The 143,906-nt window shown below is 34.3% G+C and overlaps 14 protein-coding genes and 1 long non-coding RNA gene across 17 annotated transcripts; 8 read left to right on the plus strand and 7 right to left on the minus strand.

The window, feature by feature from the left end:
- Positions 1-12,508: 12,508 nt before the first annotated feature.
- LOC120625799 (pancreatic triacylglycerol lipase-like) lies at positions 12,509-23,131 on the plus strand. Its single transcript, XM_039893011.1, has 14 exons — positions 12,509-12,656; positions 12,735-12,855; positions 14,039-14,186; positions 15,561-15,713; positions 16,361-16,450; positions 16,553-16,688; positions 16,995-17,207; positions 17,664-17,739; positions 19,057-19,193; positions 19,338-19,399; positions 19,481-19,557; positions 19,642-19,711; positions 21,546-21,670; positions 22,548-23,131. Exons 1-14 carry the CDS (start codon positions 12,509-12,511, stop codon positions 22,651-22,653), a joined length of 1,662 nt encoding a protein of 553 aa, XP_039748945.1. The 3' UTR covers positions 22,654-23,131.
- A 2,776-nt stretch (positions 23,132-25,907) lies between these two features.
- Positions 25,908-26,686, minus strand: LOC120626074 (39S ribosomal protein L20, mitochondrial). The gene is made up of 2 exons (XM_039893360.1): positions 26,528-26,686; positions 25,908-26,439 (listed from the first exon to the last, which is right to left on the minus strand). The coding sequence occupies exon 2, from the start codon at positions 26,431-26,433 to the stop codon at positions 25,957-25,959; it is 477 nt and encodes a 158-aa protein (XP_039749294.1). The 5' UTR covers positions 26,434-26,439; positions 26,528-26,686; the 3' UTR covers positions 25,908-25,956.
- A 1,997-nt stretch (positions 26,687-28,683) lies between these two features.
- On the minus strand, positions 28,684-33,178 carry LOC120625820 (RDS/peripherin-like protein xRDS35). Its single transcript, XM_039893047.1, has 6 exons — positions 32,820-33,178; positions 32,357-32,483; positions 31,052-31,268; positions 29,960-30,090; positions 29,472-29,625; positions 28,684-29,106 (listed from the first exon to the last, which is right to left on the minus strand). The coding sequence occupies exons 1-6, from the start codon at positions 32,923-32,925 to the stop codon at positions 28,792-28,794; spliced, it is 1,050 nt and encodes a 349-aa protein (XP_039748981.1). The 5' UTR covers positions 32,926-33,178; the 3' UTR covers positions 28,684-28,791.
- A 1,559-nt stretch (positions 33,179-34,737) lies between these two features.
- LOC120625888 (succinyl-CoA:3-ketoacid coenzyme A transferase 1, mitochondrial) lies at positions 34,738-46,085 on the minus strand. Its single transcript, XM_039893147.1, has 10 exons — positions 46,052-46,085; positions 45,732-45,973; positions 44,522-44,759; positions 44,304-44,422; positions 43,549-43,689; positions 42,939-43,359; positions 42,161-42,316; positions 37,903-38,024; positions 37,469-37,639; positions 34,738-35,345 (listed from the first exon to the last, which is right to left on the minus strand). The coding sequence occupies exons 2-10, from the start codon at positions 45,777-45,779 to the stop codon at positions 35,190-35,192; spliced, it is 1,572 nt and encodes a 523-aa protein (XP_039749081.1). The 5' UTR covers positions 45,780-45,973; positions 46,052-46,085; the 3' UTR covers positions 34,738-35,189.
- A 946-nt stretch (positions 46,086-47,031) lies between these two features.
- On the minus strand, positions 47,032-67,870 carry LOC120625733 (PDZ domain-containing protein GIPC3). The gene is made up of 4 exons (XM_039892904.1): positions 67,300-67,870; positions 53,181-53,411; positions 50,409-50,660; positions 47,032-49,796 (listed from the first exon to the last, which is right to left on the minus strand). The coding sequence occupies exons 1-4, from the start codon at positions 67,540-67,542 to the stop codon at positions 49,557-49,559; spliced, it is 966 nt and encodes a 321-aa protein (XP_039748838.1). The 5' UTR covers positions 67,543-67,870; the 3' UTR covers positions 47,032-49,556.
- A 1,732-nt stretch (positions 67,871-69,602) lies between these two features.
- LOC120625730 (60S ribosomal protein L37) lies at positions 69,603-70,947 on the minus strand. The gene is made up of 3 exons (XM_039892900.1): positions 70,801-70,947; positions 70,492-70,627; positions 69,603-69,782 (listed from the first exon to the last, which is right to left on the minus strand). Exons 1-3 carry the CDS (start codon positions 70,801-70,803, stop codon positions 69,643-69,645), a joined length of 279 nt encoding a protein of 92 aa, XP_039748834.1. The 5' UTR covers positions 70,804-70,947; the 3' UTR covers positions 69,603-69,642.
- A 1,228-nt stretch (positions 70,948-72,175) lies between these two features.
- LOC120625869 (GPN-loop GTPase 2) lies at positions 72,176-77,097 on the plus strand. 2 transcript variants are annotated; one of them, XM_039893120.1, is made up of 3 exons: positions 72,181-72,383; positions 73,378-74,272; positions 76,853-77,097. In XM_039893120.1, exons 2-3 carry the CDS (start codon positions 73,532-73,534, stop codon positions 77,075-77,077), a joined length of 966 nt encoding a protein of 321 aa, XP_039749054.1. In that variant the 5' UTR covers positions 72,181-72,383; positions 73,378-73,531; the 3' UTR covers positions 77,078-77,097. The 2 variants fall into 2 exon arrangements, 1 of the variants encoding a protein (XP_039749054.1); XR_005658828.1 differs by lacking the exon at positions 73,378-74,272 and having other exon boundaries at positions 72,176-72,383; positions 76,853-76,965.
- Positions 77,098-79,780: 2,683 nt separating this feature from the next.
- LOC120625868 (constitutive coactivator of PPAR-gamma-like protein 1) lies at positions 79,781-94,225 on the minus strand. 2 transcript variants are annotated; one of them, XM_039893119.1, is made up of 19 exons: positions 94,180-94,225; positions 93,437-93,659; positions 92,867-93,045; positions 92,466-92,579; positions 92,242-92,388; positions 91,447-91,608; positions 91,170-91,365; positions 90,499-90,608; positions 89,993-90,196; positions 88,581-88,860; positions 87,925-88,081; positions 87,562-87,687; positions 87,368-87,479; positions 86,437-86,661; positions 83,351-83,554; positions 81,683-81,858; positions 81,147-81,232; positions 80,931-81,064; positions 79,781-80,794 (listed from the first exon to the last, which is right to left on the minus strand). In XM_039893119.1, the coding sequence occupies exons 2-19, from the start codon at positions 93,582-93,584 to the stop codon at positions 80,726-80,728; spliced, it is 2,829 nt and encodes a 942-aa protein (XP_039749053.1). In that variant the 5' UTR covers positions 93,585-93,659; positions 94,180-94,225; the 3' UTR covers positions 79,781-80,725. The 2 variants fall into 2 exon arrangements, with proteins under 2 accessions (XP_039749053.1, XP_039749052.1); XM_039893118.1 differs by lacking the exon at positions 94,180-94,225 and adding an exon at positions 93,905-94,021.
- An 813-nt stretch (positions 94,226-95,038) lies between these two features.
- LOC120626111 (GTP-binding protein Di-Ras2) lies at positions 95,039-98,223 on the plus strand. The gene is made up of 4 exons (XM_039893403.1): positions 95,039-95,439; positions 96,387-96,482; positions 96,864-97,124; positions 97,694-98,223. The coding sequence occupies exons 1-4, from the start codon at positions 95,302-95,304 to the stop codon at positions 97,826-97,828; spliced, it is 630 nt and encodes a 209-aa protein (XP_039749337.1). The 5' UTR covers positions 95,039-95,301; the 3' UTR covers positions 97,829-98,223.
- Positions 98,224-98,237: 14 nt separating this feature from the next.
- Positions 98,238-105,878, plus strand: LOC120626113. The gene is made up of 2 exons (XR_005658832.1): positions 98,238-104,380; positions 105,360-105,878. It is a non-coding gene; the product is annotated as an uncharacterized LOC120626113 (long non-coding RNA).
- Positions 105,879-106,902: 1,024 nt separating this feature from the next.
- On the minus strand, positions 106,903-111,855 carry LOC120626110. The gene is made up of 5 exons (XM_039893402.1): positions 111,451-111,855; positions 110,764-110,985; positions 108,877-109,014; positions 108,573-108,792; positions 106,903-108,495 (listed from the first exon to the last, which is right to left on the minus strand). Exons 1-5 carry the CDS (start codon positions 111,685-111,687, stop codon positions 108,077-108,079), a joined length of 1,236 nt encoding a protein of 411 aa, XP_039749336.1. The 5' UTR covers positions 111,688-111,855; the 3' UTR covers positions 106,903-108,076.
- A 502-nt stretch (positions 111,856-112,357) lies between these two features.
- LOC120626068 (integrator complex subunit 12) lies at positions 112,358-114,245 on the plus strand. Its single transcript, XM_039893354.1, has 2 exons — positions 112,358-112,908; positions 113,486-114,245. Exons 1-2 carry the CDS (start codon positions 112,477-112,479, stop codon positions 113,777-113,779), a joined length of 726 nt encoding a protein of 241 aa, XP_039749288.1. The 5' UTR covers positions 112,358-112,476; the 3' UTR covers positions 113,780-114,245.
- A 2,610-nt stretch (positions 114,246-116,855) lies between these two features.
- LOC120625991 (doublesex- and mab-3-related transcription factor A2) lies at positions 116,856-129,298 on the plus strand. The gene is made up of 6 exons (XM_039893271.1): positions 116,856-117,014; positions 119,833-120,006; positions 120,704-120,801; positions 122,484-122,640; positions 123,746-123,853; positions 129,059-129,298. Exons 1-6 carry the CDS (start codon positions 116,856-116,858, stop codon positions 129,296-129,298), a joined length of 936 nt encoding a protein of 311 aa, XP_039749205.1.
- A 2,113-nt stretch (positions 129,299-131,411) lies between these two features.
- Positions 131,412-133,576, plus strand: LOC120625861 (protein THEM6-like). The gene is made up of 3 exons (XM_039893108.1): positions 131,412-131,600; positions 132,398-132,612; positions 133,275-133,576. Exons 1-3 carry the CDS (start codon positions 131,450-131,452, stop codon positions 133,500-133,502), a joined length of 594 nt encoding a protein of 197 aa, XP_039749042.1. The 5' UTR covers positions 131,412-131,449; the 3' UTR covers positions 133,503-133,576.
- Positions 133,577-134,773: 1,197 nt separating this feature from the next.
- LOC120625877 (protein THEM6-like) lies at positions 134,774-137,797 on the plus strand. Its single transcript, XM_039893129.1, has 3 exons — positions 134,774-135,080; positions 136,642-136,856; positions 137,443-137,797. Exons 1-3 carry the CDS (start codon positions 134,939-134,941, stop codon positions 137,668-137,670), a joined length of 585 nt encoding a protein of 194 aa, XP_039749063.1. The 5' UTR covers positions 134,774-134,938; the 3' UTR covers positions 137,671-137,797.
- Positions 137,798-143,906: the final 6,109 nt, after the last annotated feature.

A 143,906-nucleotide genomic window follows, 5' to 3' on the forward strand; every position in this document is an offset into this window, starting at 1 on the left:
TTTTTTTATGTGCTTTGGTGAAGATACAGATGTTGTATAATTCACTGTGTATTTAAGTATGGCAATACTTCCGATAGAGAATGGAAAAAAAAATTACAGATTTCTAAAAACTTTTCTTGAAGTCGAAGCGCTAAATGGATTTCATAGATACTTTTACGGTTACGTTTTCCCATAACGAAAAACAATTGCAACATAGCGAAAAATATTTTTTCCCATATATCCTTTTTCATATAGAATATGTAACGTAGGTACATGTATTTATAATCGAAGAAAATATACCCACATACTTTTAAATTGCTTTTAACCAGTTCCAGCGAGTGCAAATTTACCAGCACCTACGCGAGCTTTCAGTGTTGACAATATAAAAGTGACAGTGGCAACTACATAGAGAAAGCGTCAAGTGCATTTACCCCATGTACAACAAAAAGGCATATCTACAGTTAAAATTTACCGTTAAAATGCGAAACTTGGGCAAAAAAACAGTTGCACTTTTGCTTGAGATTACTTTTTGCTTGCGGCATTAATAAAATACGCATAATGAAATTGGACCTTCCTTTTCTCTTATGCCTACATAAATAATATGTGTAGGTACACATTATCGTATACAATTTTGATGTCTATATAACGCAATCACTTCAATGCAAACACCTGGCAAAATGGATTTAAGGTCTCCAATTCAACTTTTTATTAATTAAAGCAATATTTAAGCTACTAAAATTGACTTCATAGAAAACTCTTTTCTCAAATATATCGCACTAAAGTTTAACATTAAACACGTACACTTTTAATTATAACAATATTTTAGAAGTTACATAACTTGAAATGATCGGTTTCAATACATCATATATTATATAGTAGATAACTACAATTATAAATTGTCTAGACTCTAGATATCTCATCCGGTTTAACATGTTACATAACTAGTAATATTAACTAATAGCTCTGTAGCTTTTTAAAATTATTAAATAAATTTAGTATTTATTTAAGTTTTACCTGCACATTAGATCGCAATCGCTTCTCTTTAGCATCCGCTATCATTTGAATAACGCTTTCTGTCTTTGTATTATGTTAAATTCAAAATTCAAAATTCATTTATTTCAAGTAGGCCTAATACAAGCACTTTTGAAACGTCAGGTCTTTCTGTGTGTAGTGACTCTACCACCGGTTCGGAAGGCAAGGTTAAAGATAAAAATCGTTAAAAGACAATACATTATACATGTTTATGTATTATCTATAGTTATAATAGAACTGTCTGATTACTATGGAATTTTCCTTCTTTAAATATATTTAGAAAATTAAAAAGGACTCTTATTTTGATACACAAAAGTCATGCCAATTCTCGTTGAAGCTAGCAAAGTTACCCATCCAATTACTGACTAATGTATCTATATTATTTGCAGGCATTTTGTTACTTAAAAAAATAAAGGTAGGTTAGGTAAACTGAAAACCCCGGGACGATCATTTACGGTTGGCAATGTTTTTGTGATAGCAGGTTTGAAATACTGGGTGATGGAAACTCCACTTTTTCGCTTACACCTCAGTCAATTGTTGAGAAGATTTAAAAAAAGTTGCATCGATACTGCTTAATATTTTAGATTTGTATGTTTTTCAGTCTGAAACTGCGTCAACTGTTAGAAGAAATATCGTGATATTGAGCCTGTTGGCTTATATTCAGAAGATGAATTTTATGATGACGTTGAAGATGGATAAATATAATAGGTATTTATTCAGGTCGCAACACTTAATAAATTATAAAATTATAGAAATACTATATAAAGAAAATTGCTTCGATATTTAAATATATGTATATTGGGTCATTATTTTTCATTAGAGTAACATCATTGCAAACCATCCAACTACCTTTAGAACAAAATTGTATTATGTCTTCCAAAATTCTTGTTTACATTCTTCAACAAAAAATTTATGACTAAGAATTTTTGGCCATCAGCTTCTCGTGATCCGTAGTTAATCAAGCAAATCCCTAGACTAACGAGGCAGTTAGTAGTATAGTAGAAACATACTATTACCTTCTTCATAACGCGTCGCACCTAAAATACTCGCAAACGAACCTAGTAGGTACTGACATAGTATTATGTCGCACAGCATTTGGCGACTAAATTGAAATCACCCTAACGAAAGGCTAAAAATAACTCAAACTAAGCAGATATAACTAGGTTCTACACCTTAAGAACGAGTCAAGTGCCTTTCTCAGACTTGTTTTTCCACTTTCGCTTTATAAACTTTTAATGAGTTCATTCTCCTAAACTTGTACCTACGGGGACTCTACTGACATATATTATTACGTACTAGTTTCCGCACGCAACTTCTTTCGTGTAAAATTGTATTCGTTAAGTGATAAGTCCCGGGTTCGAACCCAAGCGTGGAAAAATTGAAAATTTGGAATTTCAGAATTTTCTCTAGTTTGGTTCGGTCAGGCTTTGACCGTGGTGCCCAGCGATTTAGCGTTGCGGTATGAGAAAGGTAAAGGCGCTACCATTTTAGACTGATTCGGAATTATGTTGAAATCGATTAGTCGTTTTTTTGAGTAAATGTGTATTGACTTGTCCAAATATCTTTACAAACTTTTATAGTTATAATGAGATAATTCTATAAATTCCGGCACAACCTGGAAGATAATTCACATTTTAAACCTCTAAAAATAAGTACTAGAACAATAAAATACCGAGGTGGAAATTCATAAAAGAATATTCAGGTCTACAATATCACGAAAACCAATCTTAGAGGATGAAGTTAGTATGTACGTGTGTAATAATTAAGATCAACTGGTTTCATCTACTTCAACACATTTCAGTTGAGTCTAATTATTCATTAAAAAAAAAACAATACTGGTGCTAATATGATATTAATACTGAGTAAAAATTATATTAAATAACTCGGTGTCTAAGAAACACTCTATAGCGAGGGCGCACCATGCGATGTAGCAGCGAGGCGATTCAAACTTGCAACTGAAATTGAATTTTTTCCTTTAATTTTTTTTAACTATTGTCGTTAGCTGTACGTATTTTGATTCCCTAGTTATTTAGATTCGGAGAGAATAAAGTGATATAAAGTAGGTATTTATGGGAATCTATGTAAATCATAATACTAACAGACATACTATTTCCTTCAATATAGGATGTTCTAGATAACGTACACACGCGTAGATCGTGAATGATGACCACATTTGAAATAACATGAAATCTTTTTATGTATTCATTTTATTCATAGTGCGGCACAAATTCGTGATGTACAAACGAGCTTATATTTTGCCGAAATGTACAAATTATGTGAAATATAAGAAAACACATTATTTATGCAGCCTTAGAAAGGGGCCCCGAAACACAAATACAAAATCAACATTTTGGTCATTACCACATTTTAATAAGGTATACTAATAAGAATTCATTTATTTCAAGTAGGCCTACTTAATAAACACTTTTGAAAAGTCAGGTATGTCTGTTCGTAGTGACATTTGTTGATTATTACCTGTTTTTGGTTACTTAGCTTCCTATTGCAATCCTTATTTCTTTACTTACATTATATAGGATGTAATATGTGTAGATATGTGTGCTGGTTAGGCCCTTAATCGTGCAGCAACAAAGCAATAGATAGACGTAATTTTTTTGGAGAGGGATTTTTTAAGGGCTTGTTATCTCAATGAAATCCTCGGTTTCAATGGCTTCGATAAATAATAAAACAGAAAATGGCGTGCATTGCATAGAGGTTATGCTCAGGGTATGCGGATGATATAAAATGAAGAAAATCTTCTGTACGAGTTATAAATACTTAAGGGTAGGCTTTTAATAACTCTTACAATGCCTATCCTTCAGTTTTTTATAACTCGTACTGGAAATTTTCGTAATTTTATATTATCTGCATACCCTGTTCATATCCTATATGCACGCCACTGCGTGACGCTGTCAATCGATTTTGAAACTTATTTTCTGTTATTGCTAAACAAAACGATGAGTTTGCTTAACGTCGATAGGTCAAAAAACGATAGTGGATCATGAACCTGAGTATATAATAAATAAGTTATATTCTATATTTTTTACGTATTTTTCTCTTAGATGTATTGGACTGCAAACAAATACATTATTGAATGATGGGCATATATCTAAATACCGATCTTCTTGTATTTTGTTATTACCTACCTAGAGGTACCTACCTGTAGATACTAAAGTGTTTATACGAAGATAATATTCTCTATACCAAAAAACTATCAATTTATATAAATACAACTTTTGTATTTATTTTTCGAAGGAAATTATGAAAACGAGTGCAATCGAATAGAGCGGGCGAGCGAAGCCTAGTGTATAGCTTGTTTGAATAATTATTGTGAACAGACAATAGATATGAAGTCACACACAGGAGTCTTATCAAATGATAAAACATCAATAAGTATGTCGTAAAACTCTTATATAATACAACATGCTGTTACATTCATGCCAAGGTTACTTTACGAATGTTTGCAAACGAGAAAATGATGATTTGCAGACTTTGACCATCGATTTCTCACAAAGGTCGAAAGCCTAATTTATTATGCAACTTAGTAGTGTCAAATGATAAGACTGACTGATTAATATTTACTTAATTATATGAATAAAATTGCAACTTGCGCTAAAAAGGATGTTCAACCTGTGCTAAGAAAGTATTCGATTCCCAGTTTTAGCCAAAATAGTGTGGTTAGGTTACTGGGTGTTTCTGTGTAATCGTTACTTAGTACGAGTTTGGAGTTAGCACTATCTAGCCCAAAGCCACAGAGAGCACGTGAATAGACACGTGCTATAAACAACAAAGAGTGATAATTGTTTATGGAGCCCGCTAACTCACAATGGAGCAGCATGTAGGTTTTTAACTCTTCATTTCGGTTTCGGGAAACGGTTTTTTTATATAAAGATAAATTTATTTTGCAAAGTTTTATAACAGTAAAATCCGAAAGATAGGTACCGTTGGCCGTTGGCTGTTTATCTAATAACAGTTATTTTGGAATAATCTTAAACCGTAAAATAAGTTACAATGTTATTCGGTAGATATACCTAAGATTAATGTGTATTCTACAACATAAGTAATCATAAACTCATATAAATAGTGCACTGCACAAAACGAATAGGTACATATTTTTAATTAACTCCTAAAAGTGTATTGGGATCTGAAGTTCAAATTCCTGATTTTTATTATCCTTACTAATATTATAAATGCGAAAGTGTGTTTGGATATTTGTTTATGTGTCAGTCCTTCTTCCACGCCCTCACTTAGAAACTAATCTACTTGATTTTTGGCATAAACTTAGTTGAAAGGAAGGAGAGTAACATAGGCGACTTTTTGGCCCAGGAAAACGAATAGTTCCCGGGGGATTTGTAAAAATACGTAATAAACACGGACAAAGAAAGCGTTAATCTATTTCGTATAATTTTATCCTGATTTAATTATTACGGTTAAGGAATCAACTCACTGTCTCAACAAATCATCGGTGCAATATAGTTTATTTATTATCATCGTCATTATATAAAACCACAACCGGCCCACTACATGGCACGGGTCTCCTCCAACAAAGAGATTGGGTTAAGGCCTTAACCACGATGGCCCAGTGTAGATTGGTGGACTCCACATACCTTTGAGAACTTTATAGAGAACTCTCAGACATGCAGGTTTCCTTATGATGTTTTCCTCCACCATTGAAGCAAGTGGTATTTTAATTGCTATAAAGCGCACATAACTTAGAAAAGTTAGAGGTGCGTGCTGGGATTCGAACTTGGCCCCCCGAAAGTGAAGCCGAAGTGAACCCACTGGTCTATCACCATTTAATGAATTTCAACATCACTATAAAATAACAAAGTAAAAACCTTGCATGACATGCATTGCGCGCGTTTAAGTCTTTCACTAGCAATAAAGTAGCACCTTGAAATCGTGTTATTACCTATTCCTTATTTTATTTAAACGTGGTCATTTTCATTGAGGCTTTACACCATTGAAATATTTATTATATTTACTTACTCATAATAAAGCTGAATAATTGTATGCTTGTTTGTTTGTTTGAATGTGCTTAAATCCCCTGATTTTGAAACCAGAATTTTAAGCGAAGTTATTAATATATAATTTTTTCAATTATATTCCATTGTGTTATTACAATGATTATTTGTAGAAATAAAATATTCATAGAAACAAATCCTGTTCCTGATCAATAGATCACAAGTCTACACGGCGAGAAACCTGCTATTATATTTATTATACGTTTCCAATATACAATTCACTGCACGTCATTTCCTCGATGCATTGACATCACGCAGCAATGGTATCAGAAGCGTTTATAATACAGACTATACGGTTTATGTGCCTACAAAGCAACCTAGACTATAGAGAAACAATTAAGTCCAACGTAAAATCTGGCAAGATCCAGTTAAATTTGTCATTAAAGAAGACACAAATTATCGTACGTTGTAATCAATCAATCTACTACAAGAATATTCTTGTATCTAAGCTAAAAGTGCTTTAACAGCGTATTAAAACTTGTATTAAAGGGTAAGGTACATAGGTGATTGCGTTCACTTGCGTCCTCGACATCATACATAAATTATTATAAGATTTAAATAAATTCACGGACCGATGCAATGACAATTAGGATTATGAACTTGTAAATGAATTCTATACCAAAAAACCAATTTTCACGAGGAGCGGAAATTGTCTTCGATATTTGAGTAATTTGACTATATATTGTCGCAAAAGTATCAAGGCTGCTACAAGATCTTATCAATGTCAACAATTATTGGAGTAGCTCAGCCATACAAAAGTTGAATCTGCACTCAAAGATTATACTGCACCTTGTTCCATACAAAGGAGCAGTATAAACTTAACGTTTCTTGTACGAATCCCTGTTTAATTTTCAACTTTCTATTTTTTAATGTAATAGCGGCAATAAAAATACAAATTTAATAATATATATATATATATATATATATATATATATATATATATATATATATAATAAACTTGTCTTTTTATTTATGTCTTTTGCTCGATCTTATAATGTTTAAATCATATAGTATCATCTCTGGTTCAATTCAAACCTATAGAGTTTTTTCTATGTTGATTTATAATTTTCCTGGGCTAAAATAAGGTCGACATTCTTCTGGTCGATAAATATGTATTGAGACCTAACAACAACTGTTCGTTTATGCATGAATAATTTCCACAAACGAGTGTTGTACTAAAACATACTGGTTTTTATGTCAAACTACTAAGTTACTTATTTTCTAACTAGGGCGATGTACTCTATAATCCAGTATTGTCAGTCCTTGAGGGCTAGGGATATTCCTTATTTTTTTAACAGAGTTCAAGAAAAGCTATTTACTCGGGTCTAAATTGTTTAATGAACAGTTTAACCATTAAAGAAACCTAAATCAAATACACATACCAGTATTTTCATAAAAAACTCTACTAAGCAGTGTTTTAAAACTAAACTTAAATTGGTAATATATCGATAAAATCCGAAAGCTTTTTGTCATTACTACATCCAATAACCACAAGCAATCGTACAAAATTGTTGTGAGTGACCTCGAGACAGCCAGAGATAAAAATCTAAGTACTACAGCTATTTCAAAACCGGATTTAATACTAAACAAATTGACCAGGTACATTGCTATGCATCGCATAATTTTTATCAACATTAGGATTTAAAATATCCTGCATACCATATTGTTTTAAAAAAAGTTGTATTCAATTATTAACATATAAGTAGACGATAAATTTTTACAAAGCAGTCGGAAAAGAAAGAGAGTCGTCGTTGTTGCTTTGCTACATTTTCTAATTTATTAAGTTGAGTTTGTCTTGCTTGTTAATGTTTATCGTTCTTCTTTCCATACCATGCGACCAATATTGACAATATTGTAATGACTTGAAATCACATATATACACGTGTATCTGCGTTATGTTATTGTTAACACAGCGTAATTTTTTTAAGTGATAGCTCAGTGCTTAGGACTTAAGTCTCTCCTTCGGGAGGTTCGCCGTTCTTTCTATTTAAGGAGTTATAAACGTTTGAAGCAATGACATACCACTTACTTTAACGGTATAGGAAAATAAAGTGAGAAAACTTGCATGCTTGAAATTTCACACGTGACCTCCGGTCATGGTTAGCATGTTGGACACGATGGACTGTCTACATAAAGATAGTGACATGTGGTGGGTAGATGCGGGACAGTGAAGACCAGATGTGGTGGCACTTTTTGGAAAAAGTCGAAGTTCAGCATTAAATATTGAATTGATGATCTTCATTTTATGGTGCCGCTTCGACTAGCGAAAGTTGTCAGTCAGCTTCGTAAATTCCTGTCTATTTTTCGAAAGGTGAAATAATTCTGCAGCATCGAGATTCTAGTGTATTATCTGATAATTTCTGTGACTGATGCTAGGCCTTTGTTCTGCAACTGACGCCACTTCTTCCGGCAACTTTTCCCATTACAAGTTGCAAGAGCTCATCTCATTGCAAGAGACCATATCTCTTGTGCCTCAGCACGTGTCCCAGATATGCACTGACCTTGATGGTGTGCAAAAGTTCGCCGTTTTGGTTCACGCATCGCAGAACTTTCACATTAGATAGTTGGTTAGTCCAACATGCGCCTGAATGCCCACATCTTAAATATAAATCAAATAAATATAAACAAACCAATCTTTGTTTAGCTTATAAGCAGACCCTGCAATCATATGGTTCAAGACCCGAAATCGCAATACATAGCCTGTTATATCATACTTTCAAAGTGACTCGTATAGCCATTATTGATTACGTAAAGGCCGTTCGAACAATTACTTGCAACACACACACCACAATAATTAAGCTGACTACAACTTTAAAACTTGTTCGTATTACCAATAGTGGCAAGTGGTTTGCAGACACGGGTCGATAACAGTTGTAATGAGTTTCATCAATGGCATATAGTTATGTACATTAATAATTAAAATAATTGCCCCTACAATGTAATGATAATTAATATTAGATAGAAACGGGCCTTTTTTTACAGTACATAAACAATATACCGGCCTTAAAGTATTTAAATTGTGTGAACTCTCTTAGGAAAAGTATGGTGGCCAAGATATAAACTATCTTGGCCACCATACTTTTTCAGTTTTGACTTCAGTATCGATTATAATATAATAAAAAAAAAAACACTTAGGCCGTATTAAAACTGAGGAATAATAGGATTAGTTTTTCGATTAACGGATCATATCCCAAAATATTAATTAATCCCACTAACTATGCTGTCATAGACGATACCAAGCGAGCAAGCAGGTCACCTGATGTTTATTTTATTTTTTCCACTACATGTTAGCCCTTGTCTGCAATCTCATCTCATATATATAGATAGATAAGTGATATGTCTGTCTAACGTGTATAGCAGTTATAATATACCCGTACACCCAATCGGTTCATCATGATTCACGGCCAAAGTCTCCCACCAGACAAGACCAGAGATATTTCAATTTTTATTAGTTTACCAAATTGCCCCTGCGCCAGGTAGGTTTAATTTTGAATATTGCCAAAAAGGTTGGCAATATTCAAAACTTTCAAAGTATTGTTTTAACCTTGTACAAATAAAATTAAATAATTCTTGCAAATAAAATTTCAATTAATTTCATTATTATATATCTAAAGCTTTAAAAAGCCAAAGAGTTATAGACATTAGTAAATATATAAGTACTAGTACCATAATTTTCGTATTAAATAATTATATCGTCCACATTGCATCACATAGTTACAGCTTCCGCACTTTGTAATGGAGCGATGTTAAGTTTTTTTCTTCTGTCTTAAGATGATTTCGTCTAACAAGATGGTTACAATCTCCTGTCCAGGTTATATTGACATAACTAGCTTGAATTTGATTGAAAGTGAAAGTTTGATATCTGGCTTAACCATCACTCGATCGTTGCTTTCGATATTGATATAATTAATTTGCCTTGCCGCATTCCTAATTCTATAATTTAATTTCATAATTACGAGATTAATTTGTTTATAAGATAATGATGAAAGTTATAAAGAATTATAATATCGTTAATAGCTATTTGTACTAAAAACCTGTTTACTTTGTATGTGGATTACAAAGTAAACAGGTTTTTAAAGAGAGAGTCTCCAAATCTCTGGCCAATTATTTTATAATATATACAAATGGCAACCTTTGATTAATATGTAGCATGCCTTAAAATTATAATTACAAATGGCTAATTCGCCAAAGAGGAATGAAGGAAAAATTAGCTGACCATTCTATCCTAATTTTATTTGTAAATGATATAATTCGAGAAGGTAGCAAACAGAATTAAAATTAATACATATTTCTATAGTTAATTCGGGTGTTATGGCACATATTAACAGTGCTGCTTTATCAGCAGGTATCTACTTTATTTAAACTTTAAAATTGTATCGTTGCTAATTTACTTATTAGCGGGTATTAAATCGCTAAGGCGTATAGGTTTAAATTAACTACCGTACTCCTAACAGATTAAACCGCTACCATCTTAGACGGCATCATCTCGTAACACCAGTTGAGATTGCAGAGTAAACTTTTAGTGTAATAAAATAAAACCTATTTGCTAAATATTGATATTCCAAGAGATCTCGCACTTATATACCTATAAGTGATTTCTTTTGACCAATAGTGAAAGTGTGACATGATTGTTTAATACCACAATGACATATGATTTATATGTCGACAACTCGCGTGGGAATATTATTAAAACGTAAAAACGCATGCATAAAAGTCGGAAACAAATAATGATAGCTAGAATTGTATAAATATTTATAGTTCCATTGTATTGCATTGCTAAGTATTATTTATTTATCATTACACCGCTTATACATAACTATAATATTAATTTTGAATTTATTTGACTTGTGCAATACACTTTTAATAATCTATGTGAGATTAATATTCTTCAGAATTTTATATGACATACCTACTCAATTTTTTGGTAATTTTATCATAATATATATATTATTTTTTAATTATTTTATATAAATATATTTACGTAATATATTAATAAAATTTAAAAGAATTCACTCAATAAAAATAATAAATTAAGTGATACCTTTTAATAATAGCTTTATTCCCTCGAGAATAGATAAATCGTTTATCTACTAAACTTATGCAAAAATAAACAACTTCAACACCTAATATCGGACGTCATAATAACTGCATGCAAATATCATACTTAAGGCAGGGATGCAGAGTGTACTATTGGTTTTGCATATAGGTACATTTTTTTTGTTTCTCTACACAATGTGTGTGTGAAATGTGCGTAGAGAGTATTGCCGAAGATCCGTTTGGTCTGGAGTATGAAGATTGAAGAAATTATAAATTAAACCGTACAGACCGTTACACGAACCTGCTTTTTGCAAAGTATAGAAAATTAACCTTAATGTTCAATGTATATCATGGAATTCAGCAAAGTAACGCCTGATTCTATCCTATATACCATACAATGTATCTACTCAGATATTGTTTACAATAATAAATTTTCTCTGCTGCCCCTTAAGCGTTGCATAAGGAATACGCAATATTTTCCGCGTATTCTACCTATTACGTTGCATTATCGCGAAAATTTGAGGAAATTCATTGCTATTCATACGTTGTAAGCGTTAGGATAAGTAAATAAGAAACGTACCTACTTAGGTTTTTAGTGTTCCGTGCTTTACAAATGAAAACGCAACATTTATGCTACTGACTGACTGTTTTAGTGCTGGCCGTTATTCTCAAAAACAAATTAAGTTGTTAATATATCATCTTGTGTATAAAACGAAAGGAAAAGTTGACTGAATGATCAACATACAGTTCAAACCGCTGAACTAACGTGCTGACCGCAGGATATACGAACTGCGCGAATTTCCGAGCGATGAGAATAATAAGAGTAAAATGTCGCTTAAGCCAATTAGCCTTTCACTCCTCGATATCTCAGCTAGCTGGTGCCCGCATTCTTCGTCCACGTTCATTATGGTGCTTTACAAATTTTGTAGGTATTTTTTCCTGGGATAGTAACTCTCCGTCCTTTCAACTATATATGTACCAAAAATTAAGTAAGTTTTTGCTTAGTTAGACGTAAAGGAACGAGAAACAACTTTCGCATTGATGAATCAGTTTGTCAGTCAGTCTAAATAATAATGTTTTAATCATTAATTTAATATCACTAAGAATTATCACGTAACAAGACACGTATTTTCGCGGTTAATTATGTACACACTGTATGAAACTAACCGCAAATATTGTAATGCCCCATAAACTCATGAATGAGGGATCCCGAGTTTACGAAACTGTTATATGTTATAAATAGTACGGAACCCCGCAACTTTAAGGGGCCTTTAAACTTCAAGCCTTTTTTGATGGTATAAGGAGCAAATTGATGAGACCATTATTAATTTATTTTATTGAAATCTGTTTACTTTTCATTACGGTAGCAACCATTTTTTATTAATTCCACCCTAAATAAAATCTATCCCTTAACCTTTTACAGATACGGTGAAAATATTATGCTACGGCTGCACCTGACGAAAAGACATCTCCGTGTAATGCTCTGGTGTATCCTACTCGGCCTGCAGCCAGCTTTCGCCGGAATCCTTGACCCATTTAACTGGGCACGGTCTGACCGTATCGAGGTCAACATTCCTTGGTTGCCATGTAAGTTAATATATATTATAAAATTATTCAAATTTAAAACAACGTATTAACATTGTTTTAACAACAAGTTATTTTTAGTTGAAAATGAAACAAGATGCTACGACGAACTGGGCTGTCTAAACATCACGAGAAGCTGGTACCACCTCATTCACCGGCCATTCAATGTCTTCCCTTTGCCTAGAGTAGTAATCAACACCAGGTAAATAAAAAATTTAAATGTATTTATTTTGTTGTTACTAATCTTACCTACGAAGTGTTGATATCCGAGTGGGAAAGGGCTCGACTTCACTTTCGGGGGGCCGCGTTTCTAACTTTACGTGTATTTTAAGTAATTAAAATATCACTTGCGTAATCCACGCCGCCCGGGCCGAAAACAGCATTACTGCTTTGCGGCAGTAAATAGCGTGGAGGTAGTACTTTTCCAGACGTGCTCTGTCATACAAAGCTCCACAATTACAAAAATAAATATACCTCTTAGAAATCAATAATGGCTTTAGGTTTAATATAACTGCAAAACCCATAAAAGGTTAGCCCGCTACCATCTTAAACTGCATCATCACTTGCAACCAGTGGAATAAAAAATATAAAAAACAAAGTCCCTTATAGAGATATCCACGCGCCATGTTGTTGAGTCGAGTGTCCTGGATAGTGTTATTCCCTTTTTATTGTAAAAGAATGTCTAGATTTAGAGTTAGTCGGTTTGAACATTTGAGTGGGTGGTATACAATGTATAAGTTATAATTTTATCATCATTACCTACCGGGTCCAGTTATGTTTCGAAACTATATTATTTTTCTTTACCCATCGTAACAATTAAACTTTATGGTATGGTATTAAATTTTAATTGATTTTTGAGTATTATTACGAATCGTTTGTATGGGAGTAAAGAAAAGTGTTGTTTTTAGACATTTTCAGGCATATTTTTTAATTTTTTCACTCCGTAAGAACCATCTTCGTACTTCAACGAACATTCTAAAAAAGAATTAGCGAAATCGGTTTAGTTACTCTCAAGATTTGCACTGAGTAACACGCATTCAACGATTCATTTTTATATTATAGATGATTATAAGTATAGATAAGGCATTCTATACAACGTTGGCTTCCTATTAAAGAAACAAATAGATGTTAGAAAGCGAACTTAATGGGGATATCCAACATTGCGTCCTCCAATCTCATTCTAGCACTTTGGGTCTCCAACGTCCAAAGGTCCTGCGAATTTTGTTTATATTCCCTGAGGAACAATCCCTGGCTGCTTACTCGGGATAAAACTTTATCCCTGTTTCTAATTTGTCAAGATCAGTGTAGTGATTGAGCTAAAATAGGTAACAAAGAAACAAACAGACACACTATCGTATTTGTAATATGTCTATGGTTTTTTACAGATTCATCTTATACACGAAGAAGAATCCAACTGATGGACAAATACTGAATGTTAACGTCAACAAAACCATCGCAAAATCAAACTTCAGTCCAACCAGACTGACGAAGTTGATAATTCACGGGTTCATAGACACACCACTCTCTAATTGGGTAAATATATATAGCATAATCGCTTCTAATAACATTCTAACAACCAATCTTTCTCTAAATCAAAAGGTTATTGCATATTGCATAATACGAGTAACTACACAGCTATGCAGGATAAGATTGCGTGTCATTAATTGAGCTGTTAGTTTTATTTTCGTGGCATTTATTTAATTCGATTTTCGAGGTGAATTTTATTAACCTATTACGTTGTATTTATGGCATGAAAAACTGTTTGCAATTACTATATAACATAATAATTGCTATAATAAAATATATTGTATTATTATTTAAGATTTAAGAAGATCATTATTATTATTTATGTAATTTTGTAATAAATATTTATTATTAAAATATTATTTTATGTACCCTTCTTCCTAACTTCATGTCCTTTTCTAGGTTGCCCGGTAGAAATTGCTTCTAAATGATAAAGCCGCCTTTTGTATTTTCATTAAAAATGTTTTTGTTACTGCTTTACGTGTAGTATACAATAGAGTTTATTTTGATTTGATTTTACCATGCATACCAATGGTTATCAAACGACACTTAAATTTAGTATCCACCATTGATAATGAAAAGGTAATGGGCCAACACGCATTTACGTTATATAAAGGGCAGAAAACTGTAGCCACGGCGAAAAAAATTTTAATCAATTGTACGGCGGGGCGATAAACGTTTTCGTATGCCGTAGTTTGATCATTAAAATTCCAAAACGTCTGCAGATTTGCTAAATTCACTCTTCTTAAGGGGATGTCACGTTACACCATTTAATCAGGTTTCGCGTAGAGGGTACAGGGTAATTCCCTCGCTTACAGTATCTCGAAAACTTCAATCACATGTCCAAATAGGTAACCAAAGTAAAATAACTGTCTACAACTCATGAGAAACTCAATAAGAGAAGAAGAATTAATAAGAGACTAAAAAAATTCAGAATACATTTTAATGCAGAATCTTTGATTTCGAGTTTTTATTTGAGCACGTGGGCAACGAAATGGTAAGATTTCGCTTCCGGTAATAAGATAGCTGCAGGAATTTCATATGTCCATGAAATGGCATAAATAGCATTTATAAGTTTCTAGAGACCTACACAAGAACCGCAAATTACAGAAGTATTCCAAGCAGCTGAATAACCAGCTCTCACAACGCATGGAGAATTTGAAAATGGGAAGCAGAAATAACGCTTTTCCTGCACCGTCTGCAGCTATTAAGAATCTTGCGCTACTCTGCAATTAACTAAAAGTATCCATAATGATATTATTTTTTAGCGATTTCATGAAAGCAATAAATGAGAATGCGTTTCTTAAAAGAAATAGGCGTAGCCAAGTATTTCCGATGACATTATGTAACTAGATTAATAACCTCTCCATTTTATTTCCACAGGTTAGCGAAATGAAAGATGAACTGGTGAAAGCAGGTGATTTTAATGTGGTCGTTGTAGACTGGGCCGGCGGAAGTTTACCTCTTTACACACAGGCCACCGCGAATACAAGGCTAGTGGGTCTAGAAGTCGCACACTTTATAAATACACTACAGGTAATTACATGAGTAACTAATCCATCATGTATCGCTATAACTCTTGAGTCAACAATTATATTACAGGTTTTAAAACTTTTTTTTACTTATTATCAAATTTATGTTATTTACTTAAGAAAAGATTTTTTTGGACCCTTATCAAAAAATTAAACGGTAAAATTCATTATTCTCTTGTACTCGTTTTCAGACATGATGATTTTGCCTACGTTTTAATATGTTATTAATTATATTATAAAAGGTAATCCAACATTGGGTAAATAATAAAAAATAAAGAATAATTAAATAGCATCGCCATAACAAATTTTTAAACCAAACTATGCAGAGCGCTATCCTTTTTTCTTACCCCTTGCATATTGTTCATGAAACATAAATCTATCTTAACAATATTTTGCATCAATCTGTATGTTGCAGCATCTTATACTTTCAAATATAACGTTTCAACAGATTTTAAAAGTTTGTATTGTGCAAACGGAAGCATTTTTGCAATAACGGTTGCATGTCAGATTCAACTTATGTTCTAGTTGAATATTTATGGTCCCAGAAAATAAGCTTTTTAGATATATGCGAGATTTACAAGTATGCGCGGCAATATGTTCACGACCTTTAAGCTACTTACAGACTTTTAATACTTTCGTATGTAATTTCAGAAAGATCATGGGTTGAACCCACTTGATGTGCATATCATAGGTCATTCGTTGGGTGCCCATACAGCAGGATACGCTGGAGAACGAATAAAGGTCAGTGCTAAGATAACTGAACCTTTCGCCATTTTGATTAAATACTTAAATATTTAATTTTTAATCTTCATATTGTCTTTGATTTAGCTTCTCTTTTTTTAGGATTTGGGCAGAATAACCGGGCTTGATCCCGCAGAACCATACTTTCAAGGAATGCCGATGCATGTACGGCTGGACCCGTCGGATGCCCAACTCGTAGACGTCATACACACTGACGGAAAAAGCATTTTCCTTTTAGGTAAACGAAAGGACGTAATAAAATCGTAAACTCTTCAATGTTCTATGCTTTTTAATCCACACTTTTTTATCATTACATTAACAATAATTTCAACTTATGATTTGAAAATTGTAAAGCTTATTGCTGTACTTTGATTAATATCCTACTAATATTTTCTATGTATGTATATTATGTAAATATAAACTCGCTAACTGAGCTGTGTCATTATTCATTACTGTATATATATTTATTATATCATTTATTGCTGTTTACTAATTTACCGACGTGTTTATTCCACGCGTGCGACAGATTTTGTATTTATGGCAGGATACGGGATGTCACAACCCGTGGGTCACTTGGACTTTTACCCAAACAATGGTAAAGAGCAACCAGGCTGCGACCTAACTGAAGGTCCATTGATACCTCTTACATTGGTCAAACAAGGTTTAGAAGAAGCTTCCAGAGTTCTTGTTGCGTGCAACCACGTAAGAGCCATCAAATTGTTTACAGAATCTATCAATGGAAAGTGTCCTTATATAGGTAAGGAGTAGCAAGTATTTTTTTTAGACCCGAATAACCCTAACAGTTTTACAAATTTATATCAACTAAAGAAATTCAAAGACAGGCTCCTATTAGTAAGAGATCTCGGCTTCATACCCGGGCAGGGATTTATTGGGACAATGGGGAGAATTTGGGGATTTATAATTTCTGAATTTCGTCTGGTCTGGTATGATGGAGAGGCTTCGTCTGCGGCTATTTACCACCGTACCGAACAAAGATGTGCCGCCAAGCGATTAATCGTTCCCTTATGATGACGCCTAGCAACCGACTAGGGGTTTTTTTAACATAACTGTAGTAAAATAAAAATTACACTTCCACTTTTCCAACAGAAAACAAAAACAGTATAAATTCTCTACCTGCTATGTTAGCTTTCGTGTAAAGTCTTTTAGAATATATTTGATATGGCTTTAACCGCGTAACTTTTATTAATTTCAGGTCACCAATGTCCGTCATATCAACATTTCGTATCAGGAAAATGTTTCCACTGTGGAGCGGGCTGTGCAATAATGGGGTAAGCCCAATTTTTTAAATTATGGTAGATACTTACAGTAAAGTAACTTTTAGCTTCAAGTTTACAAAGCCCACGTTAATTAATTGCCAAATGTGCATGAATATTCTGTCAGAATGTTTTATCTACAAGATTAAAAATTTTCGTGACCCCTGCTACGGATCGTGCATATTTTTTTTCAATTGGACTGTTACTTTCAGTCATACAAAAAACTTGACTTACAGCTTCTCCTGATCAAAATTTTTAAAATGTAATTTCTGAAATATTTCATTCATACAGGCATCCTCCAGTTCGTTACAGTTTTATCAATATCTTTTCTATTTTATATGTTATTTAATAGATAATATAAGATATTATCGATAAACGAACGATAATGTTATTTATTAAATAAGATTTTTTGCGAGTTTTATGACTTGACACAATTGAAAATTAGACAGCATTGTATTTCTCACAGGGAGCACGAGGAGTAAACAAAAACTTTCACTGTTTTGGTTTCCATGTTGAAAATGGCACTGCTTTTTTTAAATATAATATGTTTGGACACAATCCAAACAGCTTGGCTTTTAAATCACCGCTTAGTAGAAAACACATTTCTAAGTACCTACATCACTAGATGTTTACTTTATATTTATTAAGTATTCTCAGTTTCTTGCTGTTAAGTTCTCCAAATTTCCCGCATATCCAAGGTATTTTGGAAGTTGTGTGTGTTGCACATTGAAGTTTCAAACCCCACCGAGAATTAATTTATATTTATTTTAAAATATAAAATTTTAATATAAAAAGAAATATACAGTTTAGTTTTGCTTTTTTCTATGCACACTTGAATTGCCTACCTAATGCAATTAGTTTAGTACGTACATTTAGAGATTCTTCTCGTGTAAACGTTACACGCTTTAACTAAGACTAACATAAGGTACGTATAAAAATGTGATAAGTTATTGTATATGTTAGCTATATAATTATTGTATAGCTACACAATTCAATTCTTATCGTCTCTTTTAATTTTGTAATAAAGAAGTAACTACCTCATTTATTCCACGACCAAGGCGTGCCTTTAATTAAATGTTTTTATCTCGTCGCGTCTAGATATAACTTTTTGACAAATTCTGCCAAGTCGCTTATTCGGTAACAATCTCAGGAAAATAAATGTAAAAAATTTAGCAAAAATGCTAGCAGAATTTATGTATAATGGGCTCATTATTTAGACGGTTTTTACACATTGCTTTAACGTAATGATAAGTCTAAAATTACTTTCTAGTGTTTTCTGGCTAATATTATCAAAAACGATAATATTTACGTCATATTTATCCTAATTTGTAGATTCCACGCAGATAGTTCACCTGGATTAATAACTAACAAGAACAATCAGTCGGAGAATGAAGTTTACCCTTCTGAAGAACAAGACACGATCGGTGCTAAGTACTACCTTAATACGGGCAAAGAACTACCTTTCTGTCGTAAGTAAAGGCAAAACTGCATTTTCCTACTTTTTAAGGGTGCAACTATGTAAACCACATTGGTGTGCGTATTAACTTATCTTTTGAGTCAGTTCGTCGTAAAATTAATGTCAAACTGTTACCTAACAAATTTTATATTTTCAGAACGCCATTACAAAATAGTCGTTCATTTGGCTAATCCAAAGGGTGCAGAGTCTTGGGTGCAGGTAATGAATTTTATTAATTAGAATTTTTTTATCTTTATCATATAAATATAATTGATAAATATAATTGAAAATTGTTGTCAGGGTTTCCTAAAAGTCACTCTATTATCGGATCGAGGAGTTATCAGAGGAATGGATCTGACTCCCAATAATTATGTTAAGTATGTATTCTAATAACAATTTATTGAACTGTAACTTAATTTCATAAACTTAGTTAATCTATCTTAATTCTTACTTTGTTCTAGATTAGAGCATGGAACATCTTACACGATCGTTGTAACACATCCCATGGATTTAGGCGGTAAAGTTAGAAAAGTAAGTTCTACTATTAAGTGCTACAATATTATTCGTCAAAAATTAAACCATCCAGAAAGTTAAATAAAATCAATATGAAAAATAAAATTACCTGTTATAATGTACTACCCCACTACTGTGGTAGGCTAAAGGAGAGGGGCAGTATGGATGTTAGACCTTAGAACATTCATTCTGATTCTACTCCAACACGGGCTTGCTGGTTTTTCAATTATTAAGTCGGTTGTGATTACTGATACATTCGTTTTTAGTGATTGGGCGACAGTTGAACTTCATAAAAATAGGCAAAAGCTGTACAAATTGTATGCTGAACGTCAATATAACACTGGTGATGAGTTAAGGGATTATGTTAAATTGTTTTCCAAGAATTTTAAATGCGCTTGCCACTAGGAAAAGACGCGATACATCCAAAATAAAATTAAAAATATCAGCAATGCAATCAAAACTACTTGCAACATAATTAATGAGCAACGGGACGAGTAACACCACGAAATAATAACTTGAAACTTAATGTAGATAATAAAGCCTTAACAACAGATTTCGAGGTGGCTACTGCTTTTGAAACCTTCTGTACCAACATTCCGGTCTCCACAACAGAATCATTGAACTCTTCACCAGATATTCCAGTTTTTTCTAGAAATAACGTTAGATTCTAAACTTCAATGGGGCCCTCATGTAAATAATTTATCGAACAGGCTTAGTTCTGCTGCCTATGCGGTAAAGAAGATACGCCATATGACCGACGTAGAAACTGCTAGACTGGTATATTTTAGTTACTTTCACAGCATTATGTCATATGGAATTTTACTTTGGGGTAATGCAGCTGATATTAGCACTATTTTCGTGCTGCAGAAGAGGGCTGTTCGTTCGATCTACAAAATGGGTCCGAGAGAGTCTTTGAGAGATAAATTTAAAGATTTTAAAATAATGACAGTGTATAGTCAGTACATATTAATTGACAGTGTATAGAAAATTTAATGTACGTTCATAAAAACATTTCTAAATTTAAGAAAAAATGTGACTGCAATAATTTAAACATTAGAAGTAAGAATAAACTTACAGTGCAATATACTAGGTTACATAAAATTCATAATTCGTTGAAAGGAAATTGCATACAATTCTACATTAAACTACCAATTGACATCTTGAAAAAGTTCAAAGTTTGTATTAAACGTAAGCTTATAGAAAAGTGCTATTATAGTATAAAGGACTGTAATCGATAAAAAAGCTTTGGTGTAAATTATTGCTCTAACTGGGTTGCTCTTCTAATAATTTAAAATGACATTGTGAGATAGTGATAACAAAAAAAAACACTCGGCTAAGTTTGTTGTGGGCTTGTTCTAAGCTAAGCTACGAGGGTTCCAAACGCGTCCTGGTCTACCAGGACGCGTTTGGAACCCTCGTAGCTTTAGTTTTAAGTTTACGAATGTGGTTATCGCCATCATCTCACTACCGTGTAATTCTTATCTAGGTACGCATCAAAAGTGCCACCTATGGGCCTACTTGAATAAAGATATTTTTGACTTTGACTTAGACTTTGATTACGTACATACAAATTATAATATTATCAAAGTACTTATATAATAACTGGGGCCGACGGCCACTTAAGGGCTCTTCAAAGCACAAGGTTGGACGCCAATTTCCTAACAAAGGCTGGTTCTTGGGATTTCTAAACAGCAAATCAAATGCCCTCGTAGAACCTAGAGATTCGTGACCATCCGAGAAATTAGATTATAAGTTTTGATAAAGATATTTTTGGGGAGCGCTTTCGAATTGTTGTTGTACTGTTTTATATTTATGTAGAAGTAGTTTTTACTTTTATAGTGTTTTCTTTTAGGTAGAGCTATCGTGGGAGTACGACATGAATGTACTGGAGCCGCGATCACTCTGCATTTTATGGTGTAACGACCGCCTATACGTCAAGTCGGTGCTGGTTGACCAAATGGAGCTGCCAACTCGAGGGTAACTTTTTTTTAATTTTGTATTATATGTATTTCTCCTTGGCTAACTAATGTTTACTAATATTATGAATTTAAATATGGTTATGCTCAGCTTAATTTATAAATAGGCCTACTTCAATCCGTATACTCCACACCAAACAGATCCTCGGCAATGTACCCTCTACGCACGTTTCGCTCCAAAACCGAGCATCCTCAGGAGATGTTGACTTTACAACGAATAATTGTTAAAACAATAATTAAGCTTAATTTTCATAATATATTATGGATTTCCGCAAAGTAACGCCTGCTTCTTTCTATCCAATATAAAGAATAAGAATAGTTGATTTAAATGTCTTATATTGATAAAACATAATAAGCGATAATTAGGTGTATAAGAAACATCTTTTATGGTGTGCCAGCGGTGCAGTACGACGTAGGTATCAACTCAACCAATTGCAGTCGTTTATGCTGCAGAAAAAAAATCAAAAGGGTATTTTATTTGACAAGGTCCTTCCAAATTTTTTAGTGCAAAAATTAATGTTTTAATCTATATCGCTGGGTATGGTGAACTTTAGAGTTACTATACATCGGATAGATGAAAGGGTCTATCGATCCTAGTTGTGTATAATAACTGAGACCAACGGCAGCCTGTCATGGGCGTACCCAGCCTCATGAGGGGGCAAGTGAGATTTTTTTAGGTCAAATCGTCCGCATTTTTTTTTTGTATGAATTTTTTTCAAAGGGCGCTCTATAATCGATACTGAAGCAAAAACTGTATTTTTTTAATTTTTGTCTGTCTGTATCTTGGCCGCCATACATTTTTCAAGAGAGTTCATATATTATCTGCGATATTTCCTGCTATGATATGATTTTATTCATATCATGCCTTTTCTATGCAGAAAGCGGAATGTTGACTTCAGCAGCAAGTTATGTACACCGAAGCGAGAATATGCAGAGATTCCTAACCGGGGCTCGGCGAGTTTCTATGAAAACTGCGGCAGGTAGCGGTGCCATAAATATAGAACTAGGTAATTAATGAAACCCTGTTTGTGAGATTGACAGAATGAACGGCCGAGACGAATAACAACGATAAATTTAAAACTCAAAAGAAGCATAGTCTAACAGCACAATACCTCGGCCGGGTTTGATTAGTAGACTTTGACAAATACTGCTTACTTTCTGTTCTGGATCTTCGTGTATTGTAAGTTTAAACCACGACCAAGAAAAACTACCTTCCTACGTCAGCAGAAAAAGAATATACCAGGCGGCTACAGGTGACTTTACGACAGTGTGATGAACTACGTGAAAGGATACAGTGATTTATACTTATTATGTGCTTTAAGGGTGGACACTTTTAAACATAGAAATAGGTACTGTTTTAAAAATACGACCGTGTAAATATAAATCTTTCGACCATAATTCGATGTTGACACTTCCAAAAATGTTTACCATGATTTTTTTTTATAAATTTAAAACGCATATAATTTTTTTTTTTACCATGATGATGATGATAACAAAATAAATTATTTGTACATACATTTAGAACAAGGTGAAAAATCCACATGTACCTTTAAAACTGCTGAAGTTTGTGCATAAAAATTTTCACTAAGACTACAGGATCTGTACCTATTGTCTTAATGAATATATACTCTGAACCTTAGTGCCAAGTGTGAGATTTTTTACCTTTCGAATTGAATCTATAAACGTAGGTCAAAGAGGGCCAAATTCTTATACTTGGCCCTCTTTTGCTGAGTATACCTACTCACTCGCTAATTTGACTTATTCGAGGTAAGTACACAAGTCCAAACGATCCTGAAATAATAATTAGGAAACTTCGCTTCAAAAAGTTATTCGGATTTTAAAAAAATCGGTTTCCTAAAGTCCATACCATAAGCCAATGCTCTAAAGGTAAACAAATATGGCGTCAGGTCACGTGATCAAAGTCGTCAAGAGTAGGGAACATTGGCAGATTACGAGTAGTTGGATGATTGAATGAATACGTTCTTAAATCGATTACCAAATAATACAATTTAAACATTACCTAGAGATATTATTAAGACCTTTCGTTTCGTTTCGTGAAGGGTATGTTTTGTTTACGTTTGATGCATTGGCTTATGTTAAGGACTTTACGTTGTAATATCGATGTGTAACTTTTAAGTACCTCTAAGATGTGTACACACTATATATTTATTGTTTACTTAATATAAGAACGTGTGTGACAAATAATTAGGTACTATCTACTGCATCTAAAGACGTACAATTTATTTAATACTGACTGTAAATAGTTTTATTGTAAATACTTAGGTACCTACTTTTTATATGTTCAGTGACTTTTACAAATTAAACCATATTTTGTAATAATTTAATTTGTATAAAATCAAAAATAAATTTATTTAAATCAGCCATGCATTTTTTACTTATAACCTAACAATGTGTTTTTTTAATAAAGATACCAATAATATAATAGGTAACATACGTAGGGTTACAAAGAACCTTATTACTAGAAATGACGAGTTAATGAAAGCGAAAATTTACAAAACAATGAAAAAGGAAAAAAATCAATAAAGTGATATTGAAGGAGTTGTGAAATCGACCATCTTGTACCGATTTTCATCATAAAGCTGAGAGCTCTCCCAACTTATGCACGTTTCAAACAAAAAACAGAATCAAAATCGAATCTTCCGTTCGTAAAAACGATTCAGACACGCAGATACGTCAAACCTAAAAACTGTAGTTTTTGAGTTGGAGGTTAATAAGTGATACTATAGTGAAACAATAATTGATAAGTGTAAAATTTAGTGACATGGGCACACCAAAAAAACAGTCAAGAATAAGTTTTCATTAGAAGCTTGACTTTAGAGTCATGGATTTACTTAAAATGAAAACCCGAAACTTAGGTTTCAACCATTCTACAGTTGTCTTTTTTTTGGTAGAAACATTCTATTCTATTCGGTTTGGTATTTATTTTGGTATGTATTTATTATGGTAGAGTCCTTGGGTATTTTAGTATCTTCCTTGTATATCCGTTCAACTTAACTTGACTAATGAAGGATTATTTCAGGGAGGCATTGTTCTTCCAACGGTCCCTAGTCGCATTCCTGTTTTTAATTTTATTGGCTGTGTTTTTAGTTTAATAATAATTAAATCAGTGTGTTAAATTCCCAAAATTGGTAGAAAGGTATAAATTTGGCCGCAAGCGTCTACACTTTACAAGTTAATGTAGTGATATGTAGGTACTTGGTTATAATCTACTTTGCTATCTTACCTTATTTCTTTCATTGATAGTCAAAATGGTCTGTTTTATCTTTTTCAATGCAGCTGGTAAATATAGTATTGATGCCTAGTACAACAAAACATGACAAAATATTTCGCTAATTTTAAATTAAAAAATAACCAAACTCTTATACACAAATTTTTAAGATGCACTATACTGTCAATCAGTTCACAAGTCTAGTTAAGATGAACAGATACTAAAAATTCTCTATGGTGTCTACTGTCATTTTGACAATGTTCGAAGTCAATGACTGTAAATGGCAGATAAAAAGCCAGTGACTGTGTGACAGCCGAACGATTTCATGAAATATATATAGGGCCGGATAGTGAGAAGTTTAAATAATTGTACCTACCTTATTAATACTTTAGTAATATGTATTAAATTTCGAAGCAAGGCCAGTCAGGAAATTAAACAAAATGTCATCGGCAACCTCAAAACTCGTTTTAGGATTATCTTGCGCAGTAACGATAGGTATAGTCAGTTATGTTCACATTAAACAACAGACCGATAGGTATTTATCCATTAATCAATTTATTAAATTAAAATAATCAACAATAAATCATCAGTGAGCTATGCTAAAAATTTCATATTTATTTGTTAATCAAAGTCAACTTTATCAAGTACCTAACATTATCTAACAAATTATAATTCAATTTTTTTAAAGTTTGCTCTGTCCTCCATATCCAAAGAACAGTTCTTGGCCAAATTTAAATAAGACTACCTCAATAGTTTTTAATTTGGTTCACCAAATGGTAATGATATTAATATAGTAGAAATACATAATCTCCTATTTTCAAATTTTTTAATCATATCCAGTTAATGAACTATTTTACTTTTTAGAGAAAAAATGCATGAAGGAGTCATTCGGGATAAGGAAAGGCAACAGAAGAGAAAAATTGAGAATCTATACATACTGGAAAAGCAGAATGAGTTGACAAAGAAACTAAAAAAAGATTTAGGAAACTGAAAATAATTAAAGATTGTATAGACTAAAACTATTTATTGTATAATACATTAATATAGACATAAAAGAGCTATTTCTTTTCTTTAAGCCAATCATCTAAAATAACATTGTTAAGGTCCAAAGGCTTTCCTGTAGGTGCTTTCTTGTCTGTGCCATCAATGAAGCCATCAAGGTAAAGTTTTTGACTGGCAACTGCAGCTAAACATTCAAATGTTTTTGGTTCCCAAGCTGCTAAGTCAGACAATGACTTCCGATCTAACATAATATTTGCCCGTTCCAAACCCTCTCTCATAGAAAATGCTGTAATGTTGTGTTGTTCACATGCTGCTGTTATTCTGGTGTCCCAGAGATCTTTCATATCTTGCTTCTTTAATCGTCGAGCCTTTGTAGCATATGTTAATGCATGATGTACGTTGCGGACTGCAACTGAGTAGCAATTTCTGCGACGTCCAATAAAATGTGCAGCTAACCTAAAAATTTTCCTCTTCCTCCAAAATTCATCTGGCCCGCGGGCTCTTATCAAATTGGCAATTGTTAAAAACACCATTACGACCTGCGAAACGGCCTAGTTTATAAGAATTGTTGCAATGAATTCATTCGCAAACTACAATACAGTCGCGTATATGTTACTTTTTACTTACGTGCTAATTCTCTCGTAACTTAGAGAAAAGGTGTTACTTATTGTAATAAGATGATCATTCAGTTAAATCAAGTCTTGTGCAGATGTGATTTTAGAAAAATTGCAGTCTAAATACGGACTTACTACAAATGTCTCCCAAGTGTCAGTTGTCACAGCATACAGTACAGACGTCAATGTCATAAAAGGTAGAACAGACTGCTAGTTCTTTTTTTTTTCTTTATTCGCCCATAGAGAAAAAGTATACTACTATTTTTTTTTTAATATTATTGTTTATATGTAAATTTCACAGACCTAGTTGTTTTAGTACTAAAGTGAATTTAATTAAGATTTTGGAAAGTGTATGTATCCTCATTGATTTTGGGTTCCAATCAATGCTAATTTATACCCAACTTTAACGTGCCGATAGCGATTTATGTCACATCTCTTCCTCATCCAATTCAGTCATCTCCAATGATATCCCTTTTTTCTACACCATTCAAAAGTTTGACTTATAAACCATCCATTGTTAATTTAAATATACATAACGATACAATTGAGGCAAACCAAAAGTTCAATGAAATTATTCATAGTAATTATTCATAGTATTCTGGCCCTCACCTTACCTCAAAGGTACTCACCTTACCATCTATACGGATGCCTCAAAATTATCTCTGTCTGGTTGCGTTGGCGTAGCATGTTGGATACCAAAATACAAAATTGGTATTCAATTCAAGTGTCCCCCACAATCTTTACTGGAGAGTCTATAGGTATATTGGAAGCAATCCTCTTTGTGGAAGCCCATAACATAAAACGAACATTAGTACTGACTGACTCCTTAAGCTGCTTACAAGTACTAAAGGATAATCCGTTTCGCTCTAAGATGAGAATCTCCATCATATTAAGGATAAGAGAGGTATTGCAAACATGTCAGCAGAAAGGCCTTACCGTTGTGTTAGGATGGGTTCCAGGTCACTTAGGCATCATTGGTAATGTGAGACAGCTGACGCCTGGGCTAAACTTGCAACCGAATCGGGTTCTATGACCTATTTTAAAATCCACCCGCAAGACCTTCGTTGCTTAGCAAAATCAGACTTGGAGAAATCTTGGAACTCAGTGTGGGTCGAATCCAAATCGGTTAAAGGAAAAAAATATGCTTCAATCCAGCCTAATATCCCCCGAAAACCTTGGTTCTTTATTCATAAAAAATCTGTTCGCTGGGTCACGTCAACTATCAGTCGTCTACGGATTGGACATGCTTGTACCCCAGTACATTTGACAAAAATAAGAGTTCGAGATCATTCTCTGTGTGAGTGTGGCCTGGACGAAGGATCAGTCTCACATATCCTTTTTTCCTGCCCGAAATTGCCCTTTAATCTGTATGATATACTTCCTTCTAAAATTCCTCGTCCCTTAAATGTCGAGTGTGTGTTAATGTAGTGTATAGTCGGTATGTTAAATATCTATGCAAATTTATTAAAATTAACAAATTAAAACTATGATTTTTATATTTTGGATATAAAATTTGAATTCTATTTTATCTTAAAATGATTGTTAAATTCATGCGTAGGTACTTAGTTCATTTCACTAACAACTACTATTGCAGGTCGAAGTTATGAAATAGACATTTCTTTTTCTTTACTGACCACTCTAGTTCGTGCCTTTTCCAAGCTACTTCACACTGGCAAAGTACATTGTGCTGTTTTGGCACTACGAAAAGCCATAAATCAAAAGAAGAAGAAGAAGAAGCGAATTATGTACAATATTTGTACTAAAATTCTCTATTGTTCTAAATGTTCAATTATTATTAATATACTTTTGGTTATTATCTAATTGCGATTATCACAGTTTATAAGCCGAAAAACAATGATACTCTAGCCCAAATTACAAAAATAATGGTAAATTGAGGTACCTAAACGCGTCTGTGGTATCTGTAACTTAGTATACTTTAATCTTTCTCCCAGGGAACAGACAGGGTAGGGTCGTAGGGACATTATTTTTATTATTACTTAAACAAAATACAGCCTGCTAATACGGCCTATGTTAGTTGTTGAGAATGCACCTAGCTTTCTATAGAAGAAATAATTTTAATAACTATCTAGTAGGTTTAAGGTTGGATTTATACATACCTATCTATACATAAGAGTAAACTAGGAAATTAAAACGCGTGGTAATTTTAAATAATTATTAGAAATTAACATGAAGAAATCTATTGATGACATACGACGTCAATATTTAAAATAAGTACAAAATTATACAACAAAATTTATGAATGACTTAAGTATGTACTCAGTTTTCATCATTATCGTCTTGCGAGTGGCTAATTGTATGTATTTCTTCACTATCTTCAGGTTCTTCAGCATTGAATCGGTATGAACCACTGGACAGTTCGAAGTTGTCATTTATCGACATTATATTCCTAATATTTACCCTTCTACAGCTTGCGCAACATTTATTTTTACATTTAGGTTTTTTTATAGGTTTCTTTATGGGTTTTGTTATTGATTTATAATATTTGCATTTGGGTCTACATATTTGTGGTTTACTTTTGGGAGTCGCAGGATTTTTTTTTTCATTTTTCTTTGTGTATTTTAATAGCAACACCTGCAAAACAGTGACCAATTGATTTGCATAGACGATGTCTTAAATACGGTTTCTTACTTAAATCAGAATATCTTTATCAGCTATAAAGCGACGATGGAGCCTGGTGTTCAAATCTTCGGCCTCCTTATCGTAGGCACCGAGCTCGATCCCCGAACGTACATTGTAATTTAGGTGCGTTTTAGTTTAAGCATCATGAGGAAAACTTTATCAATATCCACTTCGTTCGCAATTCGCACTTTGCGTACAATGTGGACTGCGACCTAAAGCCTTCTTATTCTGAGAGATTTGTGGCTTGTAGGTACTGGGCTGTGGGTTACTGATGATCCTTAATAGAATAAGTAGGTATTAATTAATCAAAAATGCACCTCTAACACTATAACAATTAGGAATAGAGTGATATGAACACTCATGGAAATCATTATAATGCGATACATCATATCACCACAGCCTTCTGTATTGATCGAATTTGTACCCAGCTCGTCCAGATAACACGATACACCAGCTCCGCTCTTACAGCAACTAAAAACAAGATTAATTTCTTTGACGAAAACGGCTGGCTTACTCTAAGACACGCTAGACATAGACACACATCCTCTGCCTATAAATTAGTGTTCCCTTTTCTCAGCTTAAGAGTTAGCTGTGCTTAACTAACTTGGGCTTGTAATTTATTTTATAGTAGTAACCGGATATTCTTGATTACCTATAGTAATCCGTTACGAAAAGACTAAGTATTTATTTATCTTTATACGAAAGATAACCTTAGCTTGGATGAAAAGGGGTTTTATCCATTTTAGTAGGCATACCGCATAGACTTTAATCTACTTCTCCTTTAGTATATCCTTTATTAGGTTACCTCGATGGTACGCTATCCGTTTCTTCTAAATCACTGACTGCTTTTGCATTTCGTGCATTCGGGAGACTCCACTCATAATCTCGAACTTTGTCATGCCAATCTTGTGTAAACCAATCTTTATAAGAATGCAGCTAAAATTCATACAAAATTATACATTGTAGTTATTTAAGCTTCAAATAGGTACCTACTAACTATTCAGTTTTATGTTACTGGAAGTGAAAGACAGTAAGCGTAACCTAAGGCGTTTGTTACTGTGCTTCTTAGGTTCTGATCTAAAGTATAATAATTTGTGGCAGCAAAACATACAAAACTCACATTAAAGACACTCGCAAAACAAAACTTGCAAATTGCACATTAAACATACCTACTAAACTTGCATAAAATACACCTGCATCTCCCATACGAGATAAACATAACTTGCACTTGCAACTCACATGCGTGACATATAGAACTTGCATAAGAGACACTAGCAACACGAATACAAAACATACAGAACTTGCATAAAAGAAACTTGCAAGTCACATGAAACATACAGAACTTGTGTAGAAGACACTTTTAAATCGCACATAAAAAATATTAAACTTGCATAATAGACACCTGCATCTTACATATGAGATATACAAAACTTGTAAGACAGACACTTGCAAATCACACGCAAAACATACGGAACTTGGATAAAAGACACTGTCAACTCACATGCAAATCGTACTTAACTTACATAATATGACACCTGCATCTTACATATGAGACATACAATACATTTGTAATTCAGATGCGAGACATACAGAACTCGTAACTCACATGCAAAACGTGTAGAACTTGTATTAAAGACACTTGCAACACACATGCAAAACACACAGAAGTCCACAAAAGATAACTTTTTTCTTTTGTTTTCTGTGTACACATTTGACCTTCATGTTAACGCAGCGGATGTTACCTGTGGTTGTCACTGTGTAATTTTTATAAATGCCTTGTACCCACCTACGGGTATACCTCTACAAGCATCGATCTCAAGAAATAGTTTTGGAAAAAATGCATTTATTATACCTAAGTATCCCTTGCCAAGTAATATTTATACTTATAAATTCTTACGCCGCAACATCCGAGAGACCACTGCAGGTTATCAATAAACCGTTTATGTTTTGGCGTTGTTCGGTACAACTTCATACTCTTGGATATGTATTTCAAAGTAATCGCGTAACAATAATACATTCTTTGGAGGCAGAAAATTACGCCCATAACATTTATAATTATAATCCAAATCACGCAACACCTCAATCGGCATCTCCACAAGACTTTAGTGCTGGGGCTGTAAGAAAATATAAATCAATAAACTTTATATAATCAAGTAGGTGCTAGTAGAGCTCTGCGTGACAAATCTCGTCCGGGGAATTACCTACCTGCTACCGCTATAAAATTGGTTGTGAAGTTAAAGGAATACTTTGAACGAACGAACACTTTACAATACATAATAATATCAATCAAGTACTGATAAAAACTTGAATTGATTTATCGTGAGTATCGAGTCCCGAGTCTTATGGTTCCATAACTAGTTACGCCGCGATGACAAATGTCAAAACGGGCCTATTACATTTTTACGACTATAGTCTTATTCCTGCCGCATATAATAGTCTGAAGGCCTTGTTTGTTGTCGGGATGTTTACAGAAAGGTAAATGAGGCTTAACACCTACGCCTTGGGTTGATAGATACAGGATGTGTTCCGATCCTTTGTAGAATGTGCTCAGTACATTTCCCGCTACGGAACACTAGCTATGATATAGCAAATGGTTTTACACTAACAGGAGGATACGTTCTTGGGCTGTCAATTATAAATATTAAAAAAATATAATTACCTCGTTGGCACAGTGGTTCGTATATGAATCACAAGGCCCAAGGTTCGATTGCGTCGGATAGTGAGTGCCAAAGATCATTATGTATTGAGCTTTTCCGTTAAATAGGTATCAGTACAGAGCTACAGTTTTTAGACGATGCCTCTAGCACAGTGGTAAGTGATGTGGACTTATAAATGAGAGGTTCTAGGTTCGGTCCCGGCAAAGGCAATTCGGGAATTTATAATTTCTGCTGTCAGCTGGAATATCTAAGATGGTAACGGGCTAACCTGTTAGGGTTATGACAGTTATATTAAACCGTACCATTCTACGCGACATCGTACAAAAACGCTAAATCGCTTAACGTCACGTCTCTGTCGGTAACGTGGTAACTAGATACGGCCGAAGCCTCCCACAAGACCAGACCAGAGAAATTTTGAAATTATAAAAGCCGATATAGCAAAAAGTCGCATCAACAGGTCGAGTTTAAAAAAATTATAAAGGCTGTCTTTTTGAAAGTCATACTAATTAATATACCTAGTTATTTAAATAAATTGTTTACGCAACTCGACAATTTCGCCTTTCGCAATAGCGTAAACGATGCTCAGGTGAGTCGGAAGCATTATTATTCCAGAGAGAAGCACAAACGCATTCACCAGATCTGTGCCAGTTAAAAACAACTCTTGTCCAACACCTGTGTAAAAAAGACATACATATATATACAAGTAAATGACATTTTAATTTGCTGGTTTGAACAGCAAATTAAAATCTAAAATGTCAAATTGAAATTGAAAAACTTTGCAAACGTGGTTTAAGACACATCAATACAGAACAGTGCACTATTTGGCTGCCCATGTTTACCCGTTTAGTAGGTATGTTAAACTCAACTATTACCATACACCATATATTTTATTTATATAAAACAATATCAACCCCTACATTACACTTGTACTGTCGGGCTTAAATAATCAATCAAATATCTAAACATAATTATGTATTAAAAATATCCTACATTGTTCAAAAAGCTTACCAAAGAATAGAAGTAAAGACCACAAAATAGCAAGTATCGAAATAATCCATAATATACAAGCATCCCATACAATAAATGGGTGATTCTTTGCCTTTTTAAAACCCATCGTGCAAAATATTATCTTAAATCTGCTTTGTTATATTATGCGCAATGTTTTACAAAATTAGATTTATATTTTGTTGCAATAAAGTTGCCATTTTGTTGATTAAATTGACAACTTAACTTCAAAGTTGACAAACTCAAAAAAGTGCAAAACGAAATTTATCTTGAAATTGTAGTTTATCTACGACAGCCAGAGATGAAACAACTAAATTTAAAAAACAAACATTATCTATGCCAAAATTATACTCATCAATCGAAACTTCTAAAAACTATTAAAAATAATTATTATAAAATATATAATAACTAGCTGTTGCCCGCGACTTCGTCTGCGTTTGATTTTGTTTTTAGTATCGCTAAGCCTTAAATGAGTATAGTAGTATATACATATATATATATATATATATATATATATGTGTATAACATGTGACTGTCAATTAATTATAGACAAATAATTTGCAATAAAATAAAATTGCGACTATAATTAAAGATCTAAGCTATCCTATCTCTAAAGTTGGACCAGACTGCTCACGGTGTGCCAATTTAATTTAAAATCGGTTAAGTAGTTTAGGAGTCCAACGCGGACAAACATCGTGACAGGAGATTTATATATATTAAGATTAGCACGGTAGCGCGTCACGCCAAGTTCAGGTTTAACGCAGGCTATGCAGAATTACGCAAAACATAACGCGCTGTTCTTACCACATTTAAATAAAAAGTATCTACTGTTCCCGAGGAATAGAACTTTTAGTAAAGAACAATTCGGGTTGACAAACATCTCTATGCAACAGACGCTGCCGGCAAATCTAGTCGTATACTATATTTATGTTATGCATTCAATCTACTCAAATATAATATGATTCTGCCAAAGGTTTTCTTATTTTCTCAGTCAGTGAGCAGTGCTTAAATAATGTCATTATACGTCTAAATGAAAACCGAAATTATATAATAAAGGTTTTAGAGGTACATTATATACAGTCTGTGAGACTTATCTATGAAACAGTTTTTGAGTAACTGTCATAATTTACTGCCATCATTTTTACTGAATGAAATCAGATAGTGCCCAAACACAGCAAATAGCGAGCAAATCTTGTACTAAGGTGATGGTGAGGTATGACGACCGAGGAACAAGATTGTGCAGTTCCTAAGCGCACTCAACAAAGTGTAGTAATTCTGCCGACATGGAACGATAAACTAATAAAGAATAGTTATGCTTATCTCAACACTTAAAATGAATAAAACTTTCGTGTCTCAGTTTCACATTTATGTTTTTGGTAGGGAATAACTGCTTTTATAAAAACACTAAAACAATTCATTTCTCAATAAATGGTTTTATTTAACATTTATATAAACATTAATAGATATACTTGTATAAAAAATATAAATGTAAACATTATATCATTCACATCACAAAATATATTCTCTTAATGTTTAATGAATCTTGTAAAACCGATGAATATAATATTTTAAACCTATCAAGTTAATTATTCATAAAAATACAGTTAACGGGCTAACCATGCCCGAGTGGAAGGGACGCGTGCCTCTCACTCGCTCTCATTGTGAGCGCATAACGTGAGCGGAGCGTAACGCAGTTTCTTGAAGTGTCACCCGGCAAACCAATTTATAAGACGTTGTCACGTCAAAAAAGGCATAATAAGACACTTTTTATCATAACGTTAAATACCTATATACAAAACATGATTTGTAAACAAAATAATATCATAATTATTATAAGTGTCTTTGAGTATTAATATATAATTTAATATATAGTATTTATAATTTTAAAATATAAATATAACCTAAAATAAATAAAGTGTCTTTTACATAAAAAAAAATGTACATAAAACTTTTACATAAAATTTTAAATTCATGAATTATCACTCGGTCGCTGGGTAGTTATTGTAAGCTTGGTTATCCTCACATGTTTATCTGTACGACCGTAACAGGGAAATAAAGGTATATAAGGTTTTGTTATAGTATACAATACAATTTTTTATTGTTCGTCGCCAGTATAGGTTATTGTTGTATCTTCAATGAGAATTATTTCTGAACGGAATATTATGTTACAATAAGCCGAATATTTCGTTCTGAAATGACGTGACTTATATTATTTTAGTTATTGAATATAAAAGTAGGCTAAAAAATAAGACCAAAAAGAAATTTAAATTAAATCTCTTTTCCTGATTTGAACTTTTTGAAAAGTATTAACGTTTCTATTGAATTGAGGATCCTGAAACACGGCGGTATCTCATTAAAAATCAAACAAAAACTTTATGCATTTTCGGTTTGCGTAACATCACCCATTTTCTTTATTTGAGGAGCAACGTTGAACTCACAGCCCGTGCTAACTAGAACATCTTCCATGGTTACTCCATCAGCCAATTCCGTTAAAGTGAGACCCTTCTCCTTGTCGACTTCGAAGACACACTAAAAACAAAAATTAATTTATAGGTGCAGTCTAATATGGTAGAGGCTAAACTTTTAGGGGTATGGCAGTGATATTTTACCCTTACTCCTTATCAGTTTCTACGCTACATAGCAATGTACAAAAACGTTATACCGCTCTTTACCGGTACCGGCGTTGGTAACCACCCGTAACCAGACACAGCCAAAAGCGCTCACAAGACCAGACCAGAGAAAATTCAGATCGTATCGATCGTATATCATTGATCGTACTTGGGACCTCCCACGTCATAAAACTAGTCAGGCATATTAATTAATACGATCCTGTTTGAAGTAGGTACAAGAATTCAAATACACAAACAACATTGAGACCTACAACCACAATAAATTGCAATAAAATGATATAACCAACATTAAACAGTTTCATCATTAATAGGCCTTATCTTTCCACAGATATGTTATTGGAACAGGTCAACTTGAAAATTTAAATATTCATAAACGCACGCGTTATAAATAACCATTTATACACATACGACAATGGTTTGGAAAGAGCACCAAATCATTAGTTAGAGCAGCGGTGTCCAAGGTAGAGATAGCCCTAATGATTGCCAACCTTCGTAAGGAGACGGCACCCTAAGAAGAAGAAGACACATAAGTTACAGAAATAGTTATGTAAATCTGGTTGTAGTTTTGGTGAAGGTATTCGTGAGATATTGTGACATCAAAAAAAAAATTGTACGGCAAAGCTCAAGGTGCACAATCACATTATAAGTAGGTAAACACTTAACAATTGTTTTAGAGACAGCATAGTTATTTAAAGTATTAAATTTTAAATCTTGTTTTTACACTCCATCAGAAACGATAACGTTTTCAATGGTGTGTAAAAACAAGATTTACGGAGAATTTAAATGAATTCATTTCAATCGTAAAACTTGTTTCCAATCTTGTTTTTAACGAAACAAGATAAAAGACCAAAAAAACATGTTGAATATCAATATGTGACCTTACTGTAGGTAACTAAGTTGAAACTGAGACTGTATTTTACAAATTTTGAAGCCCGACTGGTTCAGTGGGCAGCGATCCTGCTTTCTGACTGCAAGGCCGTGGGTTCGATTCCTACAACTCGAAAGTATTTATGTGATGAACATGAATGTTTTTGAGTCTGGGTGTTTATCTGTATATAATAAGTATTTATTTATATTATTCATAAAAACTACTTATCTGTTATCTTAGTACCCATAACACAAGCTACGCTTAGGTACTCTGGGGCTAGATAGCTGTGTGTACGGTCGTAATATATTTATTTATTTATTTAAATCATTTTTAATAAACAAGCAAGAAAGTTTATATATAATCCATAGCTAGGCCATTAAATTAAAAAGTTTGTGACAGGTGGTGATTGAATGGACGATGTAACTTTGAAGTCGCATTGCTTTGCGATAGAAATATTTTTATTTGGTATAAGCGGTGATAGCCCAATGGGTACGACCTCGACTTCACTTTCGAGGGGCCGAGTTCGAATCCCAGCACCTATAACTTTTCTAAGATAGTGCGTTTTGAGCAATTAAAATATCACTAATATAATAGTTTTAGATTGACGTGTTTTGTTTAGATAGGCTTAGTTTAAATATTATCTAGCTTTTGAGTTTGTTTGGTTGAACGCGCTAATCTCAGAAAATGCTGTTTCGATTTCGATTTTTGGATAATAATATTGATATATTGGATTACTAACGCAATATTGGATTGGTAGTATCAATTAAGGCTATACAATATCACGCTACGACCAATGGATTTTCTAAGATTTAAATATCACTAGCTTCAACGGTGAAGGAAAACATCGTGAGGAAACTGCATGCCCAAGAGTTTTTGGTAACGTTTGCAAAGGTCTTTGAGTCCACCAATCCGCACTGGGCCAGCGTGGTGGACTATGGCCTTAACCCCTTCTCATTTTTGGGGGGAGACCCGTGCCCTGTAATGGGCCGGTAATGGGTTGATATGATTAAAATGATGATGATGTTATATGCCCTATAAATTATTATTTTAATCAATATTCTTTTATAATATTGCACTAAATTTACTTTTAAATAATTTCGAAAACAATATGTTTTTAAAAATAATCTTTTGGTAGAATGAATCATAATAAATACCTTTTCAGTGATGATCATGTCAACACAGTTTTTCCCCGTCAACGGCAATGAACATTCCGGCAGTATTTTATGGGCACCATTTTTTGCAGCGTGTTCCATCGTCACTATTACTTTGGTCCTCGGCGCCGATACTAGGTCCATCGCACCTCCCATGCCTTTTACCATTTTACCCTTAAAATATTTTTAACAATCTTAAGTAAAAGATAATAATGTTCTCTATTTAACTAGCATGTATTTCGTTATGACGATGCTTACACATATATAGTTTTACTAACTGGGCTCGCTTAGGTATAAATTTGTATAAGAAATAATTTTATTAAGGTATGAATTGGTATAAGAAATGGTTTTATTAGGTATGAGTGGGTATGACTTACGACTTAAAATGGAGGGGGAACAGTTAATTATTTTATGATAAATGAAAAGATTTGGCTTACGGGAATCATCCAATTGGCCAAATCTCCAAACCGCGACACTTGCATGGCCCCGAGTATCGTTAGATCGATGTGTCCGCCCCTTATCATCGCGAAACTGTCATCCGATGAGAAAAACGAAGCTCCTGCAAAATCGGTAATTTTTTTTATAGTTCTATGGTAAGACGAACGGTTTTGACGACCTTATTAGCGGTGAGCGCTGTGATTTTAAGTTATAAGTCCCGGGTTCGATGGCCGACAGAGACAATTTGGGAATTTATAATGAATTTGAATGAGCGCTGAATTTTCTTTGGTCTGGTCTCCTGAGAGGCTTCGGCCGCGGCTGGGTACCACCTTACCGACAAAGACGTGCCGCTAAGCGATAAGCGTTGCGGTACGATGTCACGTAGAAACCGATTAGGGGGGTATGCATTTAATACAACTGCTATACTCCATAACTCAAGGGATAACTTGTAGTGGAATAAAAATAACTAAAAAAACCATTATATTATGAATATTAAGCTTAATTTGCTATGCTCCGCGGTAAGCATGGGAAACTGAATGGTGTAATTTGTAATTTCTTCAATCTTTATACTACACACACACATTGTTAAACAATTACTTATTCATTGTAAAGTCAACATCTCCTGAGGATAATCTGTTTTCGGAGCGAAACGTGCGTAGAGGGTACATTGCCGAGGATTTGTTTGGTAGGGAGTATAAAGATTGAAGAAATTATAAATTACACCATCCAGATTCTTCTGCTTTTCATAATATGTAATGGAATTAAGCAAAGTAACGCCTGCTTCTATCCAAAATACAAAAAAAACATTGTCTACAGCTACACTTCGCAGAGCATGTAGGGAACACGTCCTACAAGCGACCTTTAACCTGAGGCGAAGGTGTTTTCCATTCGAAGTTCCATCGACAACGCCCTTTAGAATGGAACACAATAATGCTACTTGGAGACAGAAATAACCATGGCGTTAGCACTTTGGACACTAAAAGACTATAATAACGTTGATGTTCTCGATCTACAAGTAGTGTTGCCCAAATTCAGTCTTGGTCTTGCAGTCTTGGTCTTGTTCTTGCGTATTTGCAAGACCAAGACCAAGAACAAGACCGCGTATTTTTAGCAAGACCAAGACCAAGACTGACCGTGCAAGACTTGAGCAAGAACAAGACATAGCCTGCAAGACTCTTGCGTCTTGCAGCTAGGACTTAGCGCTATTTCACGGAGTAGTTAGGTGTAACAGTTCGGTGTATAGGTAGGTAGGTACGCTTAGGAATTCTATGAGACGCAAAAAACTATATCAAAGAATATGAAAAACTGGACCTATGCGCATTACGACTAATACCATAAACATAGCGAATAAAAAAATATCTATTAAAATCAAACTGAGTGCATGCATAGTTATGTTTTAACCATCGGCACTTTGATAATGCGGCATCAAAGGTTTTGTACTTACTTCTCAAAGAAATTTGCCGCTTTTCGGAAGTACATGCTTATGATACACGCGCCGGCGGCTTCTTTTGAAATCTAAAACAATCGTTGCCGCCGCGCCGAAATCATAACATTTGACACTATTCATGCAAAATAATTTCGAATTTTAAGAGTACCTACAGGTGTTCCAAAGAATAAATAAGTTTCAGAGTGCTTAGAATGAAAATGAATACATTATACTGATCACGCAAGTAGTATTATGATTAGGATAAAATGGTGAGGATAGGTAGTAGATGTCATAATAATTCATTCTAGTAAGTAATTATAATATTGATTACTTATATGGTTTTAAACTAATTACTTAGGTACTATTATTGTACATTTAGTCATTATATTTCTTAAGTTTTTACAAGTTGTTTTAGCAAATGTAAGCTTATAAATCATAAATGTTTATTAAGAAACAGTTACTTCCATGGAAAACGACATATAGGTCAGTTGATTTTTCGAATTTCTTATCAAATCTTCAGTTATTTATTAATCTGCTTGATCTTTACTATGGCTATGTTAATTCAAGCTCACAATGTTCCAATTTTAATACGTTTTTCTAAGATTTAAAGTAAACTTTAATAAATAGTAATAGACTAATAGGTAATTGCAAGACTTGCAAGACTCTTGCTGCAAGACCAAGACCAAGACCAAGACTGGGAGCGCAAGACCAAGACCAAGAACAAGAGGTGTATTGGCGCAAGACCAAGACCAAGACTGGCTAAGTCTCGTCTTGTTCTTGCATTTGGGCAACACTATCTACAAGTAACATCTACGTTAATATTTTATACTATACTTTCATTATCATCGATATAAAAGGGCTGCATCTTTAAAATTAAAAGCCTTAACTGTATTATACAGCTCGTTAGCAGTTTAAATAAATGGCATGCGTTGTAAATAAATGGGCGCGACAATGATAAGCTATTAGCTAAAACCGGTATGTGATACCTGATTGCGTGGGATTGTTTACTTGGCTGTAGACTATTATACCAGTTATACAAAACGATCATTGCGTGAGAGCTTGATTAGCTTAACTACTTAGAGATTCGAACCCCTAACACTAGTACCCAATCATCAATGCCTCTCCCAGCAGAAGAGGTTTCTATTTTTTCTTTTCCCCACGCTGGGCATACGGGTTACTGCCCGTTATTCGTTATATACACTAGTAAAAATTTAAAAATGATCAAATCTTTCATATTCTGGTCAAACGTATAAACCAGATGTATGGATATGTGGTGGTTATAACAAAAAGAACACCCGCCTATTTTTTCTGTGGGCTGTTCCTTTAACCGGAGCATGTTTGGAACCCTCGTAGATTTAGTTACAAGTTTACGAATGTAGGTTTCGCCATCATCTATATAATGTATACGCATCATTTTTTTATTTATATCTTATTTATATTATAAACGAGATTTTCATGAAATTTAGTGTACAGGGGGTTTCGGGGGCGATGAATCGATCTAGCTAGTATTCATTTTTAGAAATTGTCATTTTATTCGTGTTTTCCGGTAATAACCGATTTGGTGCAGACGAAGTTAGGTCAGCTAGTTTGAATAAAGAAATATTGTACTTTTGATTTTCTTCTCTTTTAATGTAATGCCACTTGTGATTTATTTGAAATATCTATTAGGTAAACTAATGGTACACAAGGTGCCTCAAAGGTTGTTTAGCAAGGAGTCGACACACTTAAGTCGTAACAGCCTTTATGTCGGCAGTTTCATCGCGTTAACAAGTATTAACACTTTCGCGGCCGCAAAAAATCATCAACTTCCCAAATCGCCCAGCAACCGAGCGATAACATATCAGCGGAAAGTTGCGGACAAACGCCTGATACGTTGACGACATTGAACGACGCGCGGGTGCATTTAGCTGACACGGTTCTCTCAAAATGAAGACATCCAAACCAAGTTGCCAGACTGTAGCGGAACTGTAGTGAATCGGTGTTTTTTATGTGTAGACTCCGTAAAGTAAAAACCCACCTCTCTGACAATTAATCCCAAAAATCTTAATAACAAAGTATTTGGAACATAAAACCATTCTTCTAGATTGGAATATTTATAGAATTTAAACGAAATATACAAACTAAAAATATTTTAGTCAATATATGTATGAAATATGTATAAACGATAAGTATAAACGATAAAAAAGATAAGACAAAGCCAAGGTTCACTACAGACAAACACAAGTAATTATTATAGTAATGTTTGCTAGAGGTATAAGTGGCTATGTAAATATACCTAACAAAGATAAGACAGAAGCAACGCTATATAAAATCAACTTGTTTTGTTTTATACATTTTGAAAATATATAAGGTTTTAAAAGTAACTTTTTATCTGGACAAAATAATAATTAATTACAGGCTGATTATTTTTTTTATCTTATCTATGATATTATTAATTCCTTTTAAACTTGTATTGTAATTTTGCCATGTGAAAGTTTTTTGGGCGGTTAGAATAGAGCATAAAATAAATAGATTTTGAAAATATAAATCGCCTTCATGCAATACACAAACTAGTTTACTAAGATGACACATATTTCCCCGGTATTATGATTTAAAAAGCTAAATACACCAGAATTATTATTATTCCTTTAGATTTTTTTAAAGAATAAGTTCGAGTGTACGATTTACGCTCAACCAGCGTAAAATAGCGTTCAGAGCCAAGACATTGACTAAAAGAAGAATAGCCCCGTAAAACGTATCTATTTAGGGTAAAATAATGGAATTAAACAAACTGATTACGCTTACGCTTTTATATCTAAATGTAACTAAGTAAGAATATTAAAATCACATACCTGGCAAAACGGTGACAGTTTCCTTGCCAGCGTTAATAAGGTCGGCGTCGACTTCCTTATCGTCAGGGAATGGGCCAAGACCGAGAATGCCGTTTTCAGACTGCAACAGAATTTTTACATTTTTCGGGACATAGTTGCTAGCAAGCATCGGCATCCCTAAAATTGAATAAACCTTTTATTTTTTTTAATAAAAACACCTTATTAGTTTTGCCATAAAATTAACAAGTATGTTTTGAATCAAAGCCCGTTAGTTTAGAAGACAGGAGAGGGCTGAAATTAGCGATACCGATTTACTACTAACCGATACTAAGGTTCTATATATACCGCTACTTAGGGAACTCTATATGAAACCGCTCTCTCCCCGTCACGAGATGGAAAAATGAACCCGATCAACGTTCACAAAAAAAAACCGCGTTACAGATGACATCAGGCGAGTCGCTGGGAGCCGCTGGGGGCAAGCGGCCCAGGACCGTGGATTGTGGAACTCCCTACAAAATACCTATGTCCAGCAGTGGACGTCCATTGGTTGAAATGATGATGATGAGGAACGCAAACTTTTTTACGAAAAAACCGATATTATGTACCCTAACACGAGCAAAAAGTTAACTGTTACAAAACTCTTGGCCTTTTAGGTAGAAGTTAGTAGCATAATGTTTCAGGAGATTAATGTTCTTGCATAACAATGTTATCCATGAAGATTAAATGTTATCTGATAATCCGACAAGTGAAACCGTGAAATCAGACAAGTAAAAATAATTTCACTTATTTAAAATCTTACCAATGCCTAAGTTTGCATGCATGCCATCTTTAAATTCCAAAGCTGCCCTTCTTATTATTCTCTCCCTCATAGCATCTGAAGGCTTATTTCCTTTGCTTTCTTTGGGCTGACTAGTTGTCCTTCTTTCAATGCGTTTTTCAAATTTCGAACCCAAAATAATCCTGTGTACATATATTGAGGGTACATGCACTGCATCTGGTTCAATTTCATCCACTATTTCCTCAACTTCAGCAATAGTAATTCTTGCAGCTTTGCAAATGGCTGGATTGAAGTTACGAGCGCTTTTTCTGAATATCAAATTGCCGTACTTATCAGCTTTCCACGCCTTAACCAGTGCAAAATCGCCTGTAATGGCTTCCTCCATTATGTAATTATTTCCATTAAACTGTTGGACATTTCTAGCAGAGCTCGCTATGTCGATCTACGAATTAGGTAAAAATGTGATCACAAAATTAGGATGCGTGATACATTTCCTTAAGGAAATTAAATTTACTCAGGCAACAATGCTCAATGTTGTAGATCAAAGTAGATACTATTCTTAGTTGATCAATAAATCTTGGTTAAGACATTTGCGATAAAATAAATTAGCACAAAAATGTACAATTATTACCTTTCCATCTTTGGCGTACTTAATAGGAGCACCACCTTCATGGATCAGAGTACCATAACCGGTTGGAGTAAAAAAGGCAGGTATACCTGCCCCACCAGCTCTTATCCTTTCAGCTAACGTTCCTTGCGGCGTCAATTCAACCTAATCAGTTGCTAAGGTGGTTAAAAATCCATCAACACCTTTGCTGTTCGCACAGCATATCAACTCTACACCAACTTGTGACACAACAGCAATTGAAATGTGATTTTTATAGATATAATGTGAAATAAAATCTTGTTTTAAGCACAAGGCTTATGGGCAATGATTGGTTAATTTTTAGACCTTTAGTTGCATGCAACTGGCTTAAAGTTTAATTTCCATAAAGATCAAATTCCAATGTTTTAATTTTAGCTGAGTTTGTGTTGAGTCAATTTAGTGGACAGAGACCATGAACAAAATTGCTTTACACATTAATTAAGTAATATTGACAAATAGCATATATCAACTGAAGTTATCTATAGATATAAAAGAAAGTTGTGTTAGTTACACCATTTATAACACAAAATCAGCTGGACCAATTTTCATGATATTTGATTTTTCATTCAATAGGATAATAAATATTAAAATGTAACAAGCATAAAAAAAAAAATATCCGCGGTACGAAGTTCGCTGAGACAGTTGACATGGAAAGTTCACATTGTTGTTACAAGAATGAAGATATTTAAACACTACAAAAATGTAGTTATATAAAAAAAGAATTAAAATAACAGGCATACTTCCAATTCTCCACTTAAATATTGCCTCTCAAACTCAGCATTTTCTCCTACATACGATGCAATCATCCTCTTAATTTGCTTTTTCTTAAGTAATACACCTAATCCAAAATCATCAACACCTAAAACAAATAAAGATAATTACACTGAACAGATTGAAACTATTTGAATGTAAAGAGGGACTTTTGACAAGTTAGTAATTAAACCTTATTATAACCTACCTGCATTATTTGATACAACAGTAAGTTGTGTAACTGGCTTGTTGTTCAATGCTTTTATAAGATTCTCGGGTATTCCACATAATCCAAATCCACCGACCAAAAGTTTGGAGCCATCCTTAATGTCCTTTACAGCATCATTTATATCACTATATATTTTGCTTCTATTTATTGTGCTGTATGTATTACATGTTATCTGAGATAACAAGTATTTTTTTACTGGGGCACAGAATATTGCAGCCTGGTAACAAAAATCGGAATATAATTAAACCATTATAAATAAATAAATATAAATATACTACAACAATACACACATCACCATCAATCACAGAAATACTTATGATATACAGATATACACCCAGAGACTGAAAAGTACCTAGGTAAAAGTAAAAGCACTAATAACTTAATGATTTCAGATCTTAATTATTTTATACTTTTGTTTGTAGGAACTTCATAAATTTTCAACCCACGGCTGAGAACTCAGTCTTTTCTTAGGAGAGAGAAAGAGATCTAGCTTACACCCACTGGGCCAACATGCTGCTCCAATACAATATTACCAGCAAATACTCTTCTTCAACCTTCCAGGCATAAATTAAAATACAAATTAACGCAAGACTAGCTTACCGACAACTTAAATTTAGGAAAACTTATTTGAATCCCAACTTTAACCAAACAAAATTTTAGAAGAAGCCAAAGTAATGCTTAATTTTTTCATTTGAATATCAATGACATCAAAATTTAATTTATACTTTTTTCTATTAATTAGATAATCCATTCTAAAGAACTTATTTCGAAAATACTTTGAATGATGGTGATGTACTAGTAGAGTGAAATACCATCAACACGTACGAAGCGTTTTGCTTCTTCCTTTCTAATCCGCACCGCAAAGGCCTGGAATGCCCTCCCATCTTCCATCTTCCCTGATACCTATAATCTGGGTACCTTCAAATCAAGAGTGAATCGGCATCTTCTAGGCAAGCGCGCTTCATCTTAGGCTGCATCATCATTTACCATCAGGTGTGATTGCAGTCAAGCACTTGTCTATATATTTAAAAAAAAAAAAAAAAGAGTGGAATTGGCTGGAATTACAATTCCATCTTAAATTAGTATATCATCCTCATGAGAATGGAGTATCTAACTAATAGAAAATAGCATAAATTATTTAAAATGTAGGTATCATTATCATATAATAATATAATAAAATAGCACATACCTTTTGAACTGAAAATAGTTTCATGTTTAAATTTAAAAAACTCGTCATGTTTAGATTGAATAACTATGAAATACACTTTATATACAGTCGTAAGTACACGAGCATAATACAGGAATTTTGTACTTTTTTATTTATATTTTTGTACTCAGTTAAAGACTGTTGTATATAATTTAATAATAGTCATTACTAATTAACACGTTGTTGAACATAGACAGTAGTAATAAGCAAATCGCAATCAAAATCTGAAATAGTAAATAAAGTAGATTGGAGTGAACGCAATGCACGAGAACCCAAACCAAACCACAAATCAAAATACCTACAATCGTACGCTAACGCTACGACCTACTTCCACGCTACTTTGCGTAGACTACTTTGTCTGTCAAGTGTCAAATGTCAATTAGTGAGACGTCAGTGATCCGTCAATCATTTTTTTAAACTTTCTTTACAGCTTTGGGTTTTGGCTGTTGTCTTTTGTAGACAACTCTTGAACTTAGGACATTTCTGAATAATTATCATGACTTTTCCAGACGTCATTTAACTTTCAGTTTTCACCAATTCTGCGCTCAAATTGAAATTTCTTCAACATTAAATCTTAACCATTATTCATTGATCCCAATGAGTATAGGTAATAATACAGTCTATAGACTGTATAGCGCACACCTACGCACGGCCCCATGGAAATCGAGCGCAGCAAATCAGTTACGTTCACGTCCACAACCAGCGAACGATAATATAACCCGGCCCGCAACGCACGCGCCATATGTATTCCTGCCAAACAAAAGCGCGCGCCGTCGAAGTTCAATGTCGATGAAAAAGAAAAGTATATTAATTTATTAGCGATGAACCACTGAGAATGCAGAATGTAGATAGTTTGCAAGAACGGTCTCAATTATGCAATTGTTCCTTGACGATGTTGCGCCATCTTGACCTGTCCGCGGCATGGTGCAGAGCAATGTGAACTGATGTGCCGAGTGTGGTACTGATTTGATCAGTCCAACTCTACTCTTAACAACAGTTTAGTCACGCCCTAGGGATTCTAAGCACTTTCCTCCAGCACTACATCTCGAAGGCATCTATGCGTTTGCGGTCTGCAGATCGGAGAGTCCATGTCTCAGAACCGCATAAACTCGAGGTTAGCCACTTAAATTTTACCGCATAAAATTCCCAAAGACAACATTCCAAAATCATCAACTTCGGATGTTTTTAAAGGATCTGACTGGACCATGAACTTATAATAAGGCATAGTAAAAATACTGATTTATGCAATAATATCTTTAATAGTTATAAAAAATTTACAGCTAAAAGCTTCAACATATTTTATTTATTTTACACATAATCTTTGTATCCCTATGTTATCCTTTTGATAAGTAAATTGAGTCAAGTAGGTATATGCAGGTAATATGTACATTTTATTATTTATCAAGAACTAAGTTATAAAAAAATATTCTTCTTTATATACTCCTACGATGTAGGTGTTCAACACGCTTTCTGTCAGAAGTGAAACAATAGTGCCAATTCTGTTCTAAGCGCCAAGTATAATATTAATTAAATAATATTTATTTCTGTGGGAAAGAACCATTAGGTCAACCCATGAATTAAATCAAAGTCAGAAGCTACATTACTGTAGCGTCTGACTTTTCACGAGGATCTGACCCTTATTCTTCTTCTTTTACAATTTTGTCACTGGTCACATGTGTTTAAAGCACGGCCCAGCTCATAGATACACAGTAGACATTTCAAACTTTTTACAAAAAGGTGGTCATCGTAGATAATACTCTAATACTAGAGTGGTCTTGCTTCATATCACCGAGCCGGTTGTATCGTACCTAAATCAATGAAAATAAAAAGAGTAAAATCAATTATTTTTCGCTCGATGAATTCGCACGCATGAAAATCAAACAATTATCCGTCAAAAATGCAAAACTTATGATAGGTATTGCCGATGGGGATTCGTGGAATAACCCGACTAATAGCTACCATCACCACCCATAAAAATTAATGTGACAGGTTGGGTTGTTTCTTTTCCCATCGAGTCACACCACAGAACAATATTACTCCAAGGGTTTATTACTCACACCTGTGACTTGTTACAACTTTTTTCATCACGGATCCCAACGAGTCACAACAAAGGGTCAGTGTGACTCGATGGGAAAAAATTCCTAAACAGTCACCGTGTGACACGATTTGGTGTGGCCCGTTGGAAACTCACCAAAAATATTAAATCCGCCATTTTGTGCTGGCTTGACCATTCATCTTGGTCATCTTACTGTATTTATAATACATTTGATTTAGAATATATATTATTTATAGAAAATACTAGTAATGTACCTTCCCATTATAGAACATTTTTATTATCTTATCAATTATTGAAAATTGAAAAATTGTTAAGAAGTGTTAATGGCGGTTAGCTGTGTCCAAAATTATCCAATCCATCGACCCTATTTTTATAATAGGGTCTAAATCAACACTCTTTATCTACTCATATGAAATCGTGAAGTTTACTAGGTACGTACTCAATAAATATAACTACCTACTTACCTATTTACTTAGTTATGCATAGTGCATACGCTCTACGTAGGTACTAAGTATCCCCTAATGACTTTTTATATTGTTTAACAATAAATAAGTATAGCATTACTTAGGATTTATCTTTATCTTCCATATTTATGATATCTTAAAATCATTTGATAATAATTCCTTTTTTACTTAATCTCTTTTCTTTTTTTTTTACAAGAGAACAGGAGTCCAGACCCTTAAATAGTCTATGGCACGTTCTCAGTTGTACTACCTGTTTTAATATTTATAAAAAGCAAACGCAATTAATAATTTTAAGATAAAATATATCTATAAACTAGGTTCTTATATTCTACAAGTCAGATATTTTACGCAAATTCTTAAACTAAATTGACAAGTCTAAAAATACGTGAAACATTTTGCAAAAGAGCATTACTTACTAATTTAAGACCCGTCAATTTCCTTTCAAGATTCGTATAGAAAAGAATAATAGGCACCAATAAAATAGTCAGAACATTTTTTGAATAAGTGTATAAATGTTTATGTTTTTGTCAGGGAAGCCACCAACTTGCTCCCTTGAACTATGTACAAAACTCTCGCTGCAAATGGAAGTTTTTTACCCATGAATTTTATTTAAAAAAATATGCCAACGTGAAAAATAATTTGTCTTTTAGCCTTTTTTTCACTCTGGGCAATTAGCACTCAGGTAGAATTAAATTGTAAAAAAAAATGTCGCAGAAATAGCAACCAATCAAATTAAAAAAAAGGTGGCCAGTAGGGGAAGATAAAAGAACCATCCTACCCATCATTCACGCGTCGAGTTAGGTTGAAATGACAATGCTGGAATCTAGATAATGATCAGTGTAAAATCGCTGTCTAGCTTAGTTTAGAATCAAGATTAAAAAAACACCGTTTCATGGAGTAACTTGTGGAAAGTGAAAAATTATTTTTTCTGTACCTTGTTAGTCCATTTTTTTTAACTTGTCTTATTACGTTATTTTGAGTGGTGAAGTAAGTACGTTTTACAATATTATAACACACATTTATAAATAAAAAAAACTTTGAATTCGTTTTCTATTACTTTACACTAATAATTAAAGGAAAGATTATTTATAACAATAAGACAAGCTAGAAAAAAGACAAGGGTAAGTATAGGTATATCGTTGATCGATAACAATAGCCACTAGGTACTGGATTCCAATAAAATGCAACTGGACTATCGAGTCATGATTATGACTGGTAAGAAAAGGCTAAATTAATAATCAATATTGCCTAATTACAATAATTATCATTACAGTAGGTACAATATATCTAAGTGAGTCTTCCAGATCTGGCATCAGTAATGACGCCCCATAATTCGATGATGAATTCATCAGTGAACCCAAATTCTTGTAAATCGCTATTGTCAATTGCTTCAGCGAGCTGCATCGAATTCGTTTTGCCATCTGAGAGATCCCACATTTGGGTTGCCAGCTCTGTGTCATTTATTCCCATAAATGATTCCAGTAAACCGTTTATTTTATCTATGCCAGCCTTGGAACTGTCATCGTGCTGAAATGTGAAAAAAGTACCGTGAAAAATCTTGGCCAAATTAAAAAAATATATATTTTCAAGAACTTTTGTGGTATATGTAAAATGTTACCGATTCAGTTGTACACAAATGTAAAAATAGTGTTGTCCCTTGCCACAAAAAGATATTATGAAAGTTCGTGCCTTTTCCAAGCTACTTGACACTGGCAAAGTACATTGTGCTGTTTTGGCACTACGAAAAGCCATAAATCAAAAGAAGAAGAAGAAGGATAACACAAATAACAGACCTGTCAATTCAGTGTAATTTAGAGGTTCGTGTTCAACGGAAACGGCACCGTTGACTTATTTAATGGCAATAAGAATAGTAAAAAGTATGTCGTAAGAAAAATTCATTCTGATGCTGAAAATGAATTATCGTAAAAAAAAATTATAACTCGTACTGGAGATTTTCTTCATTTTATATAATTTGCATACCCTCTATGCACGCCACTGCGTATAATACTAACAACTCTATGACATTGAGATAAGGTTAATATACGCATGGAAGGGACATAACGATTATTCGTTGGGTGACGATTTGAACCAGTTAACTCTCCCGCATTTAGGAACTTTTTAATAAAAACAAATACGTACCTCATTTTCTATAGTGGCTACACCGTTAGCCTTAAATCGGAGAGTTTCTTTTCCAGATCCATAATTTTGCTTCTTTCCCGATCTAGCGCTGCCAGTTTTGGGACCGATGCTCGCAAAACCACTTTTTAATGGTTCTATAAGCCTAATCGTGAACGTTGTTCCTTTGGGTATGTCTTTAAGAAGTTTTGCTACTTCGTAATGCCTTTTGCCGACTGCATTCTCGTCGTTTAATCGTTCGATGTGATCTCCAATCTGTAGTTACAATAAGCGTGAGCAGTTTAATACGATAATAGTTTATTTCCTACAGTATTCAGAATTGTTAACAAGGGGAATGACCGACCATTAAATATAGGCCAACAAAGGCCAGACATTTTCTTTCATGTCCAATAAAAGTTGACGGTCGCTAAACAGGAAAACCAATCGCGTAATTTTTTATTTATTATAGCATTTTCAATTGTATTGGTTACTTGTTACATATCTACTCTCTTGTACCTACACCTGTGAAACTTCAGTTTTCGTCAGGGTAATAAAACAGAATTAAGATGTTATTATTCTTTTCAAATACGAATTATAAAAAATATTTTAAGATAGGCACTTATATGAAGTACATTTCTACGCTTTTTCAATTAGTATAACTAATTCTACTTCATAACTTCTCCATTATTATTCATCAAGTTCTTATAAACGAACTACATTTCAACTGCAAGCCAAATTACACTTCGGATGCAATTCTATTGCAGTTGACAATAATTACATTGCAACCTCCAAATACAAGCGAACTGACCGGCCGGCATGCAGTTATACATATGCACACGTACTATCTAAGTAACTACAACCTGACTTGCAAGCTTTGACTTATCTGTAATGACTTAGGTTGGCTACCGTTACGGGATCTTTCTTAGTAATAAAACCTATAAGATATCACAATGATGGCACCCAGTACTTCATTAGTGTTCTTGCTTTGTTTTTTTAATGCGACACTTCCAAAGAAGGACAAAGAGCAACAGGTTTGTCTACACACTTTAAAAATAAGTCAAGCTGTGCCGGGTTTTATTTACACGTAGGAATTGTCTATTTTTTTGTCATAAGTATTCTAGTAAGCCTCATTAGTTGAAACTCTTTAATTTTTAATTAACGATTGAACGATGAATATTTAAACATATTCACTTCAGTAAATAGTTACGAAGATATTATATATTTTAGCACAATCCGAAAATAAAGGATTAGGGCCCGAACATGCAAGCAACTTGTAACTCACGTCTTAATGTTTGGCTTCACTAATAATTTAGAACGCCCTCGTTATGAGCCTGTTACTAATTGGTACACAACTCTCTTAACTTATCTTCGGGAATATTTTAGTGCATGCCAATAGTAACATAAAAAAGCATCGATGACACTTCTGCGGCGAAGCTTTTGGCTTCAACTTCAGACACATGCTTACGATGTATTTATCAGGTCAACCGCCATGGGCGGCATTTGCCATGAGACCAGGCTGTCTAACAAAAGGGAGAAATGGCAAAAGTTGCTAAAGTAAATAACAGCTTCAAAACAGTAGCAGTACCACCGTAAGAATTATCAACTATAGATTTTTTTTAACTAAAAAAAATAGTGTACATTTTCACAAAGAACATACTGAAAAGGAAGTCCGCTCTTGTACCCTTTTAATTTACTTTAGTTCAGACATTTATGTGCAATGGAATCGGCATCAATATCTATGCAGATAAATATTGGAATAATAATTTCTCGTATACAGTTGGATTGCGGTGACATTCTTCTTGTAGTGGGTGGGATTAGGTAACAGCCTCTAACTTTTCGATAAAGATTTTTAATTGGTGCTAGTGATAATTACCTGAATCTGTGTCACAGTGGTCTCCGACGGAATGCAAAATTCGATTACCTATGCCGTTATCAATTTCTTAGTTCCAGTCAATCAGAAGCGATTGCAGATATCAAATTCTCGCTGCAGATTCTACGACCATACGAAGACCTACCGCATCAAAGTTAATTTAGTATTGGTACCGTTTTTATATTACAACTGTTTTGGATTAAACTTTATTCTATCTCATTTAACACAAATTCAGCTGAAATAATTTGTATATAATTTTATTTATATTAAAAATAACGAAATGTTGTTACTTTATATTAATATTTTGATAACTTCTTTTCCTGTTTTTGTGACAGAAGCCATATTCGATTATCTACTATTTTTATAACCCAAATGTTAAAGAGGCAAAAGCAGTTCGTGTGATCGAACCCTATCGAAAAATGCATATTATTTTTTGATCAAATTGTACCTTCTACTAACGTAACGAGAAATATTATGACCAGTGTAAGGGAGATCTTCACTAAAACATAAACCAAAAATACCAATTTGCCTAAACGAACCAACTTTGTTATACCTACAACCGAAAAGCAAGAAATAGATATTTTATACAACATTTTTAAGGCGGTACCAAGTAAAGCGTTTTATAAATCTATGCACTATCCAAAATATAGAAGAAAAAAGAAATACAACCGAATCGAGAACCTCCTCCTTTTGAGAAGTCTGCCAAAAATTAGTACCTACCTAATCCCTAACTTATAACAATAACACCTCGACACATGACTGTCAAGACAAATTCAGATATTAAATTCTAAAGTTCTTAGGTATCTTAGAAAAACACTGCATTCTAATTTATTACACCTATGCAGAAACAATATGATCTTATTTTGTGAAGAGTAGGTCCCACCAGCCAGATGATTTAAAGATGAAGTAATATCGTCAGTTTTTACCTCTATATGTGGTATCCTGGATACAATAGATCCTTCCTTAATTTTCTTGATGAAAGAACATCCTGCGCCATTGTCCGTAATAGTTAAGCCAAGGGCATCTTCGGTTTTAACTATTTCTATTTCCTTTGGCCGACCTTTCCTATGTGCGAATATGAAGTCGTCTAATCCGATCTGGCCACCGAGTAACTTCTTCATATCTACTTTGTGAGTGTTCAATGTGCAGAACAAAATCTGAAACCATAAAAATGAACGATAAATAACTTAGGTGTTGGTCGTCATCGATTCCTATTTAGCTAATTACGTAAGATTATGCTTCTTAACACGCCTTCTTATAGCATGTCTAATCGACATTTTCTGCTTTACATCTATCTACCTATCTCGTATTTACCTATTAATACATGAGACGAGAAATGCTAGTTAATATACATATTAGACAAATTGGTAGGTACCCAGATTGACTATGTTTCTTCTATTATTGTAATGAATTTTAGCATTATATGCATTTATAATCTGAGGTCTTCAGATTTTTACTATTGGTATGATTATATTTTTATTTATTCACCAGACGGGGGATCTGTCCTATATACCTATAAGGACCAGCCTATGTCCCATGTTTGAGGCACATGATAAACCACTCACCCCCTCAAATCTCTTTTTTAATCTGATAATATCCCCTATAAAGGCGGATCATATAGATCATTTACGAAATGATCGTTTTTATGAAATTGTAAGTGTGCGAAACGAGTTGCAATGACCTCGACTTCTCAAAAATGATTCACATGTGGGTTTGTGCAACACTATTAGCCGCTCCACTGGCAAAATGGATGAAAGAGGCGAGATCGCTTAGTAGCTATTTAGTTTATCCAAGTTTATTTTGAATATAAGACAATTTGATGAAAGTACGGGCTACTTTGCGGAATACTATGATTAACATTGATCATTAAGCTTAAATAGCTTACTCCGCGAAAAACGGGATCTGCGCGGTGTCATTTATAATTACTTCAATCCTTATAAAACTCCTCACCAAACCGATTTTTATTGGTGATGTTGACTTTAGAATTAATTGATTTATTGTTGTTAAAAAATAGTACCTACATAATTCCATTGTTTTTAGTTTTCATTTGTGTGCAGTCGTTATGACTCCCTCTGTGTTTTTTTTGTTTCTTTAATTTAACAAAATCAATATTTATACGTTAACTCTTAACGAAAATGAACCTCGACGTGCGAGTCTTGACTGTTACTTGGCCGGCTTTTAGCATGGATTTTGTACTGGTTTAGGCGAATTATAGCAGCGATCCGCTGTTATAGCAATGTTCATAGCGAATGAGACTGCGCCCGTGGGCCGATTTACTTCCTGGCCGCGCAGCCGTGCGTGCTTCCGCAGTGACAGTTTGGGGCCAATTACATAAATATGGCGCGATAACTACATACGATATTTTATAACTTTTAGATAGCTGCGTAGACTACTTCATTGATATCAACCGATTACATTCTCACACAGGAAACGGACAGTAGACATCTGAGTAGTTAAAGGATAGCTTTTAGTTACATATGGCACGAGTCTCAAAATAAAGAGGGTTTAGGCTGTAGCCTACAATGCTGGGCAAATGTGGATTCGTAGACTTTGCGCGCCTTTGCGAACATTATGGACAACTTAAGGCATGCAGGTATCCTCATGAAGTTTTTCTTTGCCGTTAAAGCAAGAAATCGATCCTCCGTCCCCGCAAAAGTGGCCGAATGGGAGGCCGTAGCTTTTACCACCAGGCTATCACCACTTTCCCGTATCTTATAAAGGTATCGGAATCACACTGACACACCTCGGGTTATCCCCATTTACATTTAGCTTTTACGCCCTATTTGGTCTGCTAGAAGTTAGCGTGACGTGAGCTAGTCAAGGTCTAGTATTTATTTCCCGCGTCGGCCAAATCATTGTTAGTTATGAAAGTTTTCGGTGCTGAATCTGAAATCATTAATCGAATAGCACGTCGCATCGGTTATTATCACTAAGTTACGTAAGGGGGATAGACTCCAACTTCTTATTCCAATTTGTCACCCTGCAGGGCTAGCACAGGCAGCAGAAAAAATTATATCCCCAGATTATATCCCCTGATAATGGATATAAATAACGTTTACACCTGCTAAAGCACGGGAACACGCTATAGAAGAAGTTTACGCCCGTTTATTATTACATATATATTATTTGGATATTATTTCCATTTGTGCACCAGTGCTCTGATAGTCGATGAAGCTGTGGGAGAAGATAAATGTTTATCCTTTCCCCGGAGAGATAATTGTCTCTTACCTATGCTAGCAGTGCTGAAGGGCCAGAGCAGGGACACAGAATAGAATAGGTAATCCATAAAATTAAAAATTAATTTATTCCAACTAAGCCAGTCTTGTGATAGTGACTCTACCACCAGTTCGGAAGTCAGATTCTACAGTGAAGAAGCTGGCAATAAATTCAGCATATTTATTACGTTTACCGACATCATTTTACAACTAAACATTTTTTCTACCCTATGCGAGATGAAAGCAACCGCGGCCTTCTTACAAGCAACCTTGTTATTAAGAAATCATCAATTGTATAATAACAATGATTTAAAATGTGTTAAACATATGCAAAATTTAATGATGCTGTTATGATATGATATGCATAGTATATGTACCTGTACCTACATATAATGTTATAAAAGCATTCCACTCTCGATTTAAGAAGTTAATATGTCGATTTCACCAATTCATGTCAATTTCTAGTAATATAAAAAGCGTTAAAGACTCTGAGTGCCAGAGCTTAAAATTCCTCTAATCTCGGCAGTACACCTACCACAGATATCGATACACTTTACTGTGCAATAAATGATTAGGTAGGTATTAGAAAAGGTTACACGAATGTTAATGAATAAATGCAACATAATAAAGGATGCAACGTTAACCTAAACCAAATACTCGTCTGAAGATAATGTTACAAAGCCCGGGTACCTACTAGTTACAGCACTTCATCGGTTTCAATTTGCGTTAGGGTGAAATGGTACCTATCTAATACAAATTTTATTTATTGGTGTCTACCTAAAGGTGACGATTTTAAAACTCATACAGACTGTAATCTAAAATATTTTACGTTAAATTCTTGCTAAATATTGATTAATCAAATTACTACTGTATTGAAGCATAAATTGAAATGTTTTATTGTTTGACAAATTTTGATGTGAAAGATCTATAAGAAACATGATTTTTGACGTGGCGACGCATCGCCACGCTATTAAGTGATTGAATTTTTGTATTTCGTATGTAACAATAAAAATGAATACTAATTTTGTAATGAAACAGTCATTATTAACCGACTTGCAAAAAGGAGTGGTTATCCATGTTGTTGTATTTTTTTTAATGTGTGGAACAAATTTGTAATGCTTTATCTTTTTATTATGCAATATCTGCAATAACTTACAGAATACAATTTCGATGTTTCACATCTGCCAGGCGTTTTTTTAAATTCTTGGACAAAGATTTCTCTATTTTAAAAAGAAATATGAGTGGGGCATGGTGCAGATAAAGAACATCCATTTTCCATACATATGAAATGTAAATAATCTAGGAACCCAGTCACCCTAAATAAGATTAATGAGTTATTATCACGGTTCGAAATAACTTTAAATAAATAATTAGGAGGCAAGAGGAGTTATGAAGAATTATTAATAACCACTATTGTTATCTGACTATTTAAGAAATTTAGCATTTAAGGTTTACTGAATAATAAGGAGTTGTGAGCAATGTGGATAGACCAATTTGTTGACCAATTTGTTTGTTGTTTTGTAACCTCCTAAAAAACAAACTTATTGAAGTGAAGTTAAGAAAGCCATAATGTACCTATTTAGGCCGTGAAATATTAAGAAAATGCATGTGCTATTTAACCATTGACCTTTAAAGCGCGAGCTATTAACTGTCACGGTCAACCTATTGCCATACATTTGTGTTTTACCGACTAAATAAAAATCCTTACTAATATTGTAAATACTAAATTGTTTGTAAGGTCTCGGCTTGTCCTTGATTCAGGCAACAAACATTAGTCATTATAAACGAAAGTGGATATAAACAGTCCACTTAATAGAAACGGACATAAATAAGTGAAATCTGCATATCCTCTAAGAACAGTACAGAAATCCTTAGGTGGTATGGAAATAAGCTTTTAAATGCTTTTATAAAAATGATACCGCAGGTAAAATTAGATCTATGTTTACGTAAGTTTAAACAATTATTTATTTAGTATTATATAAATTCTGAACATTGTTGAACTGTTAAATGCTGTTGAATAACAGCCTCTTCATAGTAGGTAGAGTCACTAAAGAAAGTCACTGTCTAGACGTTTAAAAAGTGGTCTGGGTGGTGAAATACGTCCTAGACCCTTCTCATTCTAGTAGGAAACCCGAGACTTGTAGTGGGCTGGAAATTGGTTGATAATAATTATCTTGATCTCAGAATAAAATCTTATACTAAAAAACTGAGTAATACTATAATACTAATACTTTTAGTATAATAATTAGTAATTATAAAAGATTCTTCGTTGGTTTTCTCTTCTTTGAACGAAACAAACCAAAGACCTCGTGATCCGTAGTTGTACTCACTAGATCAAACAGGCAACTGTGCCAACAGTACAACCTTATATAATATTTATTCTGCACTGTTTCGAAAAACATCAACATTTAATATTACGAAAAAAACGTAAACGAATCACGTCACTACGAAATAGTGTAAGTGGCTAAAGCAACAATAAAAATTCACAGTGACGCGACCATTTAAATTAAAATCCAATTAGATAGTGCAAATGGTTTTAAAAATTAAAAACAATTAATAATAGCTTAATACATTTATCGTGTAACTGTTCGGTATTCATTTAATAGCGATACCCATCTAATAAGAGAGTGAATCATTGTCGATAGAATCAACTTAAGTTTTATCAAGTTCAAACCAATGCGATTTTATTGTAACTAAAAAGTAGCGTTAAAAGCGTAAAAGTGCAACCTACCTTCTGACTACCGCCTATATTATTTGGAAAACATAAGCGGTTAATGGTAGCTGATTTTCAATTGTTATACATACAATTATGCCGCATTGTTTAACAAATTCGTTACCTACTCACTCACTGTGGATGACACTTGCAAACATAATCAATGTCACTAAAGGCAAACATGACGTATTCTTGCTACTTTCAGATAATTTTAGAGATATTTTTAACTAACTTATGTAATTATACTAGCTGTTGCCCGCGACTTCGTCCGCTTGTGTAGATATCCTTATGTGGTTATTAGGATATCTAAGCCTGGTTTAAAATCGTCAAACAATTTCGTTCCCTCTCCCAAGAGAACTGAATTAATTTCGGGATAAAAAGCATCCTATATTACTTCTAATACCTCCAGGAATATGTGTACAAACTTTCGTGATATTCGGTTTAGTAGTTTTTGCGTGAAAGCGTAACAAACAAACTTACATTCACATTTATAATATTAGTAGGGATGTATATCGCAGGGATTCCATTAACAAGCCTAGTTACAACACCATCACAACTCAAGTTACCTTACCCCTTCACGGCTAGCATTGACAGGACTCATTTTTCACCCCGGTTACCTTAACCCACAGTTATATCAACTCTCCGAGCATTGGCACACGTAAGGAAATTATATAAGTGTAGTAATAAACGGGGGTAAACTTCTCCTGTACCTGTTAGGCTGTTACCGTACTTTTTCAAGTGGGCACGTAAATATATCCCTTTTCGGGGGATATAATTTTCAGCTCCTGTCTATGCTAGCCGTAGTCGTAGCCGTAATTTCTTTCTACGTTATTGGATCCAAATCTGATTTGATCCTATTTAGCAGCAGTACATTTTAATAATATTATAATTTTTAAGTATTATAAAATTGTATCAGGCCAATATATAACATTCAATTATTTGATGATAAAGTCAATGGCTAGCAATATTGATTTAAGATTTAAAATGTACCTATTTATAGGTATATATATACAGGTAGGAATGTAGGTATTTCGAGCATTGGCTTCGCCCACCTGATAGTAAGTGGACCAAGCAGACATGCTTGGTTTGTTTACTCGAACGCGATGATTTTAGGAGTTCGGAGGTGGTTTAGGAGGAGAAAATTATTTCAGTGTAGAATAGACGAAGGGCTGTAGGCTATATTATATCATCAAGATAAGACCTATAGGAGCATAGCAACAATGAATAATGGTCCATAATTGGGGTTTATTTTTCTCCTTTTGAGAGCTTCCGCTGCGTGCGCTGCGCGAACGGTTAAAGTTTCGATAAAATCACGTATGACAAAGTTGTTCCCCTTTAAAAGTTCTAAAAAAATGTCCGGGATAGCATATGTCTATCTTTTAAGTTTGACTTATACGCGGACGAAGTCGCGAGGAACCGTACCTACTATAAAAAAACCCCTAGCTCTTATGAAACAGGTCATCCGAAGCTCGTGCCCAGAAGACGATAAACACACTTAAATAGAGATTTCTTGCAGAAAAATCTTAACCTACTCTGACCATTGCCTTGAACATAACCAGCACTAAATAACGTTAACAAAAACTTCCTAGCGTTATCATAATAACTATCGAAGGTTATTGTTAACTGGATCGAATTTATTAAATAGGTAGTTAAGTAGGTTGATTATACATGTCGACGATCCGATCTTGTTAATAAGTGTAAGTACAGTGATACTCATTACTTACGTCTAAGGACACTAACAATAAACATATTTACCATATACAGTACTTATATGTACATCGATAACAAGTGACCATGTGATTCACAAAAATTATAAAGTAGTAACGTGATTTGTGCATAAATCATCATCATAGGCCCAATACAGCACGGATCCCTCCCACAATGAGAAAGGGTTAAGACCGTACCAGTGCGGATTGGTGGACTCCACACACCTTTGAGAACATTATCTAGACCTCTCAGGCACGCAGGCTTCCACACGGTGTTTTACTTCACCGTTGAAACAACTGATATTTTAATTACTTAAAACTCACATAACTTAGAAAAGTAAGAAGTGCGTGCTAGGATTCGAACTCTGCCCCGGAAAGTTAAGTCGAGCTCCCACCCAATGCGCTATCACCGCTTCAATAGTGTAGATATATATATGCCTGTATTTTGCAGTGTTAAATCTTCCAACGCTGTGAGGAACTGTATAAAATGACTCTTAAGGGAATATAAAGAATGGGCAGCAGCGTATTTGCTGTTATTACGATTACCAAGCCGTATACCCAGCGCAGCGTGGTGCTTTTGGGCATCGATACCAGGTAATGGCCTAATAGAAGTGTAAAATTAAATGATGCCCATGCCGGTGACTGACACGGATCCAGTTATCTTGTTGTTGTTTTAATACGGCTTTCGTTTGAATTTAGATCACGTTTGAATTCAATGGAATAGGTGGCCACCCACCATGCCTATTTTTTCAAATACTTAGGTATATTTAATAACAAAGTAATGTTATTAACTTATGGTTTAAACTTATTATGAAATTGTAAGTACCAGTTAGTCGCTTTTATGCAGTTTTATTTTGACCGCTTTTACCCATCTCTCCATCCCATCTATAAGATGTGAGCGACGGAAAGAGGATGAAATGATTAAGACTGGCTGTGGTGAAGCCCAAGATAGGTCTATGTCTTATAGTAGAGTTCAGCAGGCGGAAATGTTAATGACGTAAATGATGATTGATGACTTTACGAGTTTAACGAGCCTAGTGTTTTTATTGTCTTTGTCTAAGAGAGTATCAAGATACATATATGGATACACATAGATGCGATACATATACATATCTACTTAGTCCATTTTTCGCACCAGCCTACCGGTTATTTTTGACAAACTTTTCGTTACTTACTTTGACGCACAAACCTACTTACTACCAAAAGTATGAGTTTGAAAACATATTTAAAAAATATGTTTAAATGGAATTGCGCAAAGTAACGCTCGTTAACGTTATACAATATGCTGGATACGGATGTGAATATACTTCCTTTGACTGACCCGTAGAAGGTAAATGTGAATCAATACAAGTTGGTCGGCATTGCTGATTCAAAATTCAAATCATAACAATATCGCTAGTCACACATTTAGGTACCTTCACAGATTAGCCAAAGGAAGAATATTTACATCCGTAACCAGCTTTGGATAACGTTTACGAGCGTTACTTTGCGCGATTCCATGATATACTTACCTACAATGATCTTAATTTTGCTATAGATAATCCGCGAAATCCAAGCAAATCTACACGATTTTATATAATAGTGCGTAGAGACTGCAGTTAATTTCGGTAATTTTTTAAAAGGACGTTTTATTCTCTTTAGTGCTGTGCTTTTGCATAAGCTACAAATGGAAAAAAGATGAAGTTTACGTATTTTGTTAAACTTCGCTATAGCCGGACAAAGCTGTACAGCGACGTAAATTTTTTTTAATGAAAAGTTACAGATTTCCCAAAGATGCCCTTCCTACTAATGGCTATACCACTTTTGAAAATCTAACTTGTGTACCAAAATAAGGAGTTGTGTATCATAGTTTGACGGCCGATTGGCGCAGTGGGCAGCGACCCTACTCTCTTAGCCAAGGCCGTGGGTTCGATTCCCACACCTAGACAATGTTTGTGTGATGAACATGAATGTTTTTAAGTGTCTGGGTGTTTATCTATATATTATAAGTATAAATTATGTATATTATTCATATAATTATTCATCATCTTAGTACCCATAACACAAGCTACGCTTACTTTTGGGCTAAATAGCGATGTGTGTATTGTCGTAGTATATTTATTTATTTATTATTTATTTATAGATAATCTATGTAATTATACCACAAAACAATATCCGCTAAACTTAAGTACGTACCATTAAATTAAAGTGCAACAACTGTTCCACTTTAATTTAACGGCAAGAAATTGTCATTTTGCTTTCACTGGACAACACAATCACGTACTCTTTTATTCTGGTTTAATAGTGGAATCCCAGCTTTACTGATACGCTCATCGGTTTAGCGGTGGAAAAAGTTTATTCAAAATATAGGTGCCAACCTATATATTATGAATAAATGGCGAACGTGGTTTATGCCGCATCGGTCATTAAATAATTCTTCCTCAATATTGCGGTTGCTTACAAAACAATTTTATGTGTGTTTATTTTGCTGCTTTGATTTTTAATGCAGGCTACACGTAACACAAGTAACGGGTAGACATATTCAAGCACGCATGGTAGCCCTACAGGGAGATATTACAATTTTTATTTCAGAAAGCTCCGTACGGTCAGTGGGTTTCGTACCATGGTATGCATACATCGGGAGAATTGCATAAAACGGCAAAAATCGACCTCTTATACGAGTTATATATAAGTTTTAGGGTAGGCAGTGCTTTTGTACATGTATGTACAAAATCACTGCCGTACAGTGCACGCTACTGCGTACGGTACTGAGCTTGGCTCCGACCCAGGACCCAGGACCTTTTATTCATAGGCAGTTATTTGAGCCTTAGTAGAACTAAAACTTTAACCCTGTCCTTACCAATGTGCGTTTGAGTTTAGCCTTTTTTCTTATCGCGGTTTACTTCTAGCGAGGACGGACTGAACAATGTGGGTAATGAACTATTTATAGACATTGTGCAACGGTTAAATAGGTAGGTAACTAGTTTATTGAAGATCTTTTGCAAAATAATTGAGTGTAATTAATAAAACTATACTGCGTTTCAAATAAGGGCACACAGAAAAACTATATCAACAACCCGTTGTGTCTGATAAAGTTTCAATAAATATCTACTTATTTAATTTTAATTAGAACGCTTTATAAATAAAAACCTCCGCTTGATAATGATCGCAAGACAAATATAATTAACCAATTTTATTATAAGGCCATCTTTCCATTAAAGTTCTGTATGGTAAACTTACTGAGACATACTAAGTTACATACAATTTGTAAATCGTTTAAGGAAACAATAAACTACCGGTTGACATTTTGGACGTCTTTTTTTAAAGTTCAAAGTTTGTAAGAAAAGTCCTATTACTTATAGTATTACATTATTTTAACCGATAAAAATGCTTGGGTGTTAATTATTGCTCTAACCACGTTGCTCTTCTAATAGTGAGATGGTGATAACAAAAAGAACAACCGGCTAAATTTGTGGTGGAACGCTCGCCTCGTAGCTTTAGTTTTAAGTTTACAAATATTTTACCATGTAATTTACTAATGTACCTACGCATCATAAGTGCCATCTATGGGCCTTCTTGAAAGATATTCTGACTTTGACTTTGAAATTATATGAAAATCAATAACTCCTAAGACTGATAATCTTAATATATATAAATCTCCTGTCAAGATGTTTGTCCGCGATGGACTCCTAAACTACTTAACCGATTTTAAATAAAATTGACTCAACGTGAGCAGTCTGGTCCAACTTAAGAGATAGGATATCTTAGATCTTTAATTATAGTCGCAATTTTTTTTTATTGCAAATTATTTGTCACATGTTATATATATATGTATATATATACTACAATACTCACTTAAGGCTAAGCGATACTGAATACTTTAAAAACAAAATCAAACGCAGACGAAGTCGCGGGCAACAGCTAGTTAACTATAGGATAACTAACTATAGGTTAACTATTATAGGATTTATTTAATATAACACCGTTTAGTAATTAAAGCGATGCTCGCCCAGTGGTTAGGACTTCGACTTCACTTTTCGGGGGCCGAGTTTGAATCCCAGCACGCACCTCTAACTTTTCTAAGTTATGTGCGTTTTAAGCAATTAAAATATCACTTGCTTCAAGGGTGGAGGAAAACATCTTAATAAAACCTAACCTGCATGCCTGAGAGTTCGCCATGAGTCCACCAATCCGCACTGGGCCAGCGTGGTGGACGACGGCCTTAGCCCCTTCTTATTTTTTAATTTATTCACAATATTATTAATAATGGTAAGGTAACTAACTACAATTTAATTATAAGTGACTCTATGGATTGTTAGTAACTTATTATCAAATTATCTATAAACACTAACTGCTTATCAAATGAAGGATCTATATAAGTTAAACATATAAATGCTTTCTTATGATAAATGTGCATGTACCTACACTGATTAAATATGATTTATAAACAATAACTTTACCACCACACTAAACAGGAAATCGGAGTCGGATTTACTGGCACTAACGAAACGGATCGGACTTGTATTATACTACTCCTGTATCTAGTAGATCATATTATCAAACTCTAGTAGGTACATCAGTAACCACTTCGAATTTTAAAAGTATTTGAATTTGTAACTAGCATCTGTATTCTGTAATATAAATAAAAGCTACGTTATACTCATGCTTTGCCAATAATCATAAAATCGATGCTGAAAAGCTAAAATTAAGATAAACATATCTCTCAGCCCTCAGATGCAGAATAGCGCCATCTAGAAGTGTAGAAGCAGAACACATTGCAGTTTCGATCTATATTTCAAGGCCGTATCTATCTAAACGCCTTAAAACAGGACCGATGACACAATATTTGAAATATATTTAATCTCAGTTTTTTAAAGTTTAAAATTATATTTTCCTAGTAATTAGTCCCACCTACTAAAGGAGTGTCTCCGAGCAAATAATCCTAAGTTTTTATTCACTCTGTCCAGTATATGTATGGAGGAGATTTTTTATAGATTTTTATTTAAAAAATAATCAATTACACAATTTATTTCCTGGTAAATATTTATCAGGAAATAAATTATTTGTTTACAAATGTTATTATTAAATTCAAATAATGTATAAAAATACTTGCGTAAACAATAAGGAGGCTATGCATGTGATCAAGATTTTCATCTAGAAAATAGAACTAGTAGATATAGTTTCTAAAAATTGCACACAAAACGGCTACCGCAGGGTTTTGCTTGGGAACAAGCCTTAACATCATTTTTGTCATACTTGAGCTCAGAAAAAGATATTTTTTCATGCATCGATATAAAATTTATCGCAGAATACCGCAAACAAACCAAGTTAAGATTACGCTGGCCCGTAGCTAGTTGACTTGGAAATATTAACCCTACTCTTTTGCTGCACTCGTTAACTCTTTTTACAATCTATATTTTTTGGACATTTTATTGAATGGAATTACAGAATTGTCAGCATATATTAGATTATAAATCACTTGCCCATTACCGATAACTCCTAAGGCAATCCCTGCTTGAGCATCTTGTATTAGTTTCGTCTATAGAATATAATTTGAAAAGTAAGGGTGACAGAAAGCATACTTATCGTACAACTTTTTTTAAATAGTTAAATAACAAATCTATATATATTGGAGGCTTGATAAGTTTGTTTGAAGTAATGAACGGCTAACATAACCTTAATTTGTTTATTTAATTTTATGTGGCGAATATGAAAGGCTAGGTCTGAGGCCGTTATTATTCTAAAATTTTACACGGTCAAGATTTGGAACAAATATTTACTGATTTTTTTTAAATTTTAATACTAGCTGTATTAATTTATGTTAGGCTAGATAGGTGAGATTATATATAAAGTCAAAGTGTTTACTCACTACATAATGTTCGTGTTGTTAAAAAACCTGATGTTTTTTACAGTTAAGCAGTGATATTTTAGGTTACGAGTCTGAATTCTTGTATTATTTTTACACTGCAATTCCGTAAAACGAGAAATGCTTGTAGATAACTAATTCAGTACGGTTTTTGTTTATTTATATATACCTACCAACCCTGCTTAGGTATATGTATAGGGAGTACATACCTATCTAGATATTTCAAGCCATTGCCGCAGACTTGGCGTAACTGACCAAAAGCTATTTCTTCATTGTCTTGTTTTTGTTCTATTGCAGATAAATGTGCTGTTAAATTGATATTTAACGTTTTAACAGCATATATCTGAACTAATGTCAAAATGCGTAATTTAAATAAAACTCCTCTAAAATTTTGATTTTGTCGGTTACGCTAAATCGCCGGTAATGAATCGATATAACTACCGAGGTAGCATTTAATTTAAAGCAGGCAATGGAAAGCGATAAAATAAGAAATTCGGAGCTCGTACACGTTTCTCTATTATAATGTGCGGTCAACACACCTATGGAGAAACGTGAAAAACGTTTTTCCAATAAGGTAAGTAACTAACTACATATAATAAATAACAGTTTTGTGATGTGTCTAGAATTAACATTAAAAAGTTTAGCGATATAATGTAACTCTAGGTCTACTTGAATCTGCTAGTGCTACTAAGTATTAGATTTAAGATGACCAAGACTTATCTAATATAATCATCTGGTCTAGGTTATCATCATCATCATTATCATCCACTTTATCATCAGCCAATAGGTATCCACTGCTGGAGCAACTTGAAGTTAAAAGCTCAACCTCGCTCAGTGTCTATGTCTCGGCACCTTGAGTCATAACTCAGATTGAAGACTTTTACCTAACCTTCTTACCTACCTGCATTAGGTAAGTTAAACCTAATTCTTTATATTATTGTTAGGGGTTTGGGCATTTTGACCTTTTTTACTCGCAAGCCAATGGCTAGTTAATAAGTTACCATATTATTTGAAGAATAAAAACGTATAATTAGTTATTTAGATATTTGACCGATTCGCAAAAACCGAACCGCATAACCAAGTTTGCTTGTGAAAAGCAAAATTCTAAAAGCGTGTCGAGGCGATATAATAGTGTTGATTTGCACAATACAAATTGTGTACAAATACTTTTAAATTTTGGTAACAAACCTATCAAACGAATTAGCTAAAAAGAAACTTATTTTTCGGAGTTAGTACACCCACTGTACAATAAGCGGGTTATGTACTAGGTATTGTTTATTAGATAACAATAACTAGTGTGAGACTGAGTAAGCCAGAATTTCTCTCGCAGTTTGCGTGTGATCATTGTTATCACATTTTGTGTTATCTGCTCAGAATTCGAACTCGACTCCGTGTCGGTCGTAGCGCTCCACTAACCGCCACTCAGTCATCACTACTCTACACCTAAACGTAGTACTTATTGATTTAAGTCATAAAAAATAATGCGCGTGTAATGATAGAGGCTCTTAGTTATCTAATTACCGCAAGAACAAGTTCATACGTAAATGATGTAATGATGAAACTTACATCGTCCGGAGGAAAGTCGTAGCATTCTGCTATTTTCTGATATAGTTCGTGAACGTTTGAGAATCCGGAAATAAGGCCAAGCGGGCTTCCTTGGGCTTGCTGACAGTGAAACACTAGCTGCGACTTTTGAGCACCATTATTATTGTCCAGACCGTTAGACGGGTGGTTTTGTATCTCCTCCGCCGGAGCGGGTGGTACAGGAGGCGCGGAATATTTAGGCGCCTTCTTCTTAAATAACGACATCACGAAAATATGATAACACTTCACCGAACGCCAATACAAAGGTTTGTTTGATATTAAAGTTAACGTACACTCATTACACTTTACAGAAATTATTCACCACACAGTCGCACAACTTGCGAGAACATAAAATGACTATATCTGCGCGTCATAGCATACGATAAGTTATCACTCAATGACGATTATAGGATAAGATTGTGGAAATCTAGTGTTGAAGGTTCTTCATATTATGAGCGATGTTTATATAAATAAAGAGTACAAACGTTCAAACAACTCTACACCTGCTGACTTACTGAGGATTTGAGAAGGGAGGTCAGTGAGGGCTGAGGTGAGAGGTCTGAGGTACGAACTATGAGAGGGAAAGAGCGCGATGATGCCGCCTATTTCAAATCGCATGTCCGCGTCATCAACTTTGTATGACATTCCGCTGTTGGTAACTTTTATAGGTAGGTACTTTTACTCTCATACTCTGCATTCATTAATTTTCTATGATTAAGAACAACCAACAAAGGCTGCGCACTACCGCTTTAGTTAAAGATAAATAGTTAATAACCTCAGCCAGTAGGTGTTTTAATTTTAAATGATTTAAGTAGGCAGATACTTAAATAGGTAGGAAGCCAACTTTTTCCTAAACTGATTGTGATAAGAATTTTATGTAATTTAACAAATAAATTGTAACTTAGCTATATACCTACTAACTAGAATTGCAATCTAACTACTGGGTTTTATAATTCTTGTTGATTCATCATCCTCAGCCATAGAGAAAAAATGAATCTGCATCCCCAACGCTGCTTCAATGCGGGTTGGCGGGTTTTAACAAATAATATCACGTCATCATCAATCTATAGCTTTAAACAGTCCACTTTGATCTTAAAGACCTGACTCAAAGGGAGAGTGCCCACAATCACTACGCTAGGCAGACGAGTTGTTTATCGAGGTGGTTTTTTTTTAACTTTTTATAATACTACAAGTTAGCAATCTCTGCAATCTCACCTGATGGTAAGTGATGGTGCAGTCTAATCTGTTGGGGAGTATGGGAGTTATATTAAATCCATATCTACCTCACTACTCGGTTTGGTAGCTAACCTCGGTCAAATCTAGACCAAAGAAAATTCTCAAATTACCCCGGCCGGGAAGCGAACCCGCGACCATTAACTTGAAACCACCTCTCTCACCACTGCACCAGACAGGTCGATAAAAAAGGTAGTAGCAAAGAGACCGCTGCTACCCATTTTCAGACGTATTCCTTTAGTGTAGTAAAGTGCCCTCATGCGACACTCGAAGGAAGAGCATATTACTTATCACGTCATATTAGTGATAATAACTCAAAGACAAAGGCTCTCTATATAGAAAGACGAACGACAATGCATGTTTACGCTTTTCTATTTTAAGGCTGGTCTGGCTGGCCTACCGAAAATTACCTATTACTATTACTTTGTTTTATTTTAACACAAAGATTTTAAAAATTTGAAAACTAAAAGAATTCTATACAAATAGCATTATTATAAAATACTGCTCTGTTGTATAGAGGTATCACTATAACTAGCGCTTCCAAAAAAGATTTAATTGGCTGCAAGCATGGAAGAGCAGACAGAAATTTCCAACTTATCGTATATTGTTTGTAAGCTATTTATGCTGGTCACAATGCTGAGCTGATGTTGGTGAAGTGCCACGTGAACTCCTTTGGAAAAGGAAATATTTTACAAAAAATCCAACTTTATTGTGCAACTAAAATGGAAGAAAATGAAAAACATTTTTAAGTTTCTTCCCAGTAAAATGAAGAAAATTTTATCCAAGCGAGAATACCATCTAGTGTACTAGTACATACTAGTGTATAGTATACTAGTACATACTAGTGTGTATATTCGTGTCCTCGAATATATTATCTATACCTATTTTCAAAATCTTTTGTTTTGACATTTAGCTTTATAGACACTTGCACTGGCTATTTATTTAATAAGATAAAAATAACTAAGTTTTATGTGTCAATTAGCACCATTATGGTAGTGTAATGCTGGAACCCACATTAAACAAATAATAAGTAGTTGAAAGAAAGGACTACATTGGTTTTAAAGATTATTTTATTCCCATAAAACAATAAGTCTACGATGAGGCAACAGCTTTTTTAGGTGTAGGTTTGCCTTCCTTGAAGCCATTACGGAAACGCCTTCGTACAATCTTGAGGTGGCGCATGCGGCCAGTACCTGTGGTCTTCCTCCTCTTGGCCTTCACTGACCAGTGATCTGTAAACAACAGTTTTTAAATACAATACATGGAAAACAAAACTTAATCCAAATATACTAATATTGGAACTTCTCAACATGAACCTCTTGATTCCCTCATTTTATATGATTTATTATTTTTTTGAATATTTTATATCCATTAACTTTTAAAATGATCATCTGCTAATGCAAATGATGTATTCTCATCCATTTTCAATGACTGGCATGCAAAAGGCTTCTCTTCTTTTTATAATTACTATACAATATGGTATGTATTTCATCCCTATTTCCTACTCATTGTAGTTGCTGCACACACAAGTACAAGTTTCTCTGATGCTGCTTAAAGTTCCTTTCTTCCAGCAGCAGAAAATACAGAAACCGACAAAGACAGTCACATTTTTATTATAAGGTATTTCCATGGAGTTTATTAGATAGGTAACAAACATTTCCAAAACTGCATCAGGTTTTTATATAAAAAATTACTTTAACAGTAAGATGTAATAGGTACGGTCGGTTTTTTTTAGTCTTGTATGAAATATCCCTTAGGCCAAAATATAAAGAATTTTGACTTATTTACATAATTCACAATTATATCACTGTACCTACATTGTACAAAGATAAATATTAATGGAATATCTTCTAAATAATATGAGTAGGTAAAAAGTATGTCTTTCGTGAGGTTTGTGAACATAAAAATACGTGCACTTCAAAATAAGGTAAGACTACTTACAAGACCGCAATTTAGCCGCTGGGTATCCACACTGAGCACATTGTGATTTTTGGATATGATAGGATGATCTTCCACATCTTCTGCATAATGTGTGTGTCTTATTTCGGCGTTTACCGAAGCTAGAGGTACCCTTCGTCTGAAATATTCACCGCACATAGGTTAAAAAAACACTCACTTGTTATCTTAGAAATATAGTAAATTCTAAATTAAACTAAGCGTTGTCAGACAGTACACAAGAAATAAAATTAAACAATTAAATAATACCACTGATTTTAATAGATATAAAATAGAAATTTAAAAATACTCTACCATTTTTACAAAATATGACAAATGAAAGAAGTTGTGCAAATGTTGCTATTCTAAAGAAACAAACTTTTAAAACCACAGATTAATAATGGTATCAAAGCACGTCACTGAGTATAAAACATCTCTACAAGAAATAGGTACTGGATTTTTATTGTTGTCTATTTTAAACTTCGAAATGAAGAAACTACGATTTTTTTCTTTTAGGTTATTTTAAATGGCCTGGTAAGCTTTTAAATTCTGGCCTTCTTCAAAGGACTGTCGCTATTACTAAACAAAAATTCCAAATAGAAGTACACTCCGTAGCACAATAATTTGATAAAATACATTATGAAAATTAAGCTTAATGTGCTATATCAAGTTTTAAAGCAAAAAACCGAGCGTTTAGGTCTAGCGGGATAAAAATCCCAATGACATTATTTTGGTATGTTTTTTATAGCTATTCTAGGTACATCTAGGTTAGTATGCGAAGAAGAATTTGAGCCCTCCAGGACCTACAATGCAAAAACACAGAAATTGTCACCCCAGATTGAAATAATTTTAGGCTTCTAATTTGCAAGTGTGAATATGACCAAATTATTACCCACCATAACGAAAACGAGTTATTCTTACATATTTTGCCTTCAAAAAGGCTGTGATTCGTGAGGCATTGAAAATTTACTGGCGTTGCAAAGTTCAAACATTGTATAGATTACCATTACTTTTATTGGTAGTCATCTAGTAGTTCGTGACTCGCACTCTACTGAGATTCTCTGGTGGAATATCTTAAAATACTCTTTAATAATAAACAAGCGAGTTTAATTAACTTTCTGTAATACAACTTAGTGCTACAACCGGTATAAGTATGATAAATACCTAAACCGGTTGTAGTACTAAATCATCATCATCACCACAGCTTTATAACGTCCAACTGCTGGGCATAGGTCGCTAAGAACAAGATTTGCTCGCACGAAATCGAGGAATCGTTTTCGAGTATTAGTACATTTGAATATAAGAGTATGAAATGGATCTCAGTATCATTGAAATAAAACGCATATTTGCCTGCAATTTATCAGCGAGGTTTTGAAATAAAAATTAGAAGTAAGTGTTTTGCGAATATAAAACCATTTTAATAAGGAACATTACGCTTTGACGGTATAGAGTTTGATATGCAAAAACGACTCCTCGATTGACAGCGAGTATACCATACCACTAAATGCATGCAAATAAATCTTATTTAACAAAATCATCTAAGCTGCAAGCAAAGCTTTGTACCCTTATATTTTTTTAAGTTTTCTGTGAGACCTTAAAATCCACGGCCATAGAAGAAAAATATCGGTAAGTATCAGAGGTAACAAGCGACTTGTCTCCTTTGTGGTGACTATTATTCGTTGGTCTTAGCTGTGGTCTCAGTCTTTGGTACAAATTAAAAACCATCACTACCTGTGTCATTTATGATATTGGTTTTTTGTATTCGTACCTACCTAAAATAAGCAAATTACCTGACTTATTTACTGATGACTTTGTTTTTATGTAAATAGGTCATAAAAATATTTGCACTCTGGATTTTACGCAAAAACTTTTGTCCTAACAAAACTTTAAAACTGAAAGTAAGTGACATTTTAAATTGTTTTTGTAGAAATGCTAGTTTTATTAATTCAAAATTGCTTAGGAATACACCTGGGACACCATAAGTTTTAGTTGAATTTGGGTCTTTGCATTGTCTTGTCTTGTTAAAGCACGAAATATAAATGTATTTAATTACTAAAATCTTTGATTAAAATAAAGTAACTGCATTGATCAATGCAGATCTATTGCACTTATAGGTAACTAACCAAAAGTGTTTAGTAATCTTGTTGTTAATATATGAAGACAAAGTCAATTTCAAGTATTAGTAGAGCTTTTAGTGACAGTGTTTTTCAGGGGAAGTACTATCGCCATTTTTATTTCTGCCTATAAGCAGCACTGTTGCGATGCTGTGTTCTGGTCTGAAGGCTGTGGTTGCTAGTGTACAGGCAGATGATGCTTAACACCTATGTCTTAAAAGTATTATATGCCATATCAGTCCATGTATGTGTGCTATATATAAAAACGTGTTAAATGCATGATGTTAGTACTCTTAATAAATAAATAAAAACATGGACACAGGGTGGCATGTCGTAGAACCTGCACCTTGCATGCCCTGTGAAGTATTGCTGTTTATAGGCGATGGTTTTCCACTCATCATAAAGTGGGCCATCTGATTGGCCCATCAATTATAACTATAAAAAAAATTAATAAAAGAATAACATTTAAATTAAGTTTAAAAATACAATGAACTTAAATTTTGTTTTTAGATAAACATGGAATTATTAGATGTAATGAAAAATTTAACTATAAAACATGTAGAAACTAAAAGTGAGCAAAAGTTATTCAATTCCATAGCCGCTGATATAGATGATGTACCAACAGAAATTGTTATTTCCGAGTATACAGATAAAACATTGTTGATTATTTCACAATATCAAAATATAGGGAGTATGCTAATGGTCCAGAGAGATCAAGTGCATAGCCCACTAGGTGTAGACAATATTTATACAACAAAAGTTATTTTTGGTGCCACAGGAGAAGAACAACAGGTGGCTGTGAGGTACTTGGCCGAGGCAATAAATATAACAAAACCCCTTTGCATTTTCATCAATTTGAAATCATATGACATTGAGACTGTCAAAGCCTGCAAAGACATAATTTTAGACCTTAAAAGAGAAGAAAGAGAGTAATGTCAGAAACAACAGTGGCTGAATTTAAATCTGTAAATAAACTGTATGGGCAACTTGTTCTTGGTCCACCTGGCGCAGGGAAGACAACATACTGCAGTGAAATGGCTAAGCTTTTGAAGAAAATTGGACGAAAAATAGTTCTTGTTAATTTAGATCCAGCTAATGATAGTGTCTCCTACAGTCCTGATATAGATATAAGAAGTCTGATTGTTCTTGAAGATGTTATGGATCAATATGATTTAGGCCCAAATGGTGCTTTAGTCTATTGCATGGAATACCTTGAGGAAAATATTGATTGGTTACTGAATCAAATTCAAGGAGAACACTGTACTAATTTTATTTTCGATCTGCCTGGTCAAGTGGAACTCTACAGTCATCATAATTCACTGAGTAAAATTTTTTCTAAATTAGCCAGTGAACGACAACTACAGCTGTGTGTGGTGCATTTAGTAGACTCTCATCACTGTACTGATGCTGGAAAGTTTATTTCAGCATTAATATTATCTTTGAATGCAATGCTAAAAATTGGCCTGCCACATGTAAATTTGCTCACCAAAATTGATTTATTAAAAAAACATGTTGACAAATTACAATTTGGTATAGATTTTTATACAGAGGTCTTAGATTTAAATTATCTACTTGAGAATTTGGAGATTGATAATTTTACTAGTAAATACGCAAAACTGAATCAGGCTTTGGTATCCATAATCGAAGACTACAGTTTAGTTACATTTCATCTTGCTGATCTATTTAAGGAAGAAAGTCTTATAAATATTAAGAACATCATAGATAAAGCTAATGGATATGTATTTAAATCTGAAGAAGGAAGACACATTAATAGTATGCTAGCCTGTGCAATGGGTGTTGAAAATAAGTTTAATAATGATTTTCAATAAAATATTTGCCTATATTCTAAACATGAGGATTTTTATTTTAACAAGCAAACAATAATACTTACCTACTGCCAAGCAATTCATATTTTTAGATTTCCATTTCAAGATCTGTTGAAATATGAAAATCTGCTTATGTATATTGTGGCATAGCACTACCAGAATTAATTGTGCTCCCATACTTGGAGTCCAAAACAATTGAATTGAAATTAAAACTAAATTTACCCAGCTGAAAATAATGTGCTTTTATTTAACAGCATTCATTTTCCTTTTTTTTTCGAACAATCATTTTTAAGTTAAATTAGGAAGTAACTATTGATGTAGTCCTATCGACCCGTAACGTGTATAGTGGAATTTGTAAAAAATATTAAGAAATAGTCGCGCTGTCCCCATAACATAACCTAGTTGCGATAATTGACGAATCAAGCATATGGACCACCTGATGGCAAGTTGAAAACCGTCGCCTATAAACAGCGTCACTTCACAGTGTATGCAAGAAGCACGCCCTGCAACATGCCGCTCTGTATCCATCAATTTGAGGTGTAGGTGTTAAGCTTCATCAACCTTATACCGGCCCACCACAGGGTACGGGTCTACTCCCACAATGAGAAGACGTTAAGGCCGTAGTCCACCGTGCTGGCCCAGTGCGGATTGGTTGACTCCACACACCTTTGAGAACATTGTGCAACGTATTAAGTCTCATATATATGCCTCTAATTAGACCTTCAGGCCTATTAAAAATAAAATTATTAAATTATTATTTATGAATTATAAACTAGTCCCATCGCTTCCATTATCTATGCTCGCTAACGGGAACAGTAGGATTTAAAGAAAAGTGTTAATAAAGTCCTGTTGTCCCCATTACCTATCACATTAACTTGGGGCGGAGGGACACTGTACTTACACGCGCAATATTGCTGAGAATAATAAAAATATTGTCAATAATATTGCCTGCGTGCTAGACGGATTTTAGTATTGATCAAAATTATTATTGCTAATACTTATTATAATAAGCCCTTTATTTTATATAATAATATAACAATGTTGAAAGTTGTTGAATGTCTGGTAGTTCAGTGTGCCTCTTGGCAAAGGCCTCCTCCATTATTTTAAATTTCGTTCTGTCTCGCGCTAGGCTTCTCCAGTGAAGTCCAGTCGTTAGTTTGAGATCATCTGCCCATCTCACTTGTTGACGTTCTCTACTGCGCTTCCAATGTCTAGGGTACCAGCCCGCGACGGTTGTACTCCATTTCTTTTGTTTGCCCTGAATCATGTGACCGGCCCATCTCCGTTTCAGTTGGTCTCTTAGAGTGAGAATATCGGCTACTTTCGTTTTTTCTTTTATTACACTGCTTCTCACTTTGTCTTGTTTCCTTATTTCTGTCATACTTCTCTCCATGGCTCTCTGACAGCGTTCAAGCTTTGCTGTGTGCAGTTTGGTGAGTGCCCATGTTTCACATCCATAAGTAATGTAATTACTGTCTGTAAATGGGAAGTATGCAGGTCTTTTTCTTTTAATTTTATTTATTTGGTATCTATGACCCATCACTACGCACTACTATAGAGCATAAATAGAATAACTAAAAAATAAACTGAATGAAAAAAAAAAAACTTACATTTAAATATGTTTAGCTCGATAGACTATTACCTAATTTACCAGTATTTTTTCCATCAATTTGTTATTTTTCTATTTATTTATTTGGTGGTGGTTTGTTAAGAGTTTACTTTTCCTAGATATACATATTCTAGTTGTAGGTTTTCAACTACTTTGGGTATCGGTTCGGAGTTTGTGAGCAATTTTGTTTTATCCATATTCATGGAAGACATACTTTCATGCTTTCCTTATTAAATGATTTTATCATTTTTCGAGGCGTGTGGGATCCTCTTCAAATAGGATTATATCATCCGCAAACTGTAGATGCTTACGTTTTCTCCTTTTATATAAAGGCCGAAGCCCTCCCAGTTCAGTTTGCGGGAGACACTTTCTAGCACCGCTGTGAATAGTGCCGGTGACAAGGGGTCTCCTTGTCTTAGACCTCTCAAAATCTCGAACTTTTCACCTAGGTTTTCTAGTTGTATACTACGACATACGAATACAAAATACTACTACTACATACAAATAACACAATGATATGAACAAAAAACGACGAAAAATGAAAGGTATTTAGGGCTTAAAACATCCCTAATGCTACTCTCTATGCAGGATGGCGTGATTAATATGACATGCTCTTACAACAAGCAAGGGATTATATGTCATATTCCTAACTCCCGGCTGCACTCAGCAGTAATACACAAATATCAAAATTATTTTTTCGGCATAACCCGTTAATTAAAACTGAAGACCTGGTGAGCCATGTTTTTCACTGGACCAACGAGGCTAAGCCTGGATGTTTATATTGTTTTTAACGAAATCTTCATGTGTTTTATTTTCAGATGTCAAGCAATTCTAGCAAGCAAGCTCTTTATATAAAACTTATGGAAGCTGAAAATAGAATTGATCAATTGCTGCACAATGAAAGTACAAAACCAATTCAAGTTCAACTTTTACATCTGTACAACAATATCAAGGATGCAACACAAGTAGTTATAAGTCATTTGGCTAATATTGAAGGTACTTCCGTTTCGGAAATGCACAAGCGGATGAGTTTAGATATTTGAAATAAAACAAAAATTAATAATGGAACGTTTTATTTGAAGACAAATACAACTCTTTACAATTTAAATTCATCCAATATTTTTTTTGTGTTCATGAACTAAAATAGTATTATGAACGTTTTTTAAATTTAACACATTTTGCTGGTTTATTTAGTTAAGTTATAAGTGTTTTCAAAAAAGCCACAGTTCCATGTTGCTACTTCAATTATTACGAAAAAAGTGTTATGTATTACATGACAAATATTTTCTAATACATTTATTATATGTTGACAATATTTAAGAGACCATTGTCAGCAAACGAGTTTAAAATGGAGTAAAAGGTATTACACTGTTGAATATTCTAAAACTATAGTGAATAATGTTTAAGAGAAAAAAAATTAAAATCTACTTCCTTCTTGGAAACACCGCTAAGATTATATTTTAAAACATGTGACAAAGTACATTATATTTACGCCAAACGGCATAGTAACGGAAAAGGCATATTTTTATCATTTATTTTACTTGCAAATTGATGGTGCCCTTTAGTTTGAACTTGCAAACAGTAAAAGTTGATGGTGCCCTTTAGTTTGAAATCGACTAATATAATATGTCGATCTCCCCTTGAAATATAACCAAACCTCTAACATGCTTTTATTGTTGTTACACATAATTCTTAAACAAATCAAAAAATACGTTGAAGTTAAAATTCTAAACGCTACACATCGTGTATATTAATAAGCAAGCAATAATATAAGTTTATATAGTGTTTGCCGCACTTTGCGGCAGTTTGCTTATAGCATTGGAGCCCAGGCGGCGCCTGGCTCAGGCCATCCCGTGGCCGTACGTACATACAAAATAGTCAAGATGCATTACATTATACTTTGTTTGGCAATCACTGGGACACAGCTCGCGTTTACTGTAAGCTGTGTCCCTCACTCTGATCATATCTTCATTGTTAAAATCAATTAATGTTATTGTGGCAACATATGTTGTCTATGTTTCAGCCAGGGTATAAGCAAATTGTAAAGTCTTCATTTAGTTCCATTCTCTACTGGTGTCGAATGTTCGTATATTTACGAACGATTCTGTTATTCAAATGGAATGTAACATTATGTCCTACGTGCCCGATTTGCGACGAAAAGATAACTTTGCGAGCACGAATTCAACATAGATAATTCACATTAAATTAAAGTGGTCGACAACGAAATTATCCAGCGTGGTTGTTTGATAAATTTATTACAAAAAAGCCTTTAGAAAAGTCTTTTTTTTAACATAGATGCCAACTGTAGTTGACTGTTATCTTCAACAATCAGAAGACCTCGGTACTAAAAGGTATCCTCTTATCAAAATAGTGTCAACCAATGTGTAAAACTTTATTTTTTTATATATATGGAATGACAATGATCATGATAAAATATTTTCTCAGAAAAAATACTAGTAATACAAAAAAATACAGTATTTAGTTATGAATGGGTGTCCAGCCGAAAATAAATAATTTTGTTCATGTGAGATGTGTGTGTGAGAGAACGGTTTGTTGTCAACCAATATCTTCTGATGTTTAAGGTTTGCTCTGTTAATAAACATATACAACAAATGGAGCCGCTAGGCTCTCACATTGCTTAGCAACACGTCAATGCAAATAGTTCACGTAGGTCGGAGTACCATGATACAATTCGACAGTTTACCACCAATCGAGTATCAAAAGACTTTGTCTTAATAAAATTGTTGTTAGTCATTCCAGCTTAATTTAAGTGTAACAATATAACAAATTTACAAAAATACATATAAAGTGAAGAACATTCGCAGTTTTGAGATTCCTAAAATGCATATAAATATATCACTAATAAATCTACGATATTCTATCGAAATAATACCCTATAGGATGTGGAAAGCTCAATACCCGAATGTTCGTTCAGTTTTATCAACCGTCTATCATTAGACTTAAATCTATGAGTTTCAGACTCGTTTCAGGCAGTCCCACAGACTAAATTTCAAAGCACCACCGTCATTCAATAAATGCAATTTCTATACTAATCTTATCATTCTTCCTACCACTATGGTATAAAATATCCGACTTCAACACATTCTTAACAATATATCAACGATCCACTAATTCAAAGGATCTCTGGCAATTCACCAACTGGTCTAGAGGCACTAAAATACGACCTGCTTGTAAGCGTATTATGATTTAAAGAGTTTGTATATTGGTATCTTTGCTCAGTAGCAGTGTATGTAAATGTCGGATAGTTCAAGAGTACTCACTCATTCAATAAAGCCTAAATATACAACAATGATTCCTAAAAACAAGTCTGAACACGATTGGTTTAGCCTACCAAATCAGGTATGTCAGAACTAACCGCCATTAGCTGAGAATAGAAACTACAAAACTAAAAATAGTTTTGCTTTCGTCCTAATAATTCGAGGATTTCATAGGCCAAACCAAAGTTAGAAATAAAAATTATAATTTGGTAAATTGTAAATATACTATGTGTAAATAAATAATGCTGACTCAGTACTTTATATGCTAAACTAAACATATTTCTTACTAAGTCATCTCAAATTTCAATAAAACATGACTTAACAATCAACATGTTAATTTTAATATATATTTTCTAATTAATCACTCATTAGATAGCAGATGTTCTGGGCTATCTTTCCAAAAGATATTATACTGTACTACTTAAAGTAGCTTTATCAACTCTGGCTGTTTTGTTATTTGCTCTATGATATGGAACTTAGTTTTTAATAAATATTATTATGCTCATAGTTACATATCACAAAATATCCAGAGAGACCATACGTCTCAATAAGGGATAGAAGCGTAAACAACCGCTTCAATAAGGTCTGTCACTTTGTCTTGCATATTATAGAGCAATTGAGCACACGTTGTGCCAATTCAATTAATACAAAATCAGTCTCACAAATTGGGAAGTCTCTTAGGCTGAGACTTATAGAGTGTACTTTGACTTTGCTCACACTTAAGAAACAGATAAAATGAGACAAAATTATGTTTGACATAAATCCGCCTCATTTTAACACCAACTTTAGATGACACAATTTAAGTCAAAGTACATTCTATAAATTTCTACCTTAGATGTTGAGGCACGTATACATTGCAATCGAGACATCTAATGACAGCCACCAAAATCTTATCATTACATTCATGTATTGTTTTTTTTGTTTCATTAATTATTAATGATGCATGGGAACTTGAGAAAATGTGTGCAAAAATTATTTCATCAATTCATTTCCATGTTGTTTTCCCCGAAATTCAATGTTTTATAAGTGTCAATTAAGGCTAGTGAATACATCAATGTGATGTTTTTCATAAAATCATAATTCAAATTTGAATTACAATAGTATGCATACATTTGTAATGACAATATTTTTTACATCTATCGTAAAGAACTCACGCTGTTACAATATTAATTTGATGCAACATTCATTTTTGTCAGTCATTGCAAATGAATACATTCTAATGAAATGTAACACTCGAGATTCACTAGCAAATAAGGAGTCATTTATAGTTAATTATACAAGCTTTCCTTACAGAAATATAAAATAGGTAACAAATCGTAATGTTGTCTTAAAAAGACTAAAAATGACTGACATTTAGAAATAAATGAAGATGTATAAAAAGATTAATTTACCTTTGGAATTAAAAGGAATAATTTAATTAGTAACCGGTGCATCACCTTGGCCAAAGTGCTCTTGTTCAGAATTAGGGCTAAGTTCCGTCACCTAAAAAGATGGATGTTATTAACAAAGTTTTCATGGATGTAATGGAAATCATAAGGGATTGGATTGATATCGGAAATAGGAAAGCTGTAACATCCTGTGGTAGTGTATGGGCTGTTGAAATTTACTCAGCAGTCACCTTGTCCTTATCTAGTGGTCCGTTGGCTTCCAAGTTCTGAGCAACATCAGTCTTCGGGTTGGAGCTCTTTTTTTTACCTTTACCTAAATTCTTCTTTATGTTTTTTCCAGTCTTAGTTTTCTGAGGTTGGGTTCCTGCAAAAATAAAATGTAAATAATGTTATTTATTTCTTCCTATTCGTATGTTGAGACACTAAGGTTTTTTAAAAGTGAGTACCTTCAACGTCATTATCAGGCGAGTTATCTTCTTGGGGGCTGCCATCTTCGACCGGAGCGTTCATTTCATCGGGCCTAACCGTTTTGCTGTAATAAAACAAAACTAATAAACTTATATACCAATAAAGCAGAACACAACTGAAAATTAGTTTTGTTGAGACGGCAAACTGTCGATACCCATAAAATTCGTAGAATATTTTGGCATTTTTTACGATTAGCTTGCGGAAAGTTATTCTGTTCCGCACTAGTGGTTTTTGTTTTACTCCTGCATGTAACATGCAACAATTATAATTCACATAATGGTAATAACCTATCCATGAAAAATCCAGCGACAAAGACCTGCCGCCAAGCGATTTAACGTATCGGCACGATGTCGCGTGGAAACAGTTTCCTAACAAGATACACGATCTTAGATTGCAGCATCACTTTCCACAAGGTTCGATTGCAATTAAGGGCTAAATTGTAATGGACTTGTAAATACTAAACAAACATAAAAAAGACTACCTTTTCAGCAAATGTATGGAAAAAGTACATTACCCGTTGAGAGTGAGCGTCGCCGGTTTAGCGGGTTCGTGCGTACGCGGGCGGCGGGTGCGAGTCGCTCCCCTCGTAGGCGGCGCCGCACCACGGCCGCGCCCACGTCCCCGCCCGCCTCGCCAACCGCGCCCTCCGTACGCGTTGCGCGGTGTCGGCGTGTAGCCCACATAGCTCACCTAACATGACAGTGGTGGTATAGTCTGATTCTTTAGGACTTCTGAAGCAGAATAGGCATGATGACAGTAACAGAAATACTGTATTATTCTAAGGATATATGAAAGAAGCTTGAACTTACATTAATCTCGGCATACATTAATTATTTTGTGATTAAAAACTATCAGAACATGCGCGCGTTTTATGGGAAATATGTTTATTAAACATAATTTATATCAACAAAACCTTTACTTTGTTTAAAAATAAGACATTATTTGGAGAAATTGAAATTTTTCGAATTCAAAATTCTTTCATGTAGGCCTATCACAGGCAAATAATAAGCGTTTATACATATATGCTCACATGATTGTCAGGGGATGGTGATAACTTCATTCGCCAACTTAAACCTAAAGCTACAAGGGTTCCAAACGCGCCCTGGTCTAAAAAGAACCTACAACAAACTTAGCCGGTTATTTTTGTTATGTGTATATGTTAGGTTGTTCCGTATAAACCCAAGCTTTTTTATCGTTTAAGTAATTATAATAAGATTTTTCTGTAAGCTTAAGTTTGATATAAACTTTGAACTTATTGAGAGACATCTCAAAGATTTAATTCGGTAATTTGTTATAAAATTGTAGATACTTTAAGCAACATTTACAGCAGTTATTCAAAATTTGTCATCATTATTATTTCCATATTTAACTATTCTATATTCAGTATCAGCCAATCAGCGGTACGGTACAGTTGGCTACTTGCGCGAAGCTTCACTAGCAGTTAACTTCCACGAAGACACAAAGTTTATAAATACCCCCAACAATGACTTGAGAGGTTGAAGTGTCAATGAGCGGTGTACAGAGCTCGGAGGACTGATGGACGTTTAGGAAAACAAAACTTTGGTAGACAAATATTCAATTCATGAGGCTGTGGCCTGTGACTATTTATAGACGTGCCGCCTATTGATTTACTTTCCGGTACGATGCTTTGCACGATCCACAGTGGTACAGGTTAAATATCAATCTTAAATATCATGCCTGCTACCATCTTCAACTGCGTTATCTATCAGGTAAGATTGCAGTTAAGCACTCATGACGTATATGTATTTGTATCTATACATTTTGGTATTTATGTATATATAACAACACTCTTAGCACTATCCTGTTCTCTTGCTTGTGGCAATAAGGCCGCCTTTACATGTATGTCTACATAGTCTTTTACTGTAAACTTCTTACTGTTTCTTTTCATGTATGTTATACATGCAATAAAGTGTTTCTTCTTCTTCTAAATTGTAGTGGAGTAAAAAAACTACAATTTCATAGTAAGGCCGCAATCCCTAGAAAAATACAGTTCTTTTCTAGAGATTCTCGCACTTTAGTCATTATGAAAATACCCAATCGATGTACGGAAGAAATCGGTGATCCAAGAAACTATGGTGCAGAGCTCCCGATACCTCGTCTGTACCTTCGCAAACCACTATGTTTCATCCTCTCAATGAAGCACAATTTTACACATACTAACCTGAGGGTAGCGCGGCGCGCGGGGATGAGTCGGGTAGGAACCCCCGCCCCACTGCCCAACCACCACGCCAGCTATCTCCAGTCTTGCGCCGCGACCGCGCCCTCGCCACGCGAGTGGCTCGCCCACCACACCAACTAACGGCAGCGGGGGCATCGCGAACTCCACCTCCAGCCCCTCCAGTATGGCCTTGCGCATTCTCTCCACCTAATATAAATAGAAATTAGCTCAGTTATGCTCGGCGTTACTACTACTTCGATAAGCGAAGCGTAAAAAGGCCGCGTTTGTGCTAAGTCGTCTCTACCCAATGATTAGCGGCAAAAGTAAAATGTCCCTCAGACACAAGGTCACCTTGTATAAAATCTGTATTCGCCCTATAATGCCCTACGCGAGTCCCGTGTTTGCACATCTCCCACACAGATCGTTTAGCAGCTTGCAAAAGCTGCAAAAAAAATTCATGCGCATGGCCACCAACTGCCCGTGGTTCGTGCGCAACTCTGACCTTCATAGGGACCTAGACCTCCCTACGATAGCTAGTTACTTTAAACGGCTCTCTAAAAGTTACTTTAAGAGAACCGAGTCTCATCCCAACCCGTTAGTGGTGAAGGCGTGTTCTTACACGCCCCAATCCAAACGTCAATCCTAATAGGAGACGACCCAGACATGTCCTTGACGACCCCGACGACGACATAACGACGGACAACGCTCCCTATGCTAGGGCCTTAGGGCTACACACCGACGACACAGTAACCACGACACAGCGTCTTCGCCGGCGAAGACGAGGTCCCCGATTTCTTACGTCACCCGGACGTGGACTCAATCCACGGCCACGGGGACGTACGGACTAATCAACGTCCGATCAGTCCTCCAAATTCCGACGTCCGCCTAAGCCGAGGTCCGAGTCTCGCAGGAGACGCCCCTAGGTAGACGTCACCCCGATATTCCTCGAGCCCTGGGGCTCAAAACCCTTTATCAGGCGACGCTACGCGCTCGCCCCGACCGGCCGGTGACGCTGTTGAAACCCGTAAGGTTCACAGCTACTAACATTTCGAATCCACACACAGTTATGCTCAGTCTAAAATGCTCTGTGCACGGTAACAATAATAAAACAACTCCGGGAAACTAGTTCGTAAAATCTTAGTAGTTGCTCCAACCAACGTCGTGACCTTGGAAAAGAGCAACTGCTTATTTTTTTGCCAGCTTAGTATGGAATCTGCCTTCCAGACCAGTGGTAAAGTCACTACACAAACAGACAAACTTGATGTTTTAAAAGTGCTTAGAGTAAGCCTACTTGACAGAAATTAAATTTGAACTTTTAACACTTGACTGGTTGTCAGTCTATAAAAATGTTATCTTAAATTTTGGTCCAAATTGTCCAAGTGACAAATGTGACTTATGAAGAATTCGGGAACTGTAGTTGTAGTTTTGTGGTTCAAATGTTAGTTCCTTGGAGACACGTATTACAATGAACACCTTGCAGCGATAAAATGGCCCCAATCAATTGGAGACAAAGTGACATTAGCAACAGTGGTAAAAATGGATGTGGTAGTGTTTGGGTTCATAAAAGCCACTTTGTATTTATTAAATTAGGTATTGAATAACAATGAATATTAATATTGATTAGCTATTTCCCGCGAAAAGCAGGAGAATCTGTACAGTGTAATTTATAATTTCTTCGATCTTTATACTTAAAACCAAACAGTTCATTCGCAGTGTATTCACTCCGACACAGACGCATCCTCAGGTAATGTGGACTTTACAATGAATAATTGCTAATTCTTTACACTGCCGTAGGTACATAACAACGTATTTAATGTTTTTAATACATATCCGATTAAAAATAATTAATACGTTGTGCGTATCATTATCAATCAAAATTGTCCTTTACAGCATAATATCATAGCGGATATCAGAGATTTAAAAAGCGGGCGGGTGGCGGGCGTGATCGTAAAACTCCCGAAAACCAAGTACAAATTACATACCCACTAGCATACATTGCCCGTGTAAAACCCGGGCAATATTTAAAATTCAAAAAATTCTAAATTCATTTATTTCAAGTAGGCCTTAATATAAGCACTTTTGAAACGTCAAGTCTGTCTGTTTGTAATGACTCTACCACCGGTTCGGAAGGCAGATTCTACCGAGAAGAAGCCGGCAAGACCTCAGCAGTTGCTCTTTTCCAACATCAACAATTTACATTTTACATTTTAACATGAATTTTTCTATCTTGTGAGAGATGAAAGTGGAGCCAGACGCTTTCAAGCAATGTTGTCATTATGAAATTCATCAATTGTTTAGTAACCTGGCTGTAATAAATGTGTTTTAACATAATCTTTGAACTTATGCATTGATGGATCCAAAATTACCTTAGGAATCATATTATAAAAGTATATACTCAATCCCACAAATTTCTTCTGTCCTTTGGCAGATGATATGCAGATGTCACTTATTTATGACCATTTCATGTAAGTCAACTGTTTATATCCACTTTTTGTTTATATAGACTAACTAGCGTACCCAGCCCGCTTCGCCGGGCTAGATTTTGCTTTATTTTATTTGAACAATAAACTTACATCATTAAATTTTTAATTTAAGTCTCATAATATATTAAATCATTTATTTCTCTCATATTCATTCTCTTATCGAGCGGGTGAAGATTATTATCTACACCCATGTAACCCAACAATAGAATATCATCATAGTAAATAAAAGCTGTATTTGACAGTTCAAAAATAGGAGTGCTCCGATCGTCACCAAACTTTACAGAATTACTCGCCAGGTCAATCCGGAGATTCCCTGAAACTTTCATTGAAATCGTGCCAGCCGTTTCGGAGCCTATATGGAACATACCCACACACTTTCTCTTTTATATATATAGATATGTTGTCTAATAGGCAGTCGTAGGCAGCCAAGCTTAGATTACCCGCTAGCGTATCTCTATTTATTTATTTTATTTATTCATAAGACACACCATTAATTGTAACTACATTCATAAAAAAAATTTAATTATGTGTTAGCATTACAAATTCTGTCTAGTAATTAATTATTAATATGTATGTTATTAAATTAAACCAAGAGAGCGGGCTTACCTTGACAACAGTGTCGAGGTGGTTGTCGCACAGTTGCGCCAGGTGCTTGCAGTGCGAGGCGCGGTACAAGTTGCGCTGCAACAGTTTCCCGTCGAAGTAGAGCCAGGGTGCAGCCACTAGCCAGGGCACGGGTGCGCCGCACGCGTCGTTAGCAGTCAGCGCCGCCTCTGCACCAGCCATCACCAGCGCCGCCAGTTGAACGCCGCGCGAGCTCATGCCATTCACCTGCATCAAACATACCAATGTACTAAATGCGAAAACTGCATTATCTGGCATTGTATGGTCTAGTGGTTACCGGTGTACGGATAAACCCGATTTGGTTTTTGTTACGCTGTAATAGAATTAGTATTATAATGTTTATTTAAAAATGTATTTATTTCAGTAAATAATAATATTGTTCAACTATGGATCTCGAGGGCAAAAAATTGTAAGGTTTTATTTTAGCTACGAGTTAGCCGTCGGTTCCCGTTATTATCACTTACACTTACGTGATGATAGTCGCTAAAGCCTACCAAACCGCATTGGAGCAGCGTGGTGGGTCTATGCTCTATAAGTCTCTCTTATGTCAGATGAGGGTTGTTACCTGCAGTGGGGCGTTAATATGCTGCGGATTATGATGATGATAAATGCGAAAGTGTGTTCGTTTGTTTGTCCCTCCTTCACATCCTAACTCAGCAACCAATCATAGTGATTTTAGGCAAAGATTTAGTTGAAAGGATGGAGAGTAACACAGTACTCTTTATCACATGAAAAACAACATTTCTTTAAACAGCCAGTTGGCGCAGTGGGCAGCGACCCTACTTTCTGAGTCCAAGGCCGTGGTTTCGATTCCCACAACTGGAAAATGTTTATGTTATGTTGACACTCTGGTGCTCACAAATTATATATTGCGATAATCTGAAACGTTAATCATGAAAATACTGAAACTTACAGTCATCTCTTGCAAGTGTAGTGCATTCATGAGATCGTTGGAAAAAGCTGTGGCCAGGAATGCATCTAATTCTTGACGCCTTAGAATCTGGATTTGAGATGTCATGATAAACCTGAAATTCACAATGGAATAAAATATCTAACCCAAAACTTTTATTTCATAAATTTCCACAGAACTAATAAAATAAATCATACCTTAAAACTGTAGCTAAAATAAGTAGATGCTGTGGCACATACGAAGTGTTTAACATAAGAGGAGTGTCTGAACGCATACATGAAAGGAATGCACGCATCCGGCGACACTTATCATCTTGAGCCGTTCTAAAAGAGAATAATGTCATATAAACTTTATTTCATTCATAATTACTCTATAGATTACAAACTTTGTTAACTTATTTAAAGCATTATATGATATTAAGGTTTGTTCACACAAAATAAACTAAAATTAAGGTTTCATAATTGTCATTCACTAAGCATATTAAAGTTAATGTTTACTGTGTACCCAAAATTTAGGTCCTTTCGAGCCAGATAGTTATTAGGGTTCATCCAGAAACTCACCCAAACCAAAGCCTTTGTACTGTAGGCACAGGCCAATCAAGCATAACTCCTGGTACAATTTCGGGACTTTTTCCAGGGTTTACTCTGGAATAGATCCATTCAGCCACATGTACTGTGCATGCACGTTCATTCATGGATGTGCTTGCTGAACCATCATCTGAAATGTTATTGCATTTGTGGCAGAACTGTTATGTTGAAACACATGTTTAAACATTAACAGTTTTAACAGTTTTGTTGATATCCTTGACGCATTAGTGAGCTAAATATGCTCATAAGTGAGAGGTCCCAATTTATTACCGGCAGGGACTATTCGGGAATTTATAATTTCTGCATATTCTCTTGTCTGGTTAGTGAATGGCCTCTGCTGTGGCTACGACTGATTGGGAGTATGGTTGTAAAAGCTATACTCCTAAAAAGTTAGCCCGCTAATACCTTAGACAGCATCATCACTTTAAACAAGGTAAGATTGCAGGTAAGGGCTAACTTGTCGAATAAATAAGATTTTTTGTCGAATTTTTTTTTACTTGGTCTAGATGAAATAATGTTTTTAATCTTAAATTCAATGTTGCTTTCTAACACTACACATTGCTTGTTGTTCTTGGCAATTTTAAATAAGTTTAAAATACAACATAGCTAGAAATAAAACAAACACAAACCTTTAGCTTTTTGAGCCATGAAACGATGATGGTGCATGTTGTACAAGATAGCATACACATTTTGCCGAATTGGCCGGAAGAAATGATGTATGGATGGTATTTCCCGGTGGTTGTCGTCTTCCATCAAAACGGGAAGAGTTACTTGACGGTGCGTGAGGATGGAGAGCATCTGAGGATGCATGAGACCGCGAGTGTGTCGCTCAGCGCAAGTACGCAATACTTCTGATGGAGCAGGCGGACAATTGTCATCGTGAATTTGCTTGCTTACGCTTGCCGTAGCCTGTAATTAAAGTCAATTTTTTCTTACTTGTCTTATAATGGAAAACATTTTTTTTTTTACTTTTTGTGTAAAGTTTATTCTTAATTTGTTAGTAAAATAATAGAAACACACTTACATAAAGAAAATTTCATTATTTTGGGTTTGTTCTTATTTATTTTATCGCACTGGTTTTTTATATATATGAATCTTACCTTACACTAAATATCGGCTACATTATAAGACATGTTAAGAAAAATGGATTGTGGACAACTCCCTAACCCTATCTAAATTTCTCTTACCAAATAAGAAAACAACACAACAGTTTTAGTTACCACCACGTACGCATACATGCAGCAGATACGTACGAGAATAAACAAATTGTGACTTCATCGTCTTACCTCTGCAGCCTCTATAATCTATTAAATCTAAAATATCTCTAGGCAATATTCAACAGTATGTAGCACTAGTGATAAAATTAAATTATTGAATGAAAAATCTAATCGAATAATTCGAATTATTTTTTAACTCGAGAGTGGGTTTCACCGACAATACCGCCACACTCGTAACAGGGTTTTTCTTATGGAAAATTTCTTTTATTTCAATGAATTTCAGAGTGAAATTCCCAGCCAATGGATTTTATAGTCATTTGGAGAGGGGTACTGTGATTTTACTATTAAAAAATGCTTGGTTTTAAATTGCAAATTATGTCAATGGTATGATCGAACTCCTAGGCGTTTTTCATGTTTTTATTAATTTGTGTGATTCAAGATATAAGACATAGCTTATTCAATTTATGGAATTTAAAAAATATCAACAAAACTCTCAGCTTTTTGCCAATTACCTACCTATTAATTTATTTTTTAATCATTCTTGCGAATCTTCGAAATAACATAAAATTTATGTTGTTACAGCTTAGTTTCTAACAACAAATTTAGACTAATTAATAAAAATATTTTTTTTTCAAGATAGCTACCTAAGATACCTTAGATAAATGCGACAAAAGTTTAAAAAATACACTAGTTAATTTTATGCGTTGTAGCTGGCACTATACTATAGATTTTACTTTTTGCCTCAATGCAAATCTGTATGTACAAGGAAAAATTAATGCGTGTGTTAAAAAAATGCACTAATATAATAGAACACATAACCACACCTCTTTAGACGAAGGTTTGTCGGTTTTGTTGACTGCAGGTTTTCTAGACTGCTGCTGAGGGTGTTTGATGGGTGCCGCGTCCCCGCCGTCTAGGGACATCGCCGCAACGTCGTGGCTCAAGTCGTGACAATGATCTTCCATGCTAAAGTCGGCGTTAATCGATGCATTTGCTGTAGCCAATTTGTAATCTTCCAAGCCTTTTCGCTGTAATTTATCGAGTTTTGAAAACTTCCAAGTGCTTATTTCTCGTGGTAAAATAAATAAACTATAAACTAACTGATAAGGAAAACAGAAGTTGAAAGTAAAACTATAAATACGTAAGATATATAAAACCAAAACAACAAACAGAAATAATAGCGAAACCCGGCACATGGAATTTTTTTCTTGAAATTTTGTGAGTAACATGCAAGTTATGTTTTGCCAATGAATGCCAATGTGAATTTGATGTGTAAAAGGCGTGGATGACTTGAGCTATGAAGTCAATAATTGTACTAATAGTCACTAACCTCATGCTCTGAAGACTCGGTCGCTAGTTTTGTAGTATCAATATCTGTTGATGTAGACTGAGGGCTGGATTCAGGTCTTTGATTTTTCTTGTTGTTTTTCTGACGACGACCTACAAGGTGATCGTTTTATATATATATATATACTGGCGACTTGCCCTGGCTTTGCACAAGTATAAATTACAAAAAAAGAGTTAAGTTACTTCCTTTGTCTATAGGAGCCTATTAATTTATTTTTTCAGCAACTTTTTTACTTACAAAAACCTGATTATAATTAGGCTTTTTCGGTATTAATATAAAGCTGAAAAAATTGTTTATTTGTTTGAACACAGTAATCTCAGAAATGGGTTTAAACTTAACTTAAATTTTTTTTTTGTCTATCATTTATGGAGGAAGGCTAAAGGCTATATTACATCACACTACAGCCAATAGAACCGGTGTATCAAATAAAAGCAATGGCATCAGTGTTACAAAAACGGGAAAGGTTTTAAAAACCTTCATTTGCGTGCGTTGCGAACGGTAAAATTACGCAAAAATCGTGTAGCGAAAATTTACACCATTAAATGTTGTACCCATCAAAATCTGTTGCGTATTTTATGAGTTAGTGGATATACAGACAAAAGCCAAAGCAACTTTGTTTTAAGGACACTCTAGAAGGGATTTTGGTTTCTCACCTGAAGCAGTTCTGTATTTTAAAAAGCCATCTTTGGTGCCATTAAGGTAGTACTGCACAGCTTGTTTTAATTTAGCAGCACGAAGGTCATTCAAATCACCAAATATTTCAATACAAGCAGCATCAACATCAGAGGTTGGTAAATCACGTACAAATTGGCCAACAGCCTTGATAAGTGTTTCAGGAGGAACCTGTTGCTAGAATTTTTTGAAATATTATGTATAAGTATTTATTTAAAATAGTTGAATACATTTTAATAGTAAATATTCCATATTTACCTTTTTTTGAGCGATACCCAATCGTTTATAAAAATCGGTGAGGCTTTGCTCAGATAATATAACTCCTCCAAGAAGAGCAGCCATAAGGCACAGTCTATCCTGTTGAACATCTAATAGTTTAGGCAACTCATGTACCATGTACTCTTTGGTTTCCAGGGATGACTGAGGGCAAAAAAAAATTTCAAATTAACTATGTAGCTGGGATACAAACATATGACACAATGCGGAAATAAGAGCATTGAAAAGTTGATAGTGGTTGGAAATGTAGAAGGCAAACATTCTTGTGGCAGATCTTCAACCTGGTGGTCAGATCAACTAAGAGAAACCGGTGCCTGTACCTTCTTCAAGGCAGTACAAATGGCCGTACAAATGGAGAGACATCATATTATAACACAAGATTACTCGTCATAGCAGTGATCAAGATCCTCAGTCATGAGGGACTGACTAAAGAAAGAGAGGTAGTTTATATAAATATTTATATATTTTATAAATAGTGATTAATGACGCGATGACATCTACTGCACCAGATAACCCACTAATCTGTTGGATTTTGTAAAAATTTCATTATCAGTCCCTTGGATAAAAGCAAATTTGTGTAACTGTAAAAATAGGTATAATCAATCAATCAAAAAATGTGTGAATATTGTCAAACTATTCTCAGCATTTAAATTTTTACTTAGTCCCAGTGTCTTTTGGGATTGCTGCTGTCTATATTTCCTTACCATACAGTAACAGTAGTTAGGGGTTGTTGCCCTTCCTTAGAGTAAACCTTCACTATATAATTTTTTTACTTACTCTGTATGTGAGTTTGAGCTGTGATGAACTAAAATATCTAGGTGGCTGGAATACCAAATACTCCCCAGAGCAACCTACTAAACCAGCATAAGTCTTTTCTCTGCACAAACCAACAACTTCTTGGCAATGATCATCAGAGGACACCATCTGGCACAGAACAAAAGTGATGTTAAATCTCATATTTGTAAATAATTCAAATAATTTTAAAGTATATTATTACATACAATTGGGATGTTCAGGTATCTCAGAGCAGTTCTAAGACAAGAATGCAGTCCTGTTGGCGGAACCCACCATACCTTAGGAGGTGGGGTACCTTTTGTAACAATATGACGCAAAACCTGTAAAATTAAATACAAGATTAGAATTTTCCAATAACTTCATTAAATATCATTTATCTTTCCAGTCAGCAGACTATGAACAGATGTTATGCAAGTTATTAAGTTTATAGAGAATTTTATATGTAAGGTAAGTAAAAGTTCAGCTTCCATATTATGTTAGTGTTCACAAAAGACAAAAATTTGTATTGCAATAAATTTACTTGAAATTTTAACATAAAACTGCAACAAAATGTGTTCAGCTAGTTGGGGTAATAAATCTGTATGGAAATATTAATGTAAATACTTACAGAGTTAACTCTCTGTCTATAGGTTGATTGTGTTTGTATCCAGTGTTGAGGCAATGCAGGAGGTGTTGGGTGGGCACCGTTGAAACAAACACAAAGTGATACTTGATGTTCTGCCAAAGCTTGTGCAAGTGTTGTAAGAAACTGCACACAACGGGCCCATTGACCACCACAAGCCCAATCTATCCAAAATAAATAATAGATTCAATAATTTTAAGCAGCTTAAAATACATGTAATTCTAGGACCAATCACTAAAGTATTACTTATATGAATTCAAACATTTTGACTTTGATTGATTTTGAATGTGAATTTTTCAAATTTATTTCTCAGGATACACATAATGGTTGAAAATAAAGCCTACAAACTAAGGTAGGTAAACTCAGTAAATCAAATGAATAGTTTGTGTATACATAGAAGTAACTAGTTATTTATTGATAGATAAATTCCACAACTTTTATAACATTGACTGCTTTCTTTAGCTAAAAACACTTCCATTATGAAATACTGCTAGATTATAGTCAGTAAGTTAAACTAAAACAAACAAACTAGCTTATAAATACAAATAATCTCACCTGAAAAATAGCCGCCATACAGCCGATCTAAGCAGCCTTCCGCATCAAGTACTAATCGGAAGCCGCCAGGGTGAGTTCTAGCGATTCGAAACAAATCAACACCTACTCCTTCGTTTTCTAAAAATATTTGTAAATCTTGTATGCCCATGGTTGTCGCTTGTCGGCTACCTTACTAAACTCTAAAATTTCGATCGAACACGTTCGTCTCAACTAATTAAGTGATCTGTAAAATACAAAGTCCATTTAATAGAATACCTTCTCAACTTAACTATTTACGGTGTAATTGTCCATTGAACGGCGTACAATGTTCAGATTATTAACAAAAAACATGCAAATAATGGAATACATAACCGGCACGTTTTCTATGGTAATATTTCAACTATGATAGAATCCACTTTCTAGATAGTAGAGCAACAATAACATTCCCATGCAATACTTAAAATATTGAATATTCTACACAAAACGAACCTTTATTTAAAAAACCATGCCAACAAGGAATTACGGCAGCCGAAAGTTGGAAACGGAAGCCATTTGTAATTTTATAATTTTCTAATCCATTCTTGCTCGATGATATTCGCCACAACAGATTAAATATTTAGCAAACAGACTACCAATGCCTTTTATTTTTGAATTGTTTTAAAATATTAATAAATTTGATGCATTTATTTCAATTCACTATTAAGTATTTAAATTGCAGTAATTGTTGTAATTTGAACTTAACCTATAAGTAAAAGAAGTTTTACCCTTAACTGTATTGCTCAATGCTCAGGCTGCCAGCTGGACAGATTCCTAGAAATAAACGAACGATTTTTATATGAGAATACAAAAGAAGCATTTTTAGAAATAAATAAATTATAATATTAAACGTTATTAACAGGTACCTTTTGAAAAATATAAGTGATAATATAATTTTCTTTTTATATCGTTTTATATTTCAATTTGGCAATTGTGGGAATGAGAGACACCAAGTTAAAGTCATTCTCATTACAGAACTTGGAACTTCTCTCAGAATGCGAATAGGAAAGAAAGGAAAGGTTTAGGCGGTAGTCTACCCCGATGACCTAGTGTAGATGGGTAGACTTCACACGCCATTGATAATATTAAAGCCCTTATGCATGCAGGTGTCTTTACGATGTTTTCCTTCACCGGTAATTAGTCCCAATTCTGTGGTGCTGACTGCGAAATTGCGAAGTTGCTAAATAATTAGGAAATAGAATGCTGACTGTAATAATTAGGGATAAAGGTCGTGATAACGAAATTGCCGACAAGTATCGATATTAGAAATAGAATAATATAAATTGCGATTTATTGAAATAAAACATCGACTAATCAGAATATCGGTAAACTTTTCAAAATATTATTGAAATTATGCTGTTTTCTTGTTACTTGACTTTTTTATTCAGCCGTTATCACTGTAAGTATATCCTATTTTTTACGTGTTCATACCTGATGTTTTATATCGCTTTATGGATGTATTAAAGTAAAAAATACCATCAGGAAATATCGATATATCAAACAAAAAATTTCAAAGTGTCGATTCATCGATATTTCGCAAGCAAGCGTGAAGCGCTGACTACAGAACTGCGGAAGTGCGGAGGCCCGTGGCATCTCCGCGGCGAGTGGTCATCTTTCGTTTTGTGTTGATTGGGCGTTGGAAATCATAAAATAATAAAGGATGTGTTATTATTTAAACATAAATATATCGTGTCGCTATTCGTAGTTACAAAATATAGTTGCAGCCTTATAGCAACCTTTTCCGTACCTCAGTGAAGATGCTCTAAAGTAAGCGAACTAAGTAGTCACTTGTAAAAAGAAATTTTGTAAATTGATTTTACGGAAAGGTTTTAAATATATGTAAATAAACAATGCCGGAACAAAGCAACGATTATCGTGTAGTTGTATTTGGTGCAGGCGGTGTAGGAAAGAGTTCTTTGGTTTTGCGCTTTGTAAAAGGTACATTCAGAGAATCGTACATACCAACTATTGAAGATACATACAGACAAGTAAGTAAATAATAGAAAATTATTTAACTACAGTTTTAATGCAGGCGTAAGACATACCCCACTTGATGTTTAAGCGATGCTTAAAAAGTGTTATGAATAATTTGCTTTGAAGATAATAACAATTTAAATATTGTTATAAAGATTCGGAAGTCAGTTTTAAGGTAATGAAAAATATTAATTGAAAATTCTTTCTTGGCAAAGAAGCTAAAGCCTTATTTGCATTGCTGGTGGTCTCCAATCTTGGTATAATATGTACATCAAGGGCTTTATTTTTTTAATCCATCCATCCAATCTATTTATATAAAAGGAAGTTATGTTCGTTACACCAATTATAACTCAAGAATGGCTGGACCAATTTTTATAATATTAGATTTTTTGGATTTCTCTTAGTCCGGAATAGGATAATAAGTATTTAAGTATAACATTCATTAAAAACAAAAATGTGGTACGAAGTTCGCGGGGACAGCTAGTATTTACTAAAATATCCATCATCAATTATATTATTAGAAAGATGTAGTACACCCTTCTAGTGAGACTGCAGTCAAGTTGAAATCCTTAATATGTTAGTAGGAAATTTCCATTCACCAAATTTACAGCACTTTATGTTTGTGCTTGTTTGATGAACAGAACTTTATTTCAACTTGAGCTTAATTAATTGGAAATTTATTAAATATATACTTACTTAATCATAAAGCTGTACTATTCTGAAATGGGTGCTAGTTACCAAAATATAGAAAACTATTATTCAATCTATCAATGAACACACATTCTCATATACATGTTTATTTTAATAGTTACTGATGTGTTGTTTGAAGTATGTAAAATTATAGGGCAGTATTTAAGTTGGAAGTCTTTTTAAATACCAATTAATTTTATATTTGTATTGCACACTATGCCAAATTTTGTCATGTTGACTATTTTTTAATTATTAATTTATTTGTATACAGGTTATAAGCAGCAACAAAACAATATGCACTCTACAGATCACAGACACTACAGGATCCCACCAGTTTCCAGCCATGCAAAGACTATCAATAAGCAAGGTAAGAGCAAACGCTTTTTTGAGTAATTTGATCAAACAAAATTCCTATTAGTTTATTTCTAATATAAAATGTAGACAATATTTATAACACAATTATTTGATATCATGAATCTTCACTTCTCTTTACACCTATTGCCTATGCCCTGTTTCTTTTTAGAATATCATATCAATAGTTTTGTCAACTCCTAATAATTAAAGACTTGTTTTCAACATATAAATTGAAAATTATGTTTGTGAAAAATATCACTGCTGCTTTCGTAAATGCGTGCGTGTTTTAAATATTTATGTCCCCAACCAACAACTGTAACACTAGACATTTGATGTCATTTTCTGACACAAGTTATTATTATGAAGAGGAGTTTAATAAATATTTACTTTTCAGGGTCATGCATTTATCCTAGTGTATTCAGTGAGCAGTCGGCAGTCATTGGAAGAGCTAAAGCCAATATGGCAAACTATAAAAGAAATTAAAGGAGCAGAGTTGCCAAATATTCCAGTTATGTTAGCTGGTAACAAGTGTGATGAAAGTCCAGAGATCCGAGAAGTGTCTGCTGCAGAGGGTCAGGCTCAAGCTCAAACTTGGGGGGTATCTTTCATGGAGACCTCAGCCAAAACCAATCATAATGTTACCCAGTTGTTCCAGGTAAATAAATTTCTTATACAAAAGGGTTACATAATTTTTTTATTATTTTTTTAGCATGTGCCTTATATGTTTGAAGGCAATGCTATATGCTAGGTCTAGGCTTGCCTAGAACTAGAGTACCTATTCACTCTTGCCTTAAAGCAACTTAAGATGCATATCAAAAATGTAAATGAAAAACATTTTATTTGAGTTTATTTGGTGGTACAATGGACAATTGTAAAACAGGAGCAAGACTGAAGTTCGGGAACAGTTGCAAATGTTACAAAATGTTCACGTAATTTATTAAACAGGTATCATGTGGCGGTGCTGAAAATGTAGTTATTTTGTAACAGAGTAGTTTTTGCTCTCTTGTTTTCTGTTGGTCTCTTATTTTGTTTTCTTTGACAATAATTATGCAACACTTGCATGGTACTGTCATATCTTTATTTTAATTTGCAGTTTCATATAAGAAACAAAGAAGATGACCATTTTTCACAAAATCATATTTACAAAATGATTTTTATAATTTTCATGTTGATAAAGTTACTGTAGTTTATATATTTATACATATCCAAAGTTTTACATTCCAGGAACTTTTGAATATGGAAAAGAACAGAAACGTTTCCTTGCAAGTTGACGGCAAAGGGAAAAAGAAAAAGGATAAGGTTGTAAAGGATGGTGGGGAAGCATCTGCTAGTGGAAGGGAGAAATGCCTTGTTATGTAATATTAATTAACTTATTATCCCACCAACTTTTAGTGTCAAGTAATAAGCAGCATGGCGTAAAATATGACAATATAATAATGATGTTCTGAATGAGATAGTTTAGATATTAAGGCGTTAATATGTAGTTAATTTTACTGTCACAGGTTAGCATTAACGCGTCCACTTTATCTTGGCGCTGCTCAACCGTTATGATCAAAATAATGTTTTAATAATATGAATAACGCAATGCAAATAACAAAACAATTAACGTAAATAACAGCAACCTAAATGCAGAAGGAACAAACAATATACTTGGGGAAAAGTCAACAATTTAACAAAATTAACAATCCCTGTTTGATAATTAGATATTATATATATTTTTTTAGCAAATATAATATCATTTTCTTCAACAGTGAAGGAAAACATCGTGAGGAAACCTGCATGCCTGAGAGTTCTCCATAATGCTCTACAAAGTATGTAATTGGTCGGTAATGGGTTGATATGAATTAGATATTTAACACTAATTAAAGTGTTAGTTTGTTTATTCATTTTCATAAATGGTTTTAAATGAATAAAAATTTAAAATGAGATTATGCTAACGCTAGGGCAAGTAAGATGTGCGGTTTGACGAAGCGGGAGAGGGGGCGAGTGCTACGATAACGTGAACGCGTACTGTGTAGTTGAGTACATTTGAGTATTACCGGCGAGCGCGGCCTTTTACATAGTACTAATTAATTAACGTGCGGCAAATATATTGTAATGTTTTTATTTGTAAACAGACTGAATTAAGCAATAACCTTAAAATAAAACACTGTAGGAAGACATACTTGTACCAATATTATATGCAGAGTATAGTACAATAATTTGGGTGATATTTTTTAAAGCAAACTTGTATTTTTCTTAAAACGGTTGTGCTTTGTGCTGTAGGCTTCAAACCTTGGGCACTAGTATATATTTAAATATGATATTGTACCTACTTATTTTTATACCTATACACCTATTATTCGGATGGCCTAAGAGGTTCTTTTTTTCTATGATTACTTGCTTTGCAATACAATTTAACTTATTTTTGAATTTGTAACTTCCGCAGCAATAAATTCCGATTTTGTAATATTGCTGAATATATGTAACATATTTTGCTTAAAGATAAAATCCTACTGTAAGGTTGCTGCCAGTAATTCTTTGCGATAGATGCTTTTATAAACTCGGATATATTCAAGAGCTAATTGAGCAGTAAATTATCCGAGGAGTGCCATTCAATTATACTTTTCTTTATAGACTAAGCTATGGCAAAATTGACCAATACTTTTTTTAAACAGAATTTTAGTTTTTTTTAAATTATTACCAAGTAAACTAGAACATGATATGATTGCTTTTGCAGTTTTGTAATTTCTTATATCGTTTTATTACAGGCTAAGTTAACTTAAGTTATCCCAAAGATTTTTTACATCTTAAATAGTCAAGCTACCTAAATTGTTTAAAATCGGATGTATCACCCGATAACTTTAGTATAAATGCGTGAAAAGCGCAACCTTAAGTACTGTGGCTAAGGTCATTTGCTTTACGTTTGCGCCTTACGTTGGTTATTACTTGCGCTGAAATCAATTATGCTGTTATTTTGATTCTAGTCATGAAAATCAACAATGGACTTTATTATTTAAGTTTTATTATTAATACCTATACGCCTATTAATATATCGTTTCTATTGTGATTGATCTTAAAATCAGAAGTCATTGTTCGTCAAAATGTATATTTTGCTATGTAATAAGAATGACTTTATTTACACTAGTTGCATATTACATAAATTATTATTAATAATGACTGACATGGCACTTGAAAAGTCTAGATGCATATTGCCGCGGACCGCATCGCAAAGTATTTCTATTGAATTACTATAATTAATTGCCTTCAAGCATGTGATAAAATATGCAAGGAAAATGTAAGCTACTGTAGGATAATAGTCAAATAAGGTCTCGATTCTTATCAATGATTCGGACTCGTTTGAATTGAAAAATATGAAACATAACAAATAAAAGTTTTACGAGGAGTCCAAATTTACGCCACTAATTATATTTCGTGCAATCATTTAAAGAGTATTGATTTGATTTCGGATGGACACTTGCCGATAACCGAAGGTTTGCTTCGGCGTCACCGGGGGACTGGGACGAGTGCGAAAGCTCGCCATGTGAAGAGCCCCAGGGCTCGACGACATCGAGGGGGAAGTGGGAGATGTCGAACCGAGGGTGCCTCCTCCGAGGAAGCTTACCTTGGCTCGGTTCGACGTTAATCTGAGTGCTCGTGAACTTTTGGACTAATTATTGTTAAGTCCGAGTCCGCCTCCGTGACCGTGGTAAGGGTCCACGTCCGCCTCCGTGACCGTGGTAAGGGTCCACGTCCGGATGACGGGACCCAAGAGCATTGATTATTATGCTAACTATATATAGTGCGCACTGCGGTGAACTCTTCGTACGTGCATAAAAGCACTGCCTAGGCTTACCAAGAATTGTTAAAATTTAAATTTCGGAAAATTTACAAATCATTTGAGATATACCTAAAAAGCATTGAGTATCAGTGCTCACTGTGGCCTGCTGTTTGCAAATGCCTTCCCTCAAATTTTACGACCCGTATCGGTGAGGGTTTTATGTTCCGAATTATATCATCTGCCTCCTTAAAGATTACTGCCTATCCTGTTCGAAATCCCTGTGCAAGCCACAGTATCTTATGTGGATTTTGAACCTATCATCGGGCATAAGTTCTGCCTCTGAACCATTGAGTCACTGCCCATTGAATTTTTTTTAATTAGTGTCACACCGACCGACAGACAATAAAGTTATCCTAGAAAGATTACGACTCGGTCGGTTTAGGCCGTGATTTCTAAAAACGATTGTAATATGATAAAGTGTAGGTAGGTAGTTATCGAATTGCGATGCGGTCAGCTTTTAAATACGCGCAGTTATTATGGAACTCTAAAGCCGAAAAAATTTTGCAAAACGCCGCTCCTCGCATTCGCATGAGTGCAAGTGGCATGGATGAAGGGTGGCGTGGTGCATAAGTGGCCGTGCAATTAGAGATTCCGCATGTTGGTGTGATCATACAACGAAATGGAGTCTTTACGACTTTATTGTTATTCAATTGTACGCTGGTCATTAAAGAACCGTGTTGTAATGTCTTTGATGAGCATTTTAAACAACCGTGTTGTAATGTCTTTTTTGAGCATCGTTGCGCCCACTGGTTTAATTATTTATTATGAATTTCTGCAGCAAAAAAAAGGGAGTGCAACACATTGCAGGCGCAACGATGTTTTCTATCTGATTTTTTGTACCTTTGCTTATGCTATAGAACAGAATGGGGTATTACAAAATAGTTACTTTTTTTCTATTTTAAAATAAATTACAATTATAACGAACAGTCGAAACGAAATTAAAATCTAACTTGGCAGTATGCCATTTTTTGCATGTGGATTCTGCGGGTCTAGATCTGTTTACAAGAGCTGGTACAACTTTGAAAAAGCGCAATGACGTTGCTCTGCAACATGAAAAGTTGCCTGTCTCTTTCGCACGCATATAAGCGTGACAGAGAAAGCTATTGTTTTGTTTTTACACTATAGAGTATAGACAAATACTGTATAATAAAATTGGGCTTGTGTAAGTACAGTGAACGTGCCAGCTCTTGTGAACCAGCCTTTTATAGAGCAGGATCTAAGATATGTTTTAAGATTATAGGTCAACATAGTGCGCCGTGGAAGTTTGTTCTCGCCGTGGATTATTTAAGTATTGTATATTATTATTGTCTTGTGATAATATCCTGTAATACCCTGTTTGTCATAAATAAAAAAAATAATTTAATATATACATAATTTGTAAAGGACTGCCAAAATTATTAAGAGCACGTAGGACTCATGCGATTTTTCAGTAATTTAAATGGTACAGGTAGCTACACGGCTGATGATGACGTTTGCGTGGCGAAACAGTTCGAAGCTCATAATGAGTACCTATGTATACACACTATTGGTACCTATTCTTATCAGTACGCGTGTCTGATGAGTTCTGATGAAGTCTACGCGTAGACAAAGCATCAGGACTTGATGCGTGCCTGATGGGTTCGTTACGTACATTAACGTACGAGTCTGATGAGTTGACGCGTACTGCGAACAGTCCCCCTATTCTGTGTGTATTGACAGTACTTCAAACATTCTACTGAATAAAAGTAATATATAATTCTAAAAGTTAAATATAACTTTAATATTTATATAAAACTCCTAATATATTTCGATAATTGTGTTAGTTGAATGTTCGATTTATTTTAATTCAAAACCGATTTCCTATAGCCTGTCGTTCTTCGTTATGCGCGGCATTCACTGAGGGGGCGGTACCTACCCATCAATGACGTACGACATTATCTGTATTATATTTAACCGAAAAAAAAATCAAACTTTATGGGCGTGCACCTGTCAAAATTATCATCCTAAATAAGACAAAGCTTAATATAATAATGTTATTAAAAAAAAAAGATTGTTGACGTGCCATGTCCAAAATCTCCGATAAGTTTATACAATATATAAAAATAATTATGTATGCGTTTTTTATCTGATGAGTTCGATGCGTAGGTACTGACCAGCTTCAAACTTTTTGAACACGTGGATGTCGTCATCAGCCATGCGGATCGTGCTGGTGTCATGGGCATTTTCAATGATAAAAATGTGTTGCTTGCGGTGATCGCGCTACGTATGTACTGTAATATGCGATCAACATTAATTAAATAAAATGTATCCTATTGTTTTCATCTACTTTTAGAAATAATGCAGATAACGCAATATTGGTAGTTACAAAACAAAAAAAGTATATGCATTCTCGCAAAATGCTTGTATTAATATTTTATTATGATAAAATACAATGCAGAACTAAAGACGATGTCAAAGCGAGATTTTTATTGTCTGAACGTGCCAAAAGAAACTTCCATACAGTGAAAGTGAAAAAAAAATATTCCTTCATAAGTTCCAAATGGTTTCAACTAAATTCAAATAATATGAGGTTTCTTTATGTTACGTTATGTTTAGGATTTCCAATACGACGGAAGTCGTCTGGTAAGCAGTTCGGGACTGATTTTTCTGAAGATTTTAGAGCCATAACCGTAATTGCCCTAGGAATTAATTATGTGACATCTTAAAACTTTCTGAAATGGTTGAAATTTTAACTGAAGAATCATTAAGGGTGTATTCAAATTAGCTACCAGCTAGGCTGACCAATTTCATAGTATCTAAACCAGAGTTTTTTGCAGGAACATTATACCATTAGCTTATTGAAAATAGTGAAGCTTTCGTTAAAAACCCGCTTGAGTCAATTTCTGCATTAATGCGTTATGAGTATTAGACGTTATTTTTGACGTCATAGACGCGCATTTGGTCCATCTCGTGCGTTTTGTTGAATGCACCCTTAAACTGTGATATCTAATGAAAATGAAATCTCGCATCGACATCTATCTAGGTTCAACATTTTAAGCTGCATTATAAATAGAATAAATCATTAAAATAAAAGTAGCAGTCGCTAGTATTAATTAATGCACTTTATTTAATATCGTTCACTTACATATCCAATTAGAATTGTCCATAGTTTAACATTTTATCTAGTCGATTGTAATCTTATCGTACGCAACTCATAGTGAGGTTAGTTTAATATTATAGGAAAGTTATTTGTATAGAAATGTTTAATCACGCGGTTAGGTGATTAATATAGGGTTTAAACGAGCGTTACTAGAGCGTGCTAATAACGCTTGCCTGTCAAACGTGTCAATATTTGAAATTGGCTTACACACAAAAACTAGCCATACGATATGATAATTTGGCATTATTTAATTTAACGCTATCATCGCTTTTAGTCCAAAAAAATTACCATCTAGTGATCGAAGAACAAGTCCAAACTGAAAACGAGGCGTATGACTGTAGGTACAATAATGGACGTAGTAAAAGAGGATCCAAACTACGACGACCTCCCTGGAGTTGTGAGTGTTGTGATGTTATAAGTGGGAGGTCCCGGTTTCGATCCCCGGCAGGGACAATTTGGGAATTTATAAATTCTGAATTTTCTCTGGTCTGGCCTGGTGGGAGACACCTAGCCGTGGCTAGTTACCACCTTACCGACAGAGACGTGCCACCGAGTGTAATTAACCCGCGTTCCCGTACCATGTCGCGGAGAAACCGATAAGGGGTGTGTAGTATTATAAATGCCTAACTTAACAGGTTAGCCCGCTACCATCTTAGACTTATCACTTGCCACCAGGTAAGATGGCAGTCGAGGGCTAACTTGTAGTGAGATAAAAAACTTGTAGTGGGTTTAAGGACATTTAGAGCCTTGTTAATAAATTTGTCATAACGTTGCACTAGTTAAGCAATGTTTTGTCAGACGTTAACTGACGGCAGCTTTCAATGTCAGAAAAAATATTGAAGATTATTAACTATGTATGTGGGTTAGATTAACTACGTTCATTATTATACAAAAACTGATCTCAGTGGTGTCGCACTCGTCGTCTGTACCTTCTTCAAATTGGATCACTTATTTCGCTGGAAGCATACTTTGGGTATGTTATTATATCTTAAAATAAATGTATTTATCGTTTAAAAAAAGCCCAGATAAATAAATAACTAGCTACACAATAAGTTTTGCACTGAAAGCTTTGATATACAACAATTATTCACGTACCTACTTCGATTTTAAATTAAGAAATATTGTTAAATTGTTGAAACTGGACCAAAGTGTTGTTTGATGTTGATTAATGTATTATTAACTGACATGTTTATTTGTTTGATGGGAATGTGTTACAATTGTATATCAATGCCTTAAATTCTAAATCTTATTTGAAATGTGATATCTCTAATTTTGAGCTCAATCGTGTACACACATTTTCCTATACCTAACTGCTATTTAATACGTATTCCTAAACGATCTAGTCAATAATTTAATATTATGAATCTATTTAATTCAATTACCTCTATTAATACATGATTGAGCTTAGCCTTAACGCTTTTTCTATTACTCTCGTGTTTAAACTGAGGGGTTTATTCAATTCCCAGTATACTTAAGTTGTAATTCGTCTGGTGTTGATTCGGTGGGTCGATTGCGAAACATATCAAAATGGGGATGCACAGGAGAAATTGATCTCAGAGATTCGCCTATCTAATAAATAAAAAATTAGAATGCCTAATGATGTGCGATGTCCATAGAATAAAAACGTTTAACCAACTCTTACGTGATAACTATATGTGAACAGTTGACGTTTGCCTCGAAATCTTAGATTAGGCGTTATTTCTTTAAGCAATGCCTTGTTTGTCGATAGTGAAAACGGGCCTGGAATAGTGGGAGTGCAGACATCGTCACATGTCGATGCCACTGTACTACAATCGACCCACGGTACACATTCTTAATTAAATTGTCAGTATTAAAATAATAATATCTTGACAAACGAGAACTGTAAAGAGGATTGAGATCAGTTTTTCATGTATAACCGAATTAGCACCAATTATTCAATAAGATTTTTAAAATATTATTATTTTCTATAGATTTATCACGAACAACCAGTATATTATATTATCGTTTATACCAAACCGTTATGTTTGTAATGGGTTCCTGAGACAGACAATTGAGATTGGGAATATTTACGTGATTGGTGGTGAAATAATCGTGGCGTAACACTCAGCAGGATCCCGTATTGTTGGAAACGTCGGTAGGTAATAATATAAGTTCAAAAGTTTTATCAAAATTCACTTAAAAATGAATTTACTTACTTGCGTGGAAAATAATAAATGAAATGCTTTCAAAGTTGAACTCCAGCCAGTGGATTTTTATTTACATACTTTACTTACTTTAGTTAAGTCTTTCGTCAAAAAAGAGAAAATAACTATTGAACTAACAAAAATCGATGTCGTACACATTTACATGGAATCCGTATTGACACTAGATGGCGTTCTTTCGATAAGCCACCCATCCGGTTTCGGTAACGGAGCTCTATAATATCCGTGATCATTAATTATCAATTTCAAATGACTGTCTGGGTGACTCTTACAAGTCATTGTTTTTGATTACTACTTAAAAAATAAGCCCCTTCTGTATTACCTATCTTTCTCTATTACTATATATAATAATTCTTCGATATTTGTACAAATATAGCCAAAGTAATTTTCAATCTTACAACTCTTAATGCTTTCTCTTATAACAAGATTACTTTAGCTAACTACTATTAAATACCTACTTTATCATGCAACTTTTTAAATATACTACAATGGCACATCGAATTTACCATAATACTAGTAGTTTATATAGTAATATTTTACCTAATCAACTAAAGTTTACAAATACCAAAATAATTACAGTTCAAGAATAAATTGAATTTATTGTACAAGTATGGGGTAGAACAATAGTAACTTAGGAGCTTAACAACTAATCACTTCTATATTAAATTCTATTAAAATTCTTATTCCGCCAATAGAACTTAGTAAATAGAACACCAAAGTGAATTTTAAGATCATAAAGGTGCCCGAGTAATATATAATATGGCAATAATATTGAAGTAGATGAATAAATAATAGTAAATCATAATAGTGGGTTAAAATGCCAGTAATATTCATCATTAAGTCAGTTAATGTGCGGTTTTATATCCATCCCTTACTTCCATATTGAAGTCTTACTGTTTTTAAATTATTATTTAATTATGATTTGTATTTTTATCTGCAAAACTTTAAACAGCGTTTAATTATTTGATCTGTCTCACTCAAAGGCCATCCCTACAATCACATCGAAATATTCAATTACCTCGTCGATACGATAGGGGAGAGAAAATATAATACGAAAACTTCAGATCGTACAGTTAGTAGACTAACTACCTTCTTGGTCAGAAGAAAAAGTCAAGAATAGGATGGATATTTATTCGTCGATCAGAAAGCTTTGGATTAGATCGGTTATTTGGGCAGAAGTTTCATCGTTATATTTTCCTCTTCTCTATGGGAGAAATATAGAGCTTAAACTCATGGTGGCTGGGCTGCTGAAAAATACAACTGTTCTTATGAATATTGAATCAATAACTTATTGCAAATAAAACATTCCCAGTATAGAACAATCCGATTTATTATATCGCCACTATTTTCTTGCTTTCGTTTCGTGAAAGTGTCTTAAAAACTAAAAGTTGATAACACAACCAGTAAATCATTTATATACATTTTGGCTATATCTTAATATTTTGATCATGAGAAAAACATTGTTCTTTTAGGTTCATTTACCAGTTCATAGAGTGATTAGTCCATTTAGATAGTGTAGTTGGGTATAGTGATGTTAAAGAATATGGTTAAAGCTTGACTCGAGGTTCATTGAACTCTGATCATTCCATATGCCTATAGTTGTATATATTGATAATGTTTTGTTATGATGTTACTTATTATGAGATTGCGAATGTTTGTTGACCAATAAATAGCATTTAGATTGTAAGTACCTTAAACGAGATTAAGAATTTGCTTCTTAACTAGGTACTGTAATTGTATAGTTTTATTTTTTAAATTTAATATTGCTTCTTGTGTATTCTGTACTGAATGTTTTCAAATCCTATAATTTATTATTTCATACACTTCTCACTAAGCATCACAAAATTTAATTAAAAAACATTATTACGAATAACTTGTTTATTTATAAGGCCCATTTTTACAAAACAATCGTAAAACTTAAACTAATAGTTTCATTAATGCCAATACTGTTGTATACAAATAGATAAACTAAACTAAATTGTTCTGTCTAAAATAGTGATGTATCTTTATCACTATTTTTAGATTTTCCAATTTAACTTAGTTTTGATATTTCTTCTAGTACAACGGAATTAATACCATAAACTATTTTTAATTCATTAAATCCTACCTACAATTATTAGATCACAGGTTAAATACTAAAACTAAAGATAAAAAAGAATTATTAATCAATGCCGCACAGTTGTGCCAATTCTGCTGTTCTCTAAACTGAATAAATACATTGACAGGTCTTAAAGTTGTGCCCTCCTTTTTACTACGATTAGTTAAAGAGTTGTGAACAACACAATTGGCACCATCATACAAACAATATTATCAATTATATTATTGTTTGTAAGTTAGTTAAGGTACAAAACAAAGTATAATATACAACAAATCTTAACTAGTTATTTTAGTGACTTGATGTCTAAATATAAAAATAATTATTATTGTGCTACCATGATTAAATATAGTGGCATTTGAACAATTGGACTTTTAAAATCTTATTGCTTTCAGTTGCCCACAACATTTGGCAAGCGACTTGTACTAGCAGATCTTCGCATGGGCTTTTCTGCAATTGATAACTTTGAACCCTGACTAAAACCATTACTTATACTAACTACTTTTGCAGATTGTGTAGTATCAAGTGCCTTAGCGCAAACATTTAGTAGCTTTGTTAGAGTTTCTCCACTGATTCTATCAGCACTTTCTTTTCTATGTGTATCAGTTGAATGACTGACAGGAAAGACTTTTGGAATCGATCTGTTTCGTTGCTTCAAACCTATGCTAAATATACCCAAAAAGCTTAAATTAAATGGAATGTTTAAAATGTAATTAAAAATTATCATAACTAACAAAAATATTATTAAGGCATTGAAGGTTACCATAAGTATTCCATACATTATTTTATCAAAAGGGAACCACAGTCCATCTGTAACAAAACAATAAAAATTAAGTTTTTTTGTGACTATTTTCCGAATAAATAGATATTTCCTTTATAAATCTTACCAGTTATTCCATGTGTTAGAGTCTTAATAGTGTCACCAATAGTTATCATAGGCTCTGTCAACAGGACACTAAACATTCTGACGCCAATTTTAAGTGGATTCATATGTTTTAAAAATATTACTGGATCAGGTGGTGATACTTCACAAGTAGAACTCCAAATAAACCATTTACATGTATTCATTGCCGATATGAACCTATCTAGTTCTTGTTTTTCCGCTTCCTGCACAATAACAGAAATATGTTTTTAATTATAACATAACAGTAAACAAATATTAAAATAATCATTGAATAAGTGTATACGAGCCTTATATGACACAAAAACTTCATACATGTAAAATGCAACAGCTACAAATATGATTACATGTTTATGTGAAATATGGTGAACTAGCCAAATTGTTGAACCTATAACTGCCAGAATACTTGAAGTCCATACAATATATACCTGGAAAAAATCATATAATAATTTAGTATACTCAGTATCACAGCTTTCATGGAAATATAAAGTTTACGCACCAGGCGCCTTCATCAAAATAAGTCTTAAGAATTAAAGAACATATAAATATATATATACATAATTTAATAATAATAATTAGTATGAAATAGAAGATACCATATAACAGAGAGCAACATATTGCTTGGTAGTATCAGTAGTGTTAGTGTCACTAATACCAGCAGACACTAAATACAGCTACAGACAACAGTACATATAGACCCTTAGTTAAAGTTATAGCAACTGCAAGATGGAAGTTTATTTTGGACCAGAAAACAATTTTACTAGTCAAAAACATATTTTGCAATACTTACATGTTGTAAATATTATGGTATTATTGCTATACCTGCTACTATTTTTATTCTATACTTGTAATCTTACCTTTATTGAAGATTACCTTTGTGTTCAGTGAGTTACTTTTTTTTAAGATACTTCTTTTAACATACATATGTTATTTATAGAATTTTGTCATATTTTTTTTATATGTATAGTTTGGGGCTAAAGTTAGCTATTACGATTGTGTGTCATTGGCAAAAAGTATTATGGAAAAAAAAGGAAATTTATAAAGTTAATTATTTATATAAACTAAAAAAAAAATATAATAAACAGTACAAGAAATTTGTTGTCCTGATTTTTTCTGCAATTAATAATGATGAAAAGTGTGCACTGCTGCTTATTGGACATAATCCCTACTAATATTATAAATGTGAATGTAAGTTTGTTTATTACGCTTTCACGCAAAAACTACTTAACCAATCCTCATGAAACTTTGTACACATATTCTTGGAAGTGTTAGAAGTAATATAGGATACTTTTTATCCCGACATTAAGCTCGGTTTCTTTGGGAGAGGGGAGGAGTGTTTGACGATTTTACACCATAACTCTGACAAATTATAACCGATTTAAATAATTATTTTTACTATAGATGTTATAATATGTGTTTAATTTTGCCCAAACTTTGGTTGGAGATAGCGGACAGAACTCCTCAGCGGACAGCAGCAAACCCGTCATTTAAGGCTAAGCGATACTGAATACTTTAATTTTTTTTAAATCTACAACTAAATTTAATGCTACATTAAAAAACAAAATCAAAATCAGACGAAGTCGCGGGCAACAGCTAGTATTAAAACATAATAAACATTATAAATTCTTTTTTTTTATTTATACTTTTTGTCATTTATTGAAGTGGACACACAATTGCAATAGCAGATTTGACCCTCTGGTACATTTTGATCTTTTTAGACAAGTTCTGTATACTTCTAAAATATTTCTACAAATATACTGAAATGTTAAGTAGGAATTCTTTATTGTCTTTTGATAATGATGAAGATACTGAGGTATCTCTGCATCGTCTAGTTTTATACAAGACTAAAGTGCACACATCACAGTCTTCAGATAGGTCTTGAATAGACACAGGGAAATCTATTCAGGGTGAGATGCCCTCTACAGGTAGTGCCTATCAAATTTGGTGATTTCATTATTTGAAAATTACATACTGGCATCCTACTTAATCAGTAGTTAGTGCGGAGCTAGTTTTATATGGTACAGACACTCTAATACACCAAAACAATGAAATTTCCTAGCAATTAGTTAGATTGGTCTTTATTTTGTTGTTCTAAAGTTTTCAATCAAAAGAAAAAGTACCAACAATTGACATTTCATAGGCAGATGACTCAATCTGCTAGAAAATTTTAAACTTACCTTATACTCTATTAAATAGACTTGAATATATTCTGTCCATGCCATAGAAATTTTTTCAGTGATAGTAGGTTTATATATAGCTTCTTCCACATATCCCATGGAACGTCTAAACATATCCTCTGTAAGCACTTTATTGGTAGTTATGTATTCTTCTAGGACATTCCAATGTTCAGAGCTGTATCGCATTTGCAGAGAAATATCAACACTACCATCTTCATTTTTCTAATATATAAAAAAAAATACATTTTTAAAAACAACTCTTTTTTCACTTTGTATGGCTTAAATAGTTTAATTAATAAATAACTATCTTTTATTATATTGTTAAATTATTCTATACCTACATATAGATTAAATGTAAAAAAGCAATTAATGTACTTTTTGATTTTTGTTTTATACAAAAGCAAATTGGCTTTAGCTGATTTAATAAGGTTTAACCAGGCACCTATTTCATAAATAAACATTGACAGCAACAGCTGTTGTTTATGCATCATAACTTTTTATGGAGATAACAGATCTCTCTTATGGCAACTATCAAAAAAGGTACTGAACATGGGGCGGATATGACCACCGCCAGATTGCCAGCAACCTTTTCTGAGAGTAGCTAAAGCAAAGACTTAAGGTCTTAGAGTGTGCAGATAAAGCAATCAAACAATAAGCTTAACTTGTCTTATAATATAACATTACTACCTTTAGCAGGCCTCCTTTTAATACAATTGCCAGTATTCGTTTGTAAAACCATTCACCAATGTTATTTGTTTGTACCTTCTTGATAGATATACTTCTGAGGTCAGGTGGTATATCATCATAAACAGGATTCGCCTTACTCACATAATCCCAAGGATCTGGGCCTACTTGACCGTCACATTTCGCCCATGCAATATTTAGTAAAAGTAAAAGTAGTATAAGGAACGGTTTAAACCACATTATTTTTGTCTTAAATTAAATTAAAAACTAAAAACATTAATTAAATTTAGATTCAATAAATAATCGCTATTCTGATATTTCTTTTTAATGGCTTTGCGATTATAGTTGTTATTAGTCAAGCCCGGAACATTGTAAACAAAAGTAAATTTCGTATTCGTACTTAACGCAATAAAGTTTGACAGTGACAACTGAACAGATGGTTAACTAAACCTATGGAGGGTAGAGGTAAGGAGAGTCATCTTATATGGGAGAAAAGTTGAAAAAGTTTCCAGTTGTTGCGCTAAATAACAGTTCAAAAATCCTCCACAATGGCGCTGGTGGATGCACAGGGTATGGTATGAATGTAGCAATCGTAGATGAATTGAAGTATGCCGAGTTAAAAAATTTAATGTCATTATCGACTAAAGTAGTTAATTATTGAGAATTTCAACAACTTACGTTGTACAAAATATTGTGGTAAATATAACCTTACTTCCTTGTATCTCCATACTTCCTTGTTTATTTTTCAAGCCTACTCTAACAATATTTATATTTGGCGCTTCTTTTAAGAGTTACCCTGATGCAAATGTGGCGCCATCCTAATTTAATACATTTTGACGACACTTTTTCATATACACAGATGACTCTCCTTACCTCTACCCTCCATACTTGTAACGTATGAACTGTCAAGTGTCTATCTTGTCTAGTGTCTACTGTTTATTACAAACAAAATTTATAGGCGAAAGAAAAGATTTCAGTCTTCTAGGTTTCTTGGAATTTTGGATTAATTTCAATATATTACGTATTGCAATGTCTTCGATAGATTTTGACCCATCCATAAAATTGTGTTTGAAATATTTACATTCAAGCGCCTCTGACTCAACGGAACAACTACGTTTAACTCTTGACGATATGATCAGACAGACTTACGGGAACTCGAAGACTCTGGGCAATGTTTTACCAAAGAAATACTTGAATGAGGAGAAGATGGAGTCACCCTCGCGGTCAAAGCACAAGAACGAGAAAAGTTCGAGTACCGCAAAGACAGTTGCTATTCCGCAGCAAAGTCCGCAACAAATACAAATTCCTGAGAGGGAGAATGACGATGGGTCTGTTATGGATGGGGAACTAGAATTCGATTTCTTACAGGAGGACTTGACGTGTGTTGTGTGCAGGCAAATAGCTGTGCAGGCAGGAAACCGTTTGGTTGAATGTGATGCTTGCCATTCCCTGTACCACCAGGTATTCATCCTTTATTAATATTTGCTTGTTTACTTTCTAAACACGACATGACTACTCAATTCATCTTGATTACTCAACAATCAAAATCGAATAGATAGCCTATTTGATTTAAAAGCCTTAAAGCTTTAAAGCCTTAAAAGCGGTTTTTGGGTTATACTGACGAACATTTCATCTAAAAGCAGACACTTTCATAGAGGTTTACTAAATTGCAATAGTATTTGCTGGTATTATGAGAACCCATTTATACTATTTTCTAGTTTTATGCTGATTACATTTACATAATATTTTTGAATTCAAAGATCTTTAAGATGGGCAGACAGATCTTTAATTAAGATGGGCACTAAAAACAGGCTGAATTCTAGAACTTAGGCTCTCCCACCCAACACTCATCAATATGATTGACAATATCCTGCATATTATCAATGCATGTGTAATGCATATAGATGAATTGAAGTATTGGTAAAGATATTGTCCATAATATAGACTGTATGTATGCAGCCTTAGTGCATTGTCACTATCATTGAGACCTTGCCTTTGTTAGAAAATAATAATAAGAATATATTTATTTTGTTTACAGGATTGTCACAAACCTGTTATAAGTGATAATGACATGGCTTCTGGTTGGCAATGTGCATCATGTCTCACATCACAGGGGTTTGCTCAGAGCTACTCCAGTAAATCGCCAGCATCTAAGTCGCCCACTCAACTGTCTGGATCTACAACTCCTGTTAAAATATCTTCAAGCAGTTCTGCATCTTCTTCGCCTTCAAAAGTTGCGACCCCAAACATCAACATAATATCAGCAGATAAAAGAATACAGAATATGAAAAAGAAGGCAGCGAAACAACATGAGAAAAAGAAAAGCAAATAATATTCCTATTATGTATCTTTGAATATTATAATTTATAATGTTGCCAATTCTGTCAAACAAAAATCTTTAAATCATATAAAGAGTCAATACTACTTTCAGACCTGTTAGCCAAAATATATTACAAATCCCTAACAGCTGTTTGTTTATCCTAAAATTACCTAAAAAGAATCACACACGATAGGTATGTCTGATTCTCTTACCATATGACTTTGATATCTTGTTGATCTCTTTTTTAACCGGTTAAACAACAATTAACACAAATCAATATTCCAGAGGCAATTTGTATTTTTGTTCAGTTATAAATTTGTTTTTAATAGTTTATATCTTGGAAACTTGATAAATATGGTGGTACATATTATCCCTTTAATTTGGTTTTCAGATTATGTTACAACAGAATCTGCACTACTTTACTATAATTGTCTTATAAGCTCAAAAATTTAAGTTTTAATATATAAATTATCTATAATATAGAAATAAATATGTAAGAAAATAACATGTCTATTCATTTATATTGAAACTAAGGACCTGTCTTGGCTACATACTGCTGCAATTAAGATATAAATGTGGGGCAATTTCAATTTATTCTTATCTTTACATAATATTTTTATTTTACTAGATGGAGAACACAGACTCGTTACGCAAACCCCGCGCATGCCGACCACTGCCAACCGGAAGGACAGCCGATCTGTCGCCGTTTGTTATATCTTTGATATTTTCCTCTAAAATGCTCGTTTTAATATGCTGGGCAATTCTGTTATTCATCAAATACACAATGTAAAAAAACTATATAATGTCTTAATTAGTTTGATAAGGAATAATATATAACCGTTAAAGAAATTTCTTTATGCCTGAGAGTTCTCCGTAATTTTGTCAAGGGAGTATCAAGCCTACCAATCCACACTTAGCCAGCGCGGTGGACTACGGCCTAAAACCTTTTCATTGTGTAAAAAGACCCATGCTCTAGAGTGGGTGGGTTGATGATGTTTTAAAAAAAGACAACCTTTAATGGAAATGCTTCAGTAAGGATGACGGTAGGTATAAAACACTGGCTTATACTGATCATTTACGTTGTCAGCGATGATCCGAAACACGGTCGCTAAATGGGCTGTTAAGAAGGCTCATCAGAGCTTTCACTAAATACTCAGAGTCTCTCAGCGGGCGATACACGATGGGGAGAGTTTTGCTTGTAGAGTCTCGATGTGATCAAATCGGAAACGCGTTCCGCAAAAGAACCAGTGTTAAGAAAGCTCTGTTATTTGGGATTGAGGTCTCCTAACTTTTTAACGTATATTGGGTTGTCGGTTCTGGCAATTGAGCTTGAAGTCTCTTCCTATAAAAATAATTTCCTTTAAAAAAATAATGGTCACCATTTATAAGTATATCTCATAAGATATTCTAATTCTTCCTTGGAGCAGCGGTGAGCGCGGTGGTTCCGGGTTCGATTCCTGGCAGAGGCAATTTGGGGATTTATAATTTCTGAATTTTCTCTGGTCTGGTCTGGTGGGAGGCTTTAATCGTGACTGGTACCACCCTACCTACAAAAACGGTAAACAGGTGTGACTCGATAGAAAAAGAAAAATCGCAACACTTATTTATCATAAGTCGTGCCCTTACGACGGAGCTATTAAATGGTTAATACTTAGTAGTAGATTGCGAATTATGATAACTTCTTGATCAAGAGACATATTGAAACTAGCATCACCATCGAGTGACTAATGGAAACTACATGATGAGCAACATATTGAAACTAGTCGCACGATCACTGCCTAAAATGCAACGCTGCCTTCCGGACTATAAAGGAATATATTTCTTTTTTTGCTCCTATTGGCCGTAGCGTGATTTTCTACAGCTTATAGCCTTCCTCAATAAACGGACAATCCAACAAAAATAACCAGCAGCTCCTGAAATTACGGCTTAAACCAAACAACTCTTCAGCTCTTGATAATATAAGTATATATAATTTATTCTTCCTTATAATTTAAAAAAAAAATTTGAAATAAATTTTGTCATTCATAGTTAAGTATTTTACCCCTCGATGAATTTGCATGAAAATTTAACAACTACTTAGGTAGGTACCTATAGCTATTATAGCTCCGATATAAAGGCACAACTTATGATAGGGATTGTCAATGAGGATTCGTGGACTAATTTATCATCTTATTACCAAAGCGTGACTCTTTGAAAATTTTCTTTTCCCATAAAGTCATAGGCACCTGTTGGCTGCTACTCGTAGCAACTCGTTTTTTCATTACCGTTCCCAACGAGTCACACCCGTGGCTATGCTCTAAAACCCTCTGTTCTATAAAAGAGGAGGTCTTTGCCCAGCAGTTGCTGAAGACGATTTGGCAATTAGACGTTGACTTACAAACTGCAAATTTTCTAACCTATTTCTAGATGTCGGATAATATCAAAAACACGAGATAAACTTAATACACACACCTACACACAAATACTTTTAATACTTATCTATACATTTTAGAAAGCTGATACTAAAGTAAACACAACATCAATATAGAACATCGTAGTACATTTTTTGTTGCTTTTATAACTGTAATACAAGCCAAGAGCTACACTGAACAGTTTCCGTTGTTTTTCCGACTACATTTGTAACCAATAGCGAGTATGGCGCGTTTTGATTGGCCAACACCCATGCGGGGGCGGATTGGGATAAACGGGATGCTGGAACGGTTTCAGGAACTTGACTTTATCTCCTATGATATGGGGTTGAGGTTTACATGCTATAGATACAAGCCAGTTGTAGCGACGCCTACCGTCTTTGTGTTTCGAAATAAACACTCAAGTTTATGGATAGTTTCGGGGAGGAGTGCTGTTTGGGTGGACGATATAGTTAATAATTATTATGTTCTGTGATATGCCAGTTTGAATGATAATGGTGGGCGTAAATTAGCTTTACGAAAGTTAATGAATCCGATTTAAAATTGCATCTATAATATTTTATAATTATTAAAAAAAATAACTATAAGACTTGTATAGATGTTTTTCCAATGAGGCAATAGAAGTTTAAAGTAGATAAACATAGTTTTAAACGGTGTGAAATATTAAAGCTTTACGCAAAATGAATAACGGTAGGACTAGAGTCCCAAAGTGCGCTCGTTGTCGAAACCACGGACTTATTTCGAGTCTTCGGGGTCATAAGAAGGCGTGTGCGTATCGTGATTGCCAGTGCCCCAAATGTGGACTGATCAAAGAACGACAGAGGATAATGGCTGCCCAGGTAAATTGTATTTAAGTCTAGAAACATTTGGTTTTTCAGGACAGGTCCTGTGCCTTTCATACTCACTTTCTGACCAATAGGAATAAAAGCTTATTAAGTACCAATAATTAAGTATATTAAATTATATACTTAATTATTGCTTGAAATATTTGCAGGCGCAAAGGTGTTCTTGCTTTTACCTACCTCTCTGTAGGATCTAAGGATAGCAGCTTCGGATGTTAGGTATATAAATACAAATTATTTGTTCTAAGCTGTTGGGCGAGAGAAGCGGTAGGTGAATATGCTTTTTGGTCAGCAGAAGTAAGAACAGTATTTGGGACAGGACATTAATAAAATAAGTCCATATATGAGTTGATAGGACCCAGCGTTGTAGGCATGTGCCGCTAAATGGTAGTCCTTCCTAATAACTACGTTTATAAGCACGCATCTTGAAGACCGACATAAAAAAATTTTATCCCAGGAAAACAATGGGTTCCCCTATTCCGTCGAAAACAAACGCAGACTAAATTGCGGCAAAATTTAATAATCTGATGCATTAAAAAGTTCTGTTTTCTCTAGCCACAAAGATATATAAAAGGTTTATATACCTATAATAAGACACCCGTTTTGAAGTAATTTACAAGCAGCGATATTGATGTCGGCATTTTTAAATACAACTCTGTTAAATTCATGGAGGCATTAGCTGTAAGAATTGAAAGCTAAATAAGTAGATATTTAACATACTTAGAAATTTCTTTAAAAGTATAGGTACCTCCTAGTACTTCTTACAAGTTCTTCTCATATTTGTAACTCAAAAGTGTAGAGTAAAAAAAATTGATTGAAAACAAGTAACTTAAAAATCAAATGACTGAACAGCATTTAGAGTACTTATAAGTCTTGTCCGAGTAAAAATACGTTGTTTATATCGTTCACTACTGTAGCAAGAGAAGATGAACTTCTAAATTTCTCTGGGAGACTGTGACGATGCGATCAAAAGCTCAGAATATAAACTAATAGACAGCCATTTTCACCGAAAGGGAGATTGGTCTTAAAAAAACATTGCTAAGGAACGGCATGGCAGGCCCAAAAATATGCCAAAATCGAAAATGAGTCTGCATGTTTAAAGAAGACATGATACGGCGGGATAAAGGCAAGAAGAAGAGTTTTTTGACCTGAACCCTCATCGTAGTAGTAACGTAGACCTGCAATCTCATGTAATTATATTAATTCCATACCTCTGTGGTGTCTAACCTGCATTGTATCGGAATGCTAACTTAACGTGGTAACTTTTTTTTAGTCCTATTTAGCTTTTTATTTAACTTGCATTCAATTTATATTGTGAGGTAGGTTTTCTTTATCTTTAAAACATCGAATACGTTACCCAATTTTGGAATACCGCGCCTTGTAAGCGTTAATGTGTTTTAATGTAGTGTAATCGAGACCGGCTAATGTGGTGCCGGGGTTTATTTAAACAAGTGGCACGTGTTTACGGTACACGCCGGATGAACATCGATCGGTTTGTTCAGTAATGCATCGCTGTCGATGTCCTACCACTTTCAGCGGGAATTTGTGTGATATTTCGCTTTTTATCATCTGCTTTTGAAGCGCGGAAGCTTTGCTATTATAGTGCTCGAATGCTTGTGCTCGATATTTACTGTCTTACAGTTGAAGAACCTAGTTGATCTCATTGGTTGGGCGTCGGCAATGCCTCTGGCTACCAACACTCTAGCGAAAAAGACGTGCATATCGATTTAGCGGTCCGACACGACATCGCGAAGAAAGTTATCAGGATTCAGGGGTGCGGGTTGTTAACACTGCAATATACCATGACAGATAACCCGCTACAAACAAAGTTGACAGGCAATGTGATTTTTCTGACAGTAAATTTTCAGTACCAGCTCGGATTAATGAAACTGAAAGTGGCCTCGTATCTAGTTGGTTTAGTTATTATGCCCACATTTAGTTAAACTCTTTGATCTATAGTATAGTTCACTCTTCCATTTTCATTGGCCTAGCGACTCAAGAAAAAAAATATTATTAATGCTTTGATCTTCTTCAGTCACAAAAAGCTCTACCTCTAGTCAAATATCTACTAATAAGCTTAATTTAACTTTATTAGTAGGTAGGTATTACGTATTCTATTGCAGTCTCAATTTGATTTGTAGGGATCAAGTTTTGTTTTCGTTTCCAATGAGGCGGCGAACGCCCCGGGTGCGGTGATGCCCCACCGAGGTCCCCTGGGTGACCGCTTACCAAACGCAAACATTTGTCTGTTTGTCATTGATTTTCTGCTAAATTAATTTATATATCAGTTTACCGATCGGTCAATGTCTGCGGATAAATTAGGAAGAATATAATGTATTTTTTTTACAATAAGTAAATCTTGCCGATTCTATTGTAAACTAAATTAAATTAGCAGATCTAAAAGCAGTGCTGTCCTTTTTACACTGCTTTACTGGAAAAGGATATCACAAAGTTCAAGCATTTCAGTTAAGTTTAAAATTATTAGAATAAGTATGAAAGCAAAATATCACTCATTAACTTACTGATTGACTAATCATGAAATCTCAAATTCACTGTGATATTCGAATTTCTAATAAGCTTTTAAAAGCAGCCTGAAAAATTAAAAGGAGATTCGTACGCAAAGAAGATCGGTACGAATCTACAAATTCTTTGGGGAAATTCATAGGGGAAAGGTTGTGTTAAATTCTTATGTTTGCGAAGGTAGTATTGCAGTAGTACTAGTAGAACTTTTCGTGACAGTGCTGATCTCATCGGATCAAAAGAAAAGTTCTACTACTACTTAAATAATATTAAGTTTACTTATGTTTTTTATTAGGTTGCTTTAAAAAGACAACAAGCTGCCGAGGACAAGATAGCATTGCATTTGGCGTCGGTCCAGAGTGGCACTGCATTGGAGTCGTTGCCACCGGGACGGATCTACGGCATGCGGGTCACCGGTCCCTGTCCCAGCCCTGGCCCAGAAACTGACTCAGCTGCGGAAGATCAAACTGTAAATTTTCACTTTATACATTTTTTTTTTAAATATTAATAGCGGGCAAACGAGCAAGTGGGTCACCGCCGCCCATAAACATCTGCAGCACCAGAGGAGCCACCTATGCGTTGCCGGCTTTTAAGGAATTTGTTTATCCGCCCCTTGAATAACCCTAGATTGCATTTTTGAGGAAACACATCAGATGGGAGATTGTTCCATAATTTGCAAGTGCGCGGTAGAAATGAACTGGTATTTCGAACAGAAGAAGAATACCAGGCATCCAGATGATGAGACAAATTAAGAAATTGACAAGTCCAACTTGTAAAACACGTAACATAACGTTGGAATAGTTAAGTAGTGTTTTGTCTCACTTTAACTGACAGCACCTTGGAAAAGTAAAGGGTTAAAAGCGAGCAATCTGCTGAGTTTCTTGCCGGCTCTTCTCAGTAGAATCTGCCTTCCGAACCGGTGGTAGACCGTTGACTGACTTGACGTTTCAAAAGTGCTTATAAATTAGGCCTACATGAAATAAATGAATTTTGTTTTTTTCTTTGGTAGAAACACTGCATTACTATTTCGACGTTACGCCACGTTTTTACCACTGCCCCAGGAATATTAACTAAATAGGTAACGGAATATAAATAAATAGAGACGAATGAGGGTAAATACATACCAATAAAATAATTCTCTTGTTTCAATTAAGTTTTCTTTTCAGCCAATTCACATCGATAGCGAGACGAGTGATTCTCTTCCTGATTGCTGCAGTGCAACTCCTGACTCCGCTGGCACCTCTACAATCGCATCTAGGTCCTGGTATGTTACGCGCGTTTGGTACAAAAAGGGCAAAGAGTGGATTGGACACGTAGATATATTTTCTATAAATCAAGTCAAATCAAAAATTGCCGTAGGTAATTCAGGCACTTATGAAGCGTTCTGAATACATATTATTTTTCCATATTATCTCAAAATTACTTAGTAACAAAAATGTCAATGATTTCTTATTATACCTACTTTAAGAAACTGACAGCCGAATGGCGCCGTTGGCAGGCACCCTGCTTTTTGGATTCAGAGAGTGACTTTACCCTACTATATAAGTGACTACCTTATTTGGGGTTTGTGCCAAACCAGTAAAAATGGTGCAACTAAATCCTTCCGTCCGTATATCACAACCAATAATTTCTCTAACCTGCTAGTAGTTAGAGAAATCGACATGAAAATTATAAAAAAGTTTTAGTGTTTTTTTTAATTTTTAAATTCAAATTCAAATTCAAATATGTTTTATTCATGTAGACCTTATTACAGGCACTTATGAAGCGTTCATACATTTAAATGTTACACTAATGTTAGTGATGGTGATAACTGCACTGCATTCGTTAACTTAAAACTAAAGCTAGGATGGTTCCAAACGCGCCCTGTTTTACGAAGAGCCCACAACAAACTTATACAGTTTTTTTTTGTTATCATTATCTCACAGTCTAGTCTAGCAATTCATACCCAAGTTTTTTTACCATACATGTAATCCTTAATTTTATAATAAGATTTCTCTATAAGCTTATCTTAATATATATAAATCTCCTGTCACGATGTTTGTCCGCGATGGACTCCTAAACTACTTAACCGATTTTAAATTAAATTGGCACACCGTGAGCAGTCTGCTCCAACTTAAGAGATAGGATAGCTTAGATCTTTAATTATAGTCGCAATTTTATTTTATTGCAAATTATTTGTCTATAATTAATTGACAGTCACATGTTATATATATATACTACTATACTCATTTAAGGCTTAGCGATACTGAATACTTTAAAAACAAAATCTAACGCAGACGAAGTCGCGGGCAACAGCTAGTGTTTTATATAAACTTTGAACTTATTTAGAGACATCTCAAGGATTTTATCTGGTAATTTGTTAAAAAAAGATAAACAATTACCCTTAAATGGATTACTAATTTTATGCAGCCTAAACTGCACTACAAGTTATATTATTACTTTTAATATTATTATTAATATTGTTATAGTCTATACGTTATTTTTATTATTCGTTTTAGCGACAGTTGAAATACCTATTCTTTGTGAGTATTTTGAATGTTTACCTAGGATTCGATTCATGAGATACAACCCGCTGACAGACAGACGGGAGGCTTAGTAATAGGATCCCTTTCTTGTAGGTACGAAACTCCTAAAATTACATCAATATTAGGATAAGTTTGTTTGTTGAATCTATACATTTCAAAATTACCTACCTAAGTAATTTCATAGCTAGCCGAGCCGACCTCTGCTCTAGCGAAATAAGTACCTACTCATATACAGCTCATGTTACATCTGGATCTAAAAGCTTTAACGGTGAAAGAATTATTCAAATCTTTTAGTAATTTCAGAAATTATAATCGTTTACGAACAAATAGATACATCTTAAAAAAAATATTTCTTTGTTTTCTGATTTTACGAAAGTATGTAATAATGCTAATTTTAAATTTTTGAACGTTGTTCATGCAGCATGGGAGTGAATGAGGAAAGTGGAAATGTCAGTTCTGCCGGACTGGAGATGCTGAGGAAGCTGTTCCCGGGGAAAAAGCGCTCTGTCTTAGAGCTGGTGCTTCGGCGTTGCAACCATGACCTACTCCGTGCTGTCGAGCATTGCAATGCTATTCATGTAAATTCATTAATTTTACTTACATAGGAATCTTACTTCTTATTAAATCACGTTTACATTTTGTGCAGATACTTAGGTATATTATGTTCTTTGCTTATAAATCAACGACTTGACAGACTTGATTTTAAATTTTTATAGGTACGTACAGATAGAACATTTCTTGAACTGAGATTTGATTTTGACGAGCTTCCTGTCGCAACTGTGAATTTAAGTATCCCCGGGTTCAATTATCGGTAAATTGGGAATTCTGAATTTTCTCTGGTCTGGTCTGGTGGGAAGCCTTGGCCGTGTCTAGTTACCACCCTACCGACTATGACGTACCGCTAAGCGATTTAGTGTTCCGGTACGATGTCGCGGAGAAGCTGATTAGGGGTATGAATTCCATACTCCCTAACAGGTTAGCCCGCTACCATCTAAGAATGCATGATCACACCAGGTGAGATTGCAGCCAAGGCCTTACTTGTAGTGGAATAAAGAAAAAGAAAGAGATAAGACACTTTTCGTCACGAAAAGCTATTTTCGTCCCATGGGAAAATTATTTCCACGCGGACGAATCAATTGTGGGTTACTAACAGTAGACGAAAGTAACCCCTATTCATTTTTACAGTTTGTACTATATATCTGCTAGATGTCTTCCCCTGGTCAATAACCTTGTCGTCACTAAGGCCGATCTATAATGCGTGCTCAGCCTTACCTCATACTTAAGAAACAATTAAAACGATACAAAGTTTCACACTCGTTTTAACTGCACAAAGTCAAAATACGCTCAGCCTGAGGCACCTAATCTTTTACCATTTTATAGGTATTTACCATTTTATAGGCAAGCATGTATGAAAACGGAAATACTGTATTTTGTAGGTAGGTATACTGTATTGAATTGCAATACCTCTTTCTCATCGCCGTTCATCTCTCCACTTTCGCCTCGTGGTACCTACCTAGTCGTATAACCACAAATAAACTGGCACTCGTACCTAGGTTTTGAGGATGATTTTCAGTATACAGTCTGATAGGTATATTTTTAATGAAAAGTCGTGATCGCCTGTAACTCCACAGTTAATTCACTGGTGTTTTGTTTTATAAAATTGAAAAGTTTTTTACTTTTTAGGCTCAGCGAGACAAATCCACTTCAAGCGTCGGCTCAAGCAGTACCAGATTCGAAACCTCCGTTTCCAGTACCGAGGAGCTAGAAGCGCGATGGTCCGCATTTCGCCCCGTAGGGCCCAGGGCACCTTTGTTACCGACCCTAGTGATGGGTCGAGTGTGTGGGTCTGAGTGGTTGGTGCCTTTGCCAGCGTTACCTGCGCTATCAGGACCGTTGCTGCTGCCGTTTCAGCATTCACACACCCCGCCCGCTTGTGCCCCTGATTGCAGGCAGTGCAATAGTCATCACTAAACTAGTAGTACTGTCTTCAGCCTATTGTAGTACCCTACAGAATAGTGGAAGAGTGAAAATATTTTGCTTGCTTCTAATTCTGTTGTTAGCGAGTTGTGCATAGTTCCCCGCTGCTTTCGATATCTCACAGCTTGCTTTTGCGTTTACTAAGCGGTGGCCAACTAAGCTCTAAGCTCTAGTATCTGTCCTTCCTACTGGCAATATACTAAAGTGTAGTAAGTAACTGTCTACCTTCATTGTAGGATCGCTGCTCTTCGAGAGCAATCCGTTATCCTCTTCCGTTATCTTTCATATTATCCTATCTCATCACGTGTGGCAATTTACGGCCAAATAAAGATCTACGTTTTTGCGCCATACAAATTGTGCTTGTACTTCTTTAGAAAATTGCCACAGGTTAGCCTATAAGATTTTAATCATAAATATTGATTAACCTAATACTTATAGCTAAGTATGTTACCTACTTATGTAGGTATAAACTTACCTGCGTACAATTTTAAGTAGGATTGTATATCTTAAAGATATGTGATCTCTTGATGCTAAATAATATGTTTTATAACTTAATTGTGAATGTAAATAATTTTTATGTGTAATAATTGTAATAGTTTTATGTAATAAATTAATTAAAAATGTGATATTAAAACTGTATCGTTTTCATTAATTTACCAAAGAGCTCTCATTTACATAGGTAACACTGAAGAACCTCTTGATATCAATACTCAATAGCTTTCCAAAGATAAAAGCTATTTAAAAAATTCTACAAAGAGCACTTCTGAGAAAAACGAATAGTTAAATAATTTGAATATAAGATAAAAAAGTTAAATATCATTTTTGATTTGGGTAACTGTGCTTGCCAGTCAGGCAAGCACAGTTACCCAAATCAAAAGAATCACATTAAAATGAAGCACTTAATTACTCTTTTTAAGTAGCACTTGCAATGAAAAACTAACTGGCTGGCTTGGCAAAATAATGTTATAAGTAATTAGTAGCACAAAAAACATATTTAAGAAGATATTCTCTTCATAGTAACAAGAAACATACTAAGATAGGCACATTGGTGAAAGTTTTTTAAAATCCGCAGTTTTCAGTGCTGATTAGCTTTTTCAAACTGATGACATGTTGGCGAGTAGGCTTCTTCGTACACTGTGAATAGACATATGAATTCGTCGCAACTACCCCTCACATTATAGAGTTCCTACCTTTACTTAATAAATATGGGCTACCTAATTAATACAAATGCAAGTTCGTGCGTAAGTTAAACACAATCTGTACCCGTAGAATGAGCTTTTCACGCTCAAAACCGTCGTGTGGTTTTCGAATATCGAAACACAATAACGTCAGACTAAATCGAACATATTGCATTTGTTTTAAAGCTTAATTTCGAGACGACTACACACCTGCTACACAGCACAGGTGTCATGGATTTGAAACGACAATAACATAGAAGGACTTAACCTTAACGGCCTAAAGACCTACACGGAGACAAGATCTTCACCGCGAGCAGATAGTTATTTTCGCGGGTAAGGAGACAAGGCTTTGAGGCCCGTTTCCCGATGCTTTCGATATCTACCAGCTTAATGCTTTTGCGTTTACTAAGCGGTTGCCAACTCAATTAGCTATAAGCTCTAGTATCTATCCTTCCTACTTAAAATATAAGCACTTATAAGTCCACCTTTATTGTAGGATCGCTGCTCTTAGAGGGCAATCAGTTATCTTTCATATTATACTATCTCATCATGTGTGAATAGGTGTCATGGATTGGAAACGTCAATAACATAGCAGCAGGGCTAGCACGGGCGGGAGATAAAAGTTATATCCCCCGATTATATCCCCTGTCAAGGTATACAATTAACATGACCACCTGCTAAATCACGGGAACATGGAATAGGAGAAGTTCATCCCCGTTTATGAATACACATATATTATTTGGATATTATTTCCACTTGTGCGCCAGTGCTCTGAGAGTTGATTAAGCTGTGGGAGAAAATAAATTTAAATCCTTTCCCCGGGGATATAATTGACTCCTGCCCATGCTAGCCGTGCAGGCTTAATGACTTAAAGACCTACACAGAGACAAGATCTTCACCGCGATAATATAGGTATTTGCCCAGGTAAGGAGACAAGGCTTTGAGGCCCTTACCCCGCCAGACTTAGGTCTGCGAGAAGAATCTACAACGAAAGTACTTCTTTAAGATAGGAACATTTAATTGCATCCATTTTACTATGATGTTATACTGTTTTGATATATCTACATACTAAATCAATGGTTTCGATACTCAGTAACGACTTCACGATTGCGAGTGTGCGACTCTTATACTAGGGGTAATGTGACCCTCTTGGCCGAGGGCTATTATCACGGACAATAATAAATTCGTGACAATACTTGAAATGAAGATGGAGCTCGTGGTAACACTGGTCTAACACATTAAATAAACACAGGACATTATGAGACTTGCTATAGACTGTATAACTTGCTATAAAGCTACCTAGGTACTTAAGAATAAAAAAAAGTGTGTGGTTGTAATCTTTAAGCGCGATTGAAGTAAAACTTTTATTATTATTTATTGATGAAAGAGTAAAATGTTCCCGAGCCTCCGCCATTTAATATTCACTATTTCATTTCATTTAATAATCTATTTAAAATTCATTAATATCACTTTCACATTATATAAATATTTTTATTTTTTAAGTAAAATAATTAAAAGTACAAAATTAAAGGTTAGATCAGCACATGTCAATATAACCTTGTCATTTAACATTATACAATGTCGCAATCGTCAGAAAATTTATTTATAATGTAGGTATATTTTATTAAAAAAATAAACAAGTATATTTAGACATTTTCAAAAAACTTTGCAATTTAATATATTTTTTTAAACTGTTGAAAACTGTTAAATTGTTTATTCACTTTGCTATTCACAATTGATTGGTTTGGAAATAAATAATCCTAATTGATTATGATATTTGCCACTTGCTGCCATATAAGACAAGAAGCGTGGAGTATATGACATATACTTACGACCATCTAAGTTTTACACCTATCTAAGTATTAAATACTCCCTTGTCGCGCCTAAAGAAGTTTTACTTCAATAAACTTTTTAAAATACTGACTTTAAAAACCACTCCTCAAGTAGCCATGAGTACAGAAGAAGAAGAATGCGTCGGCATCTTGATGTTATTATGTTATGCATCTTTAGCCACTCGAACAAATGATATACCTAGATAGGTTTTGATTTTCTAAGCACATATTAAATTTAAATTCTGCCTATTTATAGTGACTCTACCACCTGCAAATTTTGAATGCAGATTCGACTGAAGAACCTAGGATTGAAATTAAATAATAGAAATACAAAGACTGAGGTCAATGATTGGAACTTTGTAAATTCATTTAAATTACATATTACATTAAACGGAGTAGGTACTTATGCATTATTAAACTGTTTTAGTTAATAGTGAATGTACTCACTTGCACTCTTTGGAAAAAATATTATAATATTTAAAACCAAGAAACAAAATGATTTATTTGTGGTTCTTAGTAATAACTGTTATCATTTATATTTTATGTGACGTGAATTACATTCTTCGAACTTGCTTTACAGTATTCAGTGGACGCCTCTACCAAAATGGATTCTCTTTGTGTGACGTTACTACGATATACGGTATGTTATTAACTATCGATTTGGACTGACTTTAAAGGTGAGATCAAAATCAAGCCGTTTGTGTAAACAGTGCTCAGAGTGCGTAGGTATACCTACTAACTATAGAGTAGGTAAACCTTTAGACCAATCAATAAACCTTTGATTATCACATGAACATTAACGTGATTGTTGTCATTGGCTGAAATTATGATATTCTCAATGTAGTGAGTATTTTAGCCAATAGCGAAAAGTGTCAGCTAATCAAAACGAATTTTCATCTTTATATATATATATATATATATATATATAAATATATATATATATATATATATATATATATATATATATTTCTTGTGTGCGTGTGTATGTTACTGAAATCCTCCTAAACGGCTGGACCGATTTGAATTAATTTTTTGGTATGCGTTTGGGTGGCACCATGGATGGTATAGATTCACAAATCAACCCGATAGATGGCGCTGGGGTCAGCTAGTGTTAATATATATTGTCTCTGTAATTATATGATAGTGTTTTCTATGTTTAGTAGTAGTAGTAGTAGATAGTAGTAGAGCTTATTCTGACAGTGCTCGTCCGGGGAAGTGCTACCTAACACCATGTTTATTTTAGCTGCTAAGCACATTATTGTAATACTGTAGTCCGATCTAAAGGGCATGTTTGCCGGTGAAATTACAGAAGCATGCTGCCTGAAGCTTAACACTACGCCTCAGGTTGTTGGACGCGGCATGCAGGACGTGTTCCTTGCATGCCCTGCGAAGTGTTGTTATTATAGCCATTGTTTTTCACTTACCAGCAGGTAGGCCACCTGCTTGGTAAGTGGAAAACAATCTAAATGATTATGACTGTATGAAAAAAGAGACTTCTTAAAATGTATTTTTTCAATTTTTCTTAGGAATTGGTACTTTTCAAGACTGTGACGTTGGTTTCAAATGCATTCGTATGGCGAGACTGGTTCGCGAAATCGATTTTGCAAGATATCATTTCTACGATCGAACAGGAATATACCATCGCAGTAGGCAATCAGGAATAAGGTCTTTACAAGGGTCCACCTTCATAATATCAGAAGAACCTTTGCCATTGTTTGTTCCCTATAAAATAAAAACAAAGGTAAAATAATCTATCTACTCAATAAAAAATATGTCACAGTATAATTGGGTTCTAACAAAAGCCAGTTAGTTAGATTTCCTTATCTAAATTATAACCATTCTTAGTTACTAAACTATTGCTTTTATTGCAAGATGAATGCTCATGCCTTAGTTTGAACATAGATTTTTTATTATATTTAAATGTCGAATACAAGCGGTCAAACAACCCAGTTAACGCACCCTAGCATATGCACCCTGTCGACCTAAAAAATTATCATTAAAACTTGCAGTTGGTTTACTGGGACGACAGGAGTTTATTCTTTGAACACGAAGTGACAACGCTCCATGACAACAGACTGCGATGTTTGCTGCTATCCCGACAATATGGTATTGGCACCTGCAAGGAAACTATGGCTTTCCTACTGAAAGGTTTGCCAGGATCAGATTGCCGTTTAAAATGTCCACAATATATAGAAAGTTGGCTTCAAAGTATTAACAGCTCGAGTTTAAAGTTAAGGAAAGCATACTGATAAAATCTATTGTTTTTAAACTTCCTATGTACTTGCCTAATTCTTCAATTGTCATCAATATTCACAGATTTATTGTGGTGGGTTGTGTTTTTTATACTTATTATTTATAACCGTTACTTGTATTAAATTATTTAAAGCTAATAAATTAAAAAAACAAACTGATAGAACTTAAAACTTTTTTTTTTAAATATTAAACAAAAGAGCTTTGAATATTTTGGCTTACCTACTCGTAAATTGGTGGACTGTGGACTGGGACAGCCTCCATATTACATAATTCGTGAACTAGTACAATCTAGGTATATTTTGTCGTTATTTATGAAAACGTTTCCATATATTATACTTACAAAATAAATTATTAATTATTTGTTTATTAATTTATTATAATCATCAGTCTGAATCAGTTGGTTGTTTAGGATAAGGTATCTACTTTATAGACATTAATTGATTACCTTGATAATTTTTAGGAATAATTAATTGATATATATTGTAGGTAAAACATAAAATGAAGAAATCTAGTAGGTCAATGCAAAGTTATAGCTACGTAATTATTGCGTACTGGTTTTTAAAACGTACTGGGGACCAACAAAGGGGCTGTTATACGCCTGAAATTATTAATCAATCAAATCCAAAATACTGTGACGAAGAATTGAATTAAGTTGTGCTATACTTTTCTTACTGTTCCCAGTTCAATCTGTCATCTGAATACTCTGGATTAGATTGATTAAATACCCTCTGTTGATCCCCAGAGATATATTAGGTAAAATTCATTCAGAAAGATAAAAAAAAAACAAAAAGCTTAAAATTTCACAAATAAATTGGTAGGTAGATATGAAGTTTAAGGTAGGTAGATTAAGGTTGTATGATTTGTGATGATTAAAGTTATTAATCTCGGTCCGAGATTCTCAGAATATTTTTTATATTATTTTTGCTTATAATAAATCTTTGAGTTATATGACTAGGTTTTCACCTAAGACCTACATATATCTACATATATAAAAATGTTATGTTGGTTTGTGTACGTTTCAAAAACTCAAAAGTTCTGCACCGATCGAGCTGAAATTTTAGCATGATAATCCGCATCAAGGATTGTTTTTATCTATTTTTTGCATCAGTCACATATCCGCGACCGCGAAACTACAGTTTTTTTTATCGATCGATGTACCAGTGGCCGCGCCATCTGCCGTAAGCGAGAAAAACACTCGCTGACATATGTAATGTTTAAATTCTCAACCGTTCCATAAAAATGTGCCACATCGAAGTGAGGCAGGGTACAACTAGTATTTCATATGGATTGAAATATAAAGATGTTTTATCTATGACTTAAAGTAGTATTGGACGAGCACTGATGATGCAGTCTAAGGTCAAGAGCACTTTAAAGGAGTTATTATACTAGCCATCAATAAGACGACATTAATTGTTTCGCGAGGTGTGAAAAGTACAGGACAGCATCACCCCTGGGACCTCTCCCAGGGGTGATGCTGTCTCGTTTCTAGACTCTCGCTTCATTCAGAATTCTCAATGCAAAACCCTCGATTTTAGTAAATTCGAATCTCGAACGGATGAATCATACCATCCTATAATGAAGGATGACGTCCGTAACTTGTAATACCCTGCCACTGCATTGCCTAATGTCTGAGGCTAAGCCATAATATTGTCAAGGGCGTGTGAAGTCTACCAATCCACACTGGGCCAGCATAGTGGACTATGGACTAAACCCTTCTTATTCTGAGAGAAGACGCGTGCCCTGTAGTAGACCTGTAATGGGTTGCTGATGATAATGATGATGACCCAAGTTCAACATCTACTATACTAAGCAGGCAGCGGCATCTCAAGAAAGAATCCAACGACGTATGTACAAAAATTGAGTTTAACCCTCAATTGAGTGTACCCCTTAAAGATTGACCCTTAACGAACTGAGAAACTGCTAATACACACAAACACACATACTATTGTACGCAGCATGATAAGCCGATTGAACGGTCTACCACATATGGGCTACATGTGTAGAGATAGGTAGCCTAATCTTATCTTATTATAACCTTATTGATACTCATAACGTTTTGGTCTAATCACTAAGCATCACATATGCATGATCATAAATTTAATAATTAAAACACGCGCTAGTAGAATACAATAGAAAAGTTTACAAAAATGTTGTACATAATATGTTTGATAGTGGTGAGTTTGGTGTTGTTTTTATACATCTTCTGGGATGTTAATTACTTTCTTCGTATGACTCTCATTATTTTTATTGGGAGGTTCCAAAAGAAAAGCGAGATCAAGGACGCAACATGCATTTACGGTGAGCTTACATCTTTTAATGGATTGATCGGTGTAATTCTTCCGACAATTGGTAATCGGCGGTCTCCGTCTTCATACAAAATTTGCAATAAATATAATATATAATGCAGCGTGAATGCAGCAATCAAATTATGCCTATCAGTTAAATGTTAGAAAACTTACTGAATATGGGGCAGGTGCTATTTTTAATTTCATCTTCTCGTAAGTATAATTTAATGTTCGGTTCTTGGACCATAATCTAAATTGATTATGTAAATTTTGCTTAATTTGCTGTATGTTGAATCTGTATGTGGTACCTAATTAATAATTTTTTCAATCTTTATATTCCTCACCAAAACGATCTTCGGCAATGTACCCTCTACGCACGTTTCGCTCCAACCGTCTCCTCTTCGTCAAATCCTCAGGAGATGTTGATGTATTTACAATGAATAATTGTTAAGTAGTTCGGAATGTTTAGATTGATTTTGACATATTTTTTGCAGATAGCTTTAGGAAATATTTCATTATATAAACATCAAGTGTTCCCAGATTACAGTAAATGTTTGTCATTGTGGTATATTAATACTTAAACCCATAATAGTTTTTATACTTATTAACTTAGATGTAAAATGATCACAAAGCTCCAAGTACAATAAAGTTACTTTTTACAATGCCTGACCATAGGCTAAGTTTACACGTCTTAATTATAATGAGTATACCAACATAAATGTTCCTACTGACAATGTTTAATGCAGTTGAATGCTTTGTTTGAAAATCCATTTTTCTCTTTCAGTATTTAAAACGAAGGTATACTTACAGGCTTTTGTACAACTCAAGATGTTGACTTCTACTTTACTCATATGAACAATGCTCGTTATGTTCGGGAACTAGACTTTGCAAGGGTCCATTTCTATGATAGAATAGGCATTTATCCTAATATGAAAGCAGTCAAAGGTCATGTACTCCAAGGTGCGACCAGTATTCGATATAGACGACCCATACCCATATTCAGCGCATACAAAATAGAAACTAAGGTGAGTTATTTTTAAATTCTTTTGTCGATCTTCTTTGCGCGCTGGTAAGCGTTGTGGTCTTATCAGTGGGAGGTGTTTGTTTCGATCCACTTATATAATAATTTAAGATTTTTGTCTGGTCTAGTCAGATGGGGAGGTGTATAGGTTTGATAGCACTGCGATTTGATATACGAAATTCTAACAACTAAAAAGTATTTTTTTTTATTTTCATTATACGACTAACAAAAATCGGAAACCTGTTAAACTTTCCATAAAAAATTACGGAGTGAAAGAAAACAAATGTTGAAAATATCACAATGAAACGGTACTTATAAACATAAGTACGTTAATGATGAACAGATGTACAGATGCTAGGCTGCATTTCCGCGTTCAAAAAGCAGGCTGATTGATTCCTTGGGCTAAGAATTAGCTTCGGTTATGTATATTGAATTATGTAACTATGCAAACAAAAGAAGCGGTGATAGTGGTTAGGAGTTCGGGTTCGACTTCACTTTTGGGGGAGCCGATTTCGAGCCCCGGTCCGCACCTTTGTCTATTCTAAAATATTGGCCAGCGTGGTGGACTACGGCCTTCTCATTCTGGGAGGAGACCCGTGCCATGCGGTGGGCCCATATTTGTTGATATTATGATGGTGACAATCGAATTACTTATTTTATTTGCAGTTGGCATATTGGGATGACAAATCGCTTTTTATTGAACAAAAGTTTATTACATTTGATGGCTTTGTAAGAGCAATAGTGTGGTCACGGCAGAATCTCGTCAACATGGATACGGATGCTCTCTTCAGAAACATACCTGGAGCGGAAGTAAGGCCTGAATGCCCCGATGAAATCAAGCACTGGATCCAGGCCATTGAAGTATCCAGTGCGAGACTTAAAAATAAAAATTGATATTAACATTTGTATCAATAGATTTTTGTTGATTTGTCAGTGGATTCGATTATTGCGTTACCTACGCGCTTATTACAAAAAATATCTTACCGCTCCGAAGCTTTTTGAGATTTTACCAAGGCATGTTGACAATTTCTACTAATATTATAAATGTGATTGTAAGTTTGGTTGTTACGTTTTCACGCGAAAACTACTTAACCGATCATCATGAAACTTTGTACATATGTACTAGGAGGATACTTTTTATCCCGAAATTAAGCTAAGTTCTTTTGGGAGAGGGGATAAAAGTGTTTGACGATTTTACACCAACTACATACAAAAATGATAACGTATTTAAATCATTATTTTCTGATGGAGAACAGAACTCATTTAAGGCTTAGCGATACTGAATCGATAAAGTGCTGCGACATTTATAAGGACATCAGTGCTAGGACTAAATAAAAAATGTTAGAAATGTTCTTCGTTAACCTTTCGCATATAAATTTACTAACAATGCGATTTCGCCTTCCTTTAATAATTGCTATTCTTTGTAAGGGATACGAGGGCCGGGACTGATCTGACAGTTATTGTTAGATATTGTTTATTATGTGAATTCAAAAATTTCTTAAAAGACTAAACCAGTTTTTTTATAAGAATTCACAACTTAAAATTTCAGTAGAACTACACCTGAATTGAATGCCACATGTCTCTCCAAAACAAACGCAGACAAAGTCGCGGGCGACAGCTAGTAATTTATAAATGTTACCTATCTATATTATAACTTCTAGCTGTTGTTGTAATACAGGTTCCAAGTATTAACAATTTTTTTTCAGTTTTTACGTAGTTATGTCACATTATAAAATCTTTCAATAATATCATTTAATTAAAACAAATTGAACTTATTTTTTATGTTAAATTATATGTAGTTTTTTTTGACTTTCGTTTTATATTGTACCTACTGATTCAACTTGTACCTACTGTTTAATTTGAGCTGATCATCAAATATATCGTCCTCTATCGTCAAATAAAAAATTTCTCATTTTTTTAAATTAAAGCACATTTTGTATTTTTATAATTATTATGAATTTTTATACATAAACCTTAATTATATACAAATCGGAAAATCCAAGAAAAATATCATTATAATCTATTTAGATTTTAAAAATGTAATATTAGGCAATAATGTTAAGATTGCTTCCAAGCGCCTGCTTATTTTTTGTTGTAAAATGTAGACATACATGAACTTCGTACTCAGTCCGGCTGTTTGAATTATGTTGATTCGTCATTTTCATTCACGGGCGGCAGACCATAGCCAGTACGGACTACGCTCTGCCTTAGTACTAACCAGTTACCAGTCACCAGTACTGCCGTACATTCGATAAATAAAACACGTGTTATGTGATAGATAGCGTATATAAAATATAATAAAACACTGATTTGGTAAATACAATAACACAATGTATTGTATAATAGCAACGATAGTGGCCTTGTTGTATATTTTCTGGGACGTCAACTACTTTCTCCGAGTGGCTTTCACTGTTGCTATTGGGAGATTATTCCAAAAGAAAAGCGGCCTCAAAGATGCGACTACTATTTACGGTGAGTTATCTACTATAAATACAAGTGTAGAGGATATTATTTATCATTCATTTAGCTTTTCTTTGTACTTATTGTAATTACTTTCTATGTAATACAATATTAGTCATTCACATATGTATCTACATTGATTGTTATATCAATTGTATCTATCTATCTATAATATATATATATAATTATATTGTTATAGGTATTCTTGAATCTTGGCCATCTAAGATACTTCTAGTTTATACAAAAAGGTTTGCGTTATGTATATTTGTACTATTTTTAATATAAATTAGGTTTGCAATACTTTTTCAACAAAGACTTCAATAGATTCATATCAGTGGTTTTCAAGCTTTCCTGCCCGTTTAAGGACAACAAAATCGAAATGGGACAATGCCTCATTAGTAATCTGTTCCATGATTTAATGTTAAAAATATGTTTATATAAGCCAGCTAAATATAGCATCTAAATTATTTATGCGCCGATCACATATTATACCTACCTACTTCGGTAGAATAATTGCAAGTCACTTAGAAATTTCAAAGTTTTATAAAGTAATGCCCAAAGTTACCTAATGATCTTTACAAAATACCTATTTCAGATTCCAGACAAATTTTTTAGTGCAATCCTTTTTCTATAATTCCCTGTCGATAAGGATGGTAAATGATAAATTAATAATACTGAATTACCTACATTTAATTATTATTGTCAAATATTATTGACGACGGTTGGCTGGTAGATAATGGCAAGGTTTTGTACTAACGTTTTTCTGTGACGATATAATTCGTAGGTAGGTATGATCTTACTTTTCGCTTACTTCGTGACTCGTGAGTGATATAAAGGGTAATGAATCCTAGTTGGGGCTGCGAATATTAGTCGATTATTCTTGCTATCTTGCTGTAGCATTAGTACAAGATTTGCTTGCTAGTAATCGAGGAGTCGTTTTTCTGTATCAACGTACAATTGTACATCGGAGTAAAGTGGATGTTATTCGCACGGTCATTTTGCTGAAGAATTGCGAGCCAATCTCACTGACGTTTGCCAGAACGTTTGTAAAACAAAAATCATGTTGGTACAGGCTTTGAGTTTCTTAAACGAGTGACAATTATATTTTATTTTGACGATACAAAGTTCGGTATGCAAAAGCGACTCCTCGATTTCCAGTCATTGCCCTCGTTCATTATCACTGGCTTATTACCAAGTGATACGCTTTCAAAACAAAAATCTGACGTAACGAAAATCTGTAAAACGAAAATTTTAAAACAATCCAGATAAGATCTATTTCACTCCAATGTTCAAGTATTTCTATAGTCGAAAACGTCTCCTCGATTGCGAGCAAGCAAATCTACTAAGAACTAAGACTTATCGTTAAGTCACTGTATGAATGTTGTAGAATATTTATCTTTATAATTTTTTTAAATATTATAAATGCGAAGGTCAGTATGTTTTTTGTCACGCATGCTAGTCAAAATCACTGCATTTTTTTCCCAGAAAAATAAGTTATCATTGATTTTTAAAAAAAGCTTATGAATGTTCAAAATTAATGAACACCTATTGTTACCCTTTCTGTAATTTTCAGGTTTTTGTACAACTCAAGATGTGGATATCTTCCTCAAGCATATGAATAATGCTCGTTACGTCCGTGAGCTAGACTTCGCTCGGTTCCATTTCTATGATCGAACAGGCATCTATGCTAACATCAAAGCAGTCGACGGCCATGTTCTCCAGGGCGCTTCGAGTATTCGATATAGGCGGACTATACCTATATTCACCGCATACAAAGTAGAAACAAAGGTAAAGTTAAGTTTACATTATAGTATGTATATTACCTGTATGGCAATAAGGACAAACTTAATATTGTTCTCTCTTTGTATTTATAATTTTATATATATAAAAGGAACTTGTGTTTGTTACACCATTACTCAAGAACGGCTAGACCAATTTTTGATATTTGATTTTTTAGATTTCTCTTAGTCCGGAATAGGATAACAAGTATTAAAATATAACATTTAATAAAAAAAAAAGATCCGCGGTTCGAATTTCGCCGGGGCAGCTAGTAATTAATATAAAATTAGTTTAGTTTTTTTTCCTTTTGTTTAATTTTGTATGTTTAGTTTCTCTTTTCTTTTTTATATTTTCTCTTCGTGTTATAGTTTCCGTATATCGTTATATAGTTATCTAATACCTTAGGCTATATTATCATATTTATCAGAATTACAGTAGGCATATGTAACAGAATTACATGTAATATTGGTATTACATGTAATTCTGTTGGTAGTGCATTGAATAAATAAATAAAATATCACATTATGTCTTCTCAAAAAACCGATTAAACACTACTGAAAGGAATTTATTTTATCATTGTTTATTATGCTTTCAGTTGGTGTATTGGGATGATAAGTCGCTTTTCATTGAACAAAAGTTTGTGACTTTCGATGGATTTGTGCGCGCTATAATACTGTCTCGGCAGAATCTCATCAACGTGGATGCGGCTACTCTCTTGAAGAACATCCCTGGTGCTGAAGTGAAGCCTGAATGCCCAGAGGAAATCAAGCATTGGCTGGAAGCCATTGAGATATCCAGTGCGAGGCTTAGGAAGAAGGATTAGTTAGCTCCTTCTTCCTAAATCCTACCTGAATCCATTATATTTTTTATACTTAGATATATAATATAGGTACCTACCTGTTTAATATAAAGTGGCTCAAGTAATCTTAATAAAATTATTTTATACCTGACTGATTTATTTTGCCACAACGAGGCAGTAAAGGGGGTTTATCTTAACATCTATTTCAGCAGGGTGATTACGTATCTCGCGACAGGTTTGCGACAGGCGTAAATCTTGCAATCACTGCTGTCAAGTCACTTTTGTTTATTTATTGTATGGAAAAGTGACGTTTGACAGTAGTGATTGCAAGATATACGCCTGTCGCAAACCTGTCGCGAGATACGTAATCACCCTGCAGTCTTGCTTCAGGTTTAGTTGGCAGCTAAGATCACAAAATGTAAATGAGGATTCAACCAGTTACATACTTGACGTTAACTTTGCGTAGTTCCTAACGTAATTTTATAAAAATATATTACAAATGATTCGTCTTTATAGCTAGTCTATACTTAGGTAATAGAACTGTATCTGGTCGAATTAATTTTTACAGTGCCCTCTACAATCTTAACTTTTATATTTGTCTGCCAGTCCGTCTGTCTGTCTGTATCTTGGCCGCCATACATTTTTTTAAGAGAGTTCATACATTTACTGCGAGATTTCCAGGGGCGGCCCTTTCCAGCTGTCCTGCCCTGTCCCCCCCCTAGGTACGCCCATGTACTGCATTGTCATATATTTATCTGAAATTCCCAATACCCACTTTTTTTTTAAATTTACAAGTAATAAATAATACATGGCGATAATCCTTAGGCATAAAGTATGTAATAGTTTCGGCATATTATATTACAAAGCCACTTTATTATACCTATCACTATTCAACTATGTGAAGAACAAATATAGTACGTGTAACTGCTATTATATGTGATTGTACGTTTCTCGTAGTATGAAAGGCATTTCGCTATTGTCTTCGAGTCATTGATACCTTTTTTTTGGTTAGCCAATTGTAACATTTTTATCATCCATTTACTCTTTGCATACCTGCTTAAAAATGTTCGACCAGTATCTTTTTTAATATAATATTCCAGTTGGAAGAACTTGAACATACGTCATTCACCATACAGACGTCCATTTTTAAAGTTGAAATTAATTAAACCTATGCGGTACGGGCTAAGCTACGGCGTTGTGCTCCCAACTTACCCCTCAATACATATTAAGTTACTGTTTATACAACCTGACACACAACATTATGAACACCAGTTTAGGGGATTGAATACATTTTTGGGTATCTATTTCAAATGCTAATATTTATCTTTATAATGCTCTTATGCCTTTTTTCACTAACGTAGAACAAGGCAATACCTAAATAAGGAACGCCTTATCTAAGGATATTCCTAGGCAAACCTACCTTTGACCAAGAAATCGCCTAAATAATGAGGTATTCGATTTAGGCGATTACCAGTTTGAGTGAAAACGGGCATTAGTGTATCCCTAGCATAAGAAAGTTTTATTTTATTCCACTACAAGTTATGCCTTGACTGTAATCTCACCTGGTCGTAACTGATGATGCAGTCTAGGATGGTCAGTAGCGTGCACTTCATACATGCACAAAAGCATTGCATACCCAAATTATTTTATATAACTCGTATTGGAGGGAGTTCATTCCATTTTATTCCTTCTACCTGCTTTATGCATACCCTGGTCGAATACCCTGTGCACGCCACTGAGGATGGTAACGGGCTAACCTGTTAGGGGGTATGCCAGAAGCCCTACTGAGTTTCTTCGTTACGTAGCAATCGCACGACTTTGTAGGTAGGCGGTAACTAGCCAACGCTTCCCGCCAGACCACACCACTGACCAGAGAAAATTCAGTAGGTAACTATAAATTTCCAAATCAAACTACACCGCTCACGTCTACTTCAGGGAGGCCGAAGTTCACTTTATATTCCACAGGCATCCTGTAAAGATGCCTTACTTTGAGCTAAGTAAAAACTAACTTACAAACGAAGTTACATTAAGTAAAAGTTAGTTTGAATTTATTTAGGTATAACCACAACCGGTTTAATTCTTTGTTTACCTTTGTATACCTGCGCATCGGTCTGTCAGACACGAAGTTTTACGTACCTACTTAAACCTTATTTTTATGAAACCTTAGCGCATCTTACTCACTGCTAGCCGTGGAAACTGCAGAGTACGCATGCTGATGCTCGAGCTTGACCTGAGTCGTTTAGAGTTATGTATTTTAGTTTGATACAAAATATTTTTTTGTTAAAGTTGAAATTAGAATGTTGTAGCTTACCAATGTTTTATACGGTTTAATGTACGGTATAGACAATATTATATTATTATTTTTATTCTTACATACGAGAAATAACAGTAATCATATTATGTCATAAAAATGGACTAATGCAAAAAAATGTATATACCTAAGATAGGTAGGTATAGTACGATAAAATACAGCACACATTTTGAACACGGACTCATTTCGAAATGTTATACGTATAATCAAATCTGGGATTAGTGACAAACGGACATTTGTGTATTTCGGTTCCATTTTTATGATGTTCAAATACCTATGAATCGAAAACGAATTGAGTTCGAGTGTGTGCATAAACGCTCTCAGTGTATGTGTACTTTAGGCACTTTTTACCTAGACGTAGTAAGATAAGGATATCGTAAAACTGTATCGGTTCGAGTCCGCTACAGTTTAGCTTACATTTTCCCAAAACAATAAAATATTTAAATAATAAAACGCGTATGAAGTAGCTCAAACAAAATAAATACCAACAAAAATACACTTTTGTCGGCGTTACTTTTCATCTCATCTTTGATGAAGCGATGTATTCGGGTCTATAAAAACACGACCACACAAGTGAAAAACCTCGTCTTCTATAGCTGCATAAACTCATCTTGATACTCGTAGTTTATGCAATTTTAATTTATTTATTTTAAATATAAGTCAAGATTTACGCTTATGAAATATCTTAGCCACTGTAAAATAGATAATTTATAGATTATACAACTTTATTTTAGGAGGTAGATATTATTACACCGATTTTTAGTTCTACCTTTTCATTATTAATATTCCATTAGGTATCACAGACTTCTACGGTTCTACTTCTACCAATTATTACTAATCTTCAATTGACCCGCTAAGTACAAAACCAAGCCTCATGTCTCATAGCAGATGGGAATATAGAGTTTAGACCCTAGACAAATTTTGATTGCTCCAATTCATTAGCATGCTTCTGCAATTCTTGAATTAGGTGTTACAGTTATTTAACAATTAATGGGACGGGAGAAGATTCCCGCCAAGACCAAGAAATCTATGTAACTTAATAAATGTCATGGTACCAAACTTCAGTAAAAAAAACGAATTAAGAAAACTTAAAGTTAAAGTTAAATTTTAAAGTATCATAAGGAAGGATTTTTTCCTTTGTTCTATAAATGCGAAATTGTGTTTCTTCGTTGGTATTTTTGTTTGTTGGTTTTTCCTTTACGCCCTAAGTGAGCAACCAATCAGCCTTATTTTTGGCACAGAGTTAGTTGAAAGAACGGAGAGTAACTTAGGCTTTTTATTCGAGGAAAACTAGCGGCTCCTACAGGATATGTAAAAAAACCGAAATAAACGCAGACGAAGAACGTTGGCTACAGCTCGTTATAAAAAAAATACTATTGACCATGCGTATCAAGACTGTTCTGTTTCACTAGACTATTTATCGGTGGCGCTAAACCACCGTGTGTGTCTTGTCGCGTAACAATAATAAGATATCCATTAGGCGTAGTGGCTTCGGGACTGGTGATATTTATTTTGTTAGGCTAAAAAAGAGACCGCTAATTAGTAAGATGGTAGGTATCTACATCGTTTAATACAATATTGTAATTTTTTTTTCTTTTTAGCCGATTCAGTGTTGTCAGACTGCTCGTGGACGTCATCTAGATTTTGTGAATCGTTTTCCAATACTTCTAAACTCCTCCTTAACGGTTGCCTTCCTTGTACAACGAAGGCCTAATTTTTTTATTCCACTACAATTTAGCCCTTGACTGCAATATCACCTGGTGGTGAGTAAGGTGATGCAGTCTGAGATGGCAACGGTCTACCTTGTAAGGGGTATGTCAGTTATATTAATCCCATAAGCTTCAACGTGACATCTTACCGAAACGCTAAATGTTTTAGAAGCACTTCTTCGACGGAAGTGTGGAACTAGCCACTATTATCAGTCCACTACAGGGCATGGGTCTCCGGCCATAGTCCACCACGCTGGCCAAGCGAGAATTTGTATACTTCAAAAGTCCTTGAGAATATATGGAGAAAATTGCTCTTGCCGGGATTCGAAACCGGGACCTCCAACTTAAATTCACAGCGCTCATCGCTGCGGTAAAGAATTCTTCAAAACAAATTTAAAATGACAAATTTACAAACTCTTTATTCTTATGCAAAGTCCTATAAAGTCCATCAATTAGAGGCGTAAGTGTTAAGCCTCACCTGTACCTACCTACCCATATAAATACCCACCTGGATCTGTGATAATATCGACAACCATGTCCTTCAGATTAGGTTGACTAGGCTTCGCTATCGCGATCTTCCTCTAGTGTACTATTTTTCTGGTCTATATGATACGGTAAGTTGACTCCGAAACTGAGTATCTGGATATCTGGAACAACGAGTTGCGTATCTGATGAGTTTGATAGGTGGCATTATATTAAAAAATGTTTATGAAGATATATAGGTTAAATGGTTTAGTATAAGTTAGAACAGGATTATGTCAGGATCAGGTCAAAAATATTTCTTTAGTTTTTTTTTGGTAGAACACGTTTATTTCAGGAACTACAGCTTAACGATCAAAAAACAATAAATAAAAAAAAACTACCTAACCTGTAATACTAATGGCCATTTTCACTAAACCTAGGCAACGCCTTCGAATGCTTATGATTTAGGCTAATATCCACTAAGGTATCATCTCCACTTATAAACTAGAGCTTTTCACTTTTCACGCATGGGGATCAGTTAAAAAAAAAAAGATACTTCAACAGTTCCATAGCGTATTAATAATATTTTACGCGGCCCGAGACGGGTACTTGTTACTAGTCGAATAAAAAAAAATAAGTCGGCAATGTACCTTTCTGTCTAAACGACCACAATTACACATCATAAATTTTCTTTGAAGAGTCTAATGATTGTAAACAGTGAAGGCAAAGGGGTATCATTTTTAATGAATGGCGTTTCAAATACGTAATGACTACGAAATAAACGCCTTCGTAAAGCATCTTTCCATTTAAAAGTGCATGGGTTCTTTTCATTAAATTTTGTTACAGCCGTAACAATAAGAAGTCAACAAAAGTCAAACAAAAAAACTGTAGACTAGAATAAAACAAAACAGTCACACTCATTAATTTGATTTGTAAAATCGGTAAATAGTAACTATTTGAAGAACAATAACTATCAAAGTAAGTTAAGATTTAACGATACTCTTTCAAAATAAAAGTGCATGATTATTTTATTTTTATTTAAACATCTTTATTGCGTAATAAAGGAGAAATTACAAATATAGTTAAACAAAAAATTAAAAGCAAAAGGCGACCTTATCACTAAAAGTGATCTCTGCCAGGTAACCTTACCGATAGTACACAACAAAACATGAGAGACGGGAAATCGCAATTAAAATAAACAATACATAAATTTACACACTTAAGTACATACTACTAATAACTAATATAATAAATTATTAAAAGAGATAAATAAAATAAGATATAAATAAATATAAATATATATATATATATATATTAACAAATATTTATATATATTTACTATAGATACATAAGTACACATATACGAACAACAAAATTATAATGACAAATAGTGATGTCTAACACGGCTTTTGAAAATAGCTAGGGATTTAGAGCGACGAATATCGTCAGGGAGTGCATTCCACAGCGTTGCAGCTTTTATTGTGAAGGATTCCGAGTAACTTTGAGACTTACATTTCATCATTCGGAGAATATTCTCCCTAGCAGAACGCTGAGATCCTTGAGACGGACACGGGCAAAGGAAATGAAAGCGTTGTTTAAGGTAGAGTGGTGTCCAAGGATGAAAAAGAGTAGAATACAGGATTGAAAGGACATGCAGATTACGCCGATGCCTAATAGGAAGCCACTTCAATTTTTTGCGATACTCAGAGATGTGATCATATTTCCTGAGACCAAATATGAATCTTATGCATAAGTTTTGTAGTCGCTCCAGCTTACCC

This window comes from Pararge aegeria, chromosome 8, assembly GCF_905163445.1.
Source record: "Pararge aegeria chromosome 8, ilParAegt1.1, whole genome shotgun sequence".
In the NCBI taxonomy this organism is placed as follows: Eukaryota; Metazoa; Arthropoda; class Insecta; order Lepidoptera; family Nymphalidae; genus Pararge; species Pararge aegeria.

Bases quoted from the DNA above. Each gene is read 5' to 3' on its own strand.
- LOC120625733 (XM_039892904.1), bottom strand. From the start codon at position 67,542: ATGTCGTTATTTAAGAAGAAGGCGCCTAAATATTCCGCGCCTCCTGTA. The intron at 53,412-67,299 runs GTAAGTTTCATC...TTATGGTTTCAG, and splicing joins ACGACTTTCCTCCGGACGAT to ATTTTGTTCTGCACATTGAA. The intron at 49,797-50,408 runs GTACGTATTTGT...TTCACATTTCAG, and splicing joins TAGCCACTATAGAAAATGAG to CACGATGACAGTTCCAAGGC.
- LOC120625888 (XM_039893147.1), bottom strand. From the start codon at position 45,779: ATGACGAGTTTTTTAAATTTAAACATGAAACTATTTTCAGTTCAAAAG. The intron at 44,760-45,731 runs GTATGTGCTATT...TTTTGTTACCAG, and splicing joins AACTATTTTCAGTTCAAAAG to GCTGCAATATTCTGTGCCCC. The intron at 44,423-44,521 runs GTAGGTTATAAT...TATTTGTTTTAG, and splicing joins TGTTGTATCAAATAATGCAG to GTGTTGATGATTTTGGATTA.
- LOC120626068 (XM_039893354.1), top strand. From the start codon at position 112,477: ATGTCTTCGATAGATTTTGACCCATCCATAAAATTGTGTTTGAAATAT. The intron at 112,909-113,485 runs GTATTCATCCTT...TTTTGTTTACAG, and splicing joins GCCATTCCCTGTACCACCAG to GATTGTCACAAACCTGTTAT.
- LOC120625861 (XM_039893108.1), top strand. From the start codon at position 131,450: ATGTTGTACATAATATGTTTGATAGTGGTGAGTTTGGTGTTGTTTTTA. The intron at 131,601-132,397 runs GTGAGCTTACAT...GTATACTTACAG, and splicing joins GGACGCAACATGCATTTACG to GCTTTTGTACAACTCAAGAT. The intron at 132,613-133,274 runs GTGAGTTATTTT...TTTTATTTGCAG, and splicing joins CATACAAAATAGAAACTAAG to TTGGCATATTGGGATGACAA.
- LOC120625991 (XM_039893271.1), top strand. From the start codon at position 116,856: ATGAATAACGGTAGGACTAGAGTCCCAAAGTGCGCTCGTTGTCGAAAC. The intron at 120,802-122,483 runs GTATGTTACGCG...TTGTTCATGCAG, and splicing joins ACAATCGCATCTAGGTCCTG to CATGGGAGTGAATGAGGAAA. The intron at 122,641-123,745 runs GTAAATTCATTA...TTTACTTTTTAG, and splicing joins AGCATTGCAATGCTATTCAT to GCTCAGCGAGACAAATCCAC.
- LOC120625877 (XM_039893129.1), top strand. From the start codon at position 134,939: ATGTATTGTATAATAGCAACGATAGTGGCCTTGTTGTATATTTTCTGG. The intron at 135,081-136,641 runs GTGAGTTATCTA...TGTAATTTTCAG, and splicing joins AGATGCGACTACTATTTACG to GTTTTTGTACAACTCAAGAT. The intron at 136,857-137,442 runs GTAAAGTTAAGT...TTATGCTTTCAG, and splicing joins CATACAAAGTAGAAACAAAG to TTGGTGTATTGGGATGATAA.
- LOC120626074 (XM_039893360.1), bottom strand. From the start codon at position 26,433: ATGGTGTTTTTAACAATTGCCAATTTGATAAGAGCCCGCGGGCCAGAT.
- LOC120625869 (XM_039893120.1), top strand. From the start codon at position 73,532: ATGTCAGAAACAACAGTGGCTGAATTTAAATCTGTAAATAAACTGTAT. The intron at 74,273-76,852 runs GCTGATCTATTT...TTTTATTTTCAG, and splicing joins GTTTAGTTACATTTCATCTT to ATGTCAAGCAATTCTAGCAA.
- LOC120625799 (XM_039893011.1), top strand. From the start codon at position 12,509: ATGCTACGGCTGCACCTGACGAAAAGACATCTCCGTGTAATGCTCTGG. The intron at 15,714-16,360 runs GTAATTACATGA...ATGTAATTTCAG, and splicing joins ACTTTATAAATACACTACAG to AAAGATCATGGGTTGAACCC. The intron at 21,671-22,547 runs GTAACTTTTTTT...TTTTCTATGCAG, and splicing joins ATGGAGCTGCCAACTCGAGG to AAAGCGGAATGTTGACTTCA.
- LOC120625868 (XM_039893119.1), bottom strand. From the start codon at position 93,584: ATGGGCATACAAGATTTACAAATATTTTTAGAAAACGAAGGAGTAGGT. The intron at 93,046-93,436 runs GTGAGATTATTT...TATTTTGGATAG, and splicing joins GTATGGCGGCTATTTTTCAG to ATTGGGCTTGTGGTGGTCAA. The intron at 80,795-80,930 runs GTGACTGCTGAG...CCATCTTTTTAG, and splicing joins GACCACTAGATAAGGACAAG to GTGACGGAACTTAGCCCTAA.
- LOC120625820 (XM_039893047.1), bottom strand. From the start codon at position 32,925: ATGGGTTTTAAAAAGGCAAAGAATCACCCATTTATTGTATGGGATGCT. The intron at 29,626-29,959 runs GTAACCTAATAA...TCTTGTTTTTAG, and splicing joins ACGGATAGCGTACCATCGAG to TTGCTGTAAGAGCGGAGCTG. The intron at 29,107-29,471 runs GTGCATTTTTGA...ACTGTTTTGCAG, and splicing joins TAATTGTTATAGTGTTAGAG to GTGTTGCTATTAAAATACAC.
- LOC120626110 (XM_039893402.1), bottom strand. From the start codon at position 111,687: ATGTGGTTTAAACCGTTCCTTATACTACTTTTACTTTTACTAAATATT. The intron at 110,986-111,450 runs GTAGTAATGTTA...TTTATATATTAG, and splicing joins TAAAAGGAGGCCTGCTAAAG to AAAAATGAAGATGGTAGTGT. The intron at 109,015-110,763 runs GTAAGTTTAAAA...GATTTTTTCCAG, and splicing joins TCTATTTAATAGAGTATAAG to GTATATATTGTATGGACTTC.
- LOC120625730 (XM_039892900.1), bottom strand. The intron at 69,783-70,491 runs GTAAGTAGTCTT...TGTTGTTTACAG, and splicing joins AGCGGCTAAATTGCGGTCTT to ATCACTGGTCAGTGAAGGCC.
- LOC120626111 (XM_039893403.1), top strand. From the start codon at position 95,302: ATGCCGGAACAAAGCAACGATTATCGTGTAGTTGTATTTGGTGCAGGC. The intron at 95,440-96,386 runs GTAAGTAAATAA...ATTTGTATACAG, and splicing joins TTGAAGATACATACAGACAA to GTTATAAGCAGCAACAAAAC. The intron at 97,125-97,693 runs GTAAATAAATTT...TTTACATTCCAG, and splicing joins ATGTTACCCAGTTGTTCCAG to GAACTTTTGAATATGGAAAA.